The sequence below is a fragment of the Falco peregrinus genome, chromosome 14 (assembly GCF_023634155.1).
Source record: "Falco peregrinus isolate bFalPer1 chromosome 14, bFalPer1.pri, whole genome shotgun sequence".
Taxonomy (NCBI): domain Eukaryota; kingdom Metazoa; phylum Chordata; class Aves; order Falconiformes; family Falconidae; genus Falco; species Falco peregrinus.
The window spans coordinates 1,893,152-2,027,125 of NC_073734.1; the positions used below are offsets into that span (position 1 = coordinate 1,893,152).

Genomic DNA, 133,974 nt, shown 5'->3' on the forward strand with positions numbered 1-133,974 from the left:
ACCTCCTGCAATGCTGTGCTCACTTGTCCCGAGTGTCGCCATGCAGGTTGGGCAGCCCACGGAAGGATGTCACCTGGACGGACAAGGACAACTGCTGGGCAGTGCCTGCTGGATATGCTTCTGCGGGGACACGGAGCCTCTGCTGCTGCCCGCAGCTTGCAGGAGGGCAGGGCGAAGGCTGGCACAGGCTGACCCCGTGGCACGATGGCTCTCAAGAGCCTCTAAGTCAACACCTCCGAGCCACAGCCGCGGTTCCAGCTGCTGCCTCCCTGCCCATCCTGCCGCACCACACAGCACCGTGCTGCCGGCAGGGCAGCGCAGGGCAGGGCAGGCGCTGGGACCGCTGGCCTGGGGTCTCCATTGGTGGTGTCTTACTCTGTTTTCCTCTGCAGCAGGAGGGAGCAGCAGCGGGAGCAGCACCAGCAGGAGGAGGATGGGGCTGCCCTGGCCCTTCGCCCTGCGGCGCACCCCGGCCGCTGCCCAGGCACCAGGGCAGGCGGGCTCCAGCTGCAGCAGGGCGCTCTTTGGGCAGCCCCTGGCAGCCCTCTGTGGGGAGGACAACACGCTGCCCCGGCCCATCCAGGTAAGCCAGCCTGGACAGACGGGGTCCCCAGCCCTCCCTCCGGCTGCTCTGGAGAGGGCCTGCGTGTCCCCAGCAGCTGCGGGGACAGGGCACTGGGCTCTGCACCCCCAGAACCTGCTTCTGGTCCCAGACCCTTTGTGGCGCTTAGGCAACCACGTCTGGGGCAGAGCTCTGGTCCTTGCCACCGCTTGGTTCTTCAGCCAAGCAAGTGGCCTCCTGCCTCTCCTGCAGGAGCTGCTGGCTGTCCTGCGCCAGCAAGGACCAGCAACGGAGGGGATATTCCGCAGAGCTGCCGGTGGGACAGAACTTCGGCAGCTGCGCGAGGCCCTGGACCGCGGCAAGGACATCGACGTAGGAAGCCAGCCTGCGCTGCTGCTGGCCGTCATCTTGAAGGTGAGCACTTCTGACGTGCAGCTGGAGGAGCTCCTGGCTGGCCTGCAGCGTTCAAAGGCTCACCTGCAGCCCTTGGCATTGCAGGACTTCCTGCGAAGCATCCCCACCAAGCTCCTCGTCGTCGACCTCTACGAGGACTGGATGGCAGCCATGGAGAGGGCCAGCAAGCAGGCCAAGGTGGAGGAGCTGAAAGCGTAAGTGTGGGCAGCAGCCTGCCTGGTGAGCAGGGACCGGGAGAGTTCTGGGACCTGCCTGCAAAGGCACGGGCTCCTCAGAAAGCTGTCTTTTCGGGCAGCTGCAAAGCTGTGCAACACGGCCGCTGGCTCCCACCCGCCTGGGGCCAGCTGCGGGGACGGCTGTGGGCACCCTCTGCTTCATCAGCCTTGTCTTCCTCTTCCCTCAGGGTGGCTGACAAGTTGCCTGCGGCCAACCTCCTCCTCCTGAAGCGGCTGATGGCCCTGCTGCAGCACATCGGCCACAACGCAGCCACCAGCAGAATGAGCTGCAGCAACCTGGCCATCTGCGTCGGGCCCAACCTGCTGAGCCCACCCAACGAGGACCTGCTCCCGCTGCAGGCCATGCTGGCGGTGACCGAGAAGGTACGCCCTACCCAGCAGCCAGTGCTGCCTTCCCGGCCCATCGGAGCTTGGCTGTTGCGAGGTCCCTGGCTGCCTCCTCCCTTGGGCCAGTGCTGGTGGGCTGGGTGCCTGGAAGAGCAACCCCCAGCCGCAGCCGCCTGCGCAGGCGAAGGGTCAGCAGTGGGAAAGGCTGCTTGACACGTCTGCAGGCACCTGGCTTGAGACCAAGGCTTTGATGTCTGCAGGTGAACGTGCTGGTGGAGTTCCTCATTGAAAACTGCGGGGACATCTTTGGGGAGGAGGTGGCCGGCCTCTCCCCTCCATCAGCCGAGGAGGTGCCAGCACCCATGGACAGGGGCACAGGTAGGAGGCGGGACTGAGGCTTGTCACAGACACTGGGGCTTGGGATGCCAGAAACCTCAACGCTGACGAGACAAGTGGTGTAGGGCTCGGCTGGGCTTTGCTTAGGTGTTCTTGACTTCCAAGAAGTCGCGCTGCTGCACGTGCTTTTGCTTTCCAGAGCTGCGGTGCGAAGAGCAAAGTGGCCCTGCAGGCACAGCAGAGACCCAGCATCCGGCAAAAGCCTTTCTGCATGCAGCCGCCTCTCTGCTGGGCATCGACAGCGGAGCTGGGGGAGACACAGGGGCAGGGCCCAAAGCGGCAGAGGTACGGCAGCTCCACAGACGCTGGGGCAACGTGTCTCAGGTGGGACAGTAATTTCCCAGGAGGCCAAGCAGCCGCTGGGCCTCCTCCTGGCAGCCGCTCTCTTGTGCCTTTGGGGTTCCTCCTCTCCCCCCAGAGTGGTGCGTGCTAAGGAAAACTGGAAAGGCTGTTTCTGGAACGCACTTCATGAAGTATGATCTGCTTCATCAAACAAAACATACCTACAAAATACCCACAAAAGGACAGAAAGGAGTAGCTGCCACCTTGAGAGGGCTTTTGCTCAAATCCTACTCCGTCGCAGCTTCATCAAGTCTAGGCTGCGTTGGCTGGACTGTGCAAAATGTGCACGATGCAAACCAGCATCTCCTCTGTAGAGCTCATACAGCAATTTGGCAGTCAGGCCCTCACTACCCCAGGCTGTCACTTGCCACCCGTTACCTCCCAAGTTTCTGGTTTAGGCACCTCCAGATTTGCCTCCAGGCACCCCCGAGGGCACGGCAGAGTCCCTGGCACGCCTGCCACAACTGACCAGCCTGCCCCAGGAAACCAGGTAGGAAGAGCTCCCCTTGCCTGACCTGAGAGCTCGCTGCAGGGGCTTGGGGCTTTCCCCATCTCATCACGCTGTGGGATGGAAAGGTTTGCAGGCTCCCACCAGGAGAAGGAAAAGTCAAGGAAAAGGAAGAGAAAAGAAGCCTGGGCAGAGGAGAGGGACAGCCAAGCACAAATAAAAAGGAGAAGAGAGGAAGCGATTTTGTGGACCCAAACCTGAGAAAATGCAGGAAGCTGCAGCACGTCAGGAAGGCCAGGTGCGTACCACGCGCTGCTGCCCATCTTTCCCAGCCCTGAACACGGCCCTAACTCTTCCCAGCTGGCTGGCAAGGGCCGGCGAGGGCTGGTGCTGAGCAGGGTTTGGGATGAGCCCCACGGCAGCTCCCCGGGGGCTCCCCGTCGAGCCCTGCTGCGCGGCACAGGGGCACTGTCAGCATCCCTGCGCACGCACAGCTCCCTAGGGACATCACCCCTGGGGAGAAGGCACCGGAGCCGGCCTCGAGTGGAGGCCAGCAAGAGCTGTCCCTTCTGGGCCATGAGGAATTCCTCGGAAACAGCGTCCCCCAAAGAGGGGGGAACCAAATCCTGCCTCTTCCTGCCTCTGGGGGCTTATCAGAGCTTTCTGACTCTGTCGTTGCAGGTGCCGACTGATTTTCACCGGCTGAACCGCTGTGACTCCTGGGCCCCTGCAGCTGCTGTTGACAATAAAAGAATCTTTTCCCTCTCCTGACTGTGTCTGCCATAGGGTCTTGTGGAGTGGGGAGCGCTTGTGCTGGGGTGGACCCTCGGGGAGGAGATTGGGATGGTCCCTTGCCCCAGCACCCTTTCCAGCGGGCATCGGGGCTAGAGCTGAGGGGCTTTAGGAGGAAAAGCAAAGCACAGAGCCACACAGGAGGGGGGGTTGGAAGGGACCCGTGGAGGTCCTCTGGGCCAAGCCCTCTGCTCCAGCACGCTCGCCTCGAGCAGGTTGCTGAGAACTGTGTGCCCTTGGCCTTTGAAGATCTCCAAGGACAGAGACTCCACAACCTCCTTGGGCAACCTCTGCCAGCATTTGATCGCCCTGGGGGGAAAAATTTGCCATTTCAGTCTCTCCTTTCACTGTACCACATTCCAGAACAGCCACGACATGACAAGCTCCCTACAGCTCTGGCAAAACCAAACTGGGTGGAAATCAGAAACTGGTACTGCTGTATAAGCAACACAGCCTTTAAACCCAAACCAAGGGTTTAATTCTAAAGGTCAGCTGTTGGAGCACCATGAGGCTCTGGTGGGACAGCTCTGGAAAGAGTTAAGCCTACGCATCTTCAAAAGTTCTGCTCACCTTGGAAGAGGCCACATATGCAGGGCTAGCGCTGCCCGTACCCTGGAAGGTTAATTTAACCCTAATTTCTAAATAGCACTGCAGATACCATTTGAAGGGCACAGCACTGTCTGCCTCTGTCTCACTAGGAGCAAACACTGACCCGCTGGCTAATTATTCAGCTGCTTTGGGGGGCGGGGGTGGGGGTGGTGGTGGTAATTTGCAGTAGATTTAAAAACCACCCTCTTGCCAATTCAAGTCTGCTCCGACTTCAGTGAGAGCAGCTGGGGAGAACTGCAGTCAATGCTGACATGCTCTTCAAAGCCTTCACTGCCCCCAGCCTGCACGGTTTGCTCAGAGAGCAACAGAATTGCCCGTCAGCCAGAACAAGGAACAGAATCACTAAAGCAGCATCCCCTCATCGGCACTGTTTTTAAGTTTATCTCCTCCGTGTTTTGCTGTCTCTCCATATGGCCGTTTTGTTAATAAAGGCAGTGTCGCCAAAGGCTTGAGGTAATAAACAATTAAATTAGTAAATGAAAAAAATTGTGTGCTAGAGGGGAGAAGCCACTATGGGAATGGGAACTGCGTGTTCTGCCCTTGCTTACACCACACCTGACCAAGAGCCTTTATACATTGCCTGAAAAATCAGTTATCTGCAGTGAATCCCAGTGACAAGACAAATAGTTACAGCTTTTTTTCTTTTTTTAAAAAACAAACAAAACTTGGTCTCTTCTGCAAGGTCAGCTCCAGTTGAATGTGACAGCAGCGCATCCCTGGGAACGCCGAAGGGGATCTGCACTGAGCCACCAGGCACCCTCCTGAAGACGACGCAGCTGGCTGTACGACCGCTGCTGGAAACCAGGCAGCAGCGAGCTTCACCTGGAGCACAGGGCTCTGGATCAGGGAGGTCAGGGACCAGGCTGAAGGAGACAGGACCCCGCATTACGACTGTCATGCGAAGAGGAAATCCCAAGGAAGGTCTTCTGCCTCCTCCCTCGTTACAAGGCGCTGGGAAACCATTTGCGCCCTGTGGCAGCACATAACAGACCCAGCACGGGGGTTATGCAGGCAGAAAAAAGCTGCCACTGATTAAGAAAACTTACACCCTAGGCCTGTCTCTTCTTTCCTGATCACAGAGACGTGACATGCAGCTGCCTTCTGTGGTGCCAAGAGATGTCAGCCTTAGCAGCCACATAAAACATCTCCGAGAAGACAGCATGACAAAGAACAAGTAGGAAATGACCTAAGAATGATGCTTTTTCCTTTCTGCAGGGAGAGCAAACACTTCCATCAGTCCATAACAAGCCTTTGGCACTTGTCAATACGGCAAAAATCAGGCACTTAGGGAGGCAGGAAAAGAAGATGACAATGGAGCAAGGAGGAGAAACAGCCACTTTTGTCAGCAGGTTACATCAGCCCCCAGCTAAGCTGCAACAGCTCCTTCATGTTGACTCATTCCTCCAGTCTTTTTTTACCCAAGACAGACACAAATCCTCCCCTTGCTGGATCCAGAGGATTCCCTAACACGCTGGGCTGCCTGGCAGCTGGGAAAGCAATCTGACAGGGAAAAGCACACCCGACAGACACAGCATTTGACAGTGTGAGCACAGGACGACACACTGGTCCCAAGGGTCGCAGATCTGCAGACACCCTGGCAAGCAGGGATAAGCCAACCGAGGACGCAGGTATGCAGTCCCTACACCCCTCTTCCAACCCAAAAAGCCCCGTCTCAACACACAGATTTGGCGGGTTTTTACTTATTTTCTTCTGGTGGCAGAGATACTCCCTCCCTGCTGCTCCCTGCAACTGAGAATAGAACAGACACAACTCACCCAGCAGAGAGGAGAGGGGTACAGGGAAGCTGGTGCCTGAGGGGGACTGCAAGGAATTCCTGAAGTCACTTTCCCAAAGTGAAGTTCACCACAAATCATGCTGGCTTGCTCAGGTAATGATCTTGTCTCCCACAAAGCCAGCAGCAAGCTTGCCTTAACAGGAAGAGCAATTATCACTCGAGGGTTAAGAGTACCACCGGGGTGGCAGCACGGCCACCTGCATTACAGCATTTTCCTTTTCTGTTTCAAACAAGACACCAGCCTTTCGTTTGCCCTGTTGCCGCCCCTTCAATTAACCTCATTCAGTTTGTCAAGCTGTCCGTCAGTCTGCATAACATTCCCGATGCAACGCTCCTGTGAAAATTTCAGTCGATAACTCGCCCTTTCAATTGGAGACCATGATCTCTGAGCCTCACAGCCACCGTTTGCAGATTGGCCAACAAATGGGAGACAGGGAAATGACGGCTCACCACCCTGCAGCAACCTCCAAGCAGGAATCAGAGCAGCGGCTTTGGCGCTTTACAGGACACAAGGCTTGGGTTCAGGGACACGGGGGAATGAAGGATGCCCGTGTCACCCAGCAGCTGGGCTAAGGCACAGCGCAGCCTGCTCCGCTCTCAGGTGGACACGTGCACGTCACCCTGACACCCGACTGCATCTCAGGCTTTATCTCCACAATTATTCAGTCCCCTCTGCTTCCCGTCAAGGAGCTGCCAGGCAGCGTAAGGCAGCCAAGGGCAAAACTTCAACTGGGGCAGCAAAAGAGCGGCAGAGCAGGCAGCTGCTGAGGGCCAGGGCGCAGCTCGGGCACATCTCGCCCACGCCCGCGCTGCTCCCATCAGGCAGCCTCAGCAGCACCGTGCCCGGAGTCTGTCTGAAGAGCCTTTGGTGAAGCGGCTGATGGAGCAGGTTCCCAGGACCTGCCTCCTGGCACGTCTCCATGAGAGCAGCAGCTGCCCTGAAAAGCAGAGATGCTCACCATGGGGGAACTCGGCCCCGTGGAGTCAGCAGGGGGGATCATCACACACACAGAGTCACAGAGCGGCTGGGGCTGGCGAGACCTCTGGAGATCATCTGGTCCAAGCCACTGCTCAAGCAGAGCCCGTCTTTATTGCAGGGAAAGAAACCGTCCCTGAGCCGCCTCGTGTTACTGCTCTAGTGACTGATCAGCCCCAGGACTGGCAGAGATGGCGGTGAAGCACGACAGGCTTTATTGCCCAGTCCCATGGGTTAGGGCCCTGAGGCAACGGAGGGGCAGATGTACCCTGCAAGCCCCCCGGCTACACCGCGAGCTGCCCGGGGAGGAGGGAGGCATTGCACCGGGGCAGCAGGACCCGAACAGCTCTGCGGGTCACTGCCTGCGACAGGCATGCAAACCCATCATTTCAACACCAGTACCAGCCATCCCTGGTGGCTTGCTCTCGCCACAGATGGAAAGCGGGTTTTCATGGTGGATTCAAAGAAAGCTGCCCTGGGAATCCCTCCCCGACTTGGAGGTTACTGTTGTCCCCCAAACAGCTGGAAAAGCAGCAAGGAGGAAATTCGCCCCCCTCCCCCTTGGCCCAGGAGGCTGAGCCTGGCCTCTCGCACGCTGCCTGATGCTTTACCCGCAGACCCAACCAAGCCCACAGAGCCAGGCCTGGGTGAACCAGCTCCACAAATCCAGCCCACCTAGCGTGGAGCAGAACAAACCTCCTCCCAACCCTGTTTTTAAGCCCCTCACAGATCCCACCTCCAGTGAGCGGCACATCCCACCCAGCGTCCGCACGGGAGCCCTCCCTGGCTGCACCAGCCCTGCGCCCCCCGCCAGGGCAGCGACCCAACCTCCTCCTGCCACCTGCCACGCAGCTTGTCAGCTGCAGCCTCCATCAGTTCAACGGCCTTTCCCTGCGGCTGGCCTCCGGAGATGCTCTGCAACGCGACGGAGCCCACACGCTCTGTAGCTACACAACCCTTACCGTTATCTTTTTGTGCAACACCACAGCTGGTTGGGCCCCCAGCGGGTGTGAAACTCACCTCACCACAGGCAGGCTGAGGACAAACTTCACACCCCAGACTCTGTCACAAACAGCAGTCTGACACAAAGCAAACGCAGACCTAATGGGGAAAGCGTCGGGAAATCCATGCCCTTCCAGGAGCAAAGGGCCACAGGGGCCTCTTGATCTCAGAGCTCCAAAGACACGACTCTCCGTTAAATACCACCCAGAAAACAGAGGGAAAACTTGTAAAGATGATCCAGACTCATTTCTGCACAAACATCTATGCAAGCTGTCTGTTTTACTGAGGGGTGCCCCAGCTAAAACTGCCCCCAGAGCCAGGCTCCTCTCGCTGCGTTGGGACGGAATATCTTGCTTTCTCTCCGAGACAGCAATATGGGAACGTTGCATGTAAAAATCAGGCCACAGGCTGCTACAGACCAGTCAATTTTCATTGGGAAACAGCCCCACAGATACTTACCATCTCTACACAGAAGGAAGCAGGGATGACAGCCTGATTGGAGAGGTGGAGAGTTTTGGACGCATCTTGTAGGACTTCAATACTGCTGGAATTTATCTCACTCAGATGCACGTAGACAACCCGTTCTTCTCCAATGCTCACTAAACAGACATTCTGCTCCAGGAAGCAGGTAGGAAAGAAAAAAGAAAAGCAGGGGAAGTTAAAAAATATGAGACAGCTCTAAGTGTCCTCCTCGACTGGGCGATAAGTACGGCTGTTGGAAGTTTTCAGTGTTGCAAGGCTGAAACAGAAGGCCTGGGGCAAGTGCAGGCTCGGGAGTGACCCCATCTGAAAGCCACAAGCTCCCGTTCTCAGGGGACAGAGAAACCCTGGGTCCCACGCTCTCCTTTCCAGACCTCCTCCACAGTTAGCTCTCCTTTCTCTGCCTTGTGCCTGCTCCCGCTCCTTCTGCCGCTCAGCCTTGCCCCAAACCTCCCTGACCGCTGCTGCTGCACAGCGACACTTGGACAGTTACTTCTCTGACATTCCCAAAAATGCACCTCTGAAAACCAGCACAAGCCAGAAGCGAAGCAGGCTCTTCAGAGCAGAGATCGTGCAAGTTATGGCCTCTGATGTGTGCTTATGTGTATTCCTGGTATGGCATGAATAACAGGCATTAATTATTCATTACATCATTCAAGTGGTGTTTTTTCTCGACGGTCACAACCAAAAGCTTTCTCCTTGCAGAACTGGCACAGACTACTGGAGGAGGAACACAGATCCCTTTGCTAAACCACCTTCCCACATCATTAAAAACAACGAGAATTTGTCCACTCTTGCGGTGGATTTCACTGGTTCCAAACACCTCAACACTTCAACAGGATCTGAATGCATAGAACTCCCAACACTGACCAGACGCCGTATGATTCACTGGAGGGCACAGAGTACGATTTAACCGAAAAAGAAACCAGCTTCCACGATGTAAAACCTTTAATGATGTCTGGCTCAAGGAAGTGGTATTGACCGCTGTCAGAATCACCAGCCCAACTCAGCCAGAAGCAGCAGCATCCAGAAATGCTCATCCCTTGGCAGGGCACTGCTGCGTGCAACTAAGAGCCAAAAACCTCACCTACCAAGGCTGGGGCCTCCAAAATAAGGAACTGAAGCCATGCACGATGATGCATGTCTGGGCGATGCTGCCCAAAGCTCCCGGGAAGGAGGAGCTGCAGGGAAGAGCTGCGCCTCGCCAGCCAGCTCAGCTTCCCGGTGACAGCGGGACAGCAGCAGCAAAGGCAGGGCAGAGCCCTTTGGGGATGAGCGGAACAACATCTGGAGGATGCCCAGGAGAGCTGCCTTCTGTCAGCCTGTGTACTAACACCACGCATCCTCACCACCAAGGAGAGGGCTTCAGAAACGCTACCCCTTCATCTACAGGGTTCTAAAAGGGACAAGGAAAATGCCATGCAACAGCGTTACAGGCAACATGGCACAGGGAAAGGCAGCAACAAGCGATGGCAGCTCTGCCACCAGTAACGCCAGCGCTGGGATTTACCAGCTCCTTCATGCAGATGACACACGCCAGACTGGAGCTGGCACACGTTCACCTGCAAACCAAATACCCGACAACGGAGCTGTGGAGGGACTCTGCACAGCCTGGATGAAAGATCTGTACCACGTTCTGCCTGAAACGGTGGTAAAGACCAGGCATCCACACTGGGCACCCCAGCCTAAGGCAAGAACGAGCCTTGAAGTTCTACTGGAACACACTGCAGCGATTCCCAAGGTCAGACTTGCAGCCGTACGGGTAGGATCTGCCACCAGCGCAGGACACGTAACAAGACAGCCAGCTCTTCTGCCAGCCCAGAAAGCTTTGGGTGCGTCAGCTACCAGGGAACTACTGGAACTGCACTGCAACCAGAAGACAGACCTATAGAAAATGCAACGCATCTAGTCCTTTCTTTAGGCACAGCTACGCTTCTCCAGCTGAAATGCTCGCCCTTTGGGAAAAACATTGACACGCTCACGTCCAAACAGAAAAGATTAAGGTAAGGTCAACTTTCAATTTATAAATTGTTAGCCCAAGGGTAAAAGCTTTTCAAGGTACCTGTAGTTCAAAATCCAGCTGACATTTAAACAACTGGTTATTCCAGTGGGGAGAAACCCTCCTCTTTCGGGGAAGCATGCCTTCTGTTTGCAAGCAACTGTTTTGTCAAACTTGAGACTTCCCTGCAAAGCCTGCATTGCCTGGCCTTGCTGTTGACTGGTTTACATGCACACCCCCAGCAGCCAGGGTTGAGATGACCAGTGGCATCCAAGGGATTTGGCATCATCGTTTCAATTCGGTTTATAAAAAGTTTATATCCCTGCAATTGTTTTCAAAATGTCAGCCTTCCTTTCTGTTACAGAAAGCTTCACATTCTCGGGAATCCTCTGATATCCCCTTCCGTGCTCAGGGAGAGGACAAGACATTTTAAAACAGCTGCTTCAAAAGTTAGTATCCTTTTAAATTAAAGTTTAATTAACTAAATTTGTTCTCGATTTCAGCCAGTGGAAGCCAGGACACCAGATACAACATTCTCTTGCCTACACTTTGTTGTTGCTGCTGTATATGCCTGAATGCAAATGTCCTGTAGGAGCCTTTAGTCCAGGAATGCTTTGCCTCACCCCTTTTCAAGCTTGGTAGGGAAAAAAAAAGAAAAGAAAAAAAAGCTTGTGCTCCAGATGCAAGCAGTGTGGAGTCTCATGCGTCTTTGGCTGGGGCTTTTGGCAAAGAGATATGATGGATATTTCTCAGGCGGGATGGACCTGACTTTCAGGAAAGCTTAAATCCAGCTTTACAGAAATCATCATTTCAGCACGGTCTCTTACACCGCTCTTGCTTTAGTGGTATTCAGCGATGTCCCCGTGCGCTCCCGAACAAGAGTTCTAATGAAGCAGCGGTTGCTGCTCATCTCGTAACGCAGGAGAGCGAGAGACCCAGGAATTGCTCTGGGTTTCAGACTGGGCTTGTTATCCCGCCTCACACGTCCGTAATTAAACACCATCTCAGACACTTAGATTTCCACCTAAGAGGACACCACCCTTCTCTAGGCATTAGCTGCTACTTATGCCATGAATCCCTTCTTTCCGTGTCCGCACCAGCCACGTATTGTCACGTTCTCCTTTTCCCTGGCAGAACCCCTGTACACTTTATGCCCACCAAGATGAGTCACACAAAGGCACGCATCTCGCCTAGCACTCACCAGCGGGGATCTTTCATTCCCAAACACTGAGACACTAGCCACAGTGTCCTGCCTTCCTATCGCCTGGGCTTCCAGCGTCAACGGGATCTCTACCGAGCTGTGAGGCTGGATAATCCCACACGGCACAGGGCTGCAGTACCACACAGCAGCATCCTCCTTGTGCTCCTATAAGGGACAGAATCAAAGACAACTTCAGAGTGTCCTCTGAGGAAACTCCAAGCTCCTTAACATCTACCACAACGGCAATTCACCCACATTTTTAAAAATCCCTAGGAGAAAGCAGAAAGGCGCAACACAAGGAGCAAGATTTATATGGGCCTAATTAGCATCCTCACAGGGTCCAAAAGCTGCTGCACTCACAAACGCCCACTCCGGTGCTGGCGGCCTCCTTGCAGCAGCTTTTCACAACCCTCCAAGTTCTCCTGCATGAAAGCACCCCAAAGACTAGAACCGAAACTGCTTCCTGAAGAGTTCAAACCGCTCCTGAAGTTCATATTCAGGTAGCTTCCCGTTCTCTCCAAAACTTTAGGTTTGAATATAAAACAGCAAGGTCTTATCCAAACCCCGTTTCTTTCCTAATAAACCCCTCGATAACGACGTTTGAGGGCAGGAGGCGAACACGACGCCAAGCCTGAGGAAGGACTCCATAGCAGCCTGGAAGATCGCTGTCGTTCACAAGGGTCAGCATCCACTCGCAAGGGAACTTCAGAAAGCACCGTCCAAATGTCAGAACAGGGCTGAGCACGTGCAGCGGAGGAACGACACATCCGGGTGAAGAGATGACCAAAGGGAATTAGAGACACTGAGAGAACGTAGAAGTTGTTTACTCCCCAAACAGCATGAAACAGACACAAGGCATTTGTCTCTGCCAGATAGACATTTCCTACCTCTACGGCAATCGATCACCTCTAACTTCTTCTTACTCAACAGCCTCTTGTAAAGGAGGGGCAGCCCCAGACTCCCGTGGCAGAGGCTGCCCAGTGCCCTGCCCCAGTGCTCTCTCATCAAGCTTTGCCCCTCCCTTGCCCCAGGAGGCCGGCAAGGACCCTCCCACAGTCCCAGCAAGGCACGAGCTCTGCGGGAGCCTTCCCGCTGAGGACCAGCGCTCCCCAAAGCTCAAGGAAAACAAGACTCCCGCATCTCAGTAAAAGCACCTCCCTCCTCTCCCGTACCGCTCTCGCCCTGCCTGAAACCTCAGCCGCTTGCCCCCGCGATGGAGGGCACCAGCACCGCCTGCCTCTCGCAGTGGGTGACCAGCCTCTCCCAGCTCCTGCAGCTGCCTGGGTCCTCCACACACCAGCCCACACACTGACTCTTCCCATTCCCACTCGTTTTACAAAATTGCAGCCCAGGCACCCAGTGGGTGACTCTGCCGGGGAGAGGGAACAGCACCAGCGAACTGCGTCCCTCTCGTCATTAAACTGGCACCCGCTGCGGCGCAACGGCATTGAACGACGCTGCAGCTTTTGGCTTAAGTCTGGGAACGTTCATGCTCAAGAGAACCAGAGAAACCTGAGCTCACCTGCCACACCAAGGACTAGTTTCCCCTCACCACTCCTGCCGTAAGCCCCTTTCCCATTTGCACACGCCTTCATTAACTGAGCCAGACCCCAGCTTTCAGCAGGCTGCTCGCCGCCTTCCAAACAAATGCTGCACTTTGGGCCAACCCAGCACAAGCCCACCGCTTGCAGGGAGAAGCAGGGGCAGTCCTTTGGAGATTCATTACTCCTCAAGTCCCAGACAATAGGCCAATAGTGAATATAATCACTGCTCCCTTAAAAAAATATAAAATAAAAAAAAGACAGAGGCATGGCCCTGAGCACTGAGCACAGGTGCCTCTCAACATGGGCTGCTTTCAAAGCACGGCTGTGCTCACAGCGAGCTGGGCAGAACTAGCTCGTTAAGCAACATTTCTCATTTGGAGCTGAAGCCAGGACACCCCACGCCAGGCAGCGTGCTGGGCATGGGTACGCGGGGAAAGGTGGCCAGCTGCAAGGAAAGCGCCGGTACCTGGCTGTGAGAGGCACGCCAACACCTCCTGGCCAACACCATCCACGCCCACCACCAGCGCCAGCTCGTATCGCCTCACCGTGCTGGAACACAGGGTGACCTGGTAGAGGAGAAGAGCGTCAGATACTTAATCACTGCCAGAAGCCATCAGCCACGCATGGTGTCCTCTGGCTCTCACCCACGGTCAGGAAAGGGAGCGGTATTTTGCCTTAGTTCTCCTGCTGGTCCACGTGTAGACCACTGTCTTTCCGAGTAACAAAACTCTTCTGGCGATATCCGATTTATTAAGTACGCCTTGCATACCAGGGCATATGTAAGCTAAATTAAAGCACAATTCATGTTCTACTTGCCACTGGGACCAATTTTTACTCTCGACTACAACAGCATAAATCCAGAGGAAATCTGTTGACTTTCACAGAATGAGTCCAGCTTTACAGTGGGAAGCCGAGGGCAAAACGTGGCCCAGCAGCAGCTGTGCAGCTCATGGCTGCTGGAGCTTTTCCAGTCCTCGCTGCAGTGGATGCAACCATTCTGCTCCACACGAGAGGAAAGATAAGACCGGGAAGAATAGCAAACTGCTTTATGCAATGACATCTTTCTTTTAACAGTCACCTTCTGTCCCCATCCTTCCTCGGCCCGCTTTAAATCAAATTGCTCTAAGCAGCTCAGACACACACGCGTGGCTTCTGTGCTTGACCGTAGGGTACATGATCCTTGGCTTACAACTTTGGAAACAAAACGGTGCTCCGCCCCAGAGTACCCCAGCTCACAAAAACCTAACACGAACACCGATCTCTTACTTGCGTTATGCCCAAAGCCAGCAGCACTACAGCCCTCCTGCGCACCAGTGAAGCTTCAGCTCCACCTGCTGAAGCACGTATGGCCGGGCTCGTGCCATACCTGGATACCCAGGGCTCCTTGGGAGCGGATGGTCCCCTTGCAGGGCATTATGGTGAATTCAGTTGGCTTGATGTGATGTTGGGCTCCCTTTCTCCAGGACGGGCAAGTGTTGTCTGATATCTGAGCAAAACTGGTGACGCTGCGCTGTCCTGAGCCTTCGCCAGGGATGCGAAGGTTGAAAGTCATGGGAACCAAGGAGGTGTTAGTGAGGCGACACGGCAGGGTGCGAGGAAAGCCTGGGAAGGTGAGACAAATATCAGTCAAGTCCCCGGTTATCCCGTGATTCCTGGTGTGACTCTCCTGTTAGGATAGACCGGTGCTTGTTGTTTATCTCTTTTCAGTGTGAATGAGAGGTAATGGAGAAGCTCAGGGAGGAGTGAGTTGTGACTGAAGTTGCTTTTTCCATGGATGGCACAGCTTGCTTCCTTGGCAATGGGCAGTGCCGTTGGTGCTGAAGAGCTGTCTCTACCTGTGAGGAGCTCTCTCACCTGCCCCCAAACCAGCCCCAACTCTTTCTCACTGATCAGTGTGCACCCAGACAGAGCATTTATTCTGAAAATTCAGTCTGTAAAATCCCCCATTAACTCCATGAACATTCCCCCAGTTTTCAATATATGAAAGTAGGGCATTGTCATGTAAGGAAAAGAAAGGATGAGACCGGGCACTACAACATGATGCTTTGCACTCTAATGCAGTTTCTCTAGGCAGGACCCTTAAGGCATCTCCTGTTTCTGGGCAACCAGACTGAGCACATGACAACTCGGCCCACCTCACTGCAGGCAAACCTGATGCTTCCTTAGAAATGAGCAGGAACTGTGTCTCACCTTACCTAACAAACGGGGACATCACATCCACACTGCCTTTGATTACTGCCCACAAAGCCTGACATCACTCCAGCTCTGACACTTGCTTTCCACAACGGAAAACCAGTGGTACAACCACACTGGGTGAGGGGGTGGCTGTTCTGCAGAGGCAGGACACCAGCCCGCAGCTTGGTCTGGAGCGGACACCAGCTCTGCCAGAAGACACCTCCCATGCCCTGCTTACCAAGTGCTATTTGAATAAAGACAGGGAGGAAAACCACCCGCAGACACAGCAGATAGTTCCTCTGTGCCCAGCAGCAGTGACCATTGCCCACCGCCAGCAATTACTCCGGCAGGGAGGCGGGGGTGGGGCACAGAAAGGACATGCACCGACTGACCCACTGCACAGCCCCAAATGGGACCGAAGTCACCAGATGCAGACAACAGCCAGCAGCACAGTGACAAGAAGCAAAACTACAATAGCTGCCTTCAGCTGAAAAGGCCTTGTTAATGAAATCAGATTAAAGTAGGATGAACCTCCTATTACACAACCGCATTTCTGCCGGTGCGTTTCTTGTGGGTCTATTTATTCAAAAGGAAGCAGAGAAGTGGCCGAGTGGTGATGCAGGGAGAGGGGGAAGTGGCTCAGGGAAAGTATTGAGATTTCCTAGAAAGTCCACGAACCGCATGAAACCACAGAGGCATCCTGGGCACAGAATGATCATGGCCCTTCAATCAATCCCCAATTGATTTCACATGTAAACTTTAGATCATCTCAGTACAAAGCCTTTTCTCTGAGACTCGAGATGGAGAATCAGAATCTGCATTTCAGTGGAGATGCTCTGGGTGCTCAGCCACCGGCTCCGTCAGTGGAGCAGTGCTTCGGCTGGGGAAGGAGAAGGAGCCCACATCTCTGGAGACATCACTGCCCAAACCAATGCCGAGCTACTGCCTGGGCTTATTACCGGGCAGGTGATAACGAGGAGCCCTCACAGCACAAATTAACAGCTCACACTAAAGGTCAAGTGGGTAAGTGGTGTCCTCGCCTTGCAACAGGAACGTTCACCCTGAGCAGCCACAGGCTAGCGTGTGGCTCCAACGCCCTTCTCCTGCAGCCCCATCCCCTGGGCCCTTCTGGGACAAGGGCTTTCACCATCATTCTGCCGCCAAGGATTGGGAGGTTGGGGCTGAGCAGGCTCTGAGGGCACCAGGAAAATACTGACTTTCTATTCCTTTGGTCCTGTTTGATCTCACGGCAGCAAAATACCACCTGAGCAAGCGGCAGCCCTGGTTCTAACACCCTGAAGGCTGCTGTGGAGGAACACAAGTGACAGACGCTCCCAAAGCGCTTCATTTCAGTAAGGCACAGACCTCCCCACCAGCGGTCCAAGCCCAGGGCACACTCACCAAAGGAGACGTCGCCGAATGGAGGGAAGGTACATGGAAAGGGAAAGTCGGTCCGATGACACAGCCCCTGTAAGGACAAAGGCAGAGGAGGAACTGGCTTGGTTAAAAAGAACTGCAAAGTGTTCGGCTTTCGTTACCACCGGGACGGATAGAAGCTGGTCTCAGCAGCACGGTGGGTTTCAAATCAACCCGTCACCCCTGCGCTCGGCACAGCATCCCTGTGCACAGGAGGCAGCCAAAGCAACGTGGTCAGCAGGTGGCAGCTGCTGAGGTGGCTCAGGGCACCAGGGCAGGCAGGGTACACCCCCAGGTTGCTGCTGGCCCAGTGAAGGACCCTGAACAAGTGATGGCTCTGTGCCTCAGTTTCCCCATCTGTCATGTGACGGGCAGAGCTGTCCATGCAGAAGCAGGTTCATTGTAACTAGCCCTCTCAGCCACAGGTTCCCTGCTTTGGTATCTCTTTGCTGGAACTGGCCTTTCCATGGCCTATATGGACATCTTCCTCAGACCTTATTCCACACTACCATTATGCGTGCAGGATTTTGAGGCACGAATCCACAGGAGCCCCAGACATCTACTGAGAAACGCAGCACAAGTTCTACACAGTGGACGGCGGAATCTTGGAGGAAAGTATCAGCTTGTCACCAGTGCACCGGCTGACACATCCAAGAGCAAGACTGTTTGCACCACCGAACATGAGTGTCCTGAAGCCACCACACCAGCCTGCCCATCCCTAAATTCAGAGAGGTTCCAAACTCCCAAACTCACCAACATCCACTGAAATCAGCACTTGAAGCTGCACAACGTTCATTAATTTCATGGTTGATGCCAATCAATGCCAGCTCTGCCTCTTGCTGAAAAAAACAAATACAGATCAAGGAGCACAGTGACCCGTGCCTCCTAGTTTTATTCACAGGACTGCCACCGGGTCTCTCGTACACATGAACAGACCCCAGCCTCCCGCAGGAGGGACCTGCACTCACCCGTGGTGTCCCAGTTCCAGCATCCCTTTCTAAAGAGCAAAAGAACAAGCGTTCAGGACCTCGTCAGGTCTGTTTCCAAGCAAAGAGTGATCACCTATGGTTTGGGCATCTTCTGACTGCACAATCAAAAAGCACTCAAAATCTGACTTTCAGGAGTTTCAATCCCATGCTAATTCTCGATTCCTGGAGCTGAATCCGTTCCTGAGAACAAGTTAGGTAGCAAATCCCTTCTGGCAATGAGGTTCCCTCTCCAAGGACCTCACGTAATCAGACTTAACCTGCCAAGCCCCAGCATCCTACTCTGGATGGAGCAAAGGGAGCAGACATGCTTTCCGTAATAGCACTTGCCAAAAGACAATAGAAAACTGCCTCCAAACCAGCCACAACTGGGTCTCACACTGGGAAACTGCCAAGGGTGAGCCTTGCAGCGAGGGGGGAAATAACTGCCGTTTCTGCTGAGCACACAGGAGCTGTGCTCAAGGAAGTCAGACCTGAAGGACTGCCCAGAGGGCTCGGCCAAGCAGCCAGCCCAGAGCCCTGTGCGCTACAGCCGGTAACAGCGCAGCTTGCAAGAGAACGGGGGAAGAGGGCAGTCTTTATGGCAACAGCCACATCTTCCAATAGTGCTTCTGAAGGGAGATCGGGGTCCTCGCAGAGCAGGAAGGAGCACAAGGTAGGAGAGGAACCACCTGCACTCCCACCGCTGTTCCTTCCTCTGCAGCCCCGTGTCCCACCAGCCAGCTCACCTCCACTCAAAAGAACTGGGAGTTTTTCCCTCCCTGGAGAACTAAATCCAGTGCACAACCCCCCCTGAAGAGGGAGGCTCGGCTTGCCCCGGTGGGTGGGCATCTCAAAAGCATTTGAAACAAACAGCTTGAGTTGTGGGGCTGGAGAATGAGAGATAAGGGCTGGACAGGGGTCCTTGGAACAAAGGCAAGACAGAAAGCAAGGAGGCAGATGCCATCTCGAGGAGAGGAGTCTGCAGTGGGAATTACTGTGGAGGCACCCCCCAGGCTCCTGTAACCCTCCTCACCTGACGGTCAAGGTCACGGGCTCAGGGGACCCATCCACACTGAACCGGAATCCTTCTGTGAACTGCCCCAGGGCGGTGGAACTGAAGGAGATCTGGATGACTTGGAGGACATCTGGTAAAACGATGCCCTCCTGGGGGAGAAAGGAGAAGCAGGAGCCCAGAGCCGTCGCCGGAAGGACCAACTTGGAGGGGGCATCAATGACTCCTTTGTTAAACAGGATCACCTGCAGCAGCAAGAAAGCAAAATGGAAATACATGAGGAATCTTCTTTCCTTACAGAAGGCTGATTTGTTTTCTAATTAAACTTCTACAAAAGGCAGAAGATGCTGTGTGCTGCTGCTTGGCTGAAGCCAAAGAAAACACAACAGGACAGTTTCTGCCTTTGGGTTTTTGCATGCAAAAAACCCCAGTGATAACTTCACATAAACAGAGTCACTCTGGGTTTATTCCACTGACACAGAGCAGTCCGCTTGGACTTGCAGGGCTGAGGATGTGCTCAGCATCACCAAGGCGATGCAGACCTGCCCCAAAGAGCAGCAAAGGGCGGTCGCAGCATTACAGCGAATCGTCACCTAACTGCTCCCGCTCCAGATGAGCCCAGTCCTGCCAAGGGCAAAACACATTCAGCTCCCGTCACAGCCAGCAAGTTTACTGGATGTAGAAAATACCTTGGGACAGCCCCATAACCAGCTTCAGCAGCACTCCCCGACTCTGCTAGGGTACGTCAGTGAGGCGCATTTTGTTCTTTTCTTTGATCTGAGAGTCTCTTTGTCTTTGCTCAACCAGACATGTCAAGAAAGGATGAGAGGGAGGGGCATAGCAGCTCCACCTGCTCTAAAGAATCTCTTTCATAAATATTCACAGCCATCATCTACTAATTTACCATTATTTACTGCTCCAACAAGCTACACAATCCTGCAGCATTTGCTGAGATTCAGCAAGAAATGCCCACACCTGCCTGTGAGTATCAGCACACTGGTGGTCACCAAACCTACCCAAAGCAAAGCTCTACAGTTTCCGAAGGCTGCAGGTGAAATCCGGCCATTTCTGTGGACTTATCTACCTGCTTGGCAGTTATTTTCCCTAAGTTTTGTCCTCGCAAAACCTGTCAGAAAAACTGAGACAGAAGCAGAGGTACAGCCCTTGTTTTTTTAATTTTGCAGCTGCTGTTGAAAACATTCCTGTATTCAAATTCTGCACTGGTAACTTGGAAACTACTCATATGTTTTACACCTTAATTACAAATTGCACTTAGGGATCCTACACTGAAGTTTACCTCCAGTCTGGCTACTTAATACAGCACTTGGAGTATCATCTACTTATTCACATTTTCTCCAGTAATGAAACCAACACATTGATATATATAGAATCAATAAAGAATCAGCATTAAAAAATGCATACATACAGTGCACAATATTTTGGCAAGAAAACACCTTAACGTGTCCTTCCCTGCAACAGTCAAGCTTTTGAAAATGTCTGGCACCATGTACTGCCTCATTTTCTACCGCCTCCAGTTGCTGTATCTTGGGGGTTTTTTTGGTTGGTTTTTTTTTGAGAAAACTTGCCACCATCGGCGGGGGGAGGCAAATACCCAGAAAGCTCCTTTGCTTCATTTCCAGAACTGCCCTGCTCTGTTCATAGAGCCAGAGGGGCACCAGGTCTGAAGGGTGGCAGGAGGCTGGTCAGCAGGGACAGCGCTCCCGGTGCCTGCGCGGGCAGCTCTGCGCGGGGAGGCTGCCCGGCTTCCCTCCGGCGCCAGGATCCAGCAAGTTGCGCTTCACTGAAAGGTGTTTGCAACGGACTCGAGTCGGAACACAACCCCTTTGTTCCAGCTGCTTTTTAACCGCCAGGGTACCAGGGCGCAGTGCATCTAGGGCTGAAACAAAAGCCTCTGGATCCTGACCTTTTTGACCCGGTGTTGCTATCATGTGTCAAGGGCTGGATTTTCTGCATGAAGCCTCCCAGCTGGTCTCAAAGGGAGGTTGCCAAAACGCAGGGATCGGGGCTTTGTGGACAACATACACACCTTTCAGACCCCATCAAAACTATCCAGATTCTGCAAAAACTCCCACATTTAACTTACATCAAATAATGCGTGCACATAACTGCCTGTGTTGCCAGAAATCCAGCAGGTGCACAAAGCTCACTGCTGCCCCAGGGGCCATCAGGATCCACCCCAACCCCAGCAAGCCCCACTGCTCACCTCGTAGCTGGGGGCTGACGCAACAAAAACCTTCCCGATGTCCAGCTGGTCAAAGCTGAAGCGCAGCTGGGGCCCTATGCCGCTCCCTTTGATGCGCAGGGGCAGCCTGGTCTCACGGCCTGGGGAGAGGTTGCCATGTCAGTACAGAATTCCTTCGGTTCGCCTGGATTTTCCAGGCAGCCTCAGAGCCAGTCCCCGACTCCGGGCTGGGTGGCACCAGCACTAGATGCTCCGCGAGAAGATACGGGACCCTTCTCTTCCCTCAGCAGATCAACTTTGCGGCTGGTTTCTAACTTCTGACGGAGCCCTTGGGCTGGTTTGTAACTTAGCAATCAGTTTGCACCCTCAGAAAGTGATGCTGCGTATAAAACATGATTTCTGAATTCCTTCCCATGCACTTAAACGAGCTTTGAAATCCATTCAGAGAAGGCACAAAGCTCACAAAACAGAGCCGGAGAGAAAAATCTGCTGTCTGTATCGCTGCAATCGGAGACGACCGCACGGGAGCTGAGAAGTATGAGCCCAAGCAAGGCAGAGCAGCCTGCTGACAGCGATACCCCAGCAGCCTGCTGACAGCGACACGCGCACCCGAGCGCTGCCTCAAGCAGGCAGAGCATCTCAGCCACCACCTGCGCCTAACGTAGGGCTCCGTACCGGGGTGCTCCAGGGCTCACCGCCTGCAGCAGCGCCTTGTTAAGACGGGGCTTTACGGTCTCCAGAGAGCAGCACTCACCTGTTCCCACCATCAAACCAAGAGCTCAGCTTTGTAAAGACGCCCCACCTGAAGCATACTGAGCAGTTACGGAAAACCAGCCTCCTCGCTACTGAAACCAGATAAGCTCTAAGTGTACTGCTAACACACATACCCCTTGCTGCAAAGGCAACTGAGACCACAAGGCTTACAGCTGAACTCCAGGATGCTGAGTTTCTTCCTTAAGTCTGCTAAGATGGCATAGTGCAGGATCTTTCAGTCTGAAGCCTTTCTTGAACCACTGGAGCAGCCTAAAGTGCCTGAATTCTAGCTCAGATTTTGGCTTAGGTCCCCCTGCTGTTATAGATTTGCTAATAAGTTAAGATTGATTGACTTTATTTGATTGATTATTTGATTTTATAAAATCAATCATGTAATAGAAATATAAGAGGATAAGAAAATATATTTTAATGAAACTTATAGTTATAGTAAAAAGCGGCTATAGAAAATCCTCTGTACAGCCCCGTACCAAGGCCGGAGGAATTGGTCAGAATCACCTAGTAGGAATGTTTAGAACTTAGATAACAGACTTAAGATTTGAGATGATTGTTTATATGTAACCTAGGAGGATGTACTAAAATGTCAAAATGAGAATTTATGTGAACTGGGAAGAGTCGAGTGAAGCAACCCATAGTTGCTGGCCAAGAAACAGTTACCTCAAGTGGCAGGTAATTCCGGCAGGGGGAGATCGAGACCACCGACTCACATACCACCTACCCAAATCGTACCCCAGACCCATTTCCGGACCCTTCTAACCTTTACTGCGCAGAATCGGGTACGAGAGTATGTTAATGATTTATGGGAAATCTTACGATTATGCATGGATATTTAATGAATATGTATGAATGAGTTCTATATAAGGTGTATGATTTTGAACCATGGTGTGCGTCAATCGTGAGGGGACTCACTCACGCACCCGGCCGTCCATAAAGAAATGTCTGCTTATCTACATCACATTGGTGTCGGTAAGTTCTTCATTCCGAGATTTCGGTAACAGTTTTGGCGACCCAGATGGGACCTCGCTGAAGGAGACCGGAGGAGTCGGGGACCTGATCAGTTCCAGCCGGCACCGAGGATTTCTCGGGGATACCCATCGATCCCCGATCCGTAAGGCTCTTCGCGACGTTCCCTGGATTTTGGTAAGACACTTCTTCTTGTAATTGTAGTAAGTGGGTAGGAGTCCCACTATAATAAGTGTATGGTAAGGAGTGGGTTGGAGACCCACCAGTGGGTTTGAGTCTCACTGAGTAAGTCTGCCTGTCAGACGCGGTGAAAGCTGCGCAGGCTTGGACTATAAGGATCCTTGTGGAAGAGGAAGCCTAGGCGCCTGCCCGTAAGACATAAGCGAAAGCTATTGCAGGGTTGGACAAAAGTGGAAACAAGAGAACCTACATGCTCTAGTGTTCTCTAAGGTAGTGCCTCTAACAAGAAGTTAGGAGGGGTTTTTCTTCTGATACAGAATTGTTTATTGTGTCTGTGTATCGAGAAGAAAATTAAGAAGTGTATAATATTGTGTTTTATGTCTTTGTTTAAAGTAACAATTGTGGAAAAGTGTGAGTGTGGCTGTAAGGGTGAGACGTGCAATTAAGCACGAAAGCGAGTGTGGAGCGTGGATCCGCGGATCGGGGAGACAGAGTTGAATAATTGTGTATTGTACTGTGAGTGATTATACCATGGCATCTAAGTTAACTCGGTTGTTTAAAAGTAAAAGCATGCGTAATCTTGCTGTAAATGATAAAATCCCGAAAAATTCTCCATTGGGATGTTTATTGGCACATTGGGGAGATTTATATGAGGATTTGCCAAAAAGCCAGATGATTGAGTATTGTAATAATTGGTGGCCTCTGTATACATTGGAAAATCAGGAAAAGTGGCCCATAAATGGAACACTGAATTATAATACTATTCTGCAGTTGCTCAACTTGTGAGATCGGGAAAGGTTGTTTAAAGAAAAAGATTGTCACTGAGAGTGATGATGGACCAGAATTAGATATATCCCCTCTTAGGAGAGAAAGGAATCAGGGTCGAGAATCTAGGGCACGAGAACAGGCGATTGAACCGGATAGCAGTGGAACAGGAGATGTGGAAGAGAGATTATCGGAGATTGTAATTCATACTCCTGTTTCACGGAGAACTCGGCAACAGACACAGACTATAGCTCCCCTGCGACAGGGAGTTGGTAGTGATGGACCGGTCTAGTGAAAGTACCTTTTACAGCTAGGATTTGATGACTTGGAAGCAGGCAGCAGGAAATTATAGAGAAGATCCTGAAAAAGTGGGCAAGGTGGCAGATACTATAACTAGAACACAGAATCCAGACTGGAATGATTTACAGGTGATCCTGGATAATGTGTTAGATGATACAGAGAAGCAAATGGTATTAAAAGCTGGTAAAGCTCAGGCAGAGTTGGATGTGATGAGTGGAATTACAGGTGGAACAATAGAACAGAATTTTCCATCTGGGGATCCGCAGTGGGATCCAAATAATGTAACACATAGAGAAAGACTGAGACGGTATCAGAAATGGGTTTTATATGGGATTAGACATGCCATGCCTAAATCTCTGAATTGGTCTAAATTATATGAAGTAAGACAAGATAAAAATGAATCTCCCTCAGCATTTTGGGAACGATTAAAGGAAGCTGCCAGAAAACATACTGATTTGAGAGTGGAAACAGAGGCAGCACAAATGCAACTGGCTTTGATTTTTATGGGGCAATCGGCACCAGATATAAGGAAAAAACTCCAGAAACTGGAGGGAGAGAATTCAAGGAGTTTGAATACAATGCTGGAAGTCGCATGGAGGGTATATAACAACAGAGAAAGAGAAGAAAGAAAATCAAGGAGAACAGATTTATTGGCAGTAATGACAGGAACGGTAGACAGAGGAAGGGGCAGAGGAAGAGGACGAGGATTTAATGGGAGGGGAGGTTGTATGCACTGTGGCCATCGGAAATTTAATACCCCCTTAGGAGTAAATCAGTGTGCTTTGTGTAGAGAGGAAGGACATTGGAAAAAGGATTGCCCTAGAAACAAGAGTGTTTCTCACGACCTTGCCAAGATAATGATTTTAGACGACTGAAGGGGACCGGAGGGGAACCCAGCTGAACCTCTGGTTAAAATTTAGCTGGGAGATAAAGAAGTTAAATTTTTAGTAGATACAGGAGCGACATTTTCGGTATTAAATACATGTAAAGGAAAAATAGGAACAAAACCAGCCAATATAATAGGAGCAACAGGGAAAGAAGAAAACCAGGCCATTCCTACAACACCTAGATTTGAAATTTGGAAATAAGATAATTACACATGAATTTTTGGAGTATAACATTTTGGAAGAATGTGAATCTGAGTATAAGACTCCTATTTTACCAGTCAGAAAACCCTCGGGTGAATATAGGCTGGTACAAGATTTGAGAGCAGTAAATCAACTAGTTAAGGATATTTATCCTGTAGTAGCAAATCCTTATACACTGTTAACAGCATTGAGGGACACTTATCAACGGTTTACAGTGCTTGATTTAAAAGATGCTTTCTTTTGTATACCTTTGGAAAAAGAAAGCAGAAAACTGTTTGCTTTTGAATGGGAAAATCCTCAAACCGGGCGAAAGATGCAGTTGACATGGACTAGATTACCCCAAGGATTTAAAAACAGTCCAACTATCTTTGGAAATCAATTAGCAAAGGAACTTGAAATGTGGAAACAGGATAAATCAAGACCTGGGCATTTACTTTTACAATATGTGGATGACATATTGATTGCTACAGAAGAAAGACTTACCTGTATACAGGTGACTATCGACCTCTTGAATTTCCTGGGACTAAATGGATACAAAGTGTCCAGGAAGAAAGCCCAGACAGCCTGCCAGACTGTGATATATCTGGGCTTTGAGATTTCAAAAGGACAACGACAATTAGGAAAAGATCGCAAAGAAGCTATTTGTGGTATACCTGAGCCGAGAAACATTCATGAACTCAGAGCATTTTTGGGAATGAGAGGGTGGTGTCGCCTTTGGATCATGAACTATGGGCTAATAGCTAAACCGCTGTACGAGGCCCAAAAGAACCCTCCCTTTGTATGGGGCCCACAACAACAAAAGGCTTTTGTAGAGTTGAAGCGTGCCTTAATGTCTGCACCTGCCTTGGGACTGCCGGATCTAACCAAAGATTTCCAGCTGTTTGTACATGAAAGGCAACACCTTGCACCGGGCGTGTTAACCCAGAGGATAGGAAGCTGGAAACGACCAGTCGGATATTTCTCTAGACAACTGGACACAGTGAGTAGAGGGTGGCCAAACTGCCTTCGAGCAGTGGCAGCAACAGTGATGCTCATACAAGAAGCTCGGAAATGGACTTTGGGAAGAACAATAACAGTCTATGTCCCACACATGGTGATAACTGTCCTAGAACAGAAGGGGGGACACTGGCTGTCTCCCAGCCGAATGATGAAGTACCAGGTAGTACTGACTGAACAGGATGATGTGATTCTAAAGACAACTAACCTGGTAAATCCTGCAGTATTTTTAAGTTCCATACAGGAAGAAGGACGACTGGAACATGATTGCTTGGCTGCCATCGAGTATGTTTATTCCAGTCGTGAAGATCTGAAGGATGTGCCATTGGAGCGACCAGACTGGGAACTGTATACTGATGGAAGCAGCTTCATGGAACAAGGAGTCCGATACGCCGGATATGCGGTAACAACAGAGACTACAGTTATAGAAGCAGGAGCATTGGCGAGTACCACATCAGCCCAAAAGGCAGAACTCATCGCTTTAATTCGAGCCTTAGAGATAAGCAAAGACAAGAAAGTAAGTATCTGGACTGGTTCAAAATATGCCTTTGGGGTAGCGCATGTCCATGGAGCTTTGTGGAAAGAGAGGGGGTTATTGTCCTCTCAAGGATCAAACATTAAGCATCAAACAGAAATTTTATGATTATTGCAAGCAGTTCAAAAGCCAGATCAAGTAGCAATCATGCACTGTAAGGCACACCAGATTGGGAATACAAAAGTAATAGCTGGGAATAATTTAGCTGATAGAACAGCAAAAAAGGTAGCAAAGAAACAAGCATTGCAAATGGCAATAATTCCTTCTAAAACAGTAACCCTTCCTAGGGAAAACCCGAGATATTCAGAGGAAGATGACAAATTGAGTCTGTTATTAAATGCTAAGAAAAACTTAGCGGGATGGTGGGTAACCCCTAATGGACAGGTAGTAATTCCACCTCTTGTGATGAGAGAGATAATTCAAACGAGACATCAGGAATGTCACTGGGGAGCAGAAGCCTTAGTAACATCTTTACGAAAACAAGTAATATCAGTTAAGATGTTGGGAATAGCTAAAATGGTAACTGCAAAGTGTGAAGTATGTTTGAAAAATAATCCAATGATTAAGAAAAAGGTTCAAATGGGTAGACTGAAATCTGGTGTAGAACCTGGAGATGATTGGCAAGTAGATTTTTCAGAGCTACCTAGACAAAATGGGTACCGGTACATCCTGGTAGGGGTTGATACTTTTACAGGATGGCCAGAAGCCCTTCCCTGTCGCACCACACAAGCAAAAGAAGTGGTGAAGTGGTTATTACAAGAAATAATTCCGAGATTTGGAGTTCCTATTGGAATTTCTTCTGACAGAGGTCCACACTTTGTTGCTGAAGTAGTCCAAAGTGTTAGCAAAGTATTGGGTATTAATTGTGACCTACATTTATCTTGGAGACCCCAATCTAGTGGGAAAGTGGAAAGGATGAATCAAACTTTGAAACGACAAATAAGTAAAATTTGTCAAGAAACCAGTCTAAAGTGGCCTCAGGCGCTTCCATTGGCATTATTACGTATCAGGGTACAGCCAAAGAGTGGAACCTCACTCAGTCCTTATGAATTATTATATGGAAAACCATATGAGTCTCCAGAACCAAATCCAAACGTACATGTAAAAGGAAAGCAGGATGTATATAACTATTTGCTTTCTCTAGGAAAAACTCCGGCTGCAATTCGGAGTGCAGTAATTTGGAATAGACCTTTATCCCTGGAAAATTCAGTGCATGATTTCCAACCAGGAGATTATGTCTATGTGAAGACCTGGACCTCTGAACCTTTACAGGAACGTTGGAAAGCACCTTTCCAAGTACTGTTAACCACTTTTACGGCTCTCAAGATAGCAGAATCGGATGCTTGGATCCATTATACTCGAGTGAAGAAAGCACCTATTCCATGGAAGATTATCAACCGTGACCCAAAGACTTTAAATTTGACTTTGAAAAATGTCTAATTTTTCATATCAGGTTATGATCGTTCTTTGGATTCCATTTGGGTTGGTAGTGTTGGCAGGATCATGGGCTGACTTGGTGGACAGGAATGAAAGACAAATAGAGACAGAACAAGTGATTGAAATTCCCAAACAAACGGCTGAGGAAAATTTGATGGTAGGATTGATTAAAGGATTTGCCAATTTACAAAATGTTATGCAGATCACTGCTTGTTTACCAATACCGAGGGCAGTAGGTGAATCTATTCCATGGGGAATCTTAACCATGAATCTGACCAAATTAGAATATGAAAATGAGACAATGGATTGTAAACAAGAACCTAGGGAAACTTGGGAATTGCAAAAGGTTAAAGTTGGGGAAGAATCACCAGTATATTCAACCATTTGGGAATGTAAAGGATGATTTGTAGCTAAACCGGGATTATATGGAGATTTAGGGAACAAGGGATGGTGTTACTAGCCTAAAATGGCTACAACAAACACCAGTGTATGGATAACCGAGACAAAATGTGAGAAAAAGAATCGAACCCTACAGGAAAAGGAAATAGTTTGGGATTCGGTTTGGTCTATGACCTTATATTCCCATTTTCAGTATATGGCAAAAACTCCTTGGTGTTTTACCTGGGATGGAAAAGTGTTTTCAGTATTACCCTGGGTCAATGATAGATCAACTTCATTGGGAGAAAAGGAGAATAAAATAGTGCCATGGTGGAAATGTGAAAAAGTGTATGATTGTAGCAATGCAGACTTAATAATTCAAAGAATCCCTCCTTTGGCTGCCGCTTTAAAATATGGTTGTTTTTGTCGAGGTCTTAAGAATACTCTCAATCTATCTAGCGCCTATATACCCAGAAGAGGAATTATGTTTAGTTGTAGAAAATCTACTATTCAAAGTCCAGGACATTTAATTTGGGCATTGAGTGATGGAACCTGGACAACTCATCTACCATTAGATGGTAAAGTGAAACAAATAACTTTAGGCGTGCCAACATTGTGTCCGATTTGGAAGAAATCATCGTTTAGAGGATCTCTAGAAAATTTAGAACTGAAACGAACAAAGAGATCTGAGACAAATGATGATACTTGGAATGAACCATCTACAGGAGTGAAAATTGGCTGGGCAATTGAATCACTTTTAAATCCTATAGCATCGTATAGAAACAGAGCATGGCTTTATAAGTTAACTGGTCAAGTGGAAAAATTAGCAAACGTTACCAAAAAGGGGTTTAAGGAATTGAATATACAATTACAGGCGACCTCTAGAATGACTTTACAAAATAGAATGGCACTAGATATGCTCCTACTTAAAGAACATGGAGTATGTGGATATCTCAAAGATAAGCTGGACCACCGTTGCATCCCCATTTCAAATGTCACACAAGATGTCGAACATGATTTGGATTTATTAGATAAAATTGAAAAAGAAACAGAATCAATTCAAGAAGATATGTCAGAAGACTGGTTAGGGAAAATTTTTAACAAATTAGGAAGGAACTTGAGCTCTTGGATACAATCCCTAATCAAAACTTTGTTTCTGTTACTGATTGTCTTTTTGATGATCATGTTGGTATATGCATGTTTGAAGAAGCAGTTTACCAATAGAATTGCAATCAATCGTATGATCATGAGAGAAGTACCAACCAGTCCACCAAGGTATAGCCCACCACCAAAATATGTTGAAACAAATGATATGTAAATAATGTGAAAGCATTGAAATAATGATTTTCAACACTTTCAAAGGGGGGAAATGTTATAGATTTGCTAATAAGTTAAGATTGATTGACTTTATTTGATTGATTATTTGATTTTATAAAATCAATCATGTAATAGAAATATAAGAGGATGGGGAAATGTTATAGATTTGCTAATAAGTTAAGATTGACTTTATTTGATTGATTATTTGATTTTATAAAATCAATCATGTAATAGAAATATAAGAGGATAAGAAAATATTTTTTAATGAAACTTATAGTTATAGTAAAAAGCGGCTATAGAAAACCCTCTGTACAGCCCCGTACCAAGGCCGGAGGAATTGGTCAGAATCACCTAGTAGGAATGTTTAGAACTTAGATAACAGACTTAAGATTTGAGATGATTGTTTATATGTAACCTAGGAGGATGTACTAAAATGTCAAAATGAGAATTTATGTGAACTGGGAAGAGTCGAGTGAAGCAACCCATAGCTGCCGGCCAAGAAACAGTTACCTCAAGTGGCAGGTAATTCTGGCAGGGGGAGATCGAGACCACCGACTCACATACCACCTACCCAAATCGTACCCCAGACCCATTTCCGGACCCTTCTAACCTTTACTGCGCAGAATCGGGTACGAGAGTATGTTAATGATTTATGGGAAATCTTACGATTATGCATGGATATTTAATGAATATGTATGAATGAGTTCTATATAAGGTGTGTGATTTTGAACCATGGTGTGCGTCGATCATGAGGGGACTCACTCACGCACCCGGCCGTCCATAAAGAAATGTCTGCTTATCTACATCACATTGGTGTCGGTAAGTTCTTCATTCCGAGATTTCGGTAACACTGCCATCCCATTCTACTCTTGTACGGAAAGCGAGTAGCACAAGGAGCAGAAGGTAGCCCCAGAAGTTGTACACAACTGTCACTGTGGCTTTTGTGCAAAACTATTCCTCTATCCTTTGAGCTCCTTTTGTGTGACACCCACCATTAACTAAAGCTTAGGGACTGAAAGTTGATTTCTTTTTTTATAAAAGTCTGCTGCTTAGTCATTCCAGAATGTCCAAACCAACTTCTTATTGCAAAGAGCAGCCCACGTGTGACTAGATCACAACTCGGAAAAAACCCTCCTGGAACAGCCTTTTCAGTGATCCCTGACTTTGGGCTTGCAACCGTGGCACGGGGATGTTTGATCACGTCCAAAGCCAGAAAGGAAGAGCTAGGGAGCTTGTGCTGAATTCAGTGGTTTTTCAGTGGATCCAGCCGAAGCCCAGCTGACAGCAGAGATGAGTTACACTTCACAGCTCAGGCACGCATCGGAGGGCTGTGTACTTCTATTGCACAGACACCCGAAAAGAGGCAGTACTGGGTGCTCGCTGTTCAGAAGATTTTTCCATCTTGCATCACATGTGGCCTAATTTTCATTAAAAACTTGATGTTCTAAACCATCAAAGCTCTTAGGAAATGACAAAGATTTCCAAGGGACAAGTTTTGCCCATAATCATGGGTGAGGCATGCCCCACGGCCACTATCATCAAAAAAAATCAGTGGCCATTCTTTCCCTTCTGCAGCAGGCCCTCAGCCTCTCCTGGAAGGTCTGCGGAAGCTATCCTTTCTTCTGCCCCTACATTGATGCTGGAACTTTAGGAAACCCTGGGAGTTTTACGCTCTCTCCTTCCAGGTGAACCTCAGAGAGTGCTCTCCTGAAAGGAGGAGGAGCAGAGTAAAATACAGACCATTCAGGACAGCCGAGAGAAAAAGAAAGAAAAAAGAGAGTATGTCCCGCTCCTCGCTAGCAGCTGGGGCTTCCAGGAGCACCCAGCCGCTGGCCAAGGCCTGGGTGCCCCAGGCTGGGACCGTGTGATGCTCCCACCACAGCATGTCCCAGAGCACATGGACCAGGGCATGGAGGGGCCGCAGCCTCCTTGTCCTCAGTCCCAAAGCCACACCTGGTTCTGTGGAGTGAGAATTCGGATCTCAGTCGGGTTAACACCTTGGCACATCATGGAGGGATTACAACTCGGCATTCAAAGAAACAGGGGTGTGGGTGGCCCAACAGCACAGAACTGTTTCCCAAGTCCCTAACTTCTGCTGCTTTCTGGCACTCGTTTTTTTGCCCACGGAACGTCCCCAGGTTTTGAGGTTGGTTTTGAACGTGATTCTCAACCAACCACATCAACACAGAGATCCAGCTTTACACGATGTAGGACACGGCAAGTGAAGGAGGGATCAGCACTTAGGATTTTGCTTCTCCCTGCAAAAGCGGCTTAGAAATGGGTTTTGGAAGAAATCAGATGTAACCCAGTACATTTCCATATCCAGAAAAAAACAACAAAAAAAGAATTTTAGGTGATTGAGCCCCCCCACCACGTGCTTCCTTCCAGCACTCAAGAGCCATGGCTTTATTTGCATGAATAACTAAGAAAGTTCATTTTGAGCTTAAACAAAACAAATTTCAAACCACTTCTTAACCGCTGGCTTTGCAAGTTGCACAGTGCTGATGAGTTCTGTAAATCACCTGGTCCAGAAGCGTTCGGCTAAGCGATTTATGGAGGCAACTGCAAAAACACACATGGAGGCCAGCCACTTCCCCGTGGGGCTCGAGATCCAACTGCAATTTCACAGTGCTGCACTAGGGCAAAGCTTCTAAATATTCCCTGCAAGGGGCACACGCTGTCTGCAAATCGTCCTCCAAAGGGATCTGTGACTGGCATGCAAATGCACGAGGAAGGCAGTCACACTGCTCAGAGTCGCCAAGAAGCAAAATTAATGACTCCCTAGTTAAAGATCACGGGTTTCTTCTTTAAACTCTTTTTGCACCCTGGGACAGTCTCCACCCTGACGATACAGCGGCTCAGCTCTGTTTTGTGAGGGATGGGGGGTAGGTGACCTCCTTGAGGTCCTCTCCCAAGGGGCCCATGGAAGAGTTCAGATCTCCTGAGGGACCACGAGGGTTTTTCCAGAGCAGGCTCCTCTTTCTAAACACCGATCGCTTGCCCAGCTCTGTTTCCTGTAACTCCCAGGTTGCATGTAAGTAATTTTCCTATTTCTCTGCCACAACAACAACAAAAGCTCTCCAGGCACAACCCCTGGAGATCCCTGCAGCAAAGTGATGGACAGCCCCACCACCACAGCAAAAATCCCAGGGCCAGGAGCACAGCGCTGAGCCAGGATTCCCTTGGGAGCAACTTTTTAAATCAACCCTTTCCTTCCACAGCTCTAACAACTGCAGCTGGCGGCCAGGAAGGCGGTTTGTTAACACGAGCCCTGGTTAATTACTGTAGGTGGCATTTGCCAAGTAAACCCTGCGCAATTACCGTATCAATAAAAAGCTGTTTCATGGCCTTTGTATCTGTCAGCTTGGAGCAGTAAGGAATGGCTCGAAGCAGCTGGGTTAGTGATCTCAGCACCCTCCAGAACGGGAGCCTGGCTGCTGGGGACCACGGGCCTCGCACCTCCTTCCTCTTAGATGGGGAAAACCAGAGTGTTCCCTGGATGGAAATCTGACAGGGACCTCCCACTCCTGAAAAACACCTCAAGCAGCACCACACGGACGGAGAGGAAGGACAAGGTAACCTGAACCACGGAGCTTGCTGCAAGCATTCCCTGCCCCGTGCCAGCACAGCAAGGCCATCACCTCTGTAAGGGCAAAGGCGGCATAACTCGGTGGGTCAGTGATAACCGCTCCCAGAAAAAGACCTGACAGCACTTCTGTCAGCCGGGAGGAGCATAAAGCTTGTCTAGCAGGCTGCTCGCACTCTGACTTCTGGGGAGGGTGCTCACCCTGCTGAGGACAGCGAGCCCTGTAACACGCGACCCAGATGAAGCATAGACTTGAGCCACGAGGTGACGATTCCCACGCAGGGACAGCAGCACACGTGTGGCACGTTCACAGACACCCTGCGCTCAGCAGGGCTCAGCCACTACGGTCTGGCAGCGCCTGGAGAGCGGGAGGTGACCCAGGGGCAGGGAGCACGTTTCACTCAGCTCCTACCGCCTCAGGAGCCCGATGGTGCATCCACGTAATAAAGGCTCATCCTGGAGGTCTATAGGGGCTTAGTGCTCGTCCACCAAAGCTCTTCTGCGAGTACCTCTCTGCCTTTACAAACACCTTGCAGCACAACGAATGCATGGTATGAAAGCTCGCTGCTTTGGCTGCTCTGGGATCAGCGGTCGGAGCCAGGCGCGCTAAGCCCTGGCTCTGCACAGACCAGCTGGGAGCCACAGGGACAGCAGGAAGGTGCTGGCACTGCCCTGCTGACCACCGGCTCTTCCTAGGAATTCCGTGGGAACCAACTGGGCTGGAAGAGTATTTGTGCCTCGCCTTTGCTGTGGGTAGCAGGAGGAGGAGAAAGGAGCTGTACCTGAGATGTCGCAGCAGACTGTTGATACACTCTGGCTTCTCAGGGTTTGAAGATCACGTAAATTTCAACTGAAGAATTTGGCCAGACATCTCCCTCCTAAGACAGGAGACAACAAACCATTTACCTTCAAACGTTACGTTTCTTGTTTTCAACCACAGCCCTGTAAGCCTTTATTTAGAGCATCAATGATGAGCAAGGAGCAAACAACACTTACAAAATGTGTAAGACTTTGGAAGCAGCTGTGAAAAAAATTAAGTCCCTTACCTTTACTAGCACCCGGTAAAGGCTTGCCTTTTTTTTTTTTTTTTTTAATTAGGGCTATAATAAAGGAACTAAACTGGCTGGCTTCAGCATATCAAGGATCTCTTCAGAAGTGCCAGCTGACCTAAAGAAAAGATACGGTTTCCCTCCAAACCTTCCCTTATATCCCTGTGTCACTACAGCCATGTGAACACGTCTTCTCAGATCAGAAGAGATTTAGCAAGTCAAATGGATTTTTCCATTCTTAGTTACAAAGATAGAAAGAAAGAAAACCATGCCTGCCTTCATCATTGCAGAAGAGATCTGTAAACCAGCTCACAAACAAAGGCAAGGTCCCGTCAGGGCTGGCTACCCCGGCCAGGGCTCACTGTCCAAGCCTCCCTCTGCTTGCAGGCAACAACTGGCAGAAGAGGAATATCAGGGCTTTGCAATCTGCTCCAGCTGCCTGCAGGTCTTCACAGGGGGTATGAGACATTGCCCATGACACAAAGCCCTAGTTGTCCTGGCCTCCTCCCGTTCCTGCATCACCGCTGCTGTCGGAAGCGGAACCGGAGCTGGGTCAGTGCCCACGTGGCATTTCTCTGACACGAGAATGTGATCCTGGCTCAAAATAACCCAAACCGAACACCAAAATGGTGAACTTCCGCTGCACAAAAAAAATCCAGCTTCAGCAAGAACCTGGGAGAACCCTGCAAGCGTAAATCTTCAAACAGCGAGGGAGTGGCGATGGGTCCCTGCAGGTGTTATTCCCAGCGGCCGAGGCCCCAGCGGGATGATTTGCCCAACACCACCGAGACCACGGTGATTGCTGCAGTGTTGCTGGCATCTCTCTGTACGCTGTATAACTCACCAGATGTCCTGCCATGCTCCAGGAAGCCAGTCAGTGGTGCAGTAAGATCCTGGTAAGGGACATATCTCCCTACATCCAGGGTGCTGCTGGATCCCAAGGCACAGTCAGATGAGACTGCTCTAAGGCATCAGAGGAGACAAGCCTACGGACGAGCAACACAACCCATCCATTCATATGCACCCGCACAGCTCTCTGCAACAATCCTAACGCAGCATTATTGATGGAGCCTTGCACTCATATCCTCACTCCCAAGAAAACCTGCACCAGCAGTTAACAGACTCAAACCTCTTGAGCTTCTGACATGAAATCACCATTCTCCAGGATTCAACGTATTTGGACAGAAACTTCAGGCAGTACGTCCACAATCAGCTTCCCTGTATTGTCAGTGAAGCTGCATGCCAGACTGTTTGACTCAAAGGGAGAGGGCAAGAAGAAATCATCAGTTACACATTATTCTACTATTCTGTGGCTAAAAAAAAATTGTGAAGGACATGACTGTTTTGGGAAACCTTTGTCATTTCTCCCTTCATTACTGCTGTATGTCAGACCATAAAACTGGAAAATATTGTGACCTATTTCTCCTGGGAAATGAAAATAGGCTGTTGGAAAGGTTCCTCACATTCCTGCTACCCCACGGGGAAGAAAGAATTGCTGGTTAAAAGGATACACTTCACTACTCACCCTTGCGGGCTACTGCTACATAGGCGTACCAGCCCTAGGACACGGCAGGAGCCAGCGGTCTGCCGCGGCTAGCATATTCTCCGTAAGATGGCAGTTGAGTCAGATCATGGAAAACTACCGTGGATGCTTGCCAGGACAGAAATGCAACTATGCAGTGCTGTGAACACGATATTGCAACACTGCTGGCTTAATGTCAGCCTCAGGCAGGCTGCAGCTGGCAGGTGGCATAAAATACAGACGGTGGATGTATGATGATCCAGCACAAAAACTCCTGCTGTTGTGCCCTGGCTTTGCTACAGCATATGCCAACGTGATACCCGAGGGGACGGCACACCATGACTCACCGCTACAGAAGTGACCTCAATAAGGAGACCAACCATAAATAGATGCAGATCCTATTTCCCCTCCCTCAGCCCCTAAATAATGCAAATCTCCTCAGCCTCCACCAGCCTGAAAAGGAAAAAGCTGGTCTTGGAAAGTGGGGCACCACCAACTGTCGGCCTGCTTTGTTTGGTGGAGGGAGAAGGTGATCCATGGAAAGGAAATCACTGCTCAAAGCACACCAAAACCCCCAAAGACAGAGCTGGCAACACAAGTACTGAAGTGACTCCCCAAAGTGCATCCTGTTAGTTCAGGGCACTCAGGGAAAAGGCAGCGCCAAAGCCAGTATCTGCCCCTTCCCATCAATAACCGAACCCACAGCGAGCGGAGGGATGGACCATAGCTCCCACTGGAGATGGCGCCTTCTGCCAAAAACCAAAGTGCTCTGCAGTCCCCTCTCATTTGGATGGGGACCAGCTGGGCACCTCAGCTGAGGTGGACGTTTGCAGGAACAAATATCGCTGTTATCTCCTGGCCCAACCTCTGCACCAACAGCAGTAGCACTTGCGTAACCTGCACATCTTGAAGACCACCTCCATCGGCTCAGAGCTGACACGTGGCACTGAGGAGTCGCTACCAGGCAATGACAAGACAGTGATGACTTGTCAAGGTAAGAGCAATATTACAAATCCTTTTCCTCCCTTTCCTCTGGTTTCCATTTCCAAGGAGTCAGCTCCCACGTGTCTGTACTGTGACTTACAGCTAAGCTGTGGTGGGGAAGGTGCAGCAAAAAGCAAGGACTTTGTCCTTTGAGAGCCACCTGGGCTTCTACCACAGATGCTTCTGCTGACATACCATGCGTCTTTGCAAAAATAAATCAACTTCGAGACGCACTCAGGAAGTCAGAGTTACAGAACAGCTTGTTTCCCACAGGCTTGGACGGCTGCTCAAAACGTTCATGGTCACAGGCTGACTGCAAAACCGCTCCTCCTCTTTTCTCTTATTATTTTCATCAGCAAGTTAACCTTATACAGGCTGAAACAGCCTGCTGCAGCTTCCACTGAGAGCAACCCCTGGCAGCTAACGGCCCGCTTACACAGCAAAGCTGCTGCACAAACCCTGCAAAGCCACCCTGCCCAGAGAGCCTTTCCAAGGCTATCGTCCCTCCAGCGGCCTCCTAACCTCTGGGAACCTCCAGCCACTTGTTCCAAGGGTTTGATTCTTTCTATAGGGTGCTCCCAGGCACCACAGGTGATAGGTGGGAAGAGCAGCCGCCGCTTTTGGCCAGAAGGTCCGAGGCAGCAAGGTCCCAGCTCTGGTGGGGCCCCTCCAGCAGATTTACACGGCGCTGCAAGAAGGGTCTCTGTCCACGCTAGAAGTTACGGGACTCTCACCGGGGAGAAGGTTGTGGAAGTCAGCAGCAGTGGATTTTTAGATTTTACATTTGATAGGAAAAAAGACTAACATTTGATGTGAAGACACCCGTACGCCAGGGGGGAAGACAGACATCAGCAAAACTATGAATGTGAAACCCATTGTTCCACAAATCATGGAATTAATGGAAATCTAAAGACTGATAATGCTGAACCAGCCAGGAGGGGAACGACTCCTGTAGTATCCCACTTACACCCAGTCCTAAGCCAACTGTAACATCAACACAGCCATTCAGGAAAGGTTTCCACTCGAGACTTGAGGCCAGGCTACACTCTGGGTCCGTACAGCGCTACACGGAGCACCAGGACTCAGCGGGCAGCCAGGCTGCTGGACCTCACCCTAATGCACTTCAGGAGCCCAAGAGCAGGTTAAGCTCGTTATGGAGACCTAGCCCAGTTGTAATGAAGCAGGAGCCCTGGGACATGCTCCAAAACCAGCTGGCACAGCTCAGGCGATCGGCTCCCGCTCTCTGCAATACCCCCGCTGCTCTGACACAGGCTCTTGGTCCCATCATGCTGCTCTCAGCTGCAGTGGTGTGAAACTGCAGCTGTGCTCACATGGGGGGCTCTCAGCCTCATTCGGGCTATAGGAGTAACCAAGAAGAGAACAAGATCCCCTTCCTTAAAAAAAAATAATCGTTTCACCTACTATAAAAGAAAGAAGAGGCTCAGATTATTCTAGCGTTTGCAACAGGATGAGAAGGGATTTTGCATTGCTCAGGCAGCAGGCATTCTTCATCTCAGACCATGCAAATACTCAGAGTCAGGGCTCTGTTTCGTTGAAGGACATGAGGTTTTGATTGCGCAAACGCAAAAGCAAAAAGTTTTCTCCAAGTCTGCAATGAAACTCAAAAAGTTCGTTTAAAGCTGCCAGCCTTGCGTGCAGGCTCACAGACGATGCTGGGAGGGAGAGTCACACATGGTATAAATCCAGATTATATGAAGGGATTGGTCTTTCCGTGATTAAACGGGCTGAACTTGGCCTCCTTTCCATAGAGGACCTTTTCATTCTTCAATAGGTGAACTAATGCCCATGGTTAATCCCCATACGCTACGTGTAAGGCCTGCCCTTATATATAATAATCAGTACCCCTGAACACTGTAAGGACACTTATGAAGTGCCCTTAATTTATAGCCCTTGCAGCAGAGCTCAGCTTTAGGCAGGCTCTCGCCGCCTGCCAGGAGCTCACTGTTTAGAAACGCTTTTTGCAACAACCTCTCCCAGCCTCACTAGAAACCTCATGTCTTCCCTCTCGGCACATCAAGACGCTGACGCGGGTATCTGCCAAGTGACCTCATTCAGGGAGGAGGAGGAGGAGGAAGAGAGGTTCTCAGCTATCACTTACCACCGGCTCAATGGCAAAAATATCACTGGAGAAAAGCATAGAGTCTTCTCGCACCTTTGCCCTCTGGTTCTGGAAGGCACGGGAGAGAAGGGAAAGGCGTTCTTGGAGCACGGGGTCCACTGCGCGCTGCTTGAGAAAAGAATCCCTCTCATTCTCCTCCTGCTTCTGCAGCCTGCGACAGCGCCTGCAGCCATGGGGAGACACAAACCAAGCAGATCATTTAATAAACAACATATTTGCAGAGACTGTCGCATAAGCGCAGGAGCAGCCACGCACGGGGGGAGGAACAGCAGGAGCAGCTCAGCAAGGGGCTGACCCCAAGCCACGGGGTCCCAAGCAGATCAGGTTATCACTTGTTCGCTGGCATGGCAGGTAGTTTTACGCCACACTCACGAGCTAAGAGGAGGTTTTTGAAAGCTAGCAGCCCTCAGGAGAGCCTCCTGGCTCAAAGCTACTGCCACGACTAATGGACAACCCACCAACACCCTCAGATGGCTTTTCCTCCCGTAGAGGTGCTCGGGGAGATGGATGAAGATGAAGGAGCACACACTGCAGTGCTTCGCTGGCAAGGGGAGAGCAGCTGGGATTCAGCTGCAGGTTACCAGCATCACTCTTTTTTACCTTCCCTTTTGGACTGGCAGGGATAAGCAAACTAGATCTGCTCCACTGCCTACACTGCCATCCAGCAGAGGATCCCAGAGCATTTGAAAAGCCAACTCACGGACTTTCAGGCATTGCATGACTTCAGTGAAATTAATGGGTTTATATGCATGAAGACAGAGGCCCCGAGAGGTGAAGGGACTTTGCCTAGCATCACCCAATAACGAAGGCAGGACCAGCATCTCTGAATGCAAACCCTTACATCCAGCCTTGAACCACTTCAACATTTTTCTCTTTTTGGCCTTCTCCACAGAGCTTTGACACAGGTCACCTCTCCCTCACTCGGTAGTTGTAGCAGCAATCATTCTAGTGTTTAAAGCTCGCAACCGAGAGGTGAGAAGGGAGCACTGCTGCAGAGCACTTGCTTCCCAGCTGGCACGTGGATGTGCCCCCTTCACGCTCCAGTCCCCTGGCCACCAAGGACCAGCAGGTGACTACTCGAGGGGGATGAGGGGAAGGCTCCATACACAGCACATCAGGGCAACGTGGTATAAACAGGACCGCAATCACCACCCAGCTAAATTCCAATACATTTAGAAAGGAAACACAGCCATGGACATTACTAGCAGCACGCAGACAGAGCCTCGGGCAAATGCTGTCACCAGTGCCAAAAATACTTTCTTTGGCTTGCTCCCTGTGGAGTGTCATGAGAAATGTTTTTCCACGGCTGACCTACAGCGCTGTGCATGAGGGGGGCTTCCAGGCACCGAGATGAGCAGCCCTCAACTAAGCCTTCATCAACAGACAATAATTCCATTGTTGAATCCCAGAAAGTCCTGCAGGAGGGAGACAGAGCAAACCCCTGGGTAGACCTTGTGATGATCCAGGTCTTTTGGGGTGACAGCCAAGCGCAGGGTGCTGAACTGCCTCCTCCCATCGTAAAAGTCCTCTCTGCTCTGACATCTCAAAAGCTTCTGCTACAGCAGCACAGTGGCCTCGGAGCTATGACCACCCCTAAGACTGCAAGTAAGGAAGAACAAAGCACTCTGCTCAGAGTACAGAACACGAGCTGGCATAAGATCAAGTGCCATTGGAAAAAAATGGGTTGAAGTTAACTGTGGGGAAACCTGGTTGCTTCTGAGGGGAGAGAGGATCACTCAGGGTCCCATCTGAGATAGGCAGGTGGGAAGAGATGCTAAAAGAATGGCGCAGGGACGTACTAAGAGAAGGTCATGAGACTTTTTCTGTTAACACACTGATCTTGCACAGAAGTCACACACTGCGCAATTAAAAACAGAGAAGAGTGGAAAACTAGTTTTGGCCTTCAAGGCATTTCTGACCTAATTACACTGAACTTTATTTGCTCAGAAGCCCTCAAAAAGTTCTCCAGCTGAAGGCAGTTTCCTGACCAGCTCTGGGTTCAGACTAACTCCTATACACCTACAGCCATTCAACTCTGAGAAGGCACACAAGGACTCCCTAAATCACCCCAGCTTCTAAGTGTCTTTTCCAGTGCATCCCCTTGGGCTAGAAGTGTTTCCCTGCTGCCCCAAACGGAATTTCAAAGCTTCAGAGACACCCTGTGGAGAGCCTGCCCCACCTCTCAGCACCACGAAGACACAGGTGCTGACGCCCAAAGGCACTTCCAAGTCCTGTGCTGCCCTGCCTTCCCCGCAGAACCCTCCACCTCCGAACTCTCCGAGCCCCGGAGAAGGGGCAGGGATACCTCGTTGTGCTGGAAGCCGGGACAGCGCAAGGCAATTCAGCATCCTACAGCCGGATGGCCTCAACGTTCGGGGCCAGCAAAGCACCCTGCCCTGCGCACTACTGGACAAGAAGGCTGAAGAAGGTTGCCATCTTATCAAAGCTGGAGGGGAAGAAACTGCAGTGAATATCACCACAGGTACGCTGCCTGCAGCTGTTAGGTGCTACCGCTCAACGCAGTCCCAGGTAAGGAGTGCCGACACCTTCCTCAGCCTCACAGACCCTCTGCGAGCCCAGGGACCTGGCCTCACTGACTTAGGGCTCCCACAGACGGGAATTTGCTCTCCGAGGAAATGCAACCTTTCCTCCCCAAAACATGAGCTGGAACATGGATGGAACCGGAATGGGAAGCACTGAGCTCCATTACCCTGAAGCCCAGGGGGGGACACCCTGGTGTCGTGGATGGTTTACTTGTCCTACGCCATTCAAAAAAGCACCAACATCCCTCTGAGGCCGTACGTTAGTTTTACCCTTGGGCAGCCTGTCTTACTGAAACGAATCTTCCCAACGAACCTCAGGTTCTCCTGATCCTCCCCTTCTTGACTAACAAAAGCCTTCCACTGGAGTGGGCTATGACTTTACTCCGATTGTGGATGACCACGGATCTGTGGTTTGACAGCGTGATGTAGGTCTTCCCAGCTGTCAAGGAGTTCCTGTCTAGCCTGATGTTGACATCTTCAGCGGCTCCATGAAGGCTTGTGTGAATATCTTCACCTGGAACAAAGCAAAAGCGAGACTTTGCTCATCGCCCTTGCTGATGGGAGTACAAGGAACAGAGGAAGCCACAGGGAACAGAAGTGTCACAGCCTTTAGCTGTATTAGCAGTTCCACAGATCAATACCTTTATCACAGCCTGATAGCTGCATGTGTACAGCACGAGGATGTCCTGGACACCACCTTAAGCACCTTATTTCTGGGTGGGCTTGTGAAGATTTATCCCCAAGGTGACCCTGTCTACAGGGGGACTTTTTCAGATGTGCCCAGGTGGCCTTTGGGTTGCCATCCCACTCGGGTCCCAGGGAATTCTGCATCTGAGTCGTTCAGGTGACTCTCAGGAGTCCCACCTCGGTCACGGCTCGCCCAGAGTCTCCTGCAAGCACGCCACCGGGGTTGTGTCTCTCCTGATCCCTTGTTGCCAACAAGCCAAGGTGCCTGGGGCATGCAGGCAGAAGAGGGAGGCAAGCAAAGTGACAGCCCACGGCAGGATGGGACGCAGATGAGAACTTCACTGTGTTGGAGCAGCAGCACCCTCACTTGCTGTGTGTCTGTGCAGACAGGTCGGAACGAGACTGGTGGGGCACGGCCCACGCCAACCTGCCCATCACAGCCCTGCAAGCCCATTTCTTCTGCCTGGAGCCTGTCGGTGCCTGTGCCTGAGCGTGCAAGTCTGCACCAAGTATTCCCAAGCTGTCCCACAACCCGAGCGAGCACGCCTTTGCTTTCCACCTCAGACCGAAGAGGAGAGAGCCCCTGGCTGCACACAGCAGCCGATTAACGCCTGGAGTCTTGCTGGAGCACCCGCCAGCACTTCACCCTCCAGAAGAGACCCCCACCAAAGCGTCCCTCACTGCCAGAGCTTCCAAACCTTCATTCTTCCCAACCAAGCAACTCCTGGGAGTCAACCATCTCAAACTTGAGCACCGAGCCTACTCTGCCTGTTGCAGGTGAGGGTTTCCAGGTGAGAAGCAAACCACAAACACGAGACATTCTCCGTCGAAATGGCACTTCTGTGGAGCGTGTTTAAAGCCTCAGAGCCAGCCCCAGCTGAGAAGGGCAGCGACCCGGCCATCCCTGGAGAGCATCCCCCTGCCGAGGCAGAGCCTTCTCCTCGCTGCACGGGTTACAGCAAGGCAGCCAGGGGATGGACCTGCCTTTCCAAGGCGGCCACGCAACAGCACGGGGGAGAGCTGGCGGTGTCCTACACGGACTCCTTAAACCCTAAGGCAGACACAATGCGGCGAATCACAGCCGTGCCAGGAGAAAGAGAGCCCCTCTCTTGGAGGGAGGTTGGGAATGAATCACCCTTCAAACAGATCTCTGCAGCCATTCCCTCACCTCCACACATGGAGAGTTCAGCCTTCGTGCCTGTATAACCTCAACTTCTCTGCTCTTAAGGGAGCCCAGGAGGAGTGGGAGGGATTCGTGGCCAGAGATGAGTTATGTTGCGAGAGAAACAGCGACGTCTCCAATGACTGGACAGCCTGCTTTCTGGAACGGACAACTTAGCGTAGAAAAATAACTGAGGTTCAGAAGCATTACAGAGGCAGGTGTGCTTTATAAGCACTGCCTCCCCCCTCCGCTGAATCCTCGGCGTACGTTGGCAAGCAGAGGAAGCAGGACCCAAGAAATGGGAGACATGCACAGTGCTTTGAGCATGTACAACTCGGGTTCATGGAAACATGACATGAAAAATGCTCTACGAGACAACAAAGTACTGCAAAATGAACTCCACGAAAACTATCATGATCTCCCTGTCTAAACCCATGGCCAGGTGGGTCTTGAAATAATGGGTATAGTTCTGATCTTAAAAACCAACCTGAAGCCTTTGAAATTTAATCGTTCTTTCTGCCCTTCTCCGAAGTACAGAGCAGCTTCTATACGAAGACTGAACAGGATTCCTCAACCTAGAAACCACACAGGAGATAGGTAGGTTTGTAGAAGTATGAATGGCCTGGGAAAAAGTGAACGAGGAAAAAGTTGTCACAATTTGTTGTAAAACAGGAACCCGAGGGCCTGAAATGGTATTAGTCAAAATTAGAGAAAAGTAGTACTAGTACTTTTCCAAGGAATATTCCTTCCTTTGGAACGTACTGCCATAGGTGCCTACAGGCGCTCATCGCTATAAATCCACAAAGCAACTGGACAAAGGCTTGGAAGGTAAAACCATCAGAAGCGATTAAACAAAGACGTGAATAAAGCCTCCAGCACAGAAAAATGCTGCCTCCAAGGCCCACGAGGGAGAAAGCATATGCACTGCCTGCTTCTACACGCTTTGCTAAGCATCCCCTACCGCTGCTCTCCTGGAGAGCACTTACACTCCCGGCTGCAGGCACCGAGGATGCTTCTGAAGGCTGGAGGGCTTTGCCGGAGCACCTTCTACCACAGAGAGAAGGATCTGGCATCGTGCTGACTGTGTAAACCCACAAACCTCCCGGTACAGACGAGAGCGTGCAGACGCCAGCGAGTCAGGAGGGAGCAGCAGGTCTTTCTGCCAGGCAGATAAACTGACACAGAGCAGAGCTGTCAGGGTTGGCCCAGGGCAGCTGCAGGCTTCATGGCCTGGGTGCCAAATCAGATGTGACATTTATTTAAGACTCTTGATGGTTTAATATATAAGTCTGGAGGAAAAGAAAAAAACAACAACAAAACAATCTCTGTACTGTACCAGCAATGTAGCCCTAGGTATTTCACCTGATGGGGTAATGTCCGTGGGTCTGTGCTTTGGGATGCTTTGCTGCCATGAAAGCACATTTACTGAATCCAGACGTACCTGCCCTATCGTTACTTACACAACACGATGATCTTATTACAGGCTGTCAGCTCTCTCATTCTTACACGCTTTTGACGTATTTCCCAGAGACAGCAGGACACAGCTCACTCTGCAACCTGAACAAAGCAACACCTGAACTTAAAATCAAAAGAGAGGCTTCTTACACAGCAGTAGAGCAGGTGCTTTGCGCTGTGCACTCCTGAGCGATGCTCTCTGAGACAGCGGGAACACCACCGTGTTTTATTCCAGCATCCATCTGCATGGCTATGGCCACCGGTATCTTAGCACATCATGGTAACTTTTAACTATCTGAAAGTAAGAAACCCAGCACTGGGTCATCCTCTGGGGGGCCTGTTGTGCAGGAGGAGAGGGAATTTACAGAAGAGCTAAAATATCTTTCCGAATATTAAGCAAACCCTTGAACAAGATTTCAAAACAAATTTCAGGTTTTATGAAGAATGCGTTCCCAGCATTCAACAGCCAGTACCTTCCTCCATCGATTACTGCTCTAAATATTAGGAAGCTGGTAGCCAGATGGATTAGACTGAAGAGAAACAAAACAGCACTCTGCTGCCTTTCGTCCTCACCGTAATATTCTCCCTCTATCCCTGTAACTCCCTCCTCGCTGAATTTGGATTTTAAACCTTTTTAGGAGTGCATGACAGTCAGGTTCAGAATATTTGGGTAACAGGGAAAGCAAGTTTAAGTTAATTTGCCCAGTTTGTCAGAAAACTATGCCTGGCTCTCACCTCTTCTAAAAGAGACAGGTCCTGCTGCTTTTTCACTGAAAATACAAGCAAGCAACGAAAGCCGAGCTCTTCACTCAGAAGTGTCATTGTACCTCCACATCGACCCTTTGAGCAGTTCTTTTGCTCCTGCTACTATCACGATACCCAACTGCCTCACCATCACCAGCATATTCTGGTTTTTCAAACAGCATGCAAAGGTCTGCTGGTACCACTTCACCACCGGAGAAGGGAGTCACTTCACCAGGCTAACGATCTCTGGAAAGCAAGAGGAGTCCCCTGCGGCGGGATCCAGCCCTCCCCACCATATGCTTTTGGCTGCACCTCCCACAGAGCTACCTCGGTCAGAGCCAGGAGCGCTGCTCTGAGCTGTTTTGCTGTCAGGAAGCTAATGGCATCACCTACAAAGTGTGCTGGGTCTCTGACAAAGGCCACCTGTCAGTCCCCACGCTCGTATTTCCAGCACTAGAGCAAAACACAGGGCAGCGACAGTCATTTTTAAGTGCTTCTCTGAGGCAGTGCTCATGAGCTACCTTCAGACATCATTAAAACCATCGTGCTAGTTACTCCAGCCCTAGGAGCAGCTTGTTTATAAACCTCACCATTAAATAACTGCTGCCAGCACAGGGGTTTCTACAGGACCATTGCCCAGGCTACAACAAAGCTCAGGGCACCCTAATCATCACTGCTGCCACAGCTGATGCTGTCAACAGCTAAAGCCCCCAGCAACGCCCCCTCTGAGCCCATGCAGCCCATCGCAAGGAAAGGATCTGCTACCCCAGAGCACTGCAAGCCACCGTGAGACAACAGATGGGCAGGAAAAGGCAGATGGAGAGCAATGACCAGCCACAGCGTCTACGGGACAGGTCGCAGGCTCTTCAGACGGCTCTCCTGCACTTAGGAGTCACCTTGCTTTCCACCAGGCTCCTTGTTGTGCATCCTCCTGTAATGGAGCACCCAAAGGATTCCCCATTACCTCCTCCGCACTGTGCTTAGGAAGGGCTGTTGGCTTTCTTACAGGATGAAATACTCCAGCGCAGGAATATCTGGGAGCCAGCACAGAGCCTTTGTGCTGCCCAGTGTGACGGAGCCTCGCAGAATGGACTGAAAGGACAATGAAACTGTTGGATAACACAAGACAGCGCTGCCGCATATCCAGGATGCCGTGGGCTATATATAATCATTATTGGTACTACAGCCATGATACGCTGGGGTTGCTGATCACTGAAACACTGCTTTTGGCCCATGGGGAAAAACAGGGCAGGAACCTTCATTCTGATTGCCTGGCAAAGACATGCTTAATACGCCACTTCATATATCAATCACCCTTCAAGCTACTCTTCTGCTTCTCAGCAGACGTTGATTGATCCACCAGGAAAGGAGACTAATGAATGGTCAGTTCTGCCCCAAAACGCATCCAGGGTTCATGGCACCTAAGAACATACTAGTGATTTCCACTGATGATAGAAGAGACAAGCTGCAGTCCAGGATGCCCTGCAAAGAGATGAAAACTACATTCTCCAGATATCCTTCACAGGCTAAGAATGGGATAGGCGGCGTCACATGGAAGTCTGCTTCTGGGGATGAACAAAACAGCCAAAACTGAGACTTTTGGCAAGTCCTGAGCCTCCTCTGCTCTGGCTGGAGTCAGTACAAACCGCAAGGGCTCAGCAATCTGAGTGATCTCAGGAACGTGAAACGCAACACAGCAAGGGCTGAACTTCAGCTAAACCCTGCTGCCTATCCACATCCATCCGTGGGTTTGCAGAGAGAAAAGACAAAGGCTTGATCTAGAGGCTAAGCCAATAGGATTTTCATTTTGTTTTCAAACAAGTTCCTGGAAGCTACTGATGGCAGTGCCAGCCTGGCAAGATGACAGGACCTTCGGTAGAAAGGGGGTTCTTAAAGGAAAGAGAAGAGAGGCATGCAGAGGTGGTTGTCTTCTCCAAAGTCTACACAAAACCACAGACTAATATCACAGCAAGGTAATGTTTTACTCTTGCGAGTAGCTGAGATGCCCACAGGTGTTCAGCCTCAAACATCAATAAACACGTAGGGCTGGGATTTAATGAGCTTCCTGCGTGTGTACAGTGGCCACTAACACACCGCCAAGCCCTTGCAGAGGTGGCCTCATTTACCAACGTAAGCTGATCCAGCTAAGCCCAGCATCAATTTCAGCTGAAGAAAGGGATTCAGCACCCCAACACACCGACATTCCCGGCTGGGAACCCCATGCTGATCTGTGCAGGAGCTGAGCAGTCAGCAACGCCCCTGACAATTCCCCTCGGCCCATTTGCAACGCGATGCAGCCCCTACCACAGTTTCCCACCGCGGCCGAGATGCACAGGCTGTGCTTGCCCTGCTGCCAGCCGAGCACACCCGGTTCTGTAGTTACCGTCATCTTCACCAAACCCAAATGGCTCTAACACACCACACCAAACTCTCTGTCGTGCCACAGGTGACTGAAGAGCTCCACATCAGCTCCCTAATTAATCGTGTTTCATATGCCTTGATTTTTCCTGTGATCTCATGCCTCATCTTCCCCCATTTGTGATGAAACCTCGGTGCTTTCTCAAGCTGGCGGTTATCACTCACAGCTCCAGAGGCTGCTGCAGCACAGAGAAGCTGCCTGTGGTTAGACTGAGAAGGGCAGAGGCATCTCAGGGCAGTGGCTCAGGCCGTCCTGTGTAGGGCAGAAGACCCAGATCCTCTTCTGACATCCCCTGCCACCCTGAGCATTGCTGCCGCACTAAATACAGTGATCCCCAGCCAGTTCTTCCAGATCTACCCAAGAAATTATTTTGTTATTATTTTTTATGCTTACGTTGCCCTAAGGAGATCTTGTCTATCGTGCAAGTGTTGGTGCTGGCTTAGAGGAAGGGGAAGATCTGAGGCCAGCTCATCACGCTTACTGACCAACCCAAACCACACATCCCAGTAGCTCTCCGGTGCTCAGTACCAAACCCCCCTGCAGCAGCCCCCCGCGTGCGGGCAGCCTAAGCAGCAGCTGCTGGCCAGCCTTCGGGACTGGGGGGCTGGCGGGAGCCTGCCAGGGAGGAGACGGCTCCGGCAGGGCTTGCTTCTCCACGCTGCAGGCTGGAATCACCACCCCTGACGCGTTTGACAAACACACAGATGTGGTGCTTCGGGACACAGTTTAGTGGTGGGCTTGGCAATCCGGGGTTAAGTTGGACTTGGTCATCTTCAAGGTCTTTTCCAACCTCCATCATTCTATGATTCTACGAGGCTGCTGGCATTTGCCCCACGCCTAGCAAGCAGCAATGGGGAGGAAACGGTGCTGGGGACCCCCTGCTTCCAGGGCCAGGCAGCAAAGCTCAGCGGCGGGGGAACAAGGCAGCCAGACCCCTCCCTGACCCAGGGCAAGGCAAGCTCTGCTCCACATTGTCTCCAGCTCCCAGCGTGCTGCACTGAAGAAGTCTGTTTAGCTGCTCTCTCCTGCCATATAGGAATAACCTGAATCTGGCACAGAGCAAGTTTTGCTGCCCAGGGCTCAGGAGGGGAGACATGACTTCACCCACTTCCTACGGGGACAGGAACTGAGCCAGCGCAGGAAAACTCACTCTGATTAACAACCACGGAGCCAGAATCAGACCCTGCTCGCACTTTCTACCTGCCCTTGAAGTAAGCAATTGAGGAGCCGAGGCTGAACTCCCCCATCTGTGCCCTGGGCGTGCAGAACCACAAAGGATGCTCTGAGCCTGGGTCTGCCATCCACAGCAAACAAGCCAAGATTTGCTTTAGCACAGCTCCTGCTCAGCAGCTGTCAGCCCTCCTGCAAGCTGTGTGGGAAGTTGAGGGAAAACAGGGTATTCATCTGCCAAACACCTAGACGGTTCCTCAGCAGGCTTTTAGCACAAGGCTGGAGGCTTCCAGCAGGACCAAAACCACCGAGAACTACTCCTGAGCCACACACGTTACCTCTCTTCTGGGGAAACCGCTTTTTGGGGCTCTGAACCAAGGGGAGACAGAAGAGTAATGGAATAGGCAGTTCTGCTTGAGGGCTGCCTCCTCTTGGGTGTGCTGTCTCCTAAAATACTCCTATGGGTATGGGTTCTGATCTCCCCCCTCAAAGAGGGTGAGATCCTGCCCCAGGCTTTTGCTTCTGCATTAGACTCACAGAGCTACTGAAAGAGAGCCATCCGCATCACTACTTTTATTACTGACAGCAATAAAAGCATCTCAATACATAGCGTCCGTCGGCCACGCACAAGCTCAGTGGTGCTTTGCTAATTACTGAAGTTTTCTGTGCTGACAAAGAGATGCCAAGGGATGCAGCAACCGATGGGGAAAAACTGCACAGAGGAATTTCAATACCGCACCACAGATCCCCTGGGCTAGAAGCGTGTTGTAGCGCCTTGCCACAAGGGCCAGTGGGCACTGGAGGCACCCACATACAGGCACAGGATCTGGTCCTACACCTTGAAGACCACCCATCATACTATACTAGTACTCGTTGGAGACAGGAGCCTAATGTGAGTCAGCATTTAGGGAGCTCTGAGTAGAGAAGCAATTCTCCTTCCACAACTCCAAGCATCTCGCCGGCACCTCCTGTCTCTGGCAGCCTTCTTCACCTGCATGGAGCACCTGCCGTAGACGTTATTGTTTTGGATGGCATTGGACTGGTGGATTTGCTTTGCACCTCTGGCACACCTCTGGGAACCCGTCATGCATCTCCTCAGCCACGTGTCCCTGAGCAAAGCTCACCTTCCCACACCAAGCTGGTGCTACGCTGCCAGGTTGCAATAAATGTTACTGCAGCAAGCTGGGTTTGGTGTACAATCAGCAGCACTCAGGGCAAGCAGCTTGGGCATCATCTCACTTGAGCAGGACTTGACAGCTGAAAGAATATCAAAACTTCATGAATACTGGATTGGTTGAGACTAGGACTTACCTCCATAAACTTATTTTCCCACATCCACACGGTCCACACAGGGTGGGCTGAATGTCATCTGGGAAAGGCCAAGTGACTGACAGGACTTTCAGTGGTATTGAAACCTTTTCCAAAGCTGTACGAGTGCTTCGCACGCAGGTTTCAGAAACCCTTTCAAGTACCATAATCTGATGTTAAGGTGCTGGACAGGGATATGCTGGAGCCCAGAACATCCCAAGTCACCCTCATTTCAGTACGAGCTGGGATTTTTCACACCCAGACACATGTACACAGGCGAAAAGGAGGAGTTTAGGCATGTAAAGCACTGAAGGACAAGTTTTCATTGTAAATCATTACGCTCATAGCAGCAAACATTTTCTCCACACTCATCCATAAATTTGGAGCAACAGAACCGCCACCACACACACAGTCTATCCAGGGGACAGTACCTGTGCTCCTAACCAGCCCAAAAGACACACAATTTAAATCAACCAAATCATACGCTAAGGGAAAAATTGTGACTTGTTCACATGGAAGAGCTCCATGCTTGCTTAAGCAATGCTAGGGACAGATCTGACCCAGCTTCAGCAGAAATTTAAGCAATGTTCACCTGATCCTGCGTAAGTCACCCTAAGAAGGGTGTGATCCATTGAGAACGACTGCTGCCTGCGAGCAAGTCAGTACTGATACACAGCCAAGCGAGGGAAACGCCTCCCAACACCTTAAACTGCTGTTTTGCTCTTAGCACTTCTGCTTCTTAATAAACACTCTGTTGGTGGCTCTGAAAGAGCAACCCGGCTGCTTTCTGTACGCGCGTCACAGGGAGCCTGCCGTGGTGCCGGACACATTAGCCAGGGCTCGCCACGCGAGGTCAGGGAACGCTGTCTGGTGCTCTGCACTACTCCTGCAATAAGCTCTGCACCACACCTCGAAAGACTGATTGATTACACGTTTCTGCTTCACTTTAGCAATTCATCTCAGCAGCCTTTCACTTACCTGTACGCTTCAAAGCTAGAGAGATAATCCCTTCATTATCCCCTTGCTCTCCTTCGCAATGCGTAGTTTATTTCAAAATAACTGCAACATTGTACTGGCAGGCAGGAATGAAATCCTGGGTTCATCTCCCAGGGAGCTGCACGTGTTCCTGGGAAAACACCCATCTCAGAGCCAGCAGAGAGTTTATCCCCGTGGCCTACCCACACAAATCACTTTTGCAAAGATTGACTATGGGGGAACCAGCTGTTTCAGTAAGAACAAGACTCTCAGGTTTTTCAAAGCAAGCCACGAAGATCCTGGCCCTAATTATTCGCTCACTCTGTTCCGTCACAAAGTATAAACCCTACGGCCCTAATCTCCACTGTCACTGCTCATCTGCCCCAGAGAAATTCTAGCCCTCTGAATTTTATCCTATAGATTCTGTATAGGCATACAAATAAGGCACGTTTTTGTGCTTCCCTAGCTGATATTTCAGTCACCCGTCCTAGAAACTGTTACCCAAAACAATAAGCTCCTCTGAGTGAGCATCAACCATTCTCCGTGAATATGTCAATAACTGGAAAACATTAGACAAAGCTGAAATAAGTCGTGAGGCTACATAAGTGTTTGGAAGATACAGGAGCATTTGTAACTTCCACAAACCCAAGACAACTAAAATGCTCTTTGCCGGGCTAAAGCAGCACACAGTATCCCCTCGGTTAGGACACCACACTTCCAAGGACCAACGCTGAGGAACAGGGACAAACCAAACCTCCCTCTCAGGCGAGAGGAAACACACGCCAAGTGCCTTCACGCAACTGAGGAAGCGCCTCGTTCGGCACCACAACATACCCCTGCTGAGCCAAGGCCGACAGAAGCATTCTAACATGGCGCCTTTTCCTAAAGATATTCCCCGCTTACTCTTCAGTGAAGCGTAAAGCTGATGGTGTTTCTGTGGCCTGACCTCAGCTTCTCCTAGCCTAATATAAATGTTACACCTATCTCGGGAGGCAGCGAGCTCTTCCTGCCAAATCCCAAGAGCCCTCAAGTCCTGGCTGCATTAGTCCTGATGTCGTGAGCTGTGGGAGAAGGCAAAAAGAAAGAACAAGGCTCTGCGGCAAAACAACGTAGAAGCAGTGCAGGGGACAGATGTGTAAGAGACAGCGGCATTGGAGCGAGTCTGACAGAGGCACGCATTCCCACGTCGCGCTTCAAACATAGCACCGCCAAGGAATGAAGCTTCACACGTGCATATGCACACCGTAACGGAGAATCAAGGTTCCTCCCGCCTCCGACTCAGCAACTCCCAGCAAAACCCGATTCCAAAAAACCTCATTCCTGCTTGAGGGGATGCACTTTAAAAGCCCCCTAAACACCAACTATTTGTCACTTTTCTTTGAGGCAAAGCCGGGACAGGGGAGATACACCTGGAGAGGCAATTAAGGTGACCGGGACAACAGGGAATGATGGCAGATGGCAGTCATGGGGGGTGCTGGGTGGAGAGCACCCAGCCAACACCAGCATCCCCCAGGGAGAGACCGGCACACAGCCACACAGAACGAGGGCACACGCAGCCTTTGCCCCTTACCTGCTCACTTAAGCACCGAAACATACAGAGGTTTTGAAAGAAAAGGTTTTAGAAGTAGTCTGCAAAGCAAGCTTAACATTTTTCTGCTTTGAAAGGTCTCTGTTTTGAAGGACGCAGAGACTGGGCACCATGCAGTGCCCAGACCTTACCTGTGTCATAGTGAACTGTCAGGGGCCTGGAATAATCACCAGTCTTCTCTGGGTGGAAGTCCACCGTTACTTGCATGGCATCGCCAATCCCAAGAGTCCCAGCAGAGGGATCAACAGAGAAAGGGCTGCAACACGGAGAGGCACATCAGGATTATTGTGGGACCTTTGGGGACTACGTTCCTTCTGCCGTCCAGCTCACTCCAGCTCACCTGTATTAGCAAGGGGCCAAGAAACCACAGTCAGCAGCAGAAAAAGAGAACATACAGGGCCAGGAACTGAGCCACCGACCCAACTCCTGAAGAGCTCCAGCCCTCAGAAGATCCTAAGCTATAAAATGACCTCGTCTCCCCCATACCCTGCATCCAGTTTTCTGCAGCAAGGCTCAAGAGTCTGACTGCTAGCGATACGATCGGAGGAGGGTTTTTGAAGGGCACGGAGATGGCAAGAGTTATTTGCATGCACAACTTGACACTGAGTTCCTCAGGAATCCGTCTTTTCCTGCCACCTATAAACCTCAAGAGATGCAAATGTCAAGGCAATACCTGTCCCAGTGAGATTACAGCCTGGAAATCAGACAGGGAGAACAGAAGTTTATTCTTGAATGACCGGAGAATAATTAGACTTTAATTGGCAGAATTAATCTATCTTTCTTTTTTTTTTTTTTTTTTTTACCTTGAAAGCATCCTGGGTTTGCCTCAGAAAGGGCACATTTTATCAGCATTTCAATGAAAGCTGTTCTAAGCAAAGAAAAATCTGTACGAGTGCAAAGGCAGATTAGAGTGATACAGAAACAAGAAAACAAGACACAAAAGGAGTATCCCATTTACAGCCTGAACAATTAAATCTCTAGCTAAATGAAGCACCGCTAGCAGGAGCATATCAAGGCACCTTCAACAGGAGGTTTTCTGCGTATTCACAAGCAATGCAGTCTGGGGCTCTGGGTTGTAATCCAGGCTTGGTAACTGTTTGCTTGGCCTACTAGAGAAATTCTGTGCAATGTGTGGGAAATAGTATGAAAATGTGTCGGTGTACTTTAGATTTAACAAGAGCAATTATGATTTGTCGCCAGGTAAACAGCTCTCAGCTGACAGACACATAATTCAGTCCTTTAATGCTCAGGGAAAAGTCAGATGCAACATGTTTCTGCACAACAGCAGCTGGGCTTTGCAGCTCTTGTACAGCCTCACTTAGAAAGCAAAAGTTATTGGATTTAGTGCTTTGCTGGTGGTCAATTTGTCACCTTAAAAATATTTTCTGCAGAGTTTTACAGTGATTGGGGAGTGCAGCCCACAGAAATAATGAGAAAAAATGGAGCCATGCGCAAGCTGAGCTTCGCTCATGGAAGCAGCGACAGCTGATGAAACTGCTGGAGTTCCTGCTCATTAAGGAGACACTGATGCAACTGGGGGCCTGACCTGCTCCCATCACGACTAGCAAGAACATCGCCAGTGACTAATGGGGAAGCATTGGGCCCGCAATGTTCACGTGCTGGACCTGAGGCTTTTGAGAGGGAGGAGGAAAGCCAAGGCGCCGCCAGCCTCAGAACCGGGCTGCTCTACATGGCCCTGCACCTGCGCTGGGGGTTGTGCCTGGTTATACTGGGCAGGGCTCTGCTGGTGCTTGGCGGGGATCACTGCCTGCTGTGGGAAAGGCACAGAAAAATTCCCCCCCACCTCTTTTAGTTTGTTGTTTTTACCAGAAACATTGCCAGAACAGAAAAGCTGCCGGTTAAGGGCCACACTTCAGCACTACCTCCCATCCCATGCCCTTCCTACTCCATCCCCATGTCTGCATACCCCTGCCCTCAGATAGCTGGGATGGGAATGACACTCCTGAGGATGACTTCAGGGGATGCCCGAGAAAGTAGATACCTTCACATCTTCAAATTACCAGAGAAGAGGATCCCACCGAGGTCAGGACTCATTCTCAGGACTGAGAAACAGAGCACAAGTCAGACACCGCACCTCCTGCCTCCCACCCCACGCTGTACGTGCAGGACAACTTGGTTCCTGATGTAGCAGGAGCTTGGTATCCCTCACGTAGACCTGCTTCTCCAAGACCCAGAGGGATGTAAGGTCCATGCTTCACCTGAACTCTGAACTTCAGTCCACATCACTAAGCTGTTCCCTGCAGCCTACAGATAAGAGATGCTAAGGAAACGTCCCTGACACACTAATAGCCACACGGAAACCACTGCCAACAGATGAAGCTGGCAGGCTAAACTTTGGCCTTTTAGCCATTAATTGTGAGCTGTTCTTTACGGTAATTCTTGTCCTGTTAGATCTACCCTTGTAATGAATAACTACCGCTCCTGACAAAACAGGAAAGATAAGGTTTGGAGGTTTATTAATAGCTCTTCTTCTGACATGCTTTTCAACTACGTCCATTTGTACGTTTGCTTTGTTGTACAACATCTAAACTTTCACAGGTCCAGATCTCCCAACGGTGCCTTGCAATCCCCAGCTTGTATAAACTCATCTAGCCGCACCAATCTGAGGGAGACCTTCCCAGCAGAACCTGCTGAGATCTTGCCCGTAATTGCCCTTCAGAAAGGGAACAACACCAGATTAGTAAGCAATTTCATTGTGATCTGCCTTGGCGTTTACATCTTGCTTGCTTTCACCAGGCATCAGCTCCCCAAGCTGGGCAAAAGTTAAATCCCATGAGGATAGCACGGGCAAAATACTCCTGACAATTTAGCAACCAGCTGACAAGTGAACAACGCTGACAGTTCTGTGGCTCAGCTTTCCCGACTACCGCGCTGCCTTTCCTCCGGGAACCATACGTTTAGTCAGTGCAGCGTGCAACGAGGCTGCAACATACTTCGTCCCATGGTATGTTTCTCTTCTACAACCAAAACCCCTTTACTCCTCTGGTGCCTTAATTTGCATTATAAAATCATCTGAGTTTGTGAGAATTGATTTCATTAAAAGCTGCCTCCAACCCCAAGACCGACAGTAAAATTACTGGTGATTGAATTGCCCCCTCTGTCAACTAAGACCTATTGCAGGAAAAAAACCCCAAAGATCACTTAATCTTGGCATACGTAATGTTTTGGTAATGGTATAAAAGCCAAAGTCGAGCACTGTAACCACTCCAGTAAACACAGTCTGTTAGGTCAAAGCATCCAAGACTCCATCTCCATACTGAAAAAATCCTGCACAGAGCCAGCATCTCACAAGCTCTCTCTTTCCCTCTTTCCCTGCACGTAGGCTCTGTTGTCACATCCCTGTACATCCCATGGTAACTCTCCAGCCCCACACCTCCATGTAGTATAATGGGTACTGCAGGGAGGGATGCAAGGCGGCTCCTGGCACTGTGCCATGTAGGATCATTTCCTGAGCTTCCAGAGCTTGATGGGACATTCCTAAATGGACCTTCTCAGACAGATCCTCTCTAACCCATAGCACAGCATAGCACAGTGTAACGTCAGGAAAAGGCAGTGCTGCGCTGAGATCTGCTTCCAGGCACCATTTTCAACTGAAATGTACTGGAATGACATTTATCTCCGTGAATGCCGTGGAGAAGAAACTCACTAACCAGCCTTAACAATGAGAACGGCAGGAAAAGACTTTCTATATTTATACTATTATTATTTTTTTTTATTACTACACTATGCAGTGAACAGCTGGGTATGGGCATGCAGGGGGAGGACAGGCACAGAGCCAAGCTGCATAATGGGGAGTGCTTTGGTGTCAGGGTTCCCACACACACACACACCCTTTACGAAAGAGGAGTCAAAACGTGTCCATGTTTTCTGGTAGATACCACGGCAAGGGAGAGTTCTGAACAAGCAACAGCAGAAGGATGCTGAATTGGCTCCGTGGATTCATTTGAGAGCTCTGCCGTGGAGTAAAATACACCACACAAGTCCTTAGATAAAGTTGTAAGAGGCAAGGAATGTCCTTATGAAGTGACCCGCTGCAAGAGCAGAGCTCGCAGTACTGACCGAGAGGAAAGGTTAGCATTGGAGATGGGCTGAAAAATGCACTGAAGGTGAAAGCTGGTAGGTTACGCTTGATGCCAAGGGAATTTTGAGAAAGGAGGCAGAGAGAAGTGATACGAGCGGCGCACTGGACTAGGAAACTGTGGCGCCTGCAGCTGCCTTGCAAAGGGGCAAGAGCCTGAATTCGCCCAGGCCAGAAGACAGAAGTTGCAGCAACTAAGAAGTCTCAGTTGTGCAGAGAGAGAATGAAGGACACAGAGGCCAGCTGATGGTCCACAAACTTTGATCTCTCATTCCCTTCTACTCCACTAAGCCTCCTCCCCCTCTCACGTGCACGCATGCTTACACATAGCGGCACACAAAACTATTATGTGATATTGATGTTGGCTTTAACACAACACTACATCCGTACTCAGCAAAAGTTAAGCACACACTAAAGCTGCTTCAGTTCTCCACTAAATAGGAAGAGACTAAAACAGTCCTGAATGTAAGTCTGTAAGGCTGGCACTCCTACCACCTATGCCATAACTCTTAAATACTGCGTCTCGTATCTACACATTAAGCTCTCCAGGACAGGAAACACCACGCATTAATGTCCAAAGCACAGGTTTAAGTGTTTGTGATGCTGAACAATCATTACGGGAGTCATTCAAAAGAATGCAATGACATTAAACTAAAAACTTCCCCTGTCGTTAATAATGATGCAGCCTTGGTCACAGCCTCTAACGCAGGGAAATTAATCCCCTGACATGAGGAGGAAAACGGTCTCTCCCGCGAAAGCCTCTGTAAGTAGAGTTGTTCAAAGACAATTAACAGCTAATGACCTACTCGCCTGTGGAGCAGTGTATTGGTGAGACTCTCCAGCCAACTTGTCATGCCAGCTGGGAGGCCAGTTCTTTTCTGCTGGGGCTGCTGGAGCCACTGAGCTCACCTGGGACCTCGGGGCAGGCACCTGAGCAACTTCTCACAGCACAAGCAGCAGGGAACCCACTGTCACCCAGCGCAGTCCCCAGCACTGGCTGGAGAAACCACTCCTGGCACACCATGGCCTCATCGCACAGGGAGAACGTGGTTGTTCTGCTCCCAGGCTGCAAGGGGACGTGGTGACCTGGTCAAGAGTGGGGAGCACTCGGATTTTGAGTGGAGGATACAAGCTTGGGGGAGTACAGTCGAGATACTGGAGGGCTGGGCTGCTATTCAGGGGACACAGCAGAACCGCATGCAGCCGAGGGATGGAAAATGCAAAAACCTGTATTTGGGATGGAAGAATCCCTGGCAGTGCAGGCTGGTGGGCACGAAAGCCTTTCTACAGCAGAGGAGCTTAGGGGCTGGAGCACAGCACATACAGGGAGATGCTGGGATAAATGGCTTTGCACAGCCTTGAGAAGGAAAGACGAAGGCTGGTATCACTTGGTCTTACTTTTCGTGTTGAGTGCACACCTGATCAAACTTTGACACTGGTCTTGCTCTGAGCACTGTGTTTGCTCACATGATCTCCAGAGGTCTCTTCCAAAGTTATTCTAGGATTTTATCTTCTCCAGCAGCCCAATTCCGTTTCACATGTTCCCCGAATTTCTCATATTATTTCTTATACATCTGTGCATATATATAGGCAGATGGTAGACACACAGGCATTAGAGGAACTCAACCTTTAAGAAAGTTCCCAATGAGGAATTCGTTATGACATTTCGCTGAACACTTAAAGCAAAAAAAAATAAAAGAGCAGAAAGACAGGAACCTCAGAGTATTTAAAAAAGAAATCTGAATGAAAGTGGGGGCGACCTAATTAGAATAAAACGCTGCTTATATTCAAAGATCATCAGTTTGAAATTTCAGACTGGCTTTCAAAAGTTCATAACGAAATGGAAGAGATGACTGATGCCTTTGGCTGACATGGGAAATCTTACCAGCTTTTGATCTCTGCGCACACGCAATCCAGTTATTCAGAATTGTACTTTCTTGTGTAGTTTGAAATAAAGCTTTCGTAACGCTTCCCATCCCTTTGTTGCAAATCAGGACTGAAACATTCAATTGGTGAAGTTCAGCATAAAATCCATATCAAGCAGGATTCAACGTACGCCGTATCACGCGATAGAACAGTTGGCAAGGACATTGCCAAGAGATGCTACACACGACTGGGTACTTGTTTTGGTGGTGACAAGTAGGTCTGGAAATCCCAGAGGGAAGCTGTACAGGGATTTACAAGTTCCTGCCTATGTATTTCCACAGTGAAAAGAAGCAGCCTGCTTGAACAGCATCCTGGAAGCCTGCTTCAACAGCCTTGCCAGGCTTTGGTAGAAGCCTCTTGGACCTTCGCATTTCCCAGGAGAAAGAGCAAAGAGCCTTCTCTTGACCCCTGTTTTCCTGGGGAAGAAACCGAAGCAACTCAGGTGCACTAAGGCAGACGGCACGTCTTTGCTGCATTCTGGACCTCAGCTCCTACACCAAAACCTCTGGGACCAAGCAACACGGAGCTAACTACCAGCCAGCTGAAGTGGTTTCCTTGCAGGTGCAGTTTCCAAAACGCATTACCCTCTCCAGTTCAGCAAACTGGAAAACCAGTGACTGTCTTCTCAGACCAAGAGGAACAGTACAGGCTGTCCACGACACAGCACACATCAGGCGCTTGACCAGGAGACTGCCGAAATGCCACGTGCTTGTGGCCTCCCAGGGAATGGGTATATTGGGTCAATAGGGCCACATAACCACTTCAGAAGGTACTGAAGATCAAGGGGGTTGCTGGTAGCTACTACAGCATGCTAGAGCACTTTCCAGGAGATCTGAGAGAGACAAAGCTCTAGAAAAGGCTCCCAACCCACGCACCAGGCATTTGCTGCACCTTTTGCCTGTGCGCCCATCGGCATTCTGCTTTGGGGCTAAAGTGCAGGTTTGAAGCCGCTGCCAGCTCATCTCCACTTAAGAGCTCATTCTAATGAAGAATAGTGGATCCCAGGGACCAGATCAAACCTACTGGAAAACCAGGTTCTGGACCCCACAGGGTTTTTGTCAGGGTCTCAATACCAGTTGCTTTGATCTATCATCTCTGATTGCACTTGCTACTATAGACAAACTGCTGGTAAAGCTGATGATAAATTCTTAAATGTCTCTTCCACCAGCTCAGAGCTTGCCCATTTCTTAACACTGCCTTTGGTCTTCAGGAACTGAGCTCCTAGAGCTGTCGTCTGCCACGCAGGATCTTACACAGCCCGAGGGCAGTCCAGTTGCCTTCCTACATTTGCTCGTTCAATCTAACAGAATCAGTCTTGCACGACTGTGCACTGAAGACACCGTTGCACTATAAAACTCCACTCTGCAGCTTGCAGAGTTTTAGCAGAGGCTGCGCCATGCTTCAAACACTATAATCAACAGCAAACCCCACGTGCCCTGCCCATTTCCAGCCACGGCAGCAGTACAGCAGCTCACACGCTCTGGCTCCTTTTTGTCGCTGTTTACCAACTGTATTATCACACAACAGTGTTTTGCACAAAAAGAGATGAGCTCCCTACCTCTGAGGGCTGATGCAGTAGCGGGCCGCCCCGTTACCGATGTTGCGAACCAGCAGTGTTTTCTGGGTGCTGTACTTGACTGGACAGGCTGAGAAGTTCACCTGGTCGGGGAAGGCCAGGATAGCTCGGGCACCTATAGCTCGGAGAGGCACAACAAACTTCTCCCCTTTCTGTGACGCAGATGAGCTCGTGGAAATAATCCTGCGGGGAAAGAAACAATCTCAGCACAATGCTTTTAGTACTTTCCCCACGGCAGAAGGAAAACTGCTGTTTTCTATGGCTGTAGCAGTATCATTCAGTAACGCAACAGTACTTTTTACCTTCATGAGCTTTCATTCCAGTAGCATGACTTGCACAGGGTCGTTAACTTGCAAAGGAGAAACAACCCCATTGATTCACCTGCTTTTGCAGCAAGCTGGCAGCACCACAATTATCTGATGCTTTGATTCCGAGACACCAGAACAGTCTCTTCATGCAAGGGATCACAGCACTAACGCAACCTGCTTCGATCGCCACTGCAGACTATTGGAAGCACCACTGAGAACCCAGCTGTGCCACAGCACTAACTCCAGTGCCAGCAACGCGGCGACCTCGTTGAAGCTTGGCAGGGGATGCTCAGGTACACTTTCAAAAGGACTTCACCACATGCATAGTCAATGGTCAGTCTTCGGTGAAATACTTCACAAGCTGGACACGGTAATTGCGGCAGCGTCAGGGCAGTGCAGGGTACGGCTGTATTTCCTGCCCCTTCTCACAGCGTTATAGGGCCAAGGCTGGGGACACGCACCCTTCAAAAGCCACCTGATCCATCTCCCCACACCAGAGCTGGCTCAGCTCCAGACCCAAACTGTTTTTGCGAGAGGTTTCACAAGTACCTAAAAGCGCTAACAGTTGCACCCCTGCCCTCAGCAGCCTATGCCACCTCTGCGCTAGAATTAAAGGGTGTTAGTTCTTCCTGTGTCTGAACTCCGTTTCCCTTTACATCTCACCCAGCCTCAGGGGGCACAGGAGACAGCTCTGGCTGATGCCGTAATCACACCCCTCTGTAAGGTCTGTTCTAGAGGAGTAAGTGACGGCGTGCCTGGTTAGCACACCCACCCCAGGCAGGCGGCATCGGGAGCTGCACACGGGGGACACTCAGACACCCCACCAGAGCAAAGCCGGCTGTGCAGTCCCAGCCACTGCCTTCTGCAGAACAGAGCCAGGCAATCCCCCCCGCGCCCCGGCTGTCTGGCGTTTAGCAGCAGGAAGGCAAATCAAATTACCAAAACCATGTTACTGTAGAGATGAGCAGAGCAGTCTCCAGATGTATGGCGTGGCATCGCTGCGCTGGAACTATCACCTTGCCCCCACTGAAATCAGTGGTAAATCTGCTGCCATAGGGCCAGGAGCCATTACCCCCAGCAGCGCTCTTATGGATGAGCTGATAAAAACTCTGCTTCTCGTCACTCACTGGCTGCCCTGATTTTTTCCTCAGTGCTTTTAATTAATTTGATATTTTTATCACTGTTGAAGCAGCAAGCGCTTTAGGATTTTAATGATTTAGGAATTGCATACAGCAGCAAACTCCCTTCAGCAGAACCGATCCAGCCTCCGCCACAGCTGGGATTTCCTGCTCCTGTCCCCATCCCCTCCTGGAAGGGCCCTAAGGCAGCCAGCCCAGGCACAGACACGCACCTATTGCTCTAACGCAAGCGCTGACAGCCAGCGCCTCACCCACCACCCAGCACCTCGCCTACCACCTGCTCAGCTGGGGTTTAAGCTTGTCAATACAGATGCTGCCCCATCCAAGACAAAAAGAATAATCTCCTTTTCTAGACATCTCAAATATTCACCCTAGAAACTGCAGAAGGGCTTTTGCTTTTCCTATTTGGAAGGTAAAATACTAGGAAGGGAACTGCAGCAAGCAACCTGCATGATTTAATACCGCATTTCAGGAAAGCGTTTCATCTTCAGCAAGTCGTTCTGAGTTAGCAATTTTGTACTCAATCTTGCAGCCTAAGCCCTCTAAAATAAAAGCTATGGGCAGCCCATATGAATTTAAAGCACCTATTATCTGGCTACTTCACGTCCTGCACTGTTTCGATCCTCAGAAACTCATTAGCAAATGAAGAATGTTATTTGCTTTTGTTGTTGTTGTTCTTTTGGCCACACTACTGTTAACAAAGGCATTGCAAAGCCAATTGAAAGCTACCTGCCTTATTAAGTCTTGGCATGCCATATTTACTTAGCTCCCTCTTCCAGGTGCCAGGTAGGCAGAGGAGGATGCAAGTTCAGATCAGCAGGAGGATAAAGAAAAAAGGAACTTCAACAACTGGAGCTACTTGGAGCAAGTAAAAGGAAGTAATTGTCAAGGTGTTGTCATTGCTAAGGAGCAAATGGATCAACAGCAATGCAATTAAGAGCCCAAGAAATAAATCCCCCCCAAAAGCAAGCACAGGCAGCCTTCCCAGCTCCGTTGCTGGTGAGGGGCGCTGGGACCACCTGCACAGCAATGCACAAGGGATTTCTCCAGGGACCTGAGGGCAAGGCTAAAGCAACAAGGATTTGGTTTCACAGAGACAACCACGACCTTGAGAGAGAAAGATGCCTCTCGCCATTCATGCAGATGCACATTATGCTCCAAGCCCCCTCTCCAGGGACACCGTGGGACATGGCATCCCGTGCAAGGCTTGACTCAGCACTTCAGAGCGGGCTGACCCTTCAGCCACGCTCTACCACCCCACCAACGTGGGACCTTGCACCAGGCTGAATGCAGCGCCAGCCCAAACAGGGGGAAACCCAAGGCAAGAGGGGTGCTAGGCAGAAGCTGGCTGTTTGTGCCACTGTGAACCCATGGTCCCTTAAGCTTTTGAAAGCTGAATTGCCCTCCCTTGGGGGCAACAGGTTGCAAAGCCTCTACTTCAGCACTGCCTCGTGTTACCAGGGCACTAACCCTGCTACGCACTTGCTTGCAGCCTAGGGGCACAGTTGAGACCAGTTCAAAATGTTGTTCTGCTTCGCAACTGCAAACCCTTAGCAGACTGTTTAAGACCAGGTTTCTAAATAAACGTGCCTGGATGACAGAGGGGTTGCATCCCATCTATGCTTTAAAGTTTGCTGTGTTTAGACACAGCTTCAGGCTATAGGTTTTCATGAAAACACGACTTCATCCTGCATACAACTCCCCTCTCAGTTTCACGGAAGATACAGACAGTTGTACGATGGCTCCCCTTCTCGTGCTCCCCTGTGACAAGCAGTAAATTACAAGCTCTGGCCTTCCAGGTATCACCACTGGCGTCTGAACTGGCACCCACTGAGACTGAAGCAGCTGCTCGTCTTGGGTGTTGTTTCAGGCTCTTTGTAAACTCAGGCTAACAGGAATTACTGTCGCAGCAATATCAAGCCTAACTACCCAGAACCCCAAACTCAGATGTCAGTTTCCCTGCATAACCTATCCCAAATGCTTCACTGAATTCCTTGCAGCAGCCAACTTGCAAAGAAAAGATCCTTGTAGCATGAGGTAACACAGCAAGCCAAGCAGGGAAAGCTCCCGCTGAAACCCTGATATAAAAAAAGGCTGGAAAATAAGGGCCGTGACAACAGAGGAGAGACCAGAGGATGAAGATCCGTTCGCAGCAGAGGGGGTGCCCCTGCGCCTGCCCCCCTCAGCCGCCGCTTCGCAGGAGTCTTTGAAATGAGTCACTTGGCTTCAGGTTCCTGTGGCGCCGCGCCATTTGCCTTGGTCTTCTGCCCCTTTCCTCCTCACAAGAGTCATCTTAAAAGTATTCTTGGAATAGCTTCTGTGCACAACAAAACATCTAGCAGGGCTGGGCTGAATTTTAAAGGACTTCATTTCAGTCATGCAATAACTCACCGTCCTGTCATATTTCAGAGTAATCAATGTGCATTAATTCAGTCTCCACTGAGCATCAGCAATGAATTTCACAAACCTCACAGACTGAACTTGCACTGCCTGAAAACAGTGCACTGCTACAGTGAAAAGAGCAAGAGGACAACACAGAATAAGCTCTGCTATGTTTTTATGTGCTTCTTGCTTCCTTCTTCCTTTACAATAAACTACTAATAAGCCTGAAGGACGCACAAATGGAAGTATTTCTGTCTGTTGTTTATCTGCCGGTCAGTGCCACAATGGTTTCCAGTTCAGCAGAGGCCGTCAGACCATAACGCAAGAACACACGGGAACAGGGGCTGGCACGAGAACACCCACGCTGTACAATGGAGCCATAAAACAGAAACGTGCAAATCAGAAGCAGCAAGAGTAACAAACTGGAAATGTTGCCCAGCAGAAAAATTAGCAGTTCATTTATAACACAAGTGCCAATAAACCAAGAGGCGCGTCAGCTATTCCTTTTCTGACAGTCTGACCACGTGGCACATTCCCAAATGACTGCGAGACAGTAGGAAACTGCTCATTTTCCAAGAAAGGGCTACGTGGCATTTCAGCCACTAACAACTCACATGGCCCTATTACTTAGGGCTGAGGCACAATTTTACTCCTTTCAATCAGGAGTGACTTCACTGAAGTCAGACTTACTCCAGGGAAGAACAGATTCAAAGCAAGAGAATGACACAAACCGGCTCCTCATCAGGAAGACCCAGACCCCACTTCACTGGGTTACCCACAGTCCCTGTGGATCATGCAGTATCAGAGATGTAGGAGTTATTCAAAGGCAGCACTCCTGAGCCTTCCACAACTAACACACAGATACTCTGCAGGCAAGCAACTGCAAGCCCAACACAGGTGGCTTTACAGAACCATCTCCCAAAGCCTGCCTCTTGGCTAAGGGCTTTTCAAGGTGCTCTGCACATCCTGACCATGCTACTGATGCATTTCTAGCTGAGCGACAGCACTCCGGCACTTTCCTGACTCACACTCCATCAAGTACGAGACAAAAAGTTCGATTTATACAACATTCTGGTTCTGCTGTAGAGTCCCCATGTGCTCCTCACCAAGCAGCCCACATCCCTCTCCCAATGCCCTGCAAGGAGCACAAAACCCAGGTCGGCAGAAACCGCCAGGGTGTCGCTCGAGCTGTGCAGAGGACCTCGCTGGCACAGCTCCCTAATGCCACACACTCACCAGTTCAAGGGCAAGACAAGGGACAAAGTACTGGACATGAGTGGTCCTGGGAGTTACCTCACCCTACTTCTATTTGGGGTGATGTTCATGTGTTGCTCTGCTGCTTCTCTGTAGTTGAAGAGCAGCTCTTTGCCCTTCATGGGAACCGATTTACTTCCATCCCAAAAATGAATGCTCATGAATACTAGTCAATCACATTTTAAAGGAAGCAGTGTCCCCTGCAAAGCCTACCTCGGTGGGATTAAGCTCTTATGTCACTTGGGCAGTATGGAGAACTGCCCTAAGCCAACATCATTTTAACCTTCCATACGAATGACGTAAAACAATTTCTCAGTCCCTCCGCAAAGCAACAGATCATTTCACAAGCATGGGGAGCCAGGCACCACAGGGCATTTCCTCTCTAGTTTGCTACAGCCATGCTGTTTGAGGATAGGACAGGGTGTTCAACTAAGTCTAAGCAGCAAACGGAAGATGAGAGAACAGCTGTGCCCAAAGAGAGCCTGCACCTCTGGCCTGGCACAGAAACACCAGCTGGCTCAGAGCGACCCCCTCACCTTGCATCACCCACAAAGTCACGCAAAGAACTGTGCCAAGAGGCAGCAGAGTGCTGGTGTAAAGAGTCAGCCTGTCTGTCTGTGTTCCCCTGCAGGGCTTCCTCCCTTCCATGCCAGGTACCAAACCCTTTTGCGTTAACAAGCCTCCAGGTAACACCGCCGCCCCTTCACATCACGGCACAGTGCCAGACTTGCCAGGGCCACAGCACCGATGTTCCAACCTCCGAGCAAAAGCACGGCACACGGGGCAGGGAATAGGTGCCAGCTGACACAGCAACCACAGCCCCATGCACGCAGGCACAGCCACACCAGCGTGACTGCCCAAAGGCTCCAGGCTAACACTCTGCCTGCAGATGCTACCTGCCCCTTCACTCCTGTGTGCGCTCCAGATGCCTCAGTCCTCTGCAGCACACCAGCCTCCTGCTGGTTAAAGACATCTGGAGCTCAGCGTGTCTGGGCCAGGCTGGCTCCCTGCCACGAGCACAGCGCATCTTCTCCCCTAGAATCACAGCTGGAGCACAGGCGGGCAAGTATCCTCAGGGGCAGCACAGCGGCAAGGCTGGAACACAGAGGGTATGAAAAAGCATCACCTTCGCTCCAGCCCAGGGTGAGGCAGGGAACTGGTTGCCAGACGGGAAAGGGGAAAGCTCTCTGGATCTAGCCATTCCCCTAGCGTTTTCCATCATAATTAAGCCCCTAACATCGAGTAGAGAGGTGCGATGGCTAAACACCTTATCAGCACCCCTCCCTGCCATTTCCCTACTGTCCCACGTGCGCCTTCCCCTGAAAACGCCCAGGAAAGCACAGGGAGGGAACGCACAGCTCGTCAGTCCCTGCTGCGGTGGCATCGCATGGTGCTGCCAGCCAGGATGTGACCAGCTGCAGGCTGCCTGACCACAGCCTAGAGCAAACCTCGCAGCACGGCATGGGCTATGACCGGTGTGCAAGAAAAGTGCCGGCTTCAGACAGAACGTTCCGCCGTCTCACTACTGCGGCCAACACGATATGCATTCAAGAAGCAACTCCAGTTTTCAAAGGTGGTGGTCCTCACTCTGATCAGGCTCAGCTTTGGGTCCTCCAAACAACAGGTTTGTATTTATGCAAACAGGCTTTTGTATTTATAATTATCAGAGCAAACCCGTAATTATGCAGCAATAGTCAGATACTAGAAACCAACACCATGAGAGGCCACCCCACCACACAGTGCACTCTTATCCCTGAAGCCAACAGACATGGCATTAAACGTTCCAGCACCAAAGGATAATCACAGTCTGAAGCATAGAAGAGCCTCCAGCCTATGACAGCATCATCTTCACCACAGGAAAAGTTTCCCCCAGCTGCAGATCCAGTGCAATGCCACCGAAACCAGGACAGTGCCTCAAAACCCACAGCAGATGCCCTGTTCTGAACCCAGCCCCGCAGGTTCACCTCCCACTGAAGGCACACACCTCTCGGGACCTCCAGTCTCACCTTGTTCTCATCAGGGGAGAAAACGATGCGGAAAGTCGCAAGCATGCCAGGCAGTACCTTGCGGCACACAGCATGGTGGCTGATCAGCTTGAAATAAGGTGAGCTCTCCAAGATGACCTTCACCAGCCCAGGAACCTGCAGAAAAGAGAGGAAAGTATGATCTTGCAGCTTGTGGAAACAGGGGGAGAAGAGGCCTGGTGATACCACCTTCACAAAGCACTTTTAGCTCTGGAGGTACATACACGTAACACATAAGAGTGAACATTAATCCCTTCTGCCTGGGCAAAACAGCTCGAGGCCAGAGGCAGCAGGGCGATGAAGGAAGGGCCAAGCAGGGAAGACACCAGCAGCACGGCGGTATAATATCTGAATCAAGTCACCCGTGTATTCAATAAGCCCAGAGAATCTGCTGGCTTCTGCCCGTACACATCCAGGCAGACATGCCCCTAGAAGGGGCATGTATTATCTGAACGCCAAACAGTACGTGTTAATCCTGGCGGAAGGAAGAAATTCACTTTAACGTGCTGGGTTTGAGCGGGGCAGTCAAGCTGCGGTGCTACAGTCATGTAGGCAGACCAGCAAGAGGGGACCACAGATACTGTGGCCTTACTGGGAATAAAAGCAGCAAATGAAGAGCAAAAGGAGGAAACACAGGAAGACAAAGAGACAACCCCAGAAACAGAGAGATGGCTGGGGAAAACCAAAGGGAGCTGGAAAGAAGCAAGGGAGAAGCACAATATGCTACAAGGAAAGGCTGATGCAGAGGATGAGAGCCAGCAACCTGGCCAAGTGATGGAAAGCCAGGCGACCCCCCAGGCTGTGCCTATCAACTAGGGGCTTCAAAGGCATTTTCTGCCCCGAGATACATGACTGGCACTGCCTGGCGGTGGTTTCATTATTAAAAGCCAACCTCTGCTCTCCGGAGGCTCCTGCTGCCTGTGACTGTAGCCAGGCAGCTGCCAGCGCAGGCAAGCCAGATCCCTGGGGACCCCTGCCCACCCCCAGCAGTCCCTGCAGGCACCCTGCTGCACGGTTCTGCCCTCTGGGGCACCACCAGCACACAGACAGCACACAGGCATTTTCCTAGCACACAGAGAGCAACCCCTGAGCGCCAAATCTCAAAGTCTGAAGCAGGTGATTTGGACTGGTGGGCAGCTTCACGGATCAACAACAACCCCACATGAGGCTTGGAAAAAATGGAGGCTCACTCTGCACCACCCACCCGAGCCTGGTAACCCGTGGCCAAGGCAGTCCTGAACTCTCCAAACGCCCTTGGAACCCAGCAATGTCCTGGGGCGGCGAGTTCCAGGAGCCAACTTCACAGTGCAGACAAGCATTTTGGTCACCATGTCCCTTAGAAGGGGAGCACGTGTGGCTCAGACCTTCAGCAAAAGCCACCCAGAACATCTGAGGGTGCTGAGGAACAGCCTGAAAATAGAAAAGCAATTTTACAACACAGGTAAGAGCAGGAAGTATATAGTACAGCACTTCTGTAGTTGCATGATTACAGAGCCTCTATGCGGAATACATTTTGCTGTCAGCTGGATTTTTATGGGGCAGACAACTTCAGGCTACCATGCAGTGTAACTCAGTATGATTCAGGGGAATGTGGGAAACTGGCACGAAAAACTTGAGACGGAGCACAACGTTGCTTTTCTCCAGGACATCGCCAAAAGCCAACCAATTTAGAATGTAACACCCTCGCAGGATTATCCTCTCTGTCTTTCTGTGTTTAAAACGTACCAAAGATTTTCCTGGAGCTTATCTTACTTTTACACCCATGCTCTCCAGTGGTTGAGCTCTAACTAGCTTCAAAACTACACTGTTTTGGGAAAAAAACCACAGTTCACACATTGCCTCCCCCTTCACAGGGCACGTAAATCCCAAGGTGCAGCTTTACACAGTACAAGTTTATTATCATTTACTGGGAATGGCAGAAATGTTAATGCAGATGATCTTTTCCACTTGAGGAAGCATGAATAGAGCAAATTAACTGTTTGCCTGTTGGCTGGTACTTGGCAAAGATAAACATTTTGAAGTGCTGCATGGATAATGGAGCAGGTGAAGCCAAAGACTCAGTGGGAATGAAGCAGAGAGTAGGAAGAGAGAAAGTGAGGACTGAGGCACATTTTAATCAGGGACGAGGATACCTACAGCAAAGACTGCCCAAAATTCAGCGCAGATCACACCAGTGGCATCCCCCGGGTGCAGGCACACATGCTGCATCTTATCAATGTTCCCAAGTTAAATGCCAGACCAGGAATGGTGCAGTACTCTCCCGGAATAACTGAGGGAGCACACCCGCATCCTTCCTTGCCAAAGGGTCTCCCATTTTCACCCACATCCCTGTCACAACCTGTTATCTCAGGAGATACTTGGACTTGCTGTTCTTCCACCTGCAGTATGCCTCGACAGCTTTTTTTTGTTGTCCACCTGTTTGCCCTCCCCAACAGGGAAATTTGGAAAGGAGGCGAATTCACCGTCTCTTGTGCACACTTCCATCTTCCCATCCCACCCTGCCCTCACGCATACCCCTTCCTCTTCATTACAGAAGAGTATCCTTAATTACACCCCTCTTTCTGACCTGTCTCTACTGCCCGTGCACTTACTGCTATGTATCAAGAGAAACCCCTGCGTGTATGAAAGTGCGCAGGGAGAGAACACCAAGCTCAGCTCCTTTCCTCCCTCCTGCCTTTTCCCACCAGCTTGCCCTTGGCACATGCCTCATTCCAGCAAACGTTTCCCCAGCTGAAGTTCAAAAGGTCCCAATTTCCCTCCTGACAGTGGAACAAAACTGCTGACATTTTTCAACTTTTCCATTCTCAACTTTCTTGGGAAGTCTCAAAATGATCGTTTTTTTCAAGTAAAGGTGGAGACCTTTGAGGGCACTTTACTCCAAACAGGCCGTGGCTCTCCAAAGGGGAAGCAGAGCATCACGTTGTCTCAGGAAAACCTGAGCAGAACCCAATTAAGCTTAGCAGGAGCCTGAAGGGGCACCTAAAGGCCTCCCGCTGCTGCTGCTAAATCAGCCTGCTTCCACTGCTGTTTCAAAACACCTTTCCTGAAGCACTGTTACCACTAATTATAACTTACTCCAGCATAAAGTGGAGAAGACCCCACCCCGAGCTCTGACAGCCCGTTCAGCTCTCTGTGCAGCTCACCCAGAGGCAGAGGTGCCCTGTGGAAACTGAGATTAACCACGGAGCCACCAGGACGCGGTGCACACGCGAGGGAAAGCACGAGGGCAGGGAAGAACTGTACAGCCCCCAACATTCCCACCCGTGCAGGGCTTCCACGGGGAAAGGTGCTGACCAGAAAAGCTCCTTTCAGCTAGGTACCACCAACACACAGCCAAAACCAGGGGGAGAAACCTCAGCATGGCAAGATTTCCACCGTCTTGCAAAATAAAGGCGGTGAGACGTTTTATTCTGGATGCGCTGTGCTGCAGCAGGCGACTGGCTGTGCTGTGCACCGCACGGATGACACTGCTCTCCAGTTCCAGCACAGGGTTAAACTTCCACATCCCAGCACTTACCTTGTCCACGTTCCTCAGAATCAGTGGCACTTCATAGACCTCATCGGGGACGTAGCTCTGAAATACCACCTCTGATGGGAAAGGCCGGAACAAGCTCTGTTCCAGGGCAACTGCCGAGAACTGGAGATGCAAAAGAGAGCAGAGAGTTTCAGCCGCGGGGAGAAAGACTCATCGGTGAGAGAATACAACACTGGCCTCCAGCGAAGGACAGTCCCTTGGTGAGTACGCCTGCCCAGCTCACGCTAGGGGAACAGAAGCTCACCCACCTGTGTTCTGAGCAGATCAAAAGTTTCTGGGCCACACTAGAGCAGGCTCAAGCGAGCAGCTCTTTTGGCAGGTGTTTCTCCAGGTCGCCTTCTCCAACAGGCAAGGCAGCACTTACCTCCGGCAGAGCCCTGGGCTAACACGGTCACACAGCTCCAGAGCACTCACTGCAAGAGCTGTAAGCACTCGTGGAGCAAGGGAAAGCCAAGAATTTACAGGAGACCCCATGGGAAACAACTTGGGGATCATCTTTACTTTGAGACACAGAGACCGAGCCCAACACATCCTCAAATCTCTTTTTTGACACACAGCCCAGAAACCAGGAAGAAGAGAAGACAGGCCAGAAAGGAACACCGCTGTTAAGAAAGCGACAGATGAGGTGGTAAGTTCCAGGTACTTTCCCAGCATCACTGGGCGATCTGAGTAAAGCTGGACTTGGCATCTCCTTTTCCCACGAGCTTTAAATGGATGCTTCATTATATTCTATTATTGCCATTTTCTTTAATACCACTACAGAAGCAGGTCTGAAAACATACAGAAACAGCAAATGCTTACAGCGCCGAGGCGTTACTTTGAGAAAACTCCTCCCTGCTCTGCCTCCCCCCTTCCAGCTGAACTCTTCACACTCACAAGACACAGGCACGTCTCCTGCTTCTCCACAGGAGTCAGGGTCGTGCTGAAGCCAGCGGCCACAGCACACGGCCAGTTCTGTGTGCGCTCGTCCGAGGCGTTCCCAACCTCACGCGCTGTCTAGGGCAATCCTTAACCAATTTGCTACAGGTCTCTCGCTGGCAGTTTTCCACTCAACAGCCTACCTCAGTCATCTACCCCTTTGGAACGTGTGTTATACTAAGCAGATCTGTAAGAAAAGCAGCTTTAAACACACGTGTAAATAAACACTGATCCAGATAAAGCACACCCACTCCCCTCTGCCCAGGGCCATTCCCCTGTGTACCCGGCAGCCTGAAAAATCTAACACCCTGTACGGGTCCCACTCGTTGTTCCAACCCAAAACATTCATGCAATTGCTTTAGCTACACCTTGAGTAGTTACCGTAGGCCCTCAGCCCTCAAAGGCCAACGCTGCCACCACTGAGGGCATCCTATGACCCCAAGTGTTCGACAGAGACTACACCAAACCAAGGGCTGGCTATTTCAGCAGGAAGGTGGGAAATTGCAAGCTTGCATCCTTGTGGCCCGCCCCAGCCTTCCCCCAGTATCATGCTTTAGCCGCAGTAGCTCATCTCCAGCAAAAGCCACCAACTTCAACAGAGGTTGTTTATATGGGCTTAGCGCAGGTCAGGACTTCAACATCTCACTGGGGAAAAATGTTTTACCTTTCCCCCAGCAGAAGGAACTCCACACCGACAGCAGTCTGAAACAACAACAGGACTTAGTCACCAAGGCATTTAGATAAGCTGGAGGCAAGCCTGTCACAAGCACGCGCTCTCTTCAAACATCACACCAAACAGCAAGGAAAAGGGCAAGAAAAGGCTACCTTACGATGGGAGGCTTCGCTCATGTCTAGAATCTGGATAATCTGGGGTCGCCGCATCTCCCGAGTGCTGGCCAGCCTCTGCTTGGTGGTAAGAGACATCTCCTTCAGGAGGGCAGAGGGAGTCAGCTGAAATGCAAAACACCAGCAAGAGCTACAGAACTGCCTTTATTCAGAAAGGCTTTTCTTCTTCAAGAGCCACCGATGAATGATTTGTGATCATAGCCGCTAGGATAGTCCTGGAAGTCCCATAACTACCTGTTGAAATATTTACCATTAGTAAATTAATGACAGAGAGTGCAATACACATGCTCCAAACAAGTAGCTTTGTCCCGTTAGCTTCTCCTTCGTGATTTGATGTGACGTGTTGGGGGTTTTGCTCTTCGGGCATTTGTTTCCTTTCCAGTTTGGCCGGAGTGAGCCAGTGACCTTTGAAAAAGGTTGGGAGGAGTTACCAGAAATCCCTTAACTCCACCCTTGCACAACGCTCACAACCACCACACATGTGGAGATGTCACTGCTGGGTGAGTCAGGAAAGCAGAAAATCAGTGTTGTGCCAAGACTGAGGTGGAGAGGAATGGCTCCAAGTTTTAGTTATCTCTTTTGAATTAGCACTTGTTTTCTCTGTTTGGGCCTCCGAGACCCCTCCACAGAAGTATGCAAAGGTATCTCCTCGACAGAGCTTCAGCACCAGGTCATCTTCAGCCAAGTCAGCTCTGGTCAGCAAAGGGCTGTCTGAGGATGGGGAGGAGGAATTGCCCTGACTCCGCTGCTGTCTGCAGCGCTGGATCTGTGCTCCACACGGGATACGGGACAGAACAACTGTTTTGGAACCTGTTCCATCTGGGACCAGCCATACCTCTCGAAACCTTCAAGCAGAGTTTGAGCAGCCCACCACGTGCCCAGCTGCCTGGAGGGCAGGTATGGTCAGAGCAGCGCTGGCAAGCATCCCGAGGTGACAAAACGTTACTGCCCACACAAAGGGGGCGGAGAGAAGCACACGCTCACGCTTCAGCTATTCCGGTGCAATGCCCGGCACGTTCATTTAAATGGCTCCAGTGGCACATCCAGACACAACTCTGGACTTCCCCTGAAGCAGCACACAGTCCATCCCCTACCGCACCATGGTCACCACCTCCGACAGAAGCATGGCAGCAGAGAGACGGGGAGGTGGTGTCCAGCTTCACAGTGCTGCCAGACAACAGGAGGGGCAGGTAGAGGAAGGACGCGGGGGCAGTTTCCAGCCTTACACAGCTCCTACCTGGCCGCAGCAGGTACTTACAGTTGCAGGCTTCTCTGTCCCTCTGGCTAGCTTCGGCTTACGAGGCACTACCACTTGGCTCGGGAATCTACCAGCCATCCTGGAGGACCCCGTGAACCAGCGGGGCTTTCCAGTGGCCATGCCTCAGTTGACCTGCAAGGAACAGCAACGGGACTTGGAAAACCCAGCATCCCCTTCCATGGCAGACCCAAAGGAGACAGCTGTGTCTCCGGGCTGTGGCTCCTTCATAACTGGAGAGCAGCCGGCATCCCCACCCTGTTTCATAACTAGACCATATTTCAGTGGCAGAGTTAAGACTGATAGAAGTAAAAGCCCAGAACAAACACTCCAAAACAGCCTTTTGCTGTGGGCGCAGTCCCACAAGCCACAAACACACGTCAAAGACTGCTGCCACTTCTCATCTTCTCCCCCTCTTCCATGTATTTTGGAACTATTTGCTGGAATTATTATCCAAATCTCTATTAATACCCAAACTGTCCTTTATTACTCTTTAAAAGTTTTTTGGTGGGAACAATGTCACTTCACTGCTTCATTTTGCAAAAACAGCTGACCCGATGTGACTTTGTGCCTGACCCTACTAAGTGCTCAGACTATTATGAACAACCTTACACCCAGGGATCGCTGCTGCCCCAAGCATCAAAATCAGACTGCTCTCCTACTTTGCAAACCAAACGCCCATCCTTTGTGCAAGGAGCTTGGTGATGTTTTTAACTAAGGGACCATAGAGTTCAACACTCTGATTAACAACTATGGTTTCTCAAAGCTAATTTGGTTAGGTTACAAAACTTATCCAGCAAATATGACTCCTTCCAGGCATGAAATTACCATGCCCAAGAGCCTTTCTCCATGGAGAATGAGGGCCTTATTTTTTTCACTTACTAACACCCAAACTCTAGGCTCCCTACAGGCATGAAAAGCTGTAGCAGCAGAAATAAAAGCATGAAACCATTAAAGTCGCATGAGCAATTAGCTCAAATAGAAATACAACAGATGTGACAGCTTGGCCACTTCAGGCTATCCTAATGGCAGTTCCTCTCAAGCATCCTTATCCTGCAGGCAGCGTGGCTTAACAGGTCCATGGGCCATCCTTCTTCTATCACCAGCCTGCTGACAACCTCCCCATCTGTCTCTCAAAAAGTGGGTGTGCAAGAAAGGGAAAGAAAACACCCCCAGAAAGTGGGTCTCAAGCACCGACAAAAGTCAAAGGTGAGTATGTACAGCATTTACTAAGCACTACTTTGGACGAGAAATCGTTTCCCCTCCCTTTCTGGCTAACTGGACCAAGGAACAGATGGATGTCCCCACCTCTTTTTTTTTCTGGGACTTGAAAGACCAGTGGCCTCAAACCCAGCTCTACCCTAAAATTATTTTACATCCGGACAATAAGTAAAAAATCACAGATCCTACCCCCTCCTGCTTCCTCCTGTTCCACATCGTTTTTCTTCATGTGGACTTGCTGTACACAGCTAGACACCATTCTATGCAAAGACCACCATTCCCTTCCCCTCAAGTTTGACCCACATCCTGCAAACGAGGCAATACTTTCAGCTCATTACTCCCGAAACAGCTACAGCATTGCGCATGTTCACGGTACCAGGCCCTTCATAGTTTCAGGGAACAACAGGGTTGCCATTTCCTTTTGTCCTTGCCGGGAACATGAGAGAACAGCACGGTCCTACGGACACAAGGGCATGCTGCAGCTGGAGCTCGGATTGAAAGCCAGAAATAACTATTCGTTAAGAGAGAAATCTAATGGGGATGATACAACACTAATCTGGGTATCAGTGCTTTATTACTGGGTCTTGAGAGTAACTGGATTATTTCTTTCAATTTTCTAACTATAATTTCACTTCACTTGAAACTAATCCTGCTCATCATGCCCACACCAGTTATTTCCAGAGGGCTTCCAGTCTGCATGCCCCCATACCAGTCCAGCAGCTTCCCCTACCCTCTAGCCCCAGAGTTAGGCACTTCCACAGCCCCACTTCCCTGGAGCCTGCAGGGACCAGCCTCCTGCACTAGGAGGAAAGCAGCAGAACTAAGAAAGCAGCCACATTCTCCTGCGGGGGCAGGACAAAACAGCAACCGCAACACAGCCCACCTCCAGCCACCACCCCTGGCTGCTGCTCGGGGAGCTCCATCTTCCCCACCTCAGAGAGCCCTTCACCCCCCCCAGAAATTAAGGACAGACTGCAACTGCCCCTCTGCTCCAGGCTCAGGGCACAGACGCCTCGGGCACCTCGACTGTGGGTTCAGAGCATGAACGCCCCAACCCTGGGCAGGGGAACCAGCTGCGCCAGGACACAACAGCTACCATCACCTCAGAAAAGCAATGAGGAAATATACCCAGGGCTGGGGTACAATTCCTGATGTGTCTCAGGAAACCCAGGTGTGCCAGAGCAGGGTGCCAAGCTCCAGCCCCCTCCCCCACGCTCCCTTTACTCCAGTACCTACTACTATGTACTGCTGTGCTTTTGTGCTGTGCCTCACATGGCTGCCCGGGCAGGGTGAGAAGCAGCAAGAGAATTCCTGCCTGGCACCTTCTCCAGGGGAGCAGCGCTGCACTTTGCCAAGGTGAGGTTTTTTGGCTCTGCATGATTTCAAATGTGAGGGGTCTGTTTTCTCACCACAGAAAGCAGGGAGCAGAAATATTGTGCTGTACCTCACATGGCTGCCAGAGCACGGTGAGAAACAGCAAAACAATTCCTTCCTAGCATCTTCTCCAGGGGAGCAGCGCTGCGCTTTCCCAAGGTGATTTTTTTGTTCTGTGAATGATTCCAAGTATGAGAGGTCAAATTTCTCAGAACAGAATGCATGGAGCTGAACTTTTGTGCTGTTCCTCTCATGGCTGCCAGGGCACGGTGGGAAACAGCAAGAGAATTCCTACCTGGGATCTTCTCACCATGTCCTTGCAGCCACGTCAGGCACAGCAGAAAAGTTCGGCACCCTTCTCTCTGTGGTGAGAAACTGGACGCCTTTACATTGGCAATCATGCAGGGCCCCAAAGAGTCACCTTGGCAAAGTGCTGCACTGTCCCCCTGGAGAAGGTGCCAGGCAGGAATTCTCTTGCTGCTTCTCACCCTGCCCTGGCAGCCATGTGAGGCACAGCACTAAAGTTCTGCTCCCTGCTTTGCGTGGTGATAAAATTGACCCCAAAATTTTGCACTCATGCAGAACCAGAGCTGACCTTGACATAAGTGCAGCACTGTTCCCCCCTGGAGAAGGTGCCAGGGAGGAATTCTCTTGCTGCTTCTCACCCTGCCCTGGCAGCCATGTGAGGCACAGCACAAAAGTTCTGCTCCCTGCTTCCTGTGGTGAGCAAAACTGACCCTTCAAAGCTGCAACCGTTAAGAGCCCAAAAAAGGCACCTTGGGAAAGTGCAGCACTCCTCCCATAAAGAAGGTACCAGGACAAAATTTTCTTGCTGTTCTCACCCTGCCCTGGCAGCCATGCGAGGCACAGCACAAAAGTTCTGCTCCCTGCTTTCTGTGGTGAGAAAATGGAACCAAAGTTTGTGCACTCCTGTAGAGCCAAAAGAAAAAAATATATCTTGGGAAAGTGCAGCACTGCCCCCCTGGAGAAGGTGCCAGGCAGGAATTCTCTTGCTGCTTCTCGCCCTGCTGTGGCAGCCATGTGAGGCACAGCACAAAAGTGCTGCTCCCTGCTTCCTGTGGTGAGAAAACTGACCTCTTTTCAGTGGCAATCATGCACAGAAAAAAAATAATCACCTTAAAGCGCAGCGCTGCTTACCTGGAGAAGATGCCAGGCAGGAATTCTCTTGCTGCTTCTCACCCTGCCCGGGCAGCCATGTGAGGCACAGCACAAAAGTTCTGATCTCTGCTTTCTGTGGTGATAAAATTGATCCTTCAGAATTGCAATGGTTAAAAGCCCAAAAAATCACCTTGGGAAAGTACAGCACTCCTCCCATAAACAAGGTACCAGGAAAAGATTCTCTTGCTGTTCTCTACCCTGCACTTGCAGCCATGTGAGGAACAGCACAAAAGTTCTTCTCCCTGCTTTCTGTGATGAGAAAATGGAACCAAAGTTTTTGCACTCATGCAGAGCCAAAAGAAAAAATATATCTTGGGAAAGTGCAGCAGTGCTCCCCTGGAGAAGGTGCCAGGCAGGAATTCTCTTGCTGCTTCTCACCCTGCCCTGGCAGCCATGTGAGGCACAGCACAAAAGTTCTGTTCCCCGCTTTCAGTGGTAAGAAATTTGACCCAAGCATTTTGCACTCATGCAGAACCAGAGCTCACCTCAGCAAAGTGCAGCACGGCTCCCTGGAGAAGGTGCCAGGCAGGAATTCTCTTGCTGCTTCTCACCCTGCCCGCGCAGCCATGTGAGTCACAGCAGAAAAGTGCTGCTCCCTGCTTTCTGTGGTGAGAACATTGACCCTTCAGAGTTGCAGTCGTTAAGAGCCAATAAAAATCATCTTGGGAAAGTGCAGCCCTGCCCCCCTGGAGAACATGCCAGAAAGGAATTCTCTTGCTGCTTCTCACCCTGCCCGGGCAGCCATGTGAGTCAGCACTAAAGTTCTGCTCCCTGCTTTCTGTGGTGAGAAAATTGACCAAAACCTTCTGCACTCATGCAGAACCAGGGCTCACCTCAGCAAAGTGCAGCACGGCTCCCCTGGAGAAGGTGCCAGGAAGGAATTCTCTTGCTGCTTCTCACCCTGCCCTGGCAGCCATGTGAGGCACAGCACAAAAGTGCTGCTCCCTGCTTTCTAAAGTCAGCAAAATTGACTGTCCACAGTTGCACTGATGTAGAGATAAGACTTTCTTACTCAAAAGCAAAACCCAGGAAACCACGTACCCCTGGGAACCCCCTTGTCCTTCCGTGTGGCTGGTGACTTCCCATGGCTCTTCCACAAGGCAGGACAGATAACCACGAATTTGGAAGCCCACGTTAGTTCAAGTACACTTAGTCCTCTGACAGTCACTACTTATGGGCCAGCGGTCCTCTCACCCCTCCACAGATCTGCCTGTTAGTCCTCTAGCAGTCATTCTCCATGGAGGGACCACAAGTCCTCCACACCTACCCACCAGCTCACCAGAAATGAGTCAGACCACGCCAGAAGTGACACTGCCTGACCTGCAGGAGATCTATTAGACCAGTAACGATGGTTTCAAGACAGAAAAAACACCACCATCCACCAGCACAGCAGAAAAACCACCAGAAGAAACTTCGTACACAAACCAAAGGCACCCATCCGTACTGTACAAAGGAAAAAAAAGCTGAAAAAGGCACTCTCCACAAAAAAAAACCACCACACAGATCACAAGATAAGATAAAAATGCCATAACCCCAGGAACGCAGGGCCAACAAACACAGATTCTGTCCATAACAATAACACACTTTGACACTAACTCGCTTGACCTCTGGCATACCATAACCTTGTTGCCGCCAAACCCCAGCACACTGTAGCCCTAAGGCAACACAAAATGGAACACAAAGTCCCTGGAGATCTCCGCCAGGGCTTTCAGGTGCTCCCTGACCTCAAGTATCACAACCTTCAAGAGAGAACAAGATGGAGGCACCAGGACAACACCGCCATGCGTCTTCACACCCTGGAAATGGGCCTGAGATAAACGCTCCTGGGCAGAGAGGCTGAGGCACTCGGAGGCTTTGAGCCAGCCCTCCACCACCACAGGGCTTCAGCTCATCATTTCTGTGTCAGAGCCACCAGGCAGGTGGCCCCATCCTCCCTGAGAGACCGCTCAGGGCACCTGTACCCAGCTCCAGGGGGCTGGACACACAGCCTCGGATCCATGGGGGGAGGGGTGCTTTAATCCTGGGAGCAGGATTTCTGACAGTGCCCCTGAGGAGGAAAGCCTCCTCAGGCCTGGAAGCCTGAGAGACATCCCCGCGCTGCTCCACATGTCACCAAAAGCAGGGGCTGAGGAAGGCTGCTTTGGGGCCCGTCGAGGGAACCAGCTCCCCTGGGCTGCTCTGCGGCCACCGGCTGCCGTTGCTGTCGCGCGGGTCTCAGTGCTGCTCTGCAGTCGGCCGTCACCTCCCCGCGGGACACTCCCCAGCGCAGCACACGTCTGCACTGGCTCTCCCTGGGGACAAAGATCACAAGCGAGGGATGGGCTTGGCTTTGCCCCCAGTCCCAGGCTGCCACCAGAGAGACCTGCCACCCCCGCCCCAGCTGTGCGATGTGGGCACCACGTACAGCTGCAGCTGTGGGTCAGGGCAGCTGTGGGCAGGGGGCAGGCCCCGTGGCGGTGCCCCCGGCGCTGGCAGCAGGCAGAGCTGGGGAGAGCGAGGGGCAGCCCAGGGCAGCCGGCAGCCGGCGGCGGGGCCCGGCAGGGTGCAGCACCCTCAGCAATGCCCGGCTCCTTGCGCCTCGGCCCCAGGGCTGCAGCGCAGGGCTGGCCCCAGCCGGGGCTGGGCTGGGAACAGCCAGGCAGGGCCCCTGGCACCCCGGCACGCACCTGCTCCCTGCGTGGGGCGGCCTGGTCCTTTGCAATCGACCCCGTGGCACCCAGAGAAGAGCCCTGCCCTGGGCCTGAGCCATCGCTGCAGGGATGAGGCCTTCCTCGGCGTCCGTCCCTCAAATCCCTCCCTCCGGCCCCCACGGTCCGTCCCTAAAACACTTCCCCTCGCCCCCGGTCCCTGCTGGCCCTGAAGGCTGGCCACAGCACTTGGTTTCAAGCCTGAGCTTGTCATCTCATGGCTGTTCTGGAATGTGGTACAGTGAAAGGAGAGACTGAAATGGCAAATTTTTCCCCCCAGGGCGGTCAAATGCTGGCAGAGGTTGCCCAAGGAGGTTGTGCAGTCTCTGTCCTTGGGGATCTTCAAAGGCCAAGGGCACACAGTTCTCAGCAACCTGCTCGAGGCGAGCGTGCTGGAGCAGAGGGCTTGGCCCAGAGACCTCCACGGGTCCCTTCCAACCCCCCCTCCTGTGTGGCTCTGTGCTTTGCTTTTCCTCCTAAAGCCCCTCAGCTCAGCCCCAATGCCCGCTGGAAAGGGTGCTGGGGCAAGGGACCATCCCAATCTCCTCCCCGAGGGTCCACCCCAGCACAAGCGCTCCCCACTCCACAAGACCCTATGGCAGACACAGTCAGGAGAGGGAAAAGATTCTTTTATTGTCAACAGCAGCTGCAGGGGCCCAGGAGTCACAGCGGTTCAGCCGGTGAAAATCAGTCGGCACCTGCAACGACAGAGTCAGAAAGCTCTGATAAGCCCCCAGAGGCAGGAAGAGGCAGGATTTGGTTCCCCCCTCTTTGGGGGACGCTGTTTCCGAGGAATTCCTCATGGCCCAGAAGGGACAGCTCTTGCTGGCCTCCACTCGAGGCCGGCTCCGGTGCCTTCTCCCCAGGGGTGATGTCCCTAGGGAGCTGTGCGTGCGCAGGGATGCTGACAGTGCCCCTGTGCCGCGCAGCAGGGCTCGACGGGGAGCCCCCGGGGAGCTGCCGTGGGGCTCATCCCAAACCCTGCTCAGCACCAGCCCTCGCCGGCCCTTGCCAGCCAGCTGGGAAGAGTTAGGGCCGTGTTCAGGGCTGGGAAAGATGGGCAGCAGCGCGTGGTACGCACCTGGCCTTCCTGACGTGCTGCACCTTCCTGCATTTTCTCAGGTTTGGGTCCACAAAATCGCTTCCTCTCTTCTCCTTTTTATTTGTGCTTGGCTGTCCCTCTCCTCTGCCCAGGCTTCTTTTCTCTTCCTTTTCCTTGACTTTTCCTTCTCCTGGTGGGAGCCTGCAAACCTTTCCATCCCACAGCGTGATGAGATGGGGAAAGCCCCAAGCCCCTGCAGCGAGCTCTCAGGTCAGGCAAGGGGAGCTCTTCCTACCTGGTTTCCTGGGGCAGGCTGGTCAGTTGTGGCAGGCGTGCCAGGGACTCTGCCGTGCCCTCGGGGGTGCCTGGAGGCAAATCTGGAGGTGCCTAAACCAGAAACTCGGGAGGTAACGGGTGGCAAGTGACAGCCTGGGGTAGTGAGGGCCTGACTGCCAAATTGCTGTATGAGCTCTACAGAGGAGATGCTGGTTTGCATCGTGCACATTTTGCACAGTCCAGCCAACGCAGCCTAGACTTGATGAAGCTGCGACGGAGTAGGATTTGAGCAAAAGCCCTCTCAAGGTGGCAGCTACTCCTTTCTGTCCTTTTGTGGGTATTTTGTAGGTATGTTTTGTTTGATGAAGCAGATCATACTTCATGAAGTGCGTTCCAGAAACAGCCTTTCCAGTTTTCCTTAGCACGCACCACTCTGGGGGGAGAGGAGGAACCCCAAAGGCACAAGAGAGCGGCTGCCAGGAGGAGGCCCAGCGGCTGCTTGGCCTCCTGGGAAATTACTGTCCCACCTGAGACATGTTGCCCCAGCGTCTGTGGAGCTGCCGTACCTCTGCCGCTTTGGGCCCTGCCCCTGTGTCTCCCCCAGCTCCGCTGTCGATGCCCAGCAGAGAGGCGGCTGCATGCAGAAAGGCTTTTGCCGGATGCTGGGTCTCTGCTGTGCCTGCAGGGCCACTTTGCTCTTCGCACCGCAGCTCTGGAAAGCAAAAGCACGTGCAGCAGCGCGACTTCTTGGAAGTCAAGAACACCTAAGCAAAGCCCAGCCGAGCCCTACACCACTTGTCTCGTCAGCGTTGAGGTTTCTGGCATCCCAAGCCCCAGTGTCTGTGACAAGCCTCAGTCCCGCCTCCTACCTGTGCCCCTGTCCATGGGTGCTGGCACCTCCTCGGCTGATGGAGGGGAGAGGCCGGCCACCTCCTCCCCAAAGATGTCCCCGCAGTTTTCAATGAGGAACTCCACCAGCACGTTCACCTGCAGACATCAAAGCCTTGGTCTCAAGCCAGGTGCCTGCAGACGTGTCAAGCAGCCTTTCCCACTGCTGACCCTTCGCCTGCGCAGGCGGCTGCGGCTGGGGGTTGCTCTTCCAGGCACCCAGCCCACCAGCACTGGCCCAAGGGAGGAGGCAGCCAGGGACCTCGCAACAGCCAAGCTCCGATGGGCCGGGAAGGCAGCACTGGCTGCTGGGTAGGGCGTACCTTCTCGGTCACCGCCAGCATGGCCTGCAGCGGGAGCAGGTCCTCGTTGGGTGGGCTCAGCAGGTTGGGCCCGACGCAGATGGCCAGGTTGCTGCAGCTCATTCTGCTGGTGGCTGCGTTGTGGCCGATGTGCTGCAGCAGGGCCATCAGCCGCTTCAGGAGGAGGAGGTTGGCCGCAGGCAACTTGTCAGCCACCCTGAGGGAAGAGGAAGACAAGGCTGATGAAGCAGAGGGTGCCCACAGCCGTCCCCGCAGCTGGCCCCAGGCGGGTGGGAGCCAGCGGCCGTGTTGCACAGCTTTGCAGCTGCCCGAAAAGACAGCTTTCTGAGGAGCCCGTGCCTTTGCAGGCAGGTCCCAGAACTCTCCCGGTCCCTGCTCACCAGGCAGGCTGCTGCCCACACTTACGCTTTCAGCTCCTCCACCTTGGCCTGCTTGCTGGCCCTCTCCATGGCTGCCATCCAGTCCTCGTAGAGGTCGACGACGAGGAGCTTGGTGGGGATGCTTCGCAGGAAGTCCTGCAATGCCAAGGGCTGCAGGTGAGCCTTTGAACGCTGCAGGCCAGCCAGGAGCTCCTCCAGCTGCACGTCAGAAGTGCTCACCTTCAAGATGACGGCCAGCAGCAGCGCAGGCTGGCTTCCTACGTCGATGTCCTTGCCGCGGTCCAGGGCCTCGCGCAGCTGCCGAAGCTCTGTCCCACCGGCAGCTCTGCGGAATATCCCCTCCGTTGCTGGTCCTTGCTGGCGCAGGACAGCCAGCAGCTCCTGCAGGAGAGGCAGGAGGCCACTTGCTTGGCTGAAGAACCAAGCGGTGGCAAGGACCAGAGCTCTGCCCCAGACGTGGTTGCCTAAGCGCCACAAAGGGTCTGGGACCAGAAGCAGGTTCTGGGGGTGCAGAGCCCAGTGCCCTGTCCCCGCAGCTGCTGGGGACACGCAGGCCCTCTCCAGAGCAGCCGGAGGGAGGGCTGGGGACCCCGTCTGTCCAGGCTGGCTTACCTGGATGGGCCGGGGCAGCGTGTTGTCCTCCCCACAGAGGGCTGCCAGGGGCTGCCCAAAGAGCGCCCTGCTGCAGCTGGAGCCCGCCTGCCCTGGCGCCTGGGCAGCGGCCGGGGTGCGCCGCAGGGCGAAGGGCCAGGGCAGCCCCATCCTCCTCCTGCTGGTGCTGCTCCTGCTGCTGCTCCCTCCTGCTGCAGAGGAAAACAGAGTAAGACACCACCAATGGAGACCCCAGGCCAGCGGTCCCAGCGCCTGCCCTGCCCTGCGCTGCCCTGCCGGCAGCACGGTGCTGTGTGGTGCGGCAGGATGGGCAGGGAGGCAGCAGCTGGAACCGCGGCTGTGGCTCGGAGGTGTTGACTTAGAGGCTCTTGAGAGCCATCGTGCCACGGGGTCAGCCTGTGCCAGCCTTCGCCCTGCCCTCCTGCAAGCTGCGGGCAGCAGCAGAGGCTCCGTGTCCCCGCAGAAGCATATCCAGCAGGCACTGCCCAGCAGTTGTCCTTGTCCGTCCAGGTGACATCCTTCCGTGGGCTGCCCAACCTGCATGGCGACACTCGGGGACAAGTGAGCACAGCATTGCAGGAGGTTGCCTTGCTTTCCCAAACTCACCTGGTGCGGGGCAAAGACCCCCTGCGTTTGCAGATGGGGCCGTCGCAGGCCCTTGCTTGCTATGAGCCTGCAAGAACCAAGAATCGGGCTGTGCTTGGAGAGCAGCCCCGCAGCAGAAAGGGCCACCAGCAGCCTGAGCGCGGCAGAGCTGGGACCCTCTGCCCTCCCGGGCTCTCTTCCCCATGTGGCAGGGTTCCTCCCAGTGTCACCAGTCAGAACGTGCTGGCGTGCTGCTGGCTTCCCAAAACTCTCTGCTCCCTGAGTGGCACCATCAGACCCTCTGTCCCTCCCGCACAAGCTCACCCCAGTCCCTGCGCATCCCGGCGCAGCCAGAGGCAGGTGCAAGGCAGCCATTCTCACCTCTGCCTGTGCCTCCATCAGCCTCTCCAGGCTCCTGGCGCGCAGTGTCCTCCACTGGGCAGGAAAGAAGGAGGGGAAGAAGGTGAGCAGCCATGGCTCTGCTGCTCGGCTGCAGGAGCAGTGCTTGGGGACAGGGCCCAGAGCAGAGAGACACTCACGGCGTGGTGGCGGCTCAGCTCCCTCTCCAGGAGCTTGATGGATGTCAGATGGGTGACGCGGGCTCCCTTGCGTCCTTCTGGTGTCCTGTGCACCGGGAAGGGAGAGGGAGAGAGCTGGGTGAGCCCCAAGCCGTCTCTTGTCTCTTGTCAGGCAGCTGTGCCCGAGAGCTGCTCCCAGCCACGGGGGCACCTTCCCCAGCTGGGGGCTGTGTTCCCCCATCCATCCAGCTTCTCCTGGTGCATCCCCCCGGCTTACCCCAGCAGCGTGGCCACCCACAGCTCCTTCAGTGCCTGGGATCTGCAGATAGAGAGGAGAGAGAGCGTCAGGCCCTGCTGCCCCCAGCCCTGGGCAAAGGTGGGTGCCTGCACAGCCCTGTGCTGTGGGGCAGGACAGAGGCGCTGTCCAAGCCCTGGGTCGCTCTGTCCTGCCTGAGCGGCTGCATTTGCCCTTCCCTTCTGGGGACCAAAAGGTGACCAGGGGATGCAGGATGGGGAAACATCCCACATCCCTCCCTCCCTGCCAGCGAGCTGCCTGCTCCCTGCCCAGCTCTGCACGCAAGGCAGAGGCCTGTGTTCATGGGATGGCGTGGGCACGGCTGGGAACCTCTGCTGCCCGACCACGACTCACCCAAAAGTGGCGATGCAGGAGCCGGTGGGCCAGGCGAGGATGACAGAGGTGCTGTCCTCATCGGTGCCTTCCTCCTCCTCCTGTCCATCCTGCCCCGCAGCCTCCTTCCCGCTGCTGAGCACCCACAGCTGGTCCAGCGCCAGGCGGAGCTGTGGGCGCAGGCTGGTGCCATGTCTGCAGAGAGCAGAGGCGGGCACTGAGCTGGAGGGGGGCTCCTTGGGCTGGGTCCCCACGCGCAGAGCCCTGTCCCCCACCTGCCCTTGGGACGGACATTGGTGCCTCCAGCACCGAGGGGCCGGGGCCTGGGGCTGGTGCCAGGGTGTCCCTGGGCCGGGGCTGGGGGCAAGGATCTGGGCTCTGAGGGTCTTACCGCAACTTGGCGACCACCAGTTCCTCGTGGAGGAGGAGCAGGCGCCTCTCGCTCCTCTTGCGGCCCCGGGTCAGCCGCACGTCCGCGCTCAGCACCGGCTCGGCGTCGCTGAGAGCCTCCCTGCAGAGCAGAGAGCGGCGGGCATGAGCAACGCCAGTGCTGCGTGGCCCAGCTGTGCCCGCGTGTCCCCGAGCCCGGGGGGAGCCCACCTGGAGCCGCAGCAGCAGCTGGCCTGGCCCATCCTGCCCGGGAGAGGAGGGCCCTGGCCGTGCAGCGAGGAGGGGGCCCAGCCGGCGACGGCGAGGCTGGGAAGCGGGGTGCTGGTGCTGTGGCAGCGCTGCTGGGCCAGAGGCTGCCTCCTGCCAGCGCCGCTGCGTGCCAGCACGGCTCTGCCCTGCTGCCTGTGGTGGCCGTGGGCTCCCCGTGACCAACGGTCTGAGCCCAACGGAAAGTGGGCGGGGCCTGCGGGGCGGGGCTGGGGCCCTCTCCAGTATGGCCGGGCCTGCCTCGCCCCGGGGAGCCCCGCGCAGGACAGGGCAGGGGGCAAGGGCCACCTCCCTGCGCCTGCGGCCAGCGCTTTGCCCTGGGGTTTGGACAGGGCCCTGCTCGATAAAAGAAGCCGTTTTCCCTAGAGGTGACCGTTGTGGCCTGAGGCAGACTCCTCTTGGTGGAGGCCGGCCTAGCGGTCGGAAGGCCTCTGGCACACAGGCCGTGCCAGGCCTCAGGCCCCAAGGCGCTGGAACTGGAGCAGGCCCAGCAGGAGGAAAAACTTCCATTTTTACCAAAAGACGGGGGGACTAGCAGCAGTCAAGAGCCGCTCGTGTCCTGCCAGGCGCCACAGGGAAATGAAATGTGTGGTGAGCTTCGGCAGGAATTGTGGTGCCCCTGGAGCACCACCCTTGCTTGGGAAGGCTTTATCCCACCTGGGTGCTAAGGCTTCACCCTTGGCAATCAGGGCTGGATGAGCGCCACACAGGAGCCCCTGCCCGGTTAGCCATGACCTTCACCCAGCCGGTGGCCGACACGGCCAGGGGCGAGTCTGTGGGGTAGGCCATGACCATGGCAAAGAAGGGGAAAAGTAGTCAGCTTTTGATGGCCCGTGTCTTGTTTCACTGTTGACCCTAAGCAATGCCTTGCTTCAAATAGAAGCGATTCAGAGAGTTACACACCCGCCCTGTTCAGGAAAAATGCAGGAAATCAGAGACATCTAGCAAATTCTCTTGTGGCTGTTGTACACTGCAGCAAGAAGCAGCGTGGGTCCAGTGGCTAATGCTGGAAGGGGAATTCAGCACTTCTGGGAAAGGGAGATAAAGGCACTCTTGTGGGCCAGGCTGGGATTGGAGAGCCTGGGTGGGTGTCTGGGGTCCCAGCTTTCCCGCAGTGCTGACTGTGGTGCCTGCTGCTTGTTCTTCCCTGCAACGCCGGCTGCATCCACCTGCTGGGGCTGTGCTTGGGAAGGGCTCCGGGGGTGAGCAAGCCCATGGGAGAGGCCTGGGGAGAAGCTCTTCTCCAGAGATCTACCAGAAACTGTCCAGAGCATCCGAGAGGATGCTCTGTATGACAAGGGAAGGTGCCCGTTGGTCCAATGCATGAGAGCCTGCAGGGCTCCCATCAGGGTCCTTTGACCTACCCATCCTCCAGCCAGCAATCCAGGTGCTGGGGGGTCCCATGTAGGTCTCCTGAGGTACCCTTTAGCCCCGGGCAAGGTGTCGTGCCTCAGTGTGTGCTTGCAGGGCATGTTTCCTTCCTGCTGACAAGGGCGGAATTGCAGTTAAATGCCCCTGGGCGATCCCGAGCCAAGCAAACTTTTTTCTATGGGTCACACTGCTTTGCAGTCCATGTGTGTGGTTCAGCTCCTGCATGGGAGCTGAGGACACGAGGTGACCTAGCTCGGAAGCTGGCCACTCTTGCTCCAGGCAACTCCAGTTGCTTGCGTTTTCCTTCAGCTTCCCCAGCCTGATCATCTCCACTGTCACCTCCTCCCTGTCCTACAAGAAGTATCCCTATCCCAGCCATTAGGACAGTGGCACAGCACTCAGAATCCAGATCACTGGTAGAGAAGAAGGACAGAGGAAAAGAGACGTTCTCCTTTGAAAGAAATCCTTCTTTGTCCTCCTTTAGCTACTAGTGGATGAAAAAAAGGGGGACAGAATTTCAGGCCAGCCACAGCACTGGCTTTCAAGCCTGAGCTTGTCAACTCATGGCTGTTCTGGAATGCGGTACAGTGAAAGGAGAGATAGAAATGGCAAATTTTCCCCCCAGGGCGATCAAATACTGGCAGAGGTTGCCCAAGGAGGTTGTGCAGTCTCTGTCCTTGGGGATCTTCAAAGGCCAAGCACACAGTTCTCAGCAACCTGCTCGAGGCGAGCGTGCTGGAGCAGAGGGCTTGGCCCAGAGGACCTCCACGGGTCCCTTCCAACCCCCCCTCCTGTGTGGCTCTGTGCTTTGCTTTTGCCCTGGCGGAGATCTTCAGGGACTTTGTGCTCCGTTTTGTGTTGCCTTAGGGCTACGATGTGCTGTGGTTTGGGGGCAACAAGGTCAAGTATGTCAGAGGTCAAGCGAGTTAGTGTCAAAGTGTGTTACTGTTATGGACAGAATCTGTGTTTGTTGGCCCTGTGTTCCTGGGGTTATGGCATTTTTATCTTATTTTGTGATCTGTGTGGTGGGGTTTTTTGTGGAGAGTGCCTTTTTCAGCTTTTTTTTCCTTTGTACAGTACGGATGGGTGCCTTTGGTTTGTGTACGAAGTTTCTTCTGGTTGTTTTTCTGCTGTGCTGGTGGATGGTGGTGTTTTTTCTGTCTTGAAACCATCGTTACTGGTCTAATAGATCTCCTGCAGGTCAGGCAGTGTCACTTCTGGCGTGGTCTGACTCATTTCTGGTGAGCTGGTGGGTAGGTGTGGAGGACTTGTGGTCCCTCCATGGGGAATGACTGCTAGAGGACTAACAGGCAGATCTGTGGAGGGGTGAGAGGACCGCTGGCCCATAAGGAGTGACTGTCAGAGGACTAAGTGTACTTGAACTAACGTGGGCTTCCAAATTCGTGGTTATCTGTCCTGCCTTGTGGAAGAGCCATGGGAAGTCACCAGCCACACGGAAGGACAAGGGGGTTCCCAGGGGTACGTGGTTTCTTGGGTTTTGCTTTTGAGTAAGAAAGTCTTGTCTCAACATGAGTACAACTGTGAACGGTCAATTTTGCTAACTTTAGAAATTAGGGAGCAGCACTTTTGTGCTGTGCCTCACATGGCTGCCAGGGCAGGGTGAGAAACAGCAAGAGAATTCCTTCCTGTCACTTCTCCAGGGGAGCCGTGCTGCACTTGTCAAGGTGAGGGTTTTTTGGCTCTATATGATTCAAAAGGTGAGGGGTTAATTTTCTCACCACAGAAATTAGGGAGCAGAACATTTGTGCTGTGCCTCACATGGCTGCCAGGGCAGGGCGAGAAGCAGCAAGAGAATTCCTTCCTGGCACCTTCTCCAGGGCAGCCGTGCTGCACTTACCCATAGTGAGGGTTTTTTTGGCTCTTCATGATTGCAAATGTGAGAGGTCCATTTTCTCACCACAGAACGCAGGGAGCAAAACTTTTGTGTTTTGCCTCACATGGCTGCCCGGGCACGGTGAGAAACAGCAAGAGAATTCCTTCATGGCATCTTCTCCAGGGGAGCAGAGCTGCACTTTGACAGGGTGAGCTCTGGTTCTGCATGAGTGCACAAGGTTTTGGTCAATTTTCTCACCACAGGAAGCAGGGAGCAGAACTCTTGTGCTGTGCCTCACATGGCTGCCAGGGCAGGGTGAGAAGCAGCAAGAGAATTCCTGCCTGGAACCCTCTCCAGGGGAGCAGCGCTGCACTTGGACAAGGTGACTTTTTTTTGGTTCTGCACCATTTCAAAAGTGATGGTTCTGTTTTCTGACCACAGAAAGCAGGGAGCAGAAATTTTCTTTTGTGCCTCACATGGCTGCCCGGGCACGGTGAGAAGCAGCAAGAGAATTCCTGCCTGGCACCTTCTCCAGGGAGCACTGCTGCACTTTGTCAAGGTGAGTTTTTTGGGCTGTGCATTATTGCCACTGAAAAGAGGTCAGTTTTCTCACCACAGAAAGCAGGGAGCAGCACATTTGTGCTGTGCCTCACATGGTTGCGCGGGCACGGTGAGAAACAGCAACAGAATTCCTTCATGACACCTTCTCCAGGGGAGCAGTGCTGCACTTTGACAGGGTGAGCTCTGGTTCTGCATGAGTGCACAAGGTTTTGGTCAATTTTCTCACCACAGAAAGCAGGGAGCAGAACTCTTGTGCTGTGCCTCACATGGCTGCCAGGGCAGGGTGAGAAGCAGCAAGAGAATTCCTGCCTGGAACCCTCTCCAGGGGAGCAGCGCTGCACTTTCCCAAGCCATGTTTTTTGCTTCTGTATGAGTTCTAAAGTGCTGTGTCAATTTTCTCACCACAGAAAGCAGGGAGCAGAACCCTTGCGCTGTGCCTCACATGGCTACCATGCACGGTGGGAAGCAGCAAGAGAATTCCTTCCTGGCACCTTCTCCAGGGGAATTTCCCAGTTCCCGAGAGACTCCTGGCACCAGCTGCAAGGGGGCTCCCAGCCGAAGGGAATTGGGGTGGGAATTGGTGATGTCTCCTTTCCTTAGGCATGTTAACACTTTGGAATAACAATTGGATGCTTCGCTTCTGTTGCTCTTTTATCATATTGCTCACAGTAACTGCTACTGGTTCCTTTTATCATATTGCATGCTATTTTCTTTTATTGTAATATAAGAAACTGCGTTTGATATATTCCATCATTTGATAGATTTGATAGATTTGATTATATTTGATGTAGAGTTCAGCTTTGCTGTGTATCCAGTCAGTCAGCAAAACATAATTTGGCGTAGTCGGCATCGTATGAAGTAAAACTCTCTCTATTTAAGAAGAAAAAATGTTCCTCGACTTGCTATTGGCAGGTGGGAACCATTGCCTTACGGTGTTTGGGGCAGAGTGGTCTGGTGGTGCTGGGCAGTTGGGCCGTGCCAGGGACAGAGGGACGGGGGCAGGGGAGGGGGCGGGGGGGAAGGGGTTTAGGGACGGACGGGTGGGAATGGATGAAGGTGTTTAGGGATGGAGCGGGGTGTGTGGGGGTGGGGCAAGGATGTGTGTTTGTGGGAGTGGGTGTGGGGGGGGGTGGGGGTTGGGGGGAGGTGGGTGTGTGTGTATTGATAAACCGGGGGTGGGGGCGTGGGGGGGTTGAGGGTGTGTGTGTTATTTAGAGAACAGATTGGGGGGCCTGGGGGAAGGGTTTTAGGGACGGACGGGGGGTTAATGGAGGCCTTTGGGGAAGAACCGGGGGGTTGGGGGAAGGATTTTAGGGACGGGCCGAGGGTGGGGGAGGGCTGGACCAGGGTCTGGGGGAAAAGGTTTTAGGGACAGGGCGGGGAGGTGGAGGTGGGGGATGATTTCAGGAACAGCCAGGGTGGAGGAGGGGGTCAAGGGAAGTCTTTCAGGGTTGTTTGGGGGGAAGGATTTTAGGGACGGATGTGGTGTCTGGGCGGACGTTTGATGCCACCGTATAGATTCCACTGTATATACGTTTATGTCCAGGGATTCTGTTAAGGGAAGGCTGCTGGCTCGGCAAAGGGACAAGATGTCTGAGCTCCCCAGTTACCACACTGATTTGGTGTTTAGCTCTACGTTAAACACACCTGCGCACAAAGGTTAGGCCAAGCTGACTCTCTAAAGCTGTTAGAAGTGACAAATTAAGGGACCTCTCATCCAGGGAGTCAGCCTTGGGAAGGATGGGGAACAAAGAATGGATGGGGAAAAGATCGGCGTTCTCTTCAGTGATGCAGAAAGAGCCTCTGAGTGAGGACGTTGTGGCCACAGGAGGAGACAAGCCGATAGAGTGCTGCGATCCGCAGAATGTTGGTTGGAAGTCGGGCAGAGGTAATTGTTGTGGGGGGAGATCGCGACCTCTGACTCAGATACCCCCCGAGAGAGGGCAAGGCCCCGCTTGGGGAGCACGGGGAGCTAGTAAAAAACCTCAGCAGTGCTGTCTGAGGGTGTGTGCTCATTTGTATTAAAGCAAGAAACTTGTAACCCATCCCGTGCCTGACTGAAAATGCATGTGTAATGCGCTATGAGTGTGCAAGTGCTCTGCTGTCCATAGTGCGTGCCCTCGAGTAACTGGGTGAGCACGCTCAGAGGAAACATTCCCCCGTGCTCCCAGCACTGCCATAAAGAATGCCTGCCTTCTGAAACTTGCAAGCAAGGCTTAGAGGGTTTCTCTCCATGACCGACTTTATGGCATCATTCCCACCATACTGCAGAAAGCAAATCTTTTATTGTTTGGTGGTGAAAGCAGCTTGGGCAGTGTCACTGATGTGCAGCACTTTTTTAACCTCAGGTCTAAAGTGCCACCGGTCCCACCGTGGGGTACGTCCTTCCTCAGGCTTTCACCAAACGGAAAGGATGCATCAAACCCACCCCACAAACACGTCCTGCACTTTTTTTATCTTTCCTGGAACGTGGGGACATGACCCTGCTGGGCCATCAGTGCCACCTGCCTGGGAGCCAAGATGGTGCCTTTGCATTCCAGGCTAGGAACTTACCTTCTTTTTTTCCTTTTCAGTGACTTTAGAGCCATCCTTAGGGAGGCTGGTTAAGCTGGTTTACTGCACAGCTGGTCGCCAGTGGAGGGAAATGGTAAGCTCCGCTGTTGCCTTTGGTGTTTGCTTGTTACTGTGTCGCTCATTTGAGTGATCTTCTCATGCCCCGGCAAGCAGAAGCTATCACTCCACTTTAGGCCTTGGTCTAATAGTCATGCAAAGCAATATTGAAAGTCATTCTGAGATCTGGAACAGGCCCCAATATGCATTTTATAAAAGTGCTTCTTGGCTGCTGTTTCTCTTTGTATGGGGTTTTTTCCCATTTCTCCAGACTGTTGAAGCTCTGAAAGGCACCGATGAGCTGCTCTCCCTCAGTTTGCTCCTTTGCCTTTGGGGACTGCGGTTCATGTTTTCTTCATGGCTTTGCAGAGGAGAAAATCCATGAATACACCACCTTGCTTGACATGGTCTTGCTGGAAAGTGGTCGAAAGCTTATTGCTGCCCCATCTTGCAAATGGCATACATTCTGGTTCTCATTTGATGGGCAGCGTGTCGGCTTGTCAGTTGACTGTAGAACAATTCAGTTGCTCAAAGCAGCAATGCTGATAGGGAGAGTTTACGTACTTCCTTGCACAAAGCGGTACTGGGCTTTTTTCCCTCTGTGTGTGTTTCTGTGCAGACATGTGCATGAAACACAGGTGTCTCTCTGTGCCACAGGTGGGACTGATGACAGCTCTTTATTTCATTTCAACTAGAATTTAAACAAAGATTGTGCCTGCAAAAGAATTAGAGCAGCTGTCCTTGTTTCCCAGAGCAAGCATCCAGGCGCTGGGGAGCAGTTGGCAGGATCAGAACCTGAGCCTGCTCTGGGTGGTAAATCCTCAGGAGAGGAAAGAGAAACCCCACTTTTTTCAATACAGGTCTAGTTCCCTTAATATTTCGAGCAGCAGAGGGGGGTGAGATGGGGCGGTGTGGTGGCAGGAGAGGGACAGGAGAGGGACAGAGGAATGAAGAGAACAGGGGTGGAGCTGGGCAGGGAGTGGAGGAAGGAAACCCCTGCTGAAGAGCCAGCAAACCATGAAGTATTCCTATGTGCTAAATTTCATCACACCAGCCTGTTTCCACAGCAAAGGCTCCAAAGTTGCCCAAAGAAGCAAGGAACAGAGCAACTGGTAGCAGTGATGGCAAACACGATGGAGTTCTTGGCCGCATGAGGAAGTAGATAACCACTGTAGGAAGTTCTGCGCCCTACCCTGATGGAAACAAATCTCTGAACCATTTACGGCAGCTATTGCGTAATTTTTCTGTCCGTCTGACTATCTATCTATTGATCAATCTTGCAGAAGACTAAGTTGCAAGAACTTGAGAAATACACCTCTGTTCCCGGTAATAATAGTAACCCTAAGACTTAACCCTAAGACTCAACCTTAAGACTTAACCTTAAGTCTTAACCCTAAGACTTAAATTTAGGACTTAACCCTAAGACTCAACACCGAGACTTCACCCTAAGACTTAACCTTAAAACATAACCCTAAGACTTACCACTAAGTATTAACCTAAGACTTAACCCTGAGACTTAACCTTAAGACTTAAATTTAAAACTTAATGTTAAGACTTTACCCTAAGACTTAACCCTAAGACTTAACCCTAGGACGTAACCTTAAGACTTTAATTTAAGACTTAACCTTAAGACTGAGACCTAAGACTATATGCCTAAGACTTAACCCTAAGACTCAACCTTTAAGACTTAAACCTAAGATTTAACCCTAAGACCTAACCTTAAGGCTCAAACTTAAAGATATAACGTTTAGACTTAACCCTGAGAATTAACCCTAAGACTTATCTTTAAGATTTAACCTTAAGACTCAACCTTAAGGCTCTATCCTAAGATTTAACCCTAAGATCTAACCTTAAAACTTAACCCTAAGACTTAACCCTGAGATATAACCTTTAAGACTACTTAACCCTAAGACTTAACCATAAAACTTAACCCTAATACTGAACCCAAGACTTAACATTAAGTTTTAACCCTAGGACTCAACCTTAAGACTTAACTTTAAGACTTAACCCTAAGACTTATCCCCAAGACTTAACTCTAAGAGTTAACCCTAACACTTAAACTTAAGAATTAAACTTTTGACTTAACCCTAAGACTCATCCATAAGACTTAACCTTAAGACTTAACCTAAAGACTTAACCCTGAGTCTCAATCCATAAGATATACACTAAAGACTTAACCCTATAGACTTAACCTTAAGACTTAACCCTATGATTTATACTTATGGCTCAACCTTAAGACTTAACTTTAAGACTTAAGCCTGAGAACTAACCCTAAGACTTAACCCTAAAACTTAACCTTAAGATTTAACCTTAAGAATTAAGGTGAAGGGTTAACCTTAAAGGATGAAACTTAAGACTCAACCCTACGTCTGAACCCTATGACTTAACCCAAGACTTAACCTTAAGACATAAACTTAAGACTTAAGCCTAGGACTTAATCTTAAGACTTAACCCTGAGACTTAACCCTAAGACATAACCCTGGAACTTATCCTTGAGACTTAACTCTGAGACTTAACCCTAAGACTTATCCCTAAGACTTAATCCTAAAACTTAACCTTAAGAGTTAACCGTGAGACTTTACCATAAGATGTAATCCTATGACTTAACCGCAAAACTTAACCCTGAGATTTAACCTTTAGGATTTTGCCTTCAGACTTAACCCTAAGACTGAACCATAAGAGTGAACCCTAAGACTTAACCTTCAGACTTAATCTTAATACTGAACCCTAAGACTTAACCCTAAGGCTCACCGTTCAGACTTAGCCCTAAGACTTATTCATAAGGCTCAAACTTAAGACTTAATGTTAAGTCTTAACTCTGAGAGTTAACCCTAAGATTTAACCCTAAAACTTGTCCTTAAGATTTTACCTTAAGATTTAACCGTAAGTATTAACCTGAATAGTTAACCTTAAAGATTTAACCTTAAGAATTAACCCTGAGACTTAACCCTAAGACTTAACCTTAAGATTTAACCTTAAGACTTAACCTTAAGAGTTAAATTTAAAACTTAACCTTAAGACTTAACCCTTAGACTTAACACTAACACTTACATTTAAGACTTCACCTTAATATTTAACCCTAAAACTTAAACCTAAGACTTAACACTGAGACTTAAACCTGACTTAACCTTGAGACTTAACCCTTAGACTTATCCCCAGACTTAACTACAAGAATTAACCCTAAGACTTAACCTTATAAGTTAACCTTGAGAATTAACCGTGAGATTTAAAGTATAAGACTTAACCCTATGACTTAACCGTAAAACTTAAACCAAAGACTTAACCTTAAGATTTAACCTTATGACTTAACCTTAAGACTCAACCCTGAGACTTTACACTAAGACTTAAATTAAGATTTAACCTTAAGACTTAACCCTGAGACTTAAAGGTAAGATTTAACCCTAAGACTTAACACTAAGATATAACCATGGGACTTAACCCTGTGTCTTAACCCTAATAGTTAACCCTAAGACTTAGCCCTAAGACTTAACCCTAACAGTTATCCCTAAGACTTAACCCTAAACTTAACCCTAAGATTTAACCTTAAGTTTTAACCTTAATACTTAACCCTAAGACTTAACCATAAGATTTAACCTTAAGAATTAACCTTGAGACTTAACCATGAGATTTAACCTTTAAGACTTAACCCTAAATCTTAACCCTGAGACTTAACCCTAAGAATTAACCTTAAGGCTTAACAATAAGATCTAACCCTAAGGCTTAACACTAAAACTTAACCCTACAAATTAACCCTAAGTCTTATCCATAAGACTTAACACTGAGACTTAACTCTAAGACATAACCCTGAGACTTATCCCCAAGACTCGACCCTAAGGCTTAACCCCTAGACCTAAACTTAAGACTTAAACTTAAGACTTAACCCTAGGACTCAATCCGTAAGGCTTAAACTTAAGAATTAACCCTGAGACTTAAACTTAGGACTTAACCCTAAGACTCTAACATTAAGACTTAGCTCCAAGACTTATGCCTAGGTCTCAACAATGAGACTTCAACCTAAGACTTAACCTTATGGTGGCCAGGTTTTCCAAAACGAAAGCAAATGTACTATGGTGGAGGTGGATCCCAGGGGTCTTTCATGTAACTAGAAGTTTTTTGAAAAAGAAAAAAAAAAAAAGGAAAAGGTATGCATGCATCTCTCTTCTTAAAACAAACATCTCTACAATGTTCCCATAACCTTCAAGGAACATACCTGACACTTCCTTGACTGGGTTGTATTCACAGCAAGACTGTACCATCATAGCCTGTACCTTATCCTCTTTGGTAGCATTGTCTTCAGCCAGGTTGTCAGTCTGTTTAACAGGTACTGATTATTTGACACTCATGTTAGGCTACAAATAGGCTCTCTTTGTACCTTACATAAAGACTTGTTTAACCAATCCGGTTTTCTTCCAAGCGGACTGAAGCTATGTGTAGAAAAAAGCACACCACCAGCATTTTGAAGCTGGCCTTTAAGCTCCAGACTGGTTGAAGAAGCTAGCCACGGTACATTTAACTGGGATGCATGCAAGTAGCATTAGTTATGTTTTGCAGCATTAAAAGGACACACAACTTAAGAGTTGTGGCAGATGCTTTTGCTTGCTGAAATTCAGCTTCAGACCCAGAAGCACTAAAAGGAATCAAGCTTTTGATAATCCCTTAGCAAGGGATTTAAGAATTTTCTGTTGGTACTGGATTTTCTGTTGGTTTTTGTCTGCCCACAAGCTCTGCTTCTGGCCAGGAAAAGGAGTCCTTAACAGCAGCTATTGCCAAGTGCAGTGGAACTGCAGGTCCAACACGTACTCAGAAGCTGCTCTTTGTTGATCTTAAATGATTCCAAAACCATCCTCAGCACTCCTTTTCAAAACAATCGCCCTTTGACACCCAAAAGGAAACCTTTGGGATCAGCGTGTCCCCAGGGAGGGCTCGACACAAAACCTCTGCGCAGACCTGCTGTCCTGTGATGCCTGCCAGCAGAGCTGGTGACGCGAGTGCTCCTTCCCCGTCTCCGCTGAGGATACTAAGGTTAGCAAAGCCCTCCTGTTTGTCTTGTTGACAGGCGTGCTCAGCCTGAAAGGTGGTGAGGGAGCGCTAACCGGCAGCCCTGCCAGCCAGCCTGAAGGGCAGGGGGGATGTGAAAAGCAGCTTGGGGCTGCCTGAGAACTAGCACAGGCATTTACGGAGGGAACGCGCGGGAGCAGGGTGTTCTCTCGCTTTCACTCGCTGGGAATGTGCAATCCATTCCTTCCCCCGGAATCTCTCACCTCTAAGTGAGAGACAGTCAACGTTTTAACTAATGTTTTACAAAATGCCTCTTTGTAAATACCTACACATACATACACGTACACGTTCTGTTAAAGTCGCAAAGAGTATGTTTCCCAGAAAAGAAGTACCTGAATTTTGAGAAATTTTGAAGACTCTTTGATGGCCATCTGAATTGTGGACCGCATCATCTGATTTGTGGACCCCATTTTAAACTCTATTTAAGGAAAAGGAGGTATGGGAATGATACCACTATGGAAACAGACAGTTAGGCATTTCACAGGAGTCAGAAAATGGTGCGTCAGCCACAGCTGGTGACTACCAGCTCCAATATTTTGAAGATTAGGAAACTATTTCAAAAAACTTGTTGACAAGTCTTTCCTAGAATTGTAATGCTCTTTCTAAGAAATCGTTCACGCAGTGCATTGCAAGAGTTGAAAAGCCCCTCATTCTTCTTCCTTGCAAAAAAAGAGAAAAAAAACTGTTTACAGTTCTCTTCCTCTTCATTGTACTCCTCATTGTCATCTTCACCACTGTAGATGACAGTGGTGAAGACGTATATCAGTGCAGAGCGTGTTGGTCTTAAAATATTCTCTGGAATTCTGCGTGATTATTTATGATGGGCTGGATGCAGAATCCCTTCCTGAAGACCCCGTTGCAATGGGGCATCTACAGCAAAGAACATTCTATTTATTTGGTTAGGAGGGAACTAGAACATGAAATCCAGGTTCAGACCAGCAGGCACAGTTTTTAAATCATTATCAGGCTGAAGGAACACTTAAATGGACAGATTATGCCTTTTAGGAAAACTTGTCTGTGGTGGCTGGCAAAAACACTTCTTCCAGCTACAGAAAATCTGAAAAAAGATGGACATGACCTCCTCTGCATGGACAGGGGAGGCACTGCTGATTAAAGCCTTTAGATAGCATACAAAGCATGACTAACCCCTGATTTCTCATTTTTATAAAAAAAGGAGTAGTCTAAGGAGTTCTATAAAAAAGAAAGAAATGTTGTGGTTTATCTGTTTTTAAGCTTTTTGTGAGCTTTCCCAATCTTAATGGCTGTCCATTGCACGTCTAGTTAGAGCTCACAGAACAGAAGCCACTCTGTGTAGCTGTACCCTCAGCCCTCTGCACTACTGGCTTCTGCAGAAGCAGCAAAGGTACAAAGAAAAAAACCAAAACTCCATTGGTGAGGGGTGTATGTATTTACCTGACACAATGTTATTATTGTCCAAGGAATTGCATTTTAAAGACTGATCTTCAGTTTTTGAAAATCACAGGCCGTCTTTACACTGCAGCACAGTGAAAATGTCACAGAGGTACCTTGGTGCCAAGAACCCAGCTCATCAGAGTGGTGGGCTTCTCCTCTGCCTCATTTAACCTGCTACCTCACAGACCTTGTGCTGGCCAAGTTCCGTGGTTCCCAGTGATGATCCCAGATTGACCGGAGCCAGATCAGGAGCTTCTACCCATTAGGTCTTAGGGTTGAGTCTTAGGGTTAAGTCTTAAGGTTAGGTCTTTAGGTTAAGACTTATGGTTATGTCTCAAGGTTAAGTCTTAGAGATAAGTCTTAGAGACACGCTGTAACTTGCCAGTATACTTTATTTATTGAGAACTAACATTAGAAAGACACGGCAAAACCACAAGTCAATAATATCTACTAATGGTGGAGGAGAGGTCTGTCTTGAAGAAGGCTGGAAAACATGACCATTCAAACCATGCTGACGCAGCTGATACAGAACTGGACTGGACGAATACATCGATGACAGCAACAATGCTGTAGTCAGGCTTACATTTGAATATCTGCAATTGTAATCAGATCTCTGTCCTCCATAAATCTGAGGAATACAGCAGTAGTACCTGGAGCACAGAGAGCAGCTTAGGGTGAAATCAAACTTAGAAAGGTAACTACCAACATTTGGGAATGTGCCCAACTGCTTTCTGAGCTTCAGGTTTGGAAAAGATCAACTGCTCCTTCACCGTCCTGGCACAAAAGGCAATACGCTTTAGGACGTTGCTCTTTTTCTCTTGCCCGACACAGGCATTGTCTTTAGGAAACTAATAGGAATCACTTAAGAATGAAACTTCTTGTTTGCACGGTTTGCCAGCTGGCCACTCTCAGTCTTTCCTCTGGAGACAGCATGCAGCCCCGCCACCCCCCACCCCTCTGGGGTGTAAGAATACCCTGCCCCCCCGCCCCCAAACAAAGGAAGCAGTCAAACACTGGGACTCGGACTGCTGGCAGATGGGAACCAATTACCAGTTCACACTGCAATGTGTCTCTCCGTTTACTCTAAAAGCAATACACGCAAAAGCATAAAATAAGGAATCTCTCTGCATAGAGGAAACAGGATGGAGAACTTGACTCTCAGAAAAACCAACCCCAAGAACAAACCCAATTCAAACGTCTGAACAGCTACCACTGTTGGACTTTGAATGCCACGTCCCAGCGGGCTGAAAAATCTAAGTCTGCTTTGGGACAGATACATTCAAATCTGCCCTGTCACAACACAATTTAACAGCAGCTTTAACAAGAAAGAGACAACCGGAATGCCTCCGTAACCCAACAGCCACAAAGAAGGTGAACGCACTGAAACCCCTCCCAAAGAACACAACGCGTTATGGCTACTTACCCAAGGTCTGTCTTGCCGGTAGCTTTAACTCCTCTAACAGGGACTCTCCTAACAGTTACCGATGAGTGCCTTGGAATCAGGGCATTGTCATCTGTGTATTCTGAAAACAACATCAATACAGAGAAAGCATCAGTCAGTTCGTAAGAGTGATATTAATATGTCATGACATAGCACTTCAGGGAACCCTTTACGGATAGAAAAGCAACATTTTACACACAGCGTCATGCTTTTATCATGTCCACACACTCACGGTACCTTTCCAGAAATCTTCAGGTCTGATAGTCAAACACAAGCAGCAAAATCTTTTCCATTTGTTTTGAATCGTTTCAATGCCAACAGCAAAATGGTCTCTAAAGTCACTAAAGCAGAGTCTGCTAAAACATGAGGCTCTTTCCTGATCTAACTTTCATTGCTTTTGCTCCTGTTAGCTTACAAAACCCTAGAACATGTCTCTATAATAGCGAGCACGGAAGAGGACACCCCCACCCCGCCTCCCACCTTTTAAAACACATCCCAACCATCCATTTTGCCTTCCCACCATCTTCAAAAAGAGTCCACCATCTCTTTTTTTTCCCCCCAGTGATGTGTAAAATCCTGTTTACTTTTAGCTTCTATTAGCATTGCTTCTATTACGAGATTTCCGTGATCACGCGGCTCGGAAAACTCTGAACAAGTTGGCCATCTTCACTCAAGGTTCACTGAAGGGTCTTTCCAAGATCATGCCAACATTTAGTCAGGACTCCTGCACAAAGTTATAAAACCCACTACCATATCTCCACAGGGAGGATCTCCAAGAACCCCCTTTAGGCAGGACATCCAGGCCTAGTTCTTTCCTTCATCTTCTGAAGGTGACTTTAAGCACGTAGATGCTGTTCAATAAAAACGGAAAGTCACGGTTATGTATAAAACCCCAAAATCTGGCATACACATAAATGACACCGAAATGTATTCCTTAGCTTTGCTCTGACAACCGCTGGGGGATTTTTGCATTTTCACGGGGAAAACACCCTTACAAAAGTTCCAGTAAGCATCTGTGTCACAACCTGTACGTCTGCCTCTACCTGCATGTCTGTCTCTACTGCTGTATATGACACGCGATCCCGTAACACCCCCAAGACCCCTAACACCGTGCTGTTAAGTCTGCTCACAGATACTCTCCTGAACATGCTTTACCTATCTGTAGGTAAACAGCGTGTTTAGGTCCAACCACTTGAAAGGCTGGGGCCAAAGTTACAGTTACCGCAGCAGGCATGTTATTCTGTTTAAGTTTTAATACATCAAAGAGGGAGAGGAAAAAATCCTATGAGTACACATTGTAACGACAAGACTGTTGTGGGAATGTCACAGAACCACAGGAAAAAAGAAAAAAAACCCCAACCGATAAAATTTGAATGTTTAAGGAATGGAGACGGTTTCCAAGTCTTTGTATTTCTGACAAGTCATATTCCAAAGTCTTTAATCACATGCAAGCTTTGCCAGACGGTAGATTACCAAACTGAAACAGCACACTCAGTAATACAAAACCATTACCGTCTCTGAGAATCAAGCACCATTTCTCAGATTCAAAAGAACTTAGGGTTTCTCTAAGAACATTTCTAGGTATATTCACCATAACTGATCTGCCATAAAACTTCAGTACTGCCCTGACACCGTTTAACACGCAGTACCACGACAAAAATGCACCGTTTGAAAGAAATGAAGAAATGATGCTCAATAGCATCTGAATGAATGTGTAGCATGGTGCAGCAAAGAAGCTGTATTAGCAAGAAATGCCAAGTACACTTTAGACAGAACACTCGTCTACAAGATGGCTTTCCAGGGTCTGCATAGATTCTCACTCACAGATACACTCTTGATCCAAAACGTTGCTACTGAGCAGTTTCTGCAGCAGCCAAGCACCGCTTTTCCAATGCGGTGGAGTAAAAGTAGCTGAAGACAAATTTCAGTCACCAAACCCACTTTTTTTTCCCCTTTAAATTAGCCACCCACTCCTTTTCTATCACGTTCAGCCTTCTCTGCCGGCTTTCAAAGAAATCCGGCAGGTCTGTGATGACAAGGCATTGTCCCACATTCCCTTATCGTTTTACCTAGAAGGGTTCCCAGAAACCAAACCCCTTCCACGCGCGGTGTCGCACACGGACCCCGTACGCTGCTGTGCCTGGCTGCGCACACAGCCCTGACGGCAGCTGCCAGCGCACAACCACGGAAGAGCAGCTCTGAGGCCCCAGCACAAGTCACCGCTGCCGGCCGTGGCCCAACCGCCTCACTGGCCGCCTGCGCCATCGCCAGCCGGCCGGTCCCCGGTCCCCGCGCCCGCCGCCCCCACGCACCTTCCATGGTCTGGGCGTTGGTGACCTGCAGGTCGCAGTGGGTCGCCTTCAGCCTCTCGCGGCCCATGATCTGGCGCCTGAGGTCGCGCAGGGAGATGTGGGGGCCGTGAAAGGTGACCACATCGGAGTTCAGCCTGGAGGAGAACTTGTAGTGGACACACGACATGGCCGGGGCCAGGCGGTGCCCGCTCCGCGATGGCACCTCACGCAGCAGCTGGCCTCGCGGCCCCCACAGCAGGTCAGGGCCCACCGAGGGGCTGGGGCCAGCAGCGCGGGCTGAGCCCGCCGGCTCCTCCTCGCAGCCCCGGTGGGAGGACGATGGGGACAGGCCCTGGCTCGGCCTCCGCTCCCTCCTCGCACCAGCGCTGCCAGGCCAAGCTGCTCGCTATGGCAACCCAGGCGGCTCCGCATTGTGACAGAGGGGCTCAGGGGGCCACTCAGCGCCCCTGGGGGAGGGGCCTTCATCAGCCCCGCCTGGGCCGCCGGTGTCCCTGCTGTCCCCCAGCCTGTCACCGCCCCGTGCCCTGTCACCCCCCAGGGCTCCGGTGTCCCTGCTGTCACCCCCTGGGGCCTTCACCATCCTGCGTCACCTGTCAGCCCTTGCGCCTGTGGGGGCTCTCCCAACAGCCCTGGGCACATCACCGCCCCGTGCCCTGTCACCCCCCAGGCTGTCACGGCTTGCTGTCCCCTCCTGTCACCCCCCAGGCTGTCACGGCCTGCTGTCCCCTCCTGTCACCCCCCAGGCTGTCACGGCTTGCTGTCCCCTCCTGTAACCCCCAGGCTGTCACGGCCTGCTGTCCCCTCCTGTAACCCCCAGGCTGTCACGGCCTGCTGTCCCCTCCTGTCACCTCCCAGGCTGTCACGGCCTGCTGTCCCCTCCTGTCACCCCCCAGGCTGTCAAAGCCTGCTGTCCCCTCCTGTCACCCCCCAGGCTGTCATGGCCTGCTGTCCCCTCCTGTCAACTCCCATGCTGCTACTGCCTGCTGTCCCCTCCTGTCACCCCCAAGCTGTCCCCAGCCGCTGACCCTTCCCGTCACCCCCAGGCTGTCCCCAACAGTTGTCCCCTCCTGTCACCCACCAGGCTGTCCCCTCCAGCTGTCTCTCCCTTCACCCCCCAGGCCTGTTACTACCAGCTGTCCCCTCTTGTCACACCCAGGCTGTCCCCACCTGCTGTCCCCTCCTGTCCCAAGGCAGCCTGGGGGAGATGCTGGGGCTCTGCCGAGTGGCACTTGGCTGCCTGCACCGCAGGGACAGCGCAGGGAGGGGACATCTCGGGGTGTCGCAGTGTTGTCCTTGTTGTACTCCTCCATGGTATTAATGATGGTTCCTTTTGTAACTGGCTTTTATTCACTCTGTCTGACGGGGCTTCCTCTGGTAGAACCAGTGCCAAGAGGGAAAAAGGGCGCAGTCCAGTTGCAACGGGCGCGGTGCACACTGACTGTCATCTTTTGTAATGCTTCATAAAATAGCTTTTATTTAAATTCTGTATCTGCAGTATTTTTTCCAAAAATGTTCAGTTAAGGGAAGACGAGAGAAAGGGTGAGTCCACTAGCACGAGCGGGGAGAACCATGCGACCTTGACCTTGAGCGGGGATAACCACGTGACCTTGACCTAGAATGACAGCCCCGACTCTTCTCTCTGCCTCTTCTTGGATATGGTGGTGATCGTGGGTAGGAATGAGAGGGGGCATGACTAGATGATTGAGAGCAGCAGCGAGGGTGGGAAGGACCTGATCTTGACTTGCAGTAGGTATGCCAACTTCTAGAGCGAGAAGAACTGGCATAGGGAGACCTGGACCTTAAAAAACAAAACGCAACACAAAGGAAATGAATGAAGTTAATTCAAAACAGTCACTCACACCATTTTTTTTTCTCCCAAATTTGTTTGGGTTTGGGGTTTTTTCCTCTCCATACGCTTATGTCAAAGCTTCTTTCAGCTGCTGATATACTGCTGCTGCAAACCGAAGAGCATGGCGGCGTGTAAAGGTTTCTGCTTACGAGCCAGAACGGCTGCTGCTGTGGTAGTGTAAAAACACGCAGGAAGGGTAAGTCTGTTCCCACTCACTTCTATCGCATGGACTGCCCTAGCTATGGATGGATTTCAGGGGTGTCTGCTGGTCTCTGCTGGTACATGGACATGCAGATGTCTCACTACCCAGCATCCACCTGCAGCGCAAATCACTCTTGTTGCCGTAAGATGCAAAACAAGTGAGTCTCAATGGCTACAGCGCAGTATCAACTGTCAGGAAAGCAGGGTTTAGCCTGGAGGCAGTAAAGCTCCATTTGAAAATGCCAGCTTAGTCTATTTAACTTCACTACGTATTTGGCAATTTGTACAGCATGCAAAATGCCCCACTTCTAGCCAGTGGTAGCCAAATTCTGCACATACCTCTAGCTCCAACCAAGGCCGGTGACTGCATTTCAAGAAAAATCCTAGCTAAAAGCTTCTAAACTCAGTCTCCAGTAAGCTGACGGAATGCCACTACTCTGGGAAAGATACTGACAGCATTACTACAGAGAGCTCTTCAGATTCCTGCCCAAGGGCTTTTTAAGGACAGAAGACAGCAGCTATCTTTAGATTTTTCTTCACGAGTTATTCCACGTATGTTCATTCCTCCTCCAACTTAAGATTTCCTTACGCAAGTCTGATCTTTTAATTTGTAAGAAAAATTTAAGGATGTCAGCAGAATCTGAGCAAAAGGCGCCAGTTTGCAGTCCAGGTTGCAATCTGTCTGTGCGAGATTAGACGACAGAGGCAACAAAGGCAATTCCTCTCACGTATCTCCTCCAAAGTGCTTTGAGGTAACAGTTACAGTCAGAGCACGGAGGCACCGGAATCCACACCTGTCCAGTTTCTAGCCTCCTCAGGGCTGTCAGGAGGCGAAGGATGTCACTACAGAGAAGCTTTGGCAAAAGAGACACCCGTTCCTTCTCAACTGCTGCCCAGTTATAACTATCAGTCACCTGTAATCCCTGCCATCTTTGAGCTAGTGACCTACATGTGGAGCTCCCATCACTGCTCGTCCCTTGAACCATCCAACCCACCTCAGGATAGAGAGGTGGACTGGAACTCCTCCTGATTCTTCTAGACAATCTGCTTCTCCGTTAGGGACATGCAACGCAATTACCTGGGAAATGAATGCCTGCGCTCCTCCTGAAACTCCTCACGTGCCACCAATTCCATAGAAGAAGTGTTTGTGAACACTTCGGGTCTGGGCTTTTTCTCTTCCCTGTTAAAATCAGTTTGACCATTATTACAATTATAGTTGGATATTTATTCCAAACAGACACCAAAATACAAAACACGGCCAAGATGAGAAAATGGTTACTGCATGTAATGCCAAACACAAACATCCTAGTCAAGCAAAACGAGTTTAGAATTCCCCCAGGATTCAGGGAAAGTTCTACAACTCCATTTGTCTTGCTTGAGTTTTGCACATTTACCATCTGCAATGAAAAGGTCTGTTGGATAAAACACGATGCCATTTTTGCTTCTGCCAGATGCACTTTAGTGTAACTGCAGTCCAAGGTGCTAACGAAATACCAAAGCGCAAACCCGTGCAACTTCCTGGAGCCAAACACTTACTCCTTTTGAAGCCTCCATTGTTCCCGTAAAACTCCTCCCTAGACAAGGGAGGCCAACGGCATCCTGGCTTCTGCCTGAAATACGGTGGCCAGCAGGACCAGGGAAGGGATTGTCCCTCTGTACTCAGCCCTGGTGAGGCTGCACCTCCAACACTGGGTTCGGTTTTGGGCCCCTCACTACAAGAAAGACACTGAGGTGCTGCAGCGTGTCCAGAGAAGAGCAACAAAGCTGCTGAAGGCTCTGGAGCACAAGTCCTGTGAGGAGCAGCTGAGGGAACTGGGGTTGGTTAACCTGGGGAAAAGGAGGCTGAGGGGAGACCTCACTGCTCCCTGCAACTACCTGAGAGGCAGCTGTAGTGAGGTGGGGGTCGGTCTCTTTTTTTCCCAGGTAACAATTGATAGGAGGAAAGGAAATGGCCTCAAGTTGCGCCACAGGAGCTTGAGATGGGATATTCGGGAAAATTCCTTCACCAAAAGGTTTGTCAGGCATTGGAACAGGCTGCCCAAGGAAGCGGTTGGGTCACCATCCCTGGGTGTATTAAAAGAAATGTAGAGGTGGCGCTTAGGGACCTGCTGTCATGGCAGACTTTGTAGGTTTAGGTTAACTGCTGGACTCAATGATCTTAAAGGTCTCTTCCAACTAAACCTAAATGACCCTGTGATTCTATAAAGAAAGTGCTGGTGTCGCTGGGAGGGTATTTGAATGAGTCGCTGGCCGTGCTGTTGGCTGATGACATGTTTGCAGGAGCTGGGGGATATTCTGGAGCGGGGCGGGGGTATACCCAGCAGATGGAGGCTGACCAGGTGGAAACTGAGGAGGTAGTGGTGGTGGTGGTACCGCCAGCGGGAAAGGAAGCGCCTGGGGTGGGGGAGGATGCAAGGGAGGTGGAGGCACAGGTACAGAGGCTGCTGTTGATGATGGCAGTGTCGGGGCCTGAGTCCTCTGGGTACGTGTGCTACGTGGATGTCCTCCATTTGAACTTCCAGAGAAACCCAAACCCGCGTGTCACTGTCACACTCTGCCCTGATTTTAAAGAGGAATGTGAATGAAGCGGGAGCACGGTGGCGAGCCCTTCTTGTTCTCAACCTGAGCATTTTTCTGGCAGCTTCCTGTCCATTTGAGCCTACCCTCATTTCTGGATCCTCACACTTGCCTTCCACATCCTCACCCCAAGTAGTTGCCTCAGGCTTCTCCCCCTACATTCAGCTTTGTGACTGTGGGCAGAGGCTGCCCATGCTTAAAGGAGACTCCCATCTCCCAGGTGCCAGGTGCCCACGGCTCCTCTGCCACTCCTCGATACACTTCCTACTTCACACTTCCGAGCTTCAAAGTACTGCACAGATATTAACCAAGCTTCTCTCCAACTTCCTTTCAGTTCTTCCCCACAAACTTCCTAGGTTGTTGCCTCGTGATGATCTGTTTGGCCTGGTCTTGTCCCTGAACTGTTCTTTCCTTGCTTACTGAACCTGAGAATTTTAGGTATCTCTGGGACGGATTGCTGTGTTTCCTTTTGATTTATCTTTAAGATTTTATAAACACGATGCACACTTATAATCTATCCATAACAAATACATACCAAAAGGAAGAACTAACTGGTAGGGCAATAACAGCAAAAAGAGATTCCTCTCTCTCCAACGGAGAGAAAGCAGCTTGGCTATTTGAGATGACTAGACTAAAGAAATTCAAAATGGTCATAAAAAAACAGCACTGACTCTTCCAACAATTTGCTCCATCACTAAGTCATTAAGAATCAAATGTTGGAGGCTGACTTCAATTGGGAAATCAGTTTCTTCAGCCCTATCCAGCCAGTAAGTAATTCGAAAGGGTGGCTTTGCACCTCATCCTGTCGTTATGTTTAATTTTGATATATACTTACGGTTTCCTCCAAAAGCGTTTCTTTTTCAGAGTCTACTTTTGGGTCACATACTGGAGTTTTATTTGTAATCGTTTTACTGCAAGCACAGATCCCCTTTGTTAGAGCCAACTCAAGCTGAGCCACTTAAAAATGAATTGCCACTTGTATTCTCCACAGCTATCTGTGCATACGCATTTCATTATAAATCAGCTACTGTAGAAGTAATGTAGGTGTTACAGCCTGGTTTAACAGGTTACAAGTCGTCAGAGACTGAATTTCTGTGAAATACTTACAGTCCCCAGCCTGGTCTGCCACCTGCTGAGCGAACTGCACTGGCTCTCATCGGATGACCTTTTGGAGTGGGGAGAGGAAAAAGAAATAAATCCCATTCAGTTCATCTGAAGATAATTTTTTTAGAAGAAATTCTAAAGTTACGGTCACTCACCAGGTGTGGGTATTTTTAGCTCTTGGGGGCCCAGAAGACATGGTACTGCCGGTTGTCTTGCTACAGGAACCGGAAAGCCCTTGTGAATAAATGCAAACAGTTGGAAAATAAGCTCTAATAAATACTGTATTTCAAAAGCATATGTTGAAATAAAACTTAACAGACCGCTGACTGACAGAGAGGAAGATTTAGAAAGTTTGGTGGCAGTCACCTGAGCAGCAGGTGTCACAGTCACAAGTGGTCGTGCAGGCGGTGACGGCGGCTGTCGCTGCTGCTGCTGCTGAATCTCCTTATGGAGCCCTGTTGTGTAGCCGGTTCCATTGTGGAAGTTGTTCACAGCCTAGAGGCAGAAGAACATGGACAAAAAGATCAAAGTGTCAGATTATGATGACAATAGATGAAGAAAAGCCTCCACAGGGTAAAATGACTTGTATAGTCCTGTACATGCTATCAAGCCTAGAGTAAAGCAGCACACAGAGATAGGAACACATCACATGAAACACTGCTATTAAGGACTGGTAGCTCAGAGTATCTGTAGTTAAAGGACTTCAGTGTTAACAGCGACTCTGAGAGGCAGGCAAGCATGTTTAGACAAAAGTTTGACCTGAGTTTGCCTGATTATCTCTAAAGAGTTGTCAGCTTCTGTAACAACAGACAATGCATTTGAAAAGTAAATGCAGCCTTATTCAGTTTATCCTTCTTTAAGGAGATGTCAATAATTTCCTCCCTTTCAGCTTTTTACAAACAGACTTTCCTTACAAACAGCTGATGAAAAAGTCACCACGTTACCTGGCGCAGGAAGTTGTTGGCAACTAAAGCGTCAGGAGAAACACCTGTCTGATGACACGCCGGGCAAGTATGTTCCTCCGATTCCAGTAAAGCTGTTCTAATACCTGTGTGTAATTAGAAGCGTCAAAATAGGTTTCAGCCAAAGTAGGGAACTCTTTGGGGTTCTCATCAATTATAAGAACACACAGACGATTAATGGCTGGATATGGTCTTGAATGGAGAGCATGAAGCTATAAATGGTCATTAGTGTAAAAAATGCCCAGTATGCAGCAAATCGCTATACAGTTTTGACATTTCCCTGTTGTAACAGCTGAAGACCATAGAGTGGGCTGTGTCCTGATGTTTGGACTAGTCTTTTTTCTACTACCGAGTACAGCAAGAAGCCACCAACATCAAGGCTAATGAACAAAGCACATCTCAAAAAGCCATGAGTCGGTTCGAGTTTTGAAGGTTTAACCAACTCCTGTGGCAAAGAATGTAGATTAAATGCCCGACTGCCTGTTTGTGGCGGAGCAGAGTCAGTCACCAGAGCTGGCTCTATAGTTGTGTATGAGAGAAAGAGCTGTGGACAAACTACGTGCATTCCATATCTAATACTGTATTCACCTGCACAATTATGCACTCTTCTCGTACTCGACCTTCCGCATGTGAAGAAGATTTGACTAGATACACAGAAAGGGAAAAAAGCTCTTTGGCCTTTGGGGTTTTTTTCCCCCCCCCCCCCCCATTACGGAGAAGAGGCCTTTCCTACTCCGGGCGTACTGAAGTATGAAATAGACCTGGTAGCACAGGTGATCTCCTATTCCTGCTTTCAGAAGATCTGATGTGGTGTTTTGGATTAAAAAACACGGGAGGGGAGTTTACTCCTTACATTACATTACGCACTTACATTCGTCACAATAACTTGCTCCACAGCATGGAATAAGTGCTGCATCCGTCACTGGATCTTTACAAATGGGACATAACAACTCGTTTGGAACAGGCCTGTCTGCGGAGGAGGAGGAGGGCTCCTCTGGTAAAAAGGGTGGCTTTTCCTTTTTCTCTCTAGCATAAGCTTCCCTGGAGGGCAGGTGGGGAAGGAAAAAGAAAAAAGTGAAAGATGGGAAAGGAAAAATTTTCCAAGCTTTGGATTTTATCAAACTAAGGTGATAGATGGAAGTCTTCTCACTCCACATTGGCTTTCTACAACGTAGGCATTTACGCTAAATGACTTCTCTAGAGCCACACTATCAGAAGAAGAAGGAGGGGGGAACATTTTTCCTTCTGCAGAACTCTCCCATCCGTTGGATCAACTACGAAATGAGCTCAGACTAGAAAAATAATTGCTTGACAGCTAGAGAGCAGGGGAAAGGAATCCCACCTCTCCTTTGCCAGAGGGTAAGTGCAAATTGCTGGATCAGGGTAAAGTTCGTCCCCAAGTAATTTCATTTTGTAAATGAAAGAAGTCTGTGCTACAGCTTCTACAACAGGAGATCCATGACAGAAAAAGGGAAGTGCTACCGAGTGCACTTTCCAACAGCCACTCCTGTCAGCACACAGCAGTAATTTCTTAGTTTATAGCAACAGGAACACTTCAGCCCGTTTCACACATGAGATTTGTTAAAAGTCAGAGGAGGAGGAAATCTCAGTCCAAGGGCTATTTGTTAAATTTTGCAAGAAGCCTTTGAAACATAAACCAGAAGCAAAATGAGCATTCAGAGAGAATGATGCCAGCTGGAAACACTACTGAAATGCCTTGCAGAAATACAGGTTCTTAGCATACCCCAAGGTCAGCCAGCTTCCCGGGGCATGAACAGTAGGACTACTCTATTTCAATATGGGAAAGTATTGCAGATTTTAAGGTTAAGATACGACGGTAGTGCTTCCTCCCTCGTAATTAGAGGCTGGCCACCTCGGCTGCATTGCCACTCAGACATTTACGCATGGTTGCTCTCATTCGCATTTTGGTCGGTCCGATTAATTCCATACTTACGCATTAATAGTTGGTATCGCGTATTTCCCAGCCTTTGTCAGCATGGCACCTTTTGTGTTGGGATCCTTCACCTCCACCAGGAAACTCCTTGGAATTCCGGTGCTCCTTTTAATTCTGCGAACAGGCTCCACATTTTTGTCCTGTTGAGAACAGAAATGCAGACATCTCTCCTCTTCAGACGCACACTTAAAATGACGTTTCAGAGATAATTTTAAGCAGCGAAAGCCTTTAATCCCCTCCTTTTACCTAACATAATGGCTGCTCGACTCAAACTCCTGCTTTCCCCAACGAGCATAGCCAGGACGTACCACAGGTTTGAGCAGAGTTTTGAACCCAGTCGTCATTCTTTGGCTTAACTTCAGGACCCTTCCGGGTGAAACAGCCCTTTGCTCACCGTCCGCTCAGAGCAGAGGCACAAACCTGTTCCCCCTCCAAAGCCCCTGGGCAACGTGTGAGAGCTTAATTCAGGGTCTCCAAATCAGCCCCCATGGAAACTTACATTCACATCTATATAGGAAGGCTGAATTCATCCCTCCTGCACGTACATTCAGGGACTGATGTTAAACGGCATGAATATTCAGCCAGAGGCTTCTGTAGTTAAAACTGACAGATACTCAATAGACGGGGTCGACAGAAACCTCTTGTTTTTAGAGGAAATACCAACAACTTTGAACTGTCATTAGAAAGAGTTAGAACCAGGAACATTTCCAGTACTATTGAAATAGATACAAATATCTATGAAAGTTCACTGAGTAAGATCTATGGACATCTTTAATGTCTGTGACCTAGAGAAAAAAAAGTTTCACATTTAGAATTCCAAGTTTCCCTTGAATTTGGGAGGGCTTTGCAACATTGCCATGTAACATTTCGCCCCGAGAGAAACAATTCTTACTGGGAGTGTTCATGTCTTTGTCACATAAATGCCAAGGTAAAAAACCCTAAAAGCTCGGTAACACCAGAGGCCTGCCCCAATCTTACCCTATTTACCGGGCAGTTCTTGGCATAGTGGCCAGGTTTTCCACAGCAAAAGCAACTGGATGATGGTGGAGGCAGATCCAAGGGTTCCCTCAAGTAACTAGAAGGTTTGGGGGAAAAAAGGAAAAGGTATGCATGTGTCTCTCTTCTTAAAAGAAACATCTCCATACTTTTTCCATAACCTTTGAAGATCACATTTGATACTTACTTGGATGGATCGTATTCATGGCAGGACTGTATCATCATCGCCTTTATCTTATCCTCTTCGGAAGCATTGGCTTCAGCCAGGTTGGCAGTCTGTTTAACAGGTAATGGTTATTTGACACACACATTAGGCTACAAATAGGCTCTCTTTGTACCTTACATAAAGACTTGTGAAGCCAATCCAAGTTTTGTCCAAGCGGACTGAAGCTATGTGTAGAAAAAAGCCCACCAGCCAGCATTTTGAAGCTGGTCTTTAAGCTCCAGACTAGTCAAAGAAGCTAGCCACGGTACATTTAACTGAGAAAGATGTGTGCAAGTAGCAGTATTTACATTCTGCAGTGTCAAAAGGACACACAACTTCAGAGTCGTGGCAGTTGGTTTTGCTTGCTGAAATTCAGCTTCAGACCCAGAAGCATTAAAAGGAATCAAGCTTTCTATAATCCCTCAGCAAGAGAAAAGGTTCTTTTCAGCAGACATCTGACCATCATGTGCTGTAGGCAGTCCAAACCGCACGGTTCCGCCCCCTCCCCCACCGCCACTCGCTTCTTCATAGGAAGTGACTGAACTACAATTTTTTTCCAGTTGGCACTGTCCTTTTAACACGCAAATTGTAATATAAACCTTACGCAGAACTAGATCTTCGAACTATGGAAGCCAGATGGTTTTTTTTACACAGTACTTCTTCAAATGTTTCTATTACACACTAGTCCAGATACAAGCAGGGTCAAAGGGGGTGACTGTAAATTATTTGGAACTTCAAGCACCTATCCTACAGACCAACTGCTCATGTTTTCCTTTTTACATGCATTCACTCACAAAAGCAACCAACTAGTTTCCACATGTTATTTCATCTAGCTGTTCCATATACGCAGGAACATAATCCAGATCTCCATCTATGAAATCATTTCCAGTAACATTTGCAGAGAACTTTTATAGACACTTGACTGATTTGTCTGAACCCAAATGGTTTACAAAACACATCCAAAACCCACAACACATTTCTAGGAACAGACCACCATTCAAATATGGCATTCAATACATAGTCATAACAAAGCAGAAAAGTTCTTACTACACATTGCCTCCTGTGCCAGCCTGCACTAAAGAGGCTAGGGTAACAGTTCGGAGCTGCTTTGTTACCTATCTCCGTATTTCTGAAATCTTTGAATTTCTCAAAAGCTTGGACAGTTTTCCACATTTTAGAGTAAATTTCACATGACTTTACAGAACCAAGGGACAGCCCTGAGGGAGACCAATGTCTTTTGGTGGCTGCTTCCCAAACTAATTCTGCACACACCTCCACCCCCACCCCCACCCTGCCGCAAAATGTTAATTAACACAATTAAATTTATTAAGAAAATAAATAAATGCAGCGAGCGAGGGAAGACGTTCCCAGTGGGAAGGATTTCTTTCTCTTGGACATGAGCTCTGGCCTTCATTTTCAGAGGAAAGAACTAGCTCCTCTGCGTTAGGCCCTGCCTTCTCTAGTCTTTGTAACTTTAAAGACTATGCTTTTAATCACTTCTGTGGCTAGCACTACGCCTCTTCACCAAGTGCAATCACTAGTGTTTCCCCAGACAACGTTACACGTTGCTGAGCACAAAATACAAGCAGTTCCATTACAAAATATGCTTTCAGGCGGTCACGTCTGCTGATGTGCCTCGCATAAACACTGGCACAGTCCTATCAACAATTAGGTGCACTTGCACACTTTTCACAGTCTGCATGTAAACAAATTAGGTTGCGTCGTCCTCTATCTGTATGCCACAATTCAAGCAGTCCCGCACCATTCAAAGAATGGATCTGTAACTGTAATGACTAAAAATTCAAAAACAGCCATGCAATTGTCCATGTTCCAGAAACACGTCTGTTCCGGCTGTTGCAAAGGCCCTAGAAATGTCCATGACTTACAGCCAATTAAATCCTGCTGTAAAAATGGTGTTAGTTTCCAATGAACAATGAGCGGGACGTATGAAAAATGGTAAACAGCTTCTGAAGTGCTGCTTCTTTGTGTCTCGCAGATGAGTAACACTGCAGCATTACACTGAGGCCAATAAGGTGCTCCCCTTCCATCTTCCCAAGCTGGGAACTACTCTCTACAGGATAGTATCAAAGTAATATTTTAAAGTTAGGAGAAACACTCTGAATTATTAACAATTAATGTTTTGCTCATATTACAGCAGTTATCCAGCTAGAGAGCACAGTGTAAGGTTTGAAAATACAAGGATACACACCCACACCCACCCCTTTCTTTTTAACACTATTTCACAAGCAAGTACATCTAAGCATACCTTAATAAGCTGGGCCAGAGAAAGAGGTGCGGAAGGGTCGCCAATCTATTCAGAAAAATTAAACACATACTCAAGTTCTACAATCAAAACAGAGCAATAGTTCACCCCTACTGCTGTATGAAAGCCTGCGCTATATCCTCTGAGTGTCACTGGAAGAGCCACCTCCAAGCCAGTGGAATTTATACTTGTTCAAAACAAAGTCCAAACCTTAAACAGCTTAAGTATGCCTACGTTGTTAATGAGAAGAAACTAAAGCAACCAACCCCTCCTGAGATCAACCTATTGCTCAGAATACCTCAGAGGGGGACCCTTGTCAAATGCTCACAACTGCTTAAAAGACGGAGGGTTAAGGAAGCTGTCCATTTGCAGCTCGAAAGGATCTAAAAAAATTATTTCCGTTTATTTGAGTAGGAAGTGTCACTACAGGAAACATTGTCAGTGCAGTTTATAAATTAATCAGTTAATAGCTCATCATCTACTAAATGCACACAAGTATGATTCATGAATGCAGTATAGTTTTTGCGCTGTCTTTCATTTACTTTAATTAGACCCCAAGTTCACGAATTTCTAGATTAAGTTATCCTAAGAGCTTACAAAGTGATCAGATCCAGTGACCTAGAGCTCATGTAATGCCTCACTCCATTCTAGTGAAGAACAAGCAGTTATACTTACAGATGAAAACCAACCACCACCACAAAGTAATGTTTGTACTATGAGGGCTATTTTGAAATGCATCGTTGCACGTAGCATACCCCCCAAGGGCCAAGTGGAGATCTAGGCCATTACTAGTCAAGTGTCTCCTCGAGTTACTTATTCATGTCTTAGCAGCAGAACAACAGTGTTTTCTGACCGGAAGAAAAATGCTGCCCCTTTTCCAAATGTAAATTCAAAGTGGTGGCGTACTGAAGAGTGGCACCAAGTTCAGTGGTGCAAACCTTGAACCTACAAGCTCTAAAAATGAGCATACATTATCGGTACAACACACAGTCACACAAGAAATATTCTAGCCTATTCAGTACGAAATGCAATGCGTTACTAGGCACAAATACCATTATTCACATTAGAACCGCGCAAATGTTGGCATTGCTCAGTTTTCACTATGCTGAATCAAATACATTGGATTTACAGCATACACTATGTTTCACTGGAAAATATGTTTGAGATATATATATTATAAATATTATATATAAAACATATATATTTTATATATTTTTATATACATTAAAAAATTAGTACAAGGCTACATTTCTTAGACTTAGGTGCAGCATGTAGAAAAAAGTTTCAGCTTGTGTTTTTACATACCTCTTTTGATGTTCTACTCGCTGGCCCAGTTCGACTTCTAGAAGAAGAAAGAAAGATGATCAGAACTTAAAATAAAGCACTCGTAACCAACATAAAGCAGGGAAAACAGTTTATAAAACCTGAACATCAAAACATTGTGTACTGGTAGTCTTATGAATACGGAAATTTATTTCTATACATAACGTGTGCTCTCCTGGTGCATTCAGTGCAATTGAAATAAAACCCAAAATCCCATTCCTTCTTTGCCCCCAATGACTCTAAGATACAGAATACAGCAGTGCAAGAAGAAGTCCTCACATATTTTCTTTCTGCTCTCTAAGTACCAAAACTGTGAAGACTGTGCTACATTTTTCTGTTCTTAAATAGTCAGCCATCCAAATACGAAGGCACTTTCAGGCAATCTGTATAGCCCCACTACCACAAATAGGTACCAGATAGAGCACTTTGGTTTCTACACTCCTCTGACAAAACGAGAACAGTTGTCTGTAGAAAAGTGTTTCTTGGTGGAAGCCCAAGCACTGTGTTCAGGTACCTACCATACTTAGCCTAAAGTGACTACAAATAGCAGTAGAAACATCACCTGAAAGCAGTTCCTAGGATTTTCTGAGATCGAGGAGGCCTGTGTTAAAAAAATAAGAAAAAAAGTCTTGATTACCAGAACTTCCTTTAAGATCGTCTTGAACATGCTACAATATTTTAGGGAACACTTATGACACACAAGCCCTTGCCGAGATTCCACATACTCATTGGTCTGTACCTGCATGCTACTCATGAATCAAACATGCAACCGCCCATCTAGTTAACAAACAATTCATACCTCATCCAAAGCGTCCCACGAGCAGAGGCAACCCAAAGGCTGCTGTGCAAGTCCTGCACAAATAGAAAGGCTCATACTTCCTGCCACTGCTACACCACCACCAGGCTCGCGAGTACAGCCACGTACCTCCTGAAGATGAGGAAGCGCGAGGAAAAGCTTTAGATTACCACACCATGGTTTCTTCATCCACTTGCCTTGAGGAAGATACTACAAGGTGACTAACACATTCCTGAAGGCCTCTCCACCATGACAGCATGCATTCACCATTCCCAAACATTAACAGCTCTACCAGTTGTTTCCACAATGGTTCCAGCTGAAGGAATAGAAAGCTGACCTGCCTGATCCATTTGCAACTTTAGCAGAGCAGCGGCATTCATCCCTTATCCCCACGTGCAGGTGCTTCTTGGATCTTTGATGCTAGTGGCACCTAGCCTCTCATTTTAGGGCAGCATTCCAACACCAGGAGAGGGCGTCATCCAACCAGAAATGGAGGCTATATTGACAGCACTAAGCATCCCCATCTAAATTAACCCCCCAAACAAGGCCATGCTTAGCAGCACAGTGCTGTGGCATCCAGAAACTCTTGGTAGTGCCTGAAAGCACTAATATGCCCAAAGCTTACAGGAGAGCCACATAAATTCAGGGGGGTTTGCTTGCAGATGCTTCATGGGTACTAGGATGCTGCTGTACTGTTTGTTTGAGACACGCTGAAACTTGCCGGTATACTTTATTTATTGAGAACTAACATTAGAAAGACACGGCATAACCACAAGTCAATAATATCTACTAATGGTGGAGGAGAGGTCTGTCTTGAAGAAGGCTGGAAAACATGACCATTCAAACCATGCTGACGCAGCTGATACAGAACTGGACTGGACGAATACATCGATGACAGCAACAATGCTGTAGTCAGGCTTACATTTGAATATCTGCAATTGTAATCAGATCTCTGTCCTCCATAAATCTGAGGAATACAGCAGTAATACCTGGAGCACAGAGAGCAGCTTAGGGTGAAATCAAACTTAGAAAGGTAACTACCAACATTTGGGAATGTGCCCAACTGCTTTCTGAGCTTCAGGTTTGGAAAAGATCAACTGCTCCTTCACCGTCCTGGCACAAAAGGCAATACGCTTTAGGACGTTGCTCTTTTTCTCTTGCCCGACACAGGCATTGTCTTTAGGAAACTAATAGGAATCACTTAAGAATGAAACTTCTTGTTCGCACGGTTTGCCAGCTGGCCACTCTCAGTCTTTCCTCTGGAGACAGCATGCAGCCCCGCCACCCCCACCCCTCTGGGGTGTAAGAATACCCTGCCCCCCCGCCCCCAAACAAAGGAAGCAGTCAAAAACTGGGACTCGGACTGCTGGCAGATGGGAAGCAATTACCAGTTCACACTGCAATGTGTCTCTCCGTTTACTCTAAAAGCAATACACGCAAAAGCATGAAATAAGGAATCTCTCTGCACAGAGGAAACAGGATGGAGAACTTGACTCTCAGAAAAACCAACCCCAAGAACAAACCCAATTCAAACGTCTGAACAGCTACCACTGTTGGACTTTGAATGCCACGTCCCAGCGGGCTGAAAAATCTAAGTCTGCTTTGGGACAGATACATTCAAATCTGCCCTGTCACAACACAATTTAACAGCAGCTTTAACAAGAAAGAGACAACCGGAATGCCTCCGTAACCCAACAGCCACAAAGAAGGTGAACGCACTGAAACCCCTCCCAAAGAACACAACGCGTTATGGCTACTTACCCAAGGTCTGTCTTGCCGGTAGCTTTAACTCCTCTAACAGGGACTCTCCTAACAGTTACCGATGAGTGCCTTGGAATCAGGGCATTGTCATCTGTGTATTCTGAAAACAACATCAATACAGAGAAAGCATCAGTCAGTTCGTAAGAGTGATATTAATATGTCATGACATAGCACTTCAGGGAACCCTTTACGGATAGAAAAGCAACATTTTACACACAGCGTCATGCTTTTATCATGTCCACACACTCACGGTACCTTTCCAGAAATCTTCAGGTCTGATAGTCAAACACAAGCAGCAAAATCTTTTCCATTTGTTTTGAATCGTTTCAATGCCAACAGCAAAATGGTCTCTAAAGTCACTAAAGCAGAGTCTGCTAAAACATGAGGCTCTTTCCTGATCTAACTTTCATTGCTTTTGCTCCTGTTAGCTTACAAAACCCTAGAACATGTCTCTATAATAGCGAGCACGGAAGAGGACACCCCCACCCCGCCTCCCACCTTTTAAAACACATCCCAACCATCCATTTTGCCTTCCCACCATCTTCAAAAAGAGTCCACCATCTCTTTTTTTTCCCCCCAGTGATGTGTAAAATCCTGTTTACTTTTAGCTTCTATTAGCATTGCTTCTATTACGAGATTTCCGTGATCACGCGGCTCGGAAAACTCTGAACAAGTTGGCCATCTTCACTCAAGGTTCACTGAAGGGTCTTTCCAAGATCATGCCAACACTTAGTCAGGACTCCTGCACAAAGTTATAAAACCCACTACCATATCTCCACAGGGAGGATCTCCAAGAACCCCCTTTAGGCAGGACATCCAGGCCTAGTTCTTTCCTTCATCTTCTGAAGGTGACTTTAAGCACGTAGATGCTGTTCAATAAAAACGGAAAGTCACGGTTATGTATAAAACCCCAAAATCTGGCATACACATAAATGACACCGAAATGTATTCCTTAGCTTTGCTCTGACAACCGCTGGGGGATTTTTGCATTTTCACGGGGAAAACACCCTTACAAAAGTTCCAGTAAGCATCTGTGTCACAACCTGTACGTCTGCCTCTACCTGCATGTCTGTCTCTACTGCTGTATATGACACGCGATCCCGTAACACCCCCAAGACCCCTAACACCGTGCTGTTAAGTCTCCTCACAGATACTCTCCTGAACATGCTTTACCTATCTGTAGGTAAACAGCGTGTTTAGGTCCAACCACTTGAAAGGCTGGGGCCAAAGTTACAGTTACCGCAGCAGGCATGTTATTCTGTTTAAGTTTTAATACATCAAACAGGGAGAGGAAAAAATCCTATGAGTACACATTGTAACGACAAGACTGTTGTGGGAATGTCACAGAACCACAGGAAAAAAGAAAAAAAAACCCAACCGATAAAATTTGAATGTTTAAGGAATGGAGATGGTTTCCAAGTCTTTGTATTTCTGACAAGTCATATTCCAAAGTCTTTAATCACATGCAAGCTTTGCCAGACGGTAGATTACCAAACTGAAACAGCACACTCAGTAATACAAAACCATTACCGTCTCTGAGAATCAAGCACCATTTCTCAGATTCAAAAGAACTTAGGGTTTCTCTAAGAACATTTCTAGGTATATTCACCATAACTGATCTGCCATAAAACTTCAGTACTGCCCTGACACCGTTTAACACGCAGTACCACGACAAAAATGCACCGTTTGAAAGAAATGAAGAAATGATGCTCAATAGCATCTGAATGAATGTGTAGCATGGTGCAGCAAAGAAGCTGTATTAGCAAGAAATGCCAAGTATACTTTAGACAGAACACTCGTCTACAAGATGGCTTTCCAGGGTCTGCATAGATTCTCACTCACAGATACACTCTTGATCCAAAACGTTGCTACTGAGCAGTTTCTGCGGCAGCCAAGCACCGCTTTTCCAATGCGGTGGAGTAAAAGTAGCTGAAGACAAATTTCAGTCACCAAACCCACTTTTTTTTCCCCTTTAAATTAGCCACCCACTCCTTTTCTATCACGTTCAGCCTTCTCTGCCGGCTTTCAAAGAAATCCGGCAGGTCTGTGATGACAAGGCATTGTCCCACATTCCCTTATCGTTTTAGCTAGAAGGGTTCCCAGAAACCAAACCCCTTCCACGCGCGGTGTCGCACAGGGACCCCGTACGCTGCTGTGCCTGGCTGCGCACACAGCCCTGACGGCAGCTGCCAGCGCACAACCACGGAAGAGCAGCTCTGAGGCCCCAGCACAAGTCACCGCTGCCGGCCGTGGCCCAACCGCCTCACTGGCCGCCTGCGCCATCGCCAGCCGGCCGGTCCCCGGTCCCCGCGCCTGCCGCCCCCACGCACCTTCCATGGTCTGGGCGTTGGTGACCTGCAGGTCGCAGTGGGTCGCCTTCAGCCTCTCGCGGCCCATGATCTGGCGCCTGAGGTCGCGCAGGGAGATGTGGGGGCCGTGAAAGGTGACCACATCGGAGTTCAGCCTGGAGGAGAACTTGTAGTGGACACACGACATGGCTGGGGCCAGGCGGTGCCCGCTCCGCGATGGCACCTCACGCAGCAGCTGGCCTCGCGGCCCCCACAGCAGGTCAGGGCCCACCGAGGGGCTGGGGCCAGCAGCGCGGGCTGAGCCCGCCGGCTCCTCCTCGCAGCCCCGGTGGGAGGACGATGGGGACAGGCCCTGGCTCGGCCTCCGCTCCCTCCTCGCACCAGCGCTGCCAGGCCAAGCTGCTCGCTATGGCAACCCAGGCGGCTCCGCATTGTGACAGAGGGGCTCAGGGGGCCACTCAGCGCCCCTGGGGGAGGGGCCTTCATCAGCCCCGCCTGGGCCGCCGGTGTCCCTGCTGTCCCCCAGCCTGTCACCGCCCCGTGCCCTGTCACCCCCCAGGCTGTCACGGCCTGCTGTCCCCTCCTGTCACCACGCAGGCTGTCATGGCCTGCTGTCCCCTCCTGTCACCCCCATGCTGTCCCAATCTGCTGTCCCCTCCTGTCATCCCCAGGTTTTCACGGCCTGCTGTCCCCTCCTGTCACCTCCCAGGCTGTCATGGCCTGCTGTCCCCTCCTGTCACCACCCAGGCTGTCACTGCCTGCTGTCCCCTCCGGTAACCCCAGGCCTGTCCCTGCCTACTGTCCCCTCTGGTCACACTCCACACTGCCACTGCCTGCTGTCCCCTCCTGTCATCCCCAGGCTGTCACTACCTGGTGACATAAGCTACATAAGATAAAAAAGAAAAAAGAAAAAAACCAAAACGAAAACCTGCTTAGGTGAACACCAAAACACCCATGACTTTCTCAGACTCTTCACTACCCCACATGTGAGTCAAGGGACAGGATCTCCCAAAGGCTCTTTTGCAGGCACTTCCTGAAGACACCCCCACCCCCCACCCCACCCTGCTTTTCTACAAGTGCACAAAGAGGTGAAGAAGAGTTTCATGTTTAAGTTAAAGGAGGCAGTTTCTGAAATTAGCTTAGGTGAAAAAACCAAGGTGGTGTACTCATGGATTTTCTCCTCTGCAAAGCCATGAAGAAAACATGAACCGCAGTCCCCAAAGGCAAAGGAGCAAACTGAGGGAGAGCAGCTCATCGGCGCCTTTCAGAGCTTCAGCAGTCTGGGGAAATGGGAAAAAAACCCATACAAAGAGAAACAGCAGCCAAGAAGCACTTTTATAAAATGCATATTGGGGCCTGTTCCAGACCTCAGAATGACTTTCAATATTGCTTTGCATGACTATTAGACCAAGGCCTAAAGTGGAGTGATAGCTTCTGCTTGCCGGGGCATGAGAAGATCACTCAAATGAGCGACACAGTAACAAGTAAACACCAAAGGCAACAGCGGAGCTTACCATTTCCCTCCACTGGCGACCAGCTGTGCAGTAAACCAGCTTAACCAGCCTCCCTAAGGATGGCTCTAAAGTCACTGAAAAGGAAAAAAAGAAGGTAAGTTCCTAGCCTGGAATGCAAAGGCACCATCTTGGCTCCCAGGCAGGTGGCACTGATGGCCCAGCAGGGTCATGTCCCCACGTTCCAGGAAAGATAAAAAAAGTGCAGGACGTGTTTGTGGGGTGGGTTTGATGCATCCTTTCCGTTTGGTGAAAGCCTGAGGAAGGATGTACCCCACGGTGGGACCGGTGGCACTTTAGACCTGAGGTTAAAAAGTGCTGCACATCAGTGACACTGCCCAAGCTGCTTTCACCACCAAACAATAAAAGATTTGCTTTCTGCAGTATGGTGGGAATGATGCCATAAAGTCGGTCATGGAGAGAAACCCTCTAAGCCTTGCTTGCAAGTTTCAGAAGGCAGGCATTCTTTATGGCAGTGCTGGGAGCACGGGGGAATGTTTCCTCTGAGCGTGCTCACCCAGTTACTCGAGGGCACGCACTATGGACAGCAGAGCACTTGCACACTCATAGCGCATTACACATGCATTTTCAGTCAGGCACGGGATGGGTTACAAGTTTCTTGCTTTAATACAAATGAGCACACACCCTCAGACAGCACTGCTGAGGTTTTTTACTAGCTCCCCGTGCTCCCCAAGCGGGGCCTTGCCCTCTCTCGGGGGGGTATCTGAGTCAGAGGTCGCGATCTCCCCCCACAACAATTACCTCTGCCCGACTTCCAACCAACATTCTGCGGATCGCAGCACTCTATCGGCTTGTCTCCTCCTGTGGCCACAACGTCCTCACCCAGAGGCTCTTTCTGCATCACTGAAGAGAACGGAGATCTTTTCCCCATCCATTCTTTGTTCCCCATCCTTCCCAAGGCTGACTCCCTGGATGAGAGGTCCCTTAATTTGTCACTTCTAACAGCTTTAGAGAGTCAGCTTGGCCTAACCTTTGTGCGCAGGTGTGTTTAACGTAGAGCTAAACACCAAATCAGTGTGGTAACTGGGGAGCTCAGACATCTTGTCCCTTTGCCGAGCCAGCAGCCTTCCCTTAACAGAATCCCTGGACATAAACGTATATACAGTGGAATCTATACGGTGGCATCAAACGTCCGCCCAGACACCACATCCGTCCCTAAAATCCTTCCCCCCAAACAACCCTGAAAGACTTCCCTTGACCCCCTCCTCCACCCTGGCTGTTCCTGAAATCATGCCCCACCTCCACCTCCCCGCCCTGTCCCTAAAACCTTTTCCCCCAGACCCTGGTCCAGCCCTCCCCCACCCTCGGCCCGTCCCTAAAATCCTTCCCCCAACCCCCCGGTCCTTCCCTAAAGGCCTCCATTAACCCCCCGTCCGTCCCTAAAACCCTTCCCCCAGGCCCCCCAATCTGTTCTCTAAATAACACACACACCCTCAACCCCCCCCACGCCCCCACCCCCGGTTTATCAATACACACACACCCACCTCCCCCCAACCCCCACCCCCCCCACACCCACTCCCACAAACACACATCCTTGCCCCACCCCCACACACCCCGCTCCATCCCTAAACACCTTCATCCATTCCCACCCGTCCGTCCCTAAACCCCTTCCCCCCGCCCCCTCCCCTGCCCCCGTCCCTCTGTCCCTGGCACGGCCCAACTGCCCAGCACCACCAGACCACTCTGCCCCAAACACCGTAAGGCAATGGTTCCCACCTGCCAATAGCAAGTCGAGGAACATTTTTTCTTCTTAAATAGAGAGAGTTTTACTTCACACGATGCCGACTACGCCAAATTATGTTTTGCTGACTGACTGGATACACAGCAAAGCTGAACTCTACATCAAATATAATCAAATCTATCAAATCTATCAAATGATGGAATATATCAAACGCAGTTTCTTATATTACAATAAAAGAAAATAGCATGCAATATGATAAAAGGAACCAGTAGCAGTTACTGTGAGCAATATGATAAAAGAGCAACAGAAGCGAAGCATCCAATTGTTATTCCAAAGTGTTAACATGCCTAAGGAAAGGAGACATCACCAATTCCCACCCCAATTCCCTTCGGCTGGGAGCCCCCTTGCAGCTGGTGCCAGGAGTCTCTCGGGAACTGAGAAATTCCCCTGGAGAAGGTGCCAGGAAGGAATTCTCTTGCTGCTTCCCACCGTGCATGGTAGCCATGTGAGGCACAGCGCAAGGGTTCTGCTCCCTGCTTTCTGTGGTGAGAAAATTGACCAAAACCTTGTGCACTCATGCAGAACCAGAGCTCACCCTGTCAAAGTGCAGCACTGCTCCCCTGGAGAAGGTGTCATGAAGGAATTCTGTTGCTGTTTCTCACCGTGCCCGCACAACCATGTGATTCACAGCACAAATGTGCTGCTCCCTGCTTTCTGTGCTGAGAAAACTGACCTCTTTTCAGTGGCAATAATGCACAGCCCAAAAAACTCACCTTGACAAAGTGCAGCAGTGCTCCCTGGAGAAGGTGCCAGGCAGGAATTCTCTTGCTGCTTCTCACCGTGCCCGGGCAGCCATGTGAGGCACAAAAGAAAATTTCTGCTCCCTGCTTTCTGTGGTCAGAAAACAGAACCATCACTTTTGAAATGGTGCAGAACCCAAAAAAAGTCACCTTGTCCAAGTGCAGCGCTGCTCCCCTGGAGAGGGTTCCAGGCAGGAATTCTCTTGCTGCTTCTCACCCTGCCCTGGCAGCCATGTGAGGCACAGCACAAAAGTTCTGCTCCCTGCTTCCTGTGGTGAGAAAATGGACCTCTCACATTTGCAATCATGAAGAGCCAAAAAAACCCTCACTATGGGTAAGTGCAGCACGGCTGCCCTGGAGAAGATGCCAGAAAGGAATTCTCTTGCTGCTTCTCACCCTGCCCTGGCAGCCATGTGAGGCACAGCACAAATGTTCTGCTCCCTAATTTCTGTGGTGAGAAAATTAACCCCTCACCTTTTCAATCATATAGAGCCAAAAACCCCTCACCTTGACAAGTGCAGCACGGCTCCCCTGGAGAAGTGACAGGAAGGAATTCTCTTGCTGTTTCTCACCCTGCCCTGGCAGCCATGTGAGGCACAGCACAAAAGTGCTGCTCCCTAATTTCTAAAGTTAGCAAAATTGACCGTTCACAGTTGTACTCATGTTGAGACAAGACTTTCTTACTCAAAAGCAAAACCCAAGAAGCCACGTACCCGTGGGAACCCCCTTGTCCTTCCGTGTGGCTGGTGACTTCCCATGGCTCTTCCACAAGGCAGGACAGATAACCACGAATTTGGAAGCCCACGTTAGTTCAAGTACACTTAGTCCTCTGACAGTCACTACTTATGGGCCAGCGGTCCTCTCACCCCTCCACAGATCTGCCTGTTAGTCCTCTAGCAGTCATTCTCCATGGAGGGACCACAAGTCCTCCACACCTACCCACCAGCTCACCAGAAAATAGTCAGACCACGCCAGAAGTGACACTGCCTGACCTGCAGGAGATCTATTAGACCAGTAACGATGGTTTCAAGACAGAAAAGCCCACCACCATCCACCAGCACAGCAGAAAAACAACCAGAAGAAACATCATACACAAACCAAAGGCACCCATCCAAACCCCACAAAGGCAAAATAGCTGAAAAAAGGCACTCTCCGCAAAAAAAACCCCACCACACAGATCACAAGATAAGATAAAAATGCCATAACCCCAGGAACACAGGGCCAACAAACACAGATTCTGTCCATAACAGTAACACACTTTGACACTAACTCGCTTGACCTCTGACATACTTGACCTTGTTGCCCCCAAACCACAGCACATCGTAGCCCTAAGGCAACACAAAACGGAGCACAAAGTCCCTGAAGATCTCCGCCAGGGCAAAAGCAAAGCACAGAGCCACACAGGAGGGGGGGTTGGAAGGGACCTGTGGAGGTCCTCTGGGCCAAGCCCTCTGCTCCAGCACGCTCGCCTCGAGCAGGTGGCTGAGAACTGTGTGCTTGGCCTTTGAAGATCCCCAAGGACAGAGACTGCACAACCTCCTTGGGCAACCTCTGCCAGCATTTGATCGCCCCGAGGGGGAAAATTTGCCATTTCTATCTCTCCTTTCACTGTACCGCATTCCAGAACAGCCATGAGTTGACAAGCTCAGGCTTGAAAGCCAGTGCTGTGGCTGGCCTGAAATTCTGTCCCCCTTTTTTTCATCCACTAGTAGCTAAAGGAGGACAAAGAAGGATTTCTTTCAAAGGAGAACTTCTCTTTTCCTCTGTCCTTCTTCTCTACCAGTGATCTGGATTCTGAGTGCTGTGCCACTGTCCTAATGGCTGGGATAGGGATACTTCTTGTAGGACAGGGAGGAGGTGACAGTGGAGATGATCAGGCTGGGGAAGCTGAAGGAAAACGCAAGCAACTGGAGTTGCCTGGAGCAAGAGTGGCCAGCTTCCGAGCTAGGTCACCTCGTGTCCTCAGCTCCTATGCAGGAGCTGAACCAACACATGGACTGCAAAGCAGTGTGACCCATAGAAAAAAGTTTGCTTGGCTCGGGATCGCCCAGGGGCATTTAACTGCAATTCCGCCCTTGTCAGCAGGAAGGAAACATGCCCTGCAAGCACACACTGAGGCACGACACCTTGCCCGGGGCTAAAGGGTACCTCAGGAGACCTACATGGGACCCCCCAGCACCTGGATTGCTGGCTGGAGGATGCGTAGGTCAAAGGACCCTGACGGGAGCCCTGCAGGCTCTCATACATTGGACCAACGGGCACCTTCCCTTGTCATACAGAGCATCCTCTCGGATGCTCTGGACAGTTTCTGGTAGATCTCTGGAGAAGAGCTTCTCCCCAGGCCTCTCCCATGGGCTTGCTCACCCCCGGAGCCCTTCCCAAGCACAGCCCCAGCAGGTGGATGCAACCGGCGTTGCAGGGAAGAACAAGCAGCAGGCACCACAGTCAGCACTGCGGGAAAGCTGGGACCCCAGACACCCACCCAGGCTCTCCAATCCCAGCCTGGCCCACAAGAGTGCCTTTATCTCCCTTTCCCAGAAGTGCTGAATTCCCCTTCCAGCATTAGCCACTGGACCCACGCTGCTTCTTGCTGCAGTGTACAACAGCCACAAGAGAATTTGCTAGATGTCTCTGATTTCCTGCATTTTTCCTGAACAGGGCGGGTGTTTAACTCTCTGAATCGCTTCTATTTGAAGCAAGGCATTGCTTAGGGTCAACAGTGAAACGAGACACGGGCCATCAAAAGCTGACTACTTTTCCCCTTCTTTGCCATGGTCATGGCCTACCCCACAGACTTGCCCCTGGCCGTGTCGGCCACCGGCTGGGTGAAGGTCATGGCTAACCGGGCAGGGGCTCCTGTGTGGCGCTCATCCAGCCCTGATTGCCAAGGGTGAAGCCTTAGCACCCAGGTGGAATAAAGCCTTCCCAAGCAAGGGTGGTGCTCCAGGGGCACCACAATTCCTGCCGAAGCTCACCACACATTTCATTTCCCTGTGGCGCCTGGCAGGACACGAGCGGCTCTTGACTGCTGCTAGTCCCCCCCGTCTTTTGGTAAAAATGGAAGTTTTTCCTCCTGCTGGGCCTGCTCCAGTTCCAGCGCCTTGGGGCCTGAGGCCTGGCACGGCCTGTGTGCCAGAGGCCTTCCGACCGCTAGGCCGGCCTCCACCAAGAGGAGTCTGCCTCAGGCCACAACGGTCATCTCTAGGAAAAACGGCTTCTTTTATCGAGCAGGGCCCTGTCCAAACCCCAGGGCAAAGCGCTGGCCGCAGGCGCAGGGAGGTGGCCCTTGCCCCCTGCCCTGTCCTGCGCGGGGCTCCCCGGGGCGAGGCAGGCCCGGCCATACTGGAGAGGGCCCCAGCCCCGCCCCGCAGGCCCCGCCCACTTTCCGTTGGGCTCAGACCGTTGGTCACGGGGAGCCCACGGCCACCACAGGCAGCAGGGCAGAGCCGTGCTGGCACGCAGCGGCGCTGGCAGGAGGCAGCCTCTGGCCCAGCAGCGCTGCCACAGCACCAGCACCCCGCTTCCCAGCCTCGCCGTCGCCGGCTGGGCCCCCTCCTCGCTGCACGGCCAGGGCCCTCCTCTCCCGGGCAGGATGGGCCAGGCCAGCTGCTGCTGCGGCTCCAGGTGGGCTCCCCCCGGGCTCGGGGACACGCGGGCACAGCTGGGCCACGCAGCACTGGCGTTGCTCATGCCCGCCGCTCTCTGCTCTGCAGGGAGGCTCTCAGCGACGCCGAGCCGGTGCTGAGCGCGGACGTGCGGCTGACCCGGGGCCGCAAGAGGAGCGAGAGGCGCCTGCTCCTCCTCCACGAGGAACTGGTGGTCGCCAAGTTGCGGTAAGACCCTCAGAGCCCAGATCCTTGCCCCCAGCCCCGGCCCAGGGACACCCTGGCACCAGCCCCAGGCCCCGGCCCCTCGGTGCTGGAGGCACCAATGTCCGTCCCAAGGGCAGGTGGGGGACAGGGCTCTGCGCGTGGGGACCCAGCCCAAGGAGCCCCCCTCCAGCTCAGTGCCCGCCTCTGCTCTCTGCAGACATGGCACCAGCCTGCGCCCACAGCTCCGCCTGGCGCTGGACCAGCTGTGGGTGCTCAGCAGCGGGAAGGAGGCTGCGGGGCAGGAGGGACAGGAGGAGGAGGAAGGCACCGATGAGGACAGCACCTCTGTCATCCTCGCCTGGCCCACCGGCTCCTGCATCGCCACTTTTGGGTGAGTCGTGGTCGGGCAGCAGAGGTTCCCAGCCGTGCCCACGCCATCCCATGAACACAGGCCTCTGCCTTGCGTGCAGAGCTGGGCAGGGAGCAGGCAGCCCGGTGGAAGGGAGGGAGGGATGTGGGATGTTTCCCCATCCTGCATCCCCTGGTCACCTTTTGGTCCCCAGAAGGGAAGGGCAAATGCAGCCGCTCAGGCAGGACAGAGCGACCCAGGGCTTGGACAGCGCCTCTGTCCTGCCCCACAGCACAGGGCTGTGCAGGCACCCACCTTTGCCCAGGGCTGGGGGCAGCAGGGCCTGACGCTCTCTCTCCTCTCTATCTGCAGATCCCAGGCACTGAAGGAGCTGTGGGTGGCCACGCTGCTGGGGTAAGCCGGGGGGATGCTCCAGGAGAAGCTGGATGGATGGGGGAACACAGCCCCCAGCTGGGGAAGGTGCCCCCGTGGCTGGGAGCAGCTCTCGGGCACAGCTGCCTGACAAGAGACAAGAGACGGCTTGGGGCTCACCCAGCTCTCTCCCTCTCCCTTCCCGGTGCACAGGACACCAGAAGGACGCACGGGAGCCCGCGTCACCCATCTGACATCCATCAAGCTCCTGGAGAGGGAGCTGAGCCGCCACCACGCCGTGAGTGTCTCTCTGCTCTGGGCCCTGTCCCCAAGCACTGCTCCTGCAGCCGAGCAGCAGAGCCATGGCTGCTCACCTTCTTCCCCTCCTTCTCTCCTGCCCAGTGGAGGACACTGCGCGCCAGGAGCCTGGAGAGGCTGATGGAGGCACAGGCAGAGGTGAGAATGGCTGCCTTGCACCTGCCTCTGGCTGCGCCGGGATGCGCAGGGACTGGGGTGAGCTTGTGCGGGAGGGACAGAGGGTCTGATGGTGCCACTCAGGGAGCAGAGAGTTTTGGGAAGCCAGCAGCACGCCAGCGCGTTCTGACTGGTGACACTGGGAGGAACCCTGCCACATGGGGAAGAGAGCCCGGGAGGGCAGAGGGTCCCAGCTCTGCCGCGCTCAGGCTGCTGGTGGCCCTTTCTGCTGCGGGGCTGCTCTCCAAGCACAGCCCGATTCTTGGTTCTTGCAGGCTCATCCCAAGCAAGGGCCTGCGACGGCCCCATCTGCAAACGCAGGGGGACTTTGCCCCGCACCAGGTGAGTTTGGGAAAGCAAGGCAACCTCCTGCAATGCTGTGCTCACTTGTCCCCGAGTGTCGCCATGCAGGTTGGGCAGCCCACGGAAGGATGTCACCTGGACGGACAAGGACAACTGCTGGGCAGTGCCTGCTGGATATGCTTCTGCGGGGACACGGAGCCTCTGCTGCTGCCCGCAGCTTGCAGGAGGGCAGGGCGAAGGCTGGCACAGGCTGACCCCGTGGCACGATGGCTCTCAAGAGCCTCTAAGTCAACACCTCCGAGCCACAGCTGCGGTTCCAGCTGCTGCCTCCCTGCCCATCCTGCCGCACCACACAGCACCGTGCTGCCGGCAGGGCAGCGCAGGGCAGGGCAGGCGCTGGGACCGCTGGCCTGGGGTCTCCATTGGTGGTGTCTTACTCTGTTTTCCTCTGCAGCAGGAGGGAGCAGCAGCGGGAGCAGCACCAGCAGGAGGAGGATGGGGCTGCCCTGGCCCTTCGCCCTGCGGCGCACCCCGGCCGCTGCCCAGGCGCCAGGGCAGGCGGGCTCCAGCTGCAGCAGGGCGCTCTTTGGGCAGCCCCTGGCAGCCCTCTGTGGGGAGGACAACACGCTGCCCCGGCCCATCCAGGTAAGCCAGCCTGGACAGACGGGGTCCCCAGCCCTCCCTCCGGCTGCTCTGGAGAGGGCCTGCGTGTCCCCAGCAGCTGCGGGGACAGGGCACTGGGCTCTGCACCCCCAGAACCTGCTTCTGGTCCCAGACCCTTTGTGGCGCTTAGGCAACCACGTCTGGGGCAGAGCTCTGGTCCTTGCCACCGCTTGGTTCTTCAGCCAAGCAAGTGGCCTCCTGCCTCTCCTGCAGGAGCTGCTGGCTGTCCTGCGCCAGCAAGGACCAGCAACGGAGGGGATATTCCGCAGAGCTGCCGGTGGGACAGAACTTCGGCAGCTGCGCGAGGCCCTGGACCGCGGCAAGGACATCGACGTAGGAAGCCAGCCTGCGCTGCTGCTGGCCGTCATCTTGAAGGTGAGCACTTCTGACGTGCAGCTGGAGGAGCTCCTGGCTGGCCTGCAGCGTTCAAAGGCTCACCTGCAGCCCTTGGCATTGCAGGACTTCCTGCGAAGCATCCCCACCAAGCTCCTCGTCGTCGACCTCTACGAGGACTGGATGGCAGCCATGGAGAGGGCCAGCAAGCAGGCCAAGGTGGAGGAGCTGAAAGCGTAAGTGTGGGCAGCAGCCTGCCTGGTGAGCAGGGACCGGGAGAGTTCTGGGACCTGCCTGCAAAGGCACGGGCTCCTCAGAAAGCTGTCTTTTCGGGCAGCTGCAAAGCTGTGCAACACGGCCGCTGGCTCCCACCCGCCTGGGGCCAGCTGCGGGGACGGCTGTGGGCACCCTCTGCTTCATCAGCCTTGTCTTCCTCTTCCCTCAGGGTGGCTGACAAGTTGCCTGCGGCCAACCTCCTCCTCCTGAAGCGGCTGATGGCCCTGCTGCAGCACATCGGCCACAACGCAGCCACCAGCAGAATGAGCTGCAGCAACCTGGCCATCTGCGTCGGGCCCAACCTGCTGAGCCCACCCAACGAGGACCTGCTCCCGCTGCAGGCCATGCTGGCGGTGACCGAGAAGGTACGCCCTACCCAGCAGCCAGTGCTGCCTTCCCGGCCCATCGGAGCTTGGCTGTTGCGAGGTCCCTGGCTGCCTCCTCCCTTGGGCCAGTGCTGGTGGGCTGGGTGCCTGGAAGAGCAACCCCCAGCCGCAGCCGCCTGCGCAGGCGAAGGGTCAGCAGTGGGAAAGGCTGCTTGACACGTCTGCAGGCACCTGGCTTGAGACCAAGGCTTTGATGTCTGCAGGTGAACGTGCTGGTGGAGTTCCTCATTGAAAACTGCGGGGACATCTTTGGGGAGGAGGTGGCCGGCCTCTCCCCTCCATCAGCCGAGGAGGTGCCAGCACCCATGGACAGGGGCACAGGTAGGAGGCGGGACTGAGGCTTGTCACAGACACTGGGGCTTGGGATGCCAGAAACCTCAACGCTGACGAGACAAGTGGTGTAGGGCTCGGCTGGGCTTTGCTTAGGTGTTCTTGACTTCCAAGAAGTCGCGCTGCTGCACGTGCTTTTGCTTTCCAGAGCTGCGGTGCGAAGAGCAAAGTGGCCCTGCAGGCACAGCAGAGACCCAGCATCCGGCAAAAGCCTTTCTGCATGCAGCCGCCTCTCTGCTGGGCATCGACAGCGGAGCTGGGGGAGACACAGGGGCAGGGCCCAAAGCGGCAGAGGTACGGCAGCTCCACAGACGCTGGGGCAACATGTCTCAGGTGGGACAGTAATTTCCCAGGAGGCCAAGCAGCCGCTGGGCCTCCTCCTGGCAGCCGCTCTCTTGTGCCTTTGGGGTTCCTCCTCTCCCCCCAGAGTGGTGCGTGCTAAGGAAAACTGGAAAGGCTGTTTCTGGAACGCAATTCATGAAGTATGATCTGCTTCATCAAACAAAACATACCTACAAAATACCCACAAAAGGACAGAAAGGAGTAGCTGCCACCTTGAGAGGGCTTTTGCTCAAATCCTACTCCGTCGCAGCTTCATCAAGTCTAGGCTGCGTTGGCTGGACTGTGCAAAATGTGCACGATGCAAACCAGCATCTCCTCTGTAGAGCTCATACAGCAATTTGGCAGTCAGGCCCTCACTACCCCAGGCTGTCACTTGCCACCCGTTACCTCCCAAGTTTCTGGTTTAGGCACCTCCAGATTTGCCTCCAGGCACCCCCGAGGGCACGGCAGAGTCCCTGGCACGCCTGCCACAACTGACCAGCCTGCCCCAGGAAACCAGGTAGGAAGAGCTCCCCTTGCCTGACCTGAGAGCTCGCTGCAGGGGCTTGGGGCTTTCCCCATCTCATCACGCTGTGGGATGGAAAGGTTTGCAGGCTCCCACCAGGAGAAGGAAAAGTCAAGGAAAAGGAAGAGAAAAGAAGCCTTGGCAGAGGAGAGGGACAGCCAAGCACAAATAAAAAGGAGAAGAGAGGAAGCGATTTTGTGGACCCAAACCTGAGAAAATGCAGGAAGCTGCAGCACGTCAGGAAGGCCAGGTGCGTACCACGCGCTGCTGCCCATCTTTCCCAGCCCTGAACACGGCCCTAAGTCAGCCCAGCTGGCTGGCAAGG

General features: G+C 50.8%; 3 protein-coding genes and 2 pseudogenes across 3 annotated transcripts; 2 read left to right on the top strand and 3 right to left on the bottom strand.

Moving 5' to 3' along the window:
• Positions 1-523: 523 nt before the first annotated feature.
• Positions 524-1,515, top strand: LOC129785624 (T-cell activation Rho GTPase-activating protein-like; the record flags this gene model as incomplete). Its single annotated transcript, XM_055818565.1, has 4 exons — positions 524-583; positions 815-976; positions 1,061-1,170; positions 1,380-1,515. Coding segments are annotated over 4 exons (468 nt in total), but the record flags the coding sequence as incomplete, so codon positions are not given.
• Positions 1,516-7,181: 5,666 nt separating this feature from the next.
• Positions 7,182-74,344, bottom strand: LOC129785699 (hydrocephalus-inducing protein homolog; annotated as a pseudogene).
• Positions 74,345-83,271: 8,927 nt separating this feature from the next.
• On the bottom strand, positions 83,272-103,357 carry LOC129785700 (T-cell activation Rho GTPase-activating protein-like; the record flags this gene model as incomplete). The annotated part of the gene is made up of 7 exons (XM_055818994.1): positions 103,192-103,357; positions 100,862-100,961; positions 85,328-85,412; positions 84,204-84,263; positions 83,811-83,972; positions 83,617-83,726; positions 83,272-83,407 (listed from the first exon to the last, which is right to left on the bottom strand). Coding segments are annotated over exons 1-7 (819 nt in total), but the record flags the coding sequence as incomplete, so codon positions are not given.
• A 6,005-nt stretch (positions 103,358-109,362) lies between these two features.
• Positions 109,363-121,678, bottom strand: LOC129785701 (E3 ubiquitin-protein ligase RBBP6-like; annotated as a pseudogene).
• A 6,597-nt stretch (positions 121,679-128,275) lies between these two features.
• LOC129785702 (T-cell activation Rho GTPase-activating protein-like) lies at positions 128,276-132,391 on the top strand (the record flags this gene model as incomplete). The annotated part of the gene is made up of 6 exons (XM_055818995.1): positions 128,276-128,394; positions 130,251-130,335; positions 131,400-131,459; positions 131,691-131,852; positions 131,937-132,046; positions 132,256-132,391. Coding segments are annotated over exons 1-6 (672 nt in total), but the record flags the coding sequence as incomplete, so codon positions are not given.
• Between the last annotated feature and the right edge of the window lie 1,583 nt (positions 132,392-133,974).